This window comes from Rhipicephalus microplus, chromosome X (genome assembly GCF_043290135.1).
Source record: "Rhipicephalus microplus isolate Deutch F79 chromosome X, USDA_Rmic, whole genome shotgun sequence".
NCBI classification, from domain to species: Eukaryota; Metazoa; Arthropoda; class Arachnida; order Ixodida; family Ixodidae; genus Rhipicephalus; species Rhipicephalus microplus.
Genome location: NC_134710.1, coordinates 268273121 through 268417299, shown reverse-complemented (window position 1 = coordinate 268417299; position 144179 = coordinate 268273121). Strand labels below are relative to the sequence as shown.

Below are 144179 nucleotides of genomic sequence, written 5' to 3'. Positions count from 1 at the left end.
AGCGTCTCAAAAAAAGTACCATCACTGTTCGGGGGGCGGTAAAATACAGCAATTACCAAATAGAATTCCTCGAAATGAACTTTCACCAAAGTGCTGGTAATATCTGGTAGTCGTGTAACGCGTATCGAGTCCTTGTAGGTACAAAATGGCAACGCCGCCACCGCGGGAATCACGGTTCTTGCGGTATAGATACGGTATCCATACGGTACGACTTCCGAGTAATTTATGTCGCCATGCGGCCACGTTTCAGTAATAACTATTACATGGGGGCTGCGAGTGGCAACTATGCTTTCTAGGTCAGCTGTATTTTAATGGTTTGCTGTTTTTAATGGTGGTAATTTAGCTGAGAAATGCCATAAATGCATTGTTTGAGTCAAATGTACTCCAAGTGGTGGACGTTCCTTGCATGAAAAGTCAACCACGTTTAGTTATGACCTTAAAAATATTTACACCACGGTATATACATACTGCAACTGATTAACTGTATGTAGGCTCCTATTTTGCAGTATTTACCTATGAAATTAAATTCATGAACAAAATTGTCCCGCACGCATGCACTCGGCAATGTTCTTTAATGGCGGGGTCACCGGCTCCCTAGATCATGACGTCAGCCTGGAGCGCGCACCCATTGGTACAAGCTTATGTGCTTTGAGCAGGAAATGCCGTTGGCTTCTAACGTCGCAACCGGTTATAAAATATTTTAGTCGGGATATTGTGAGCTGTAACGATCTAAGCCAGGGGTCGGCAAACTTTTCAGCGGGAAGGCCGAGTTCCATGAAGCCGACACGGCAAAATAAAGCGGGTGGGAACATTCTTAGCAGGCAAAGAAAACTTCTGCTAGCTTGCAAGAATGTAGAGACTGGGATCACGTTTCTTTTTTTTTATTTTCCTGTCCAGCCTCATTTGTGGTCGAAACTGGTCTTCTAATAGTAAATGACAGGGATAGGAGGTCGCGTTTCCAACTTCGTGCCAAAGGCCGCATGTCGCTGACCCCTGATCTGGCCATTTCAGTAGTGTAGAATTACCCATAAGGGTTGTCCACACCACAATCCACCAGAACGTCTGTAAGAAACACAAGCAAATTTCTGTGACTAAGCGTCATTCCGGAGAAGAGCTAAAGCTAGTACTACACGATTTTCAGCTCCAGAGCTTTTTAATCCAGTTTCTTGGATATTTTCAGAAATGTTTTGCTTTTTTACCGTGACAATGCTCGACACTGAAATTGAAGCCTGACTGAGCGTCATTCCTTCACAACATGTCTTCCAACTTTGCTGCAGTTCTTTATGCTTCCCTTTCATGGGCCACTCACTTGACAAGGCGAGGATGAAAGAGCAGCACAAATGCAGGACATGTATAGAAGTGTTTAGGACATAAGAGAAACAAAGTGGCAAAAAGGCATTAGAAAAGGAGCGGAAACACCGCCTCTTGCTCCGATCATTTTTTCCGTTTTTGCACAAGTTGCTGAATCAGTGCAAGGTTGTGTTTGACAGAAAGATGCTAATTCACCAAAGAAAGCTGGTCGCAAAGTTTAAGGGATTTCCCAAGAAAACAATCCCGAGGCTTTCAAAAACCTTGAAAATTTACTTTGACATTTCAATACAACATCTGGTGTTCCCAAAACCACAATCCATTTCCCAAATTCACAACCATTATCAAAGCATCATTAAATTTTAAGGGTTTTTGAATTATCTGTACACATCCTGGTAGGATGGAAAGAGGTGGCAACTTTCCAGGCGAGAACGGCGAATACTGGCGGCTGCTTATACCAGGCACGTCCATGGTCAGTGTCTACAGGCGAGGCTACATACCAGGAGAGAAAAAAAAGTGGTTGTCGAGCACAACTCCCACACAAAGGCCCAGCGAGTAGACTTCAAGCTGATCCCAGTTGCTGCACGGGCCATGGTAAATTGGCCTCAACAATGCACACCTGAAAATGTTTATTTACGAAGGCTACATGTATTGCGGTTTAAATTCCACATGTGTGCCCCACTTTGGCTTGCAACCTTATGGCTTTACTTGTTCACAGAAATTCGTGGGGCAAGCTGTGTAGAAACACTGGATGTTTCACCGTAGATGTGCCAAGCAATTTTTCTGATCTTTTATTCAATTTAACTGATAAATTATGAAATGTGCATTAAGAAATTGACAACCTTTCACTGACATCAGTTGCTTTTCAAATGAATGCTATCAATTCTTCGTACCCCAGCATCCACATATATGGGAAAGACATAGGCGTAATGGGATCAGGTTAGCCAACGCATTGGTTTAAAAAGATTTGAAATATTGCTATTACTCAAGAATTACTTAAAAACATCTGTGTGTCCTCATCTGTGAATAGTGGTATGTGTGCACAGAACAATTGTGTTCTTTTTCAAGCCACCTGTAGAGGTGTATAAGTTCACTCTAAATTCTTAAGTGCTTAAATTATTCAATTTTATTTGAGAAAAGAAAGAGCTTATCTATCCTTTGTGCGATTTTTGTTGCACTGTGAACAACCCATGGCCTAGGCCATTGTAGTACAGTGCAAAATTTACGAGCAGGGTTTTTTGCAGCACAATTTTCATCAGACCTTTCATAACAAACACTTGCAAGTTTCGATAATTATGCATCGTTTCAAACAAGACCTAAACGTAAGTTTTGTAAGTTGAATTGTCACGTTGGTGAACGCCAGACATACAGAGTTCATGTAAGAAGCTGGTAAAATGCCAAATGTTTGTAGTATCATTCGCTTCGTTGCTGTGCTGCTTTGTAGAAAACATAGCCCCGCCGCGGTGGTCTAGTGGCTAAGGTACTCGGCTGCTGACACGCAGGTTGCGGAATCGAAACCGGCTGCGGCGGCTGCATTTCCGATGGAGGCGGAAGTGCTGTAGGCTCGTGTGCCCAGATTTGGGTGCACGTTAAAAAAACCCCAGATGGTCGAAATTTCCTGAGTGCTCCACTACGGCAACTTTCATAATCATTTGGTGCTTTTGGGACATTAAACCCCACATATCTATCAATTGTAGAAAACATAGCTAAATACACGCTCTCAAAGTTATGTTTTGATTTTCTTTGCTTTATTCTGGATGTGGATTAAAGAGGTAATGACTCAAAATTTTATGAACAAGACAGCCTGCGGGATAGTTTCCCACCAACATGCCTATATCATCTATAAAAAATCAACAGCAACTACATCGGAAGGTATCTTGCATGAATTTCAAAGTCTGAATTTTAAAGGAATTGTTATCATCATAACATCTATACAATATCAACAGCGAATAGACTGAAAGTTATCTCACATAAATATCAATGTTTCTCAATATTGAAGGAATTGACACCAAGTGGGAAGGCATTTCACATGAACTTCAAAGTAAAAATTTTGAACGAATTGACACCATCATATCATCTATAAAATATTAACAGCAAATAGATTGAAAGGTATCTTGCATGAATTTCAAGGCTTTTCGATTTCGAAAAAATAGACCTTTTTCAAGCAATCCCACAACGCCCCAAGGGCACGCGGAGCACTATGGGAAAAGTTGGCACGCCGATCGAACCAGCTCTTCCTACGCCCTCTGCTCGTTGGTGAGCACAAAATGAAAAGAATATGCTGCCGTTTATTGAATAGGGTCCGAATGCACCTGCATATTTATCTACCCATGAAATGTGAAATGATTAACACAGCCGGTGTAGGTATCACTGAACGGGTGTGCATCGTTCGTAGAAAATGAGTGGCATGCGAGTTGTTGCATATCGATACATGTGGTCAAAAAATGCTATTGTTAGGAATGTGGGCTGGTACACTTAATTCATAACTATTCAATGATGAACTGCTCATAAAGCACTATGGCTTTCAATACCACTGCGGTTTGATTGAGCCGTTAACACAAGAGTGCAGAGAATTGTTACAACTATACATTTTTAAAATATTTATGGACAAGTCGAGCGCTGAAAAAAGAAAAACTAAACGCATTATAAACGTGTTCAAGGACAAAGGGATGGAATTAGAATTCACGTGCCAGATACCTTGCTTTGATAATTTGTGGTTTCTTATAATATGCTTAAGTGCCTCTATGGAGCATGTTTGTTGGCAGTATACTCCGCATAATTGAGTGAGACTACTATTGAATTTCGCGTTGGCACATTCAAATATTGATCAGTGAGGAATAATGATGCAGTGTTTACACTCGGCAAAGAATAAAACACAAAAACACTTGGACACATTGCATGAGAAATAGCTTCCAGCTGCAAGAAGGCACGGTGTCCTGCCTATATCATATTGCATCGGTTTGTGAAAAGCTCATAAAAGATCAATTCAGACAACCGTCACCTGCCAAGAAACTAAGAATATGTCAGTTATTGCATGCATACGCTCTGCACATCTGAAAGGAAGTTGGGAAGCGATGCAAGGTGAGAGTTGTTTCCCGCACCCTATGCTTGGTAACATTCCTTCCATACAGCGCAAAAGGTCACGGGGGTCTGCAGTGGACAAAGAATAGTACTATGAGAGGCATGCCAATTGTTTTTTTGTTTTTTTTTTTCAATTGTGGAAGAGTTGCAGGGGTCTGCAGCGGGCAAGTAGAAGTACTATGAGAAGCATGCTAATTGTTTCTTTCAATTGCTGTGCAAGAGTTGCTAACCGAATTCCTTGTGTGTTCACATATATACACCTGATGATATGTGGGCTTTAATGTCCCAAAACCACCATATGACTATGAGAGACTCCGTAGTGGAGGGCTCAGTAAATTTTGACCACCCGGGGTTCTTTAACGTGCGCCCACATCTGAGCACATGGGCCTACACCATTTCCGCCTCCATCAGAAATGCAGCCGCCGCAGCCGGAATTCAAACCCGCGACCTGCAGGTCCACATATATACACCTGCCAGACTAATCGATGTATCAACATGTGCCTCGGAAAGCACTAAAATTCATTAAATGAAGTCATCTTATCGCACCTAGCATTTGCAGTCATGCAAACACGATTTCATCTTTGAAGGCCTTGTAATCTTCCTCAGTCACCTTAACTAGACCACGCAAGAAACCTCAGAAACATATCATAAAGACCATCGTACCTTAAGTCAATTAAACTTTGCTATAGCTAGAATACAAGAAACTTAATTTTACTGAACTGTAAACATGTGTCTCGGTTGTTAGTCTTTTGGTATCCCATTGCGACATGTGTGTTGCACCCCCCTTTTGTTATATATGTTTGTTAACACGTGCGATAACCTTTCAGAGTGAGCGTTCCCGCTGTGCATATTTTTCTCTTGGTCCTACTTTCATTTTGCTCTGTAGTAGGGTGGCTAAAATAGCCACCCTACCTGTAGGCTTCATTGCAACCTGCAGTTACAGTGCCAAGGGAAGTTGGTAGATGCATATGCTGCGAGTGGGCGCAGTGGTATAGTCAATGTATCTTATTTTATGAAACTGCGCTTATTTCTAAAGTACTCTTTAAATATAACAGAACCCTACAATTTACTCATGAACAGCGTCAGAGCATCTCCTCCGTGAATTTATGGACAGTGCTTGCAACTTTTAAGCAACCAAGTTGTACTATTTTTTATTTATGCCAAAGGCGGACTGACGCTAAAGAATAATAATGAACTGACACTTCTGAGCCGCTCAGCTGCTTGAACAGGGGAACAAGTGCAAATCGTAGACAGGTCATCGCCCCCCAAACACTCAAGCTTGTGAGTGAATCACACAGTAATATATCACACCTTGCCGAGTTGAACTTAATCTGAGAAGCGCTGGCATGGGGCAAACGGAAAGTTCAAATGCGAGACCCGCTCGCTCGTCACTGTGGCGGCTGCTGCATACCAACTTTTCTCATAAGCGCTTGCACGCTCGTTGGTGGCGCTAGTGTGCTTGAAAAAGGTCTATTGACAAGTGGGAATGCATTTTACATGAACTTAAAAGGTTAAATTTTGAAGGAATCGACATTATCAAGTGACCCCATGGTGACCCCCTTTGTCATAGCCGCCATTTCACTTCTGCCTCGTCGGAGGATGCCACAGCACATGCGTCGACAGTTCTGTTTACAACATTCCTGTCCCATGTCCTATTAGAAAGGACTTATTGATGTGCACCGTGCAGAAGTGCGTCAGTTCTGTGTGCTGATGTGGTCAAGTGCTGCACACGCCAACACTACGTGGTGGCAATCGCACCCAGCGGCTGTCGTTTTTGGAGCTCTCTGAAGCCGGAACTGGAAAAGTCTGTAATAAGGAGCCTATAATCAACTAATCTGTCGAATGGTGCCGCAAACAATGTGCTGTGTTATGACTAACGGGCCCCCAGCATTACATTACAGCAATAAAACTTGAGGCCAAAATTTTTGTTTCAGTACACTTTTAAGTGATGAGGACGTGCATGCAAAGGTCGGCAAACTCGCTCATAAGTCAACTCAATTGGACTCGCTCAGACTCTGATTGAGAGCGATGCCGAATGAGTCACATTTTCATGAGTAAGAGTGCAAGCGAGTTCGGATGAACATTTTCGTGAATGCGAGTCCAAGTGAGTTTGGCTCAAGAAACTTTTGGCGAGTCTGGGTGAGTTTGAAGTGCAAAATGTATTTCTTGAGTGAGTCTGAGTGAGTCCCACTTTTTTTTGCCGACCTAAGCATACATGCCATAACTTTCGAGCCGACTACTAGCGGTAGCAAATGTCCCAATTCTGAGAGCACCAATAATTATCGTCTTGAAATATACCTATCAGCACCAAAGGCCTCTTGAAGAAGAGCCTTTTATTAACACTCTTTGGATAAATGCTACAAGCACACTTTTTGGGTACCCACTATCCCAACGCTACTGCTGATTATGAAACCATTCAGTTTGAATGTAAACATGAATGCTGTGGGCAAGCAAATAAATGGGTCTTGAATAGTGATAATGATGATGAAAACATTCAACATGGCGATTAGGGTGTTAATGATGGCAGTAGATAATGATAGTGAAAATGCTGAATCAAAGCTGTTTGCAAGCGGCCACGTTAATGTTTACGATAATGATATCAATGATAAGTAGTGATAATGATAACTAATGTGCTGGAAAAGTTGTTTTACAAAGGCAAGGTTTCCAAATACAAAGAAGAATGATGGACCTGTTGTAACTTGCGTTACCCGCGTTCACATACGTGGACACTTGTTACAAATTTTCCACGTTTTCACCTTATTTCAACTTTTGTATGTATTGTTATTACATATACAGAAAAAATATGCACTTGTGCAACTGGATTGGCCGTGGGACAAACAATTAAAAGCTCCTTCTATAATAACGAATGGTAATGCCAATGATAAAAAAAGTGCCATCTACAGAGCTGACCTGTTATTCAAAAAATCCTATACTGGTGCTTTTACACGTGAAAACATTTTGCGATAGTCTATTCATTTCTTTCCCGACAGGAAATGCTACTGGAATCTGAAGCTTACATGGATAGAAGCCAAAAGCACAGGCTGCTCTCACCACCACACCCACTGAAGCAAATGCAGCCCATGCGATTGCCACTCCTCACCCAAAACCCTAATATGCAGATACCTTTGAGCTGAAGGTTTAAAGAAAAAAATTTATGTCACAGCAAAGGACATCTAGCTCTTGACAACAATGAAAAGAAGTGGCAGTGTTTGCTGAAAAGCTTTCAAGCATATCCAACCAACCAACATAAAGAAATGATCAAGAGCACTCATGTGCAGGTTTTCACAAGTATGAACATGGTTTCAGAAGAAATGCGGTGTACAGTATAATTGGCACTAACGTTTGGAAGAGATAAAAAAATAGCACAAAAGACTGCCATTCTACGAGCTTGCACATGCAATGAAAGCATGAAAAAATATTCCAAAAAAGTAAGTGGCATTAACAGTAAATGAAATAAAACAAAGGGACAAGTTTTTCATATGCTACGGCAGTTGCAAGGCAACGACAGAAACTTTCTACTCTTCAAAGCGGCCACAGAAATGCTTCATGCATTCCCCGTAAGTTATACGGATACACATATCTATATAGATACAGTAAACCCCTATTGCGATGAAGCATTCTTTAAGGAACCCTGTTTTTTTGGTTATGCCACTAAAACAATGCAGGTTTTAGATCGAACAACCTAATGCCATGAGACAACATTACAAAGGCCAGCTTAGAGTATAAACATGCGGGTCTAAAAGTACGAAAATTGCTGTTTTTCAAAGCATTGTTTCTTTCCTTGGCATCAATGTGAGTCATGCGACTACACTAAGCCACACACTGAATACCTGACAATAAAGCAAAATTGTGGAACTGAAATATGGTTTCATCATATAACAACAGTGCAACCTTATATTTGGAACAGCTATTGTAAAGGGGCTGTTTCATCTTAACTTGAAGGCATACAATTGACAAGAAAACCTGTGTTGCTTATGATGCATCCTTCCAGTTTTGTAGTGTCAAATCTTTTTCAAGTCTCACAAATGCATACATTCATATCTTTTCAACAGCAGTAGGAGTTCCAGTTACAATTTGCCAGAAACAATTGTACACATACTTCAATGCCAGTGTTGCGAGCTCTAGCCACATTACCACAACTTTTTCAGGGGCAGCACTACATTTTTAAAGTACAGATTAAATAACAAAGTATTTGCTGTATTCATTACTTCATGATAATGGAGTTTTACTGTAGTCTTCTTTTGGAGGGGATATGTATATAATAAAATATTACCAGCCCTCATTGCAACATGAAGGCCACACAAACTTTCAGTTATGCAAAATCGAAACTTCCAGATGTCTATACCCTCATATTTTGAAAATATGAGTCTTTGAGGCATGAATGAAAATGTCAATGAATGAAAGGAATTGCAGCACTCCAGAGTTTTTCATCTGTGACACATGGTCAACTGCCTACACAACTTTGCTAGACATAAGGCTGGTGTTACAAAGTGCGTACAAGTACACTGGACAAAGCATAGAAAGCAAGAATAAAAACATCATAATTAACTTAAAACATGTAAAAAGAGCAAGGCAACACAGATGTCGCTGTAAACATAAAACTTTCATAAAAAAGAGGACACATACTATAATTACAAACGAGTCGATCATATAGCAAAGGAACACAGCGACATGATACGAACAACAAAAGGCATAAAAGAAAACAGCTCCACAATAACCTCGACAAAGGCGAAATCTAAGAATAAAGAAAAACAATTGTGCAGAAGATGGGGGGAATGCAGCAAGCTTTCATTGGGAAGTTGAGCCGATTCAATCTCTGATCACTTCAATCAAATAAAAACTGCAGCACATCTGTGTAGACACCACCCAACCTCCTATTCATTTTAAAACTCCAGTTAGCCAGACTTACAGCTGTATGTTTACGACAGCACACATGTAAAAAGACGGTAAGGTGCTGCACATATAAATGTTAAAACTGTACAAGTTGGATTTGTAAAGTGTATAAAGGAAGCTGTACAAAAAAAGTCGCATAAAAAGAAATATCGCATAAAATATACATACCGTAGACTCAGTTTTACAAAATATGTAAAATGAAACAGTATAAAATACATATCTGCAATTCCATTATACAGTGCAGGTGAACCTTGGTCCCTCTTCCAATACATTACCCCAAGGTGGCACATGGAGTTTCGCCCACAACTAACTTTATTCAGTACAGAGCTTGCACTGTGGAAAGGAAAGACCAGACAAGGGCTTAATCAAAATACTGATGTTTGAGGGCATCCTTTGCAGAGATCCTCTTGGCAGGATTGTAGATCAGCATTTTCTGTAACCAAAACAAAGAAGGAAAAAAAGCGGTAAGTTAAGAGCTCATTTTCTTTTGTTAGACACAATGTAAACTATATCACAACACAAAGGAAGGATCTGCGTAACTGTTGTGTTCCAAGCACCCCTGTGTCACGAGCGAGCCTTCGAACCCGCGAAGGACCGAATGCTGAAACTGCTTCCAGATGTTGACTCCTCCCCTTTCCCCGCTCGGCGCAAACGAGCCACCGTTCGTTTCCCCCAGCAGTTCGGCCACCGCCTCCATCCGAATAGGAATAAACTTGTTTTTAACCGTTCGAGGCTGTCTGATCTTTTTGGACTACCGCGACCTACACGTACGTCTATGGGCCGACGACAACACCCGACATAACAGTGGCGACGAGGAAGTGGATTTGGACCAACGCTACGCAACGATATTAACAAGCTACAAGCTATGGCTACGCACGGGCTCCCAAATCGGCTACCCGAATTCAACGGCTCATCATGGTCATCGTGGTTTGGACGCCTGCAATTTTACTTCGAGGCTAACAACATCACTGATGCAGCAATGAAGAGGGCCAACCTGCTAACGCTGAGTGGGGAGCAGACATACGACACAGTCTGTGCCCTGATTCAGCCACGCACTCCAGCAGCCGTTGACTACGACGACATCGTAGCAGCGCTACAAGAGCACTATGACCCAAGGCCATCGGAGGTCTACTGTCGAGCCCGCTTCCAACGGCGAGACCAACTGGAAGGCGAAAAAGTGGCCGAATACGTAGCGGCTCTCAAAAAGCTCGCTGCTGACTGCGATTTCGGGACGTTGACCGCGACAACTGCAGCTACTGCGCAGGAGGGAGGATCGACTGCCACACCTGCTAACACCACTATGCTCCCCTTGGACGTTATGTTGCGTGACCGCTTTGTGTGCGGACTGCGTGACGCAGGCTTACAACAACGCCTGTTCGCGGAGACGGGTCTCACCTTCTCCAAAGCCTACGACATCGCCCAACGAGCAGAGAGCGCTGGTCACCAGCAGAGGGATACTCGACGGAACGTCGAGCCGGTGCATCACACCAGTCAGCAGTCGGGTCATTCCACGTCTAAGGCGAAATCAAGCAGAAAGACACAGCGCTGTTGGCGATGCGACGACATGCACGATCCCCAGGTATGTCGATACAAGACAGCGACCTGCAATTTTTGCCAAAAACTGGGACACATTGAAAAGGCATGCATCTCGAAGCGCAAACAGCTCGGACCGAAGACTTCAGTGCAACGGAACAACAATGTCGACGCACAGGAGGGCCAGACGCAAGATACAAGCCGAACAGCACTAACGTCATCGGCACTATATGACTTAAACGCCGTTGTGAACCTCGGAACGAGACCGAAGATTACAACTGAAATTATGGTACACCAGCGCCCTATCAGGTTTGAGGTGGATTCCGGAGCAGCATGTACACTCATCAGCGAGGACACTTTTCGCGCTACTTGGCGTGAGAACGCGCCAGCTCTCCAGCAAGACGACACGCAGCTGAGAACGTGGTCCGGACATTCCCTTCCACTGCTGGGCTGTGCCAACGTAGACGTGTACTACAACGGGCAGACCCATCAGCTCCCCTTGCTAGTCGTCCACGGTTCTGGATCAAGCCTTTTAGGGCGAAATTGGTTCACCCCCCTTGGAGTGGTCATTGGCGGAGTTCACCACACACCCAGTTATCCGTCAGTGGAGCAGCTTCAAGATAAGTACAAAGCGGTTTTCTCCGAAGAAATACCAGGGAACAACGGACCTCCAGTCACACTGGAGCTGCGGGAAGATGCGATGCCGAAATTTTTGAAAGCTAGGTCGGTGCCTTTCGCCCTACGAATGTCAGACGAGAATGAGCTTGACCGACTGCAGGAACAAGGGATCATCGAACCGACGCAACATTCGGAATGGGCTACACCACTCGTTGTCGTCCGAAAGAAGAACGGTACCCTACGCCTCTGCGGAGACTACCGGAGCACTGTCAACCTGGCGACAAAAGCATCTTCCTACCCATTGCCGACACCGGAAGAGGTTTTTAGCACGCTTCGTGGTGGAAAAATCTTCAGCACCTTGGACTTGACACAAGCCTACCAGCAGCTGAAGGTGAGCGAATCAACGTCTGAACTGCTCACGATAAACACTATTAAGGGTCTTTACAAAGTTAAAAGGCTACCATTCGGAATATCTGCAGCGCCAGCAATCTTCCAGAAATTGATGGAGTCTACACTTAGCGGGATCCCAGGTGTTTGCGTCTACTTGGACGATGTTATTCTCGGTGGCGCCTCCAATGAAGAGCACACAGAACGCTTGGAGCTCATTTTGGAAAGGCTAGCAAATGCTAATTTGCGCATCAGTAAAGAAAAATGTGTTTTTGCGGTGCCTGAAGTGAAGTTTCTTGGACATCAAATTGACACGCAGGGTATCCATCCCTCTGAAGACAAAGTGCGTGCAATCACCGAAGCACGAGCGCCTACTAACAAGCAAGAACTGCAGTCGTTTTGGGGGCTATTGACGTTCTACGACCGGTTCTTAGAACATCGAGCTACAGTGGCCAACGACCTATATCAGCTCCTGCAGAAAGAAGTCCCATGGACTTGGTCGCCACGCCACCAAGAGTCATTTGTTGCCCTTAAGCAATTACTTCGCAAGTCTACTGTTCTGTGACACTACGACGAAAGGAGACCCCTACTGCTAGCCTGTGACGCATACACCAAGTGGCTGGAGGTAAAACAAATGGCTACAACGACATCGGCAGCAGTTATCGACACTCTGCGGTCGTTGTTTGCAACGTTTGGCCTACCGCGCAAGGTGGTCTCGGACAACGGCACTCCGTTTGTGTCCACGGAGTTTCTCAAGCTTTACAGCAACAACGGCGTCTCGTCTGTTACATCAGCTCCTTACCACCCAGCTACGAACGGACAAGCCGAGCGCTACGTGGCTGAGCTAAAGCGCGCCCTTACTAAAGACCAGACTGGGACAATGCAACGCCGCATCGCGCGCTTTCTCTTCAGACAGCACAACACTGTTCAAAGCACTACTGATCAAACGCCAGCGAAATTGATGTTCGGACGAGAAATGAGAACCCAGCTGACAGCAATTGTCCCGGAGCCCTCAGCGAAAGCACTGTCGGAGGAAGAAAAGCTCCCGCATAGCAGGAGAATTGAAAGTGGACAGCGCATATACGCCCGCCAGTTCCACAGAAAGCCCGGCTGGGTTGAAGCGACGGCACTCAAACGCATAGGTTTGCGGTCATGGCTCGTCGACATTGGTGGAAAGGCCACACGCCGCCACCTTAATCAGCTAAGCCGTTCAGGTAATATGCGCCAAGGGAACCTCCCATTCAAGCAGCCACCTCGACGGAAGCTTCGTTCCACTTAGCCTGGCATCTCGCACCAGATGAATCGGCGCCGCCGCCCGCCGGCCCTGAACACAAGAGAAACGACACCCAGCGAGCGGAGGCTTCTCTTCCTAGTGCGTCCAGAGCGTCTACGCGCCCACGGCGGCCCCCAGATCGCTTCCAAGTGACAATCTAAGGAGGGAGGAGATGTGTTCCAAGCACCCCTGTGTCACGAGCGAGCCTCCGAACCCGCGAAGGACCGGATGCTGAAACTGCTTCCAGATGTCGACTCCTCCCCTTCCCCCGCTCGGCGCAAATGAGCCACCGTTCGTTTCCCCCGGCAGTTCGGCCGCCGCCTCCATCCGAATAGGAATAAACTTGTTTTTAACAGTTCGAGGCTGTCTGAGCTTTTTGGACTACCGCGACCTACGCGCACGTCTATGGGCCGACGACAACACCGGACATAACAGTAACAAAAGGATATTATTGCATAGTAAAACAGTTGATTAACTGCTTTTTAAATTAAACCCAGTGGCAACACCATCTCTTATTGAAATGTGATTCATTACCATGCAACCACGCAGCGTATGGCTAGTTTAGCCCACTAAAAGAGGCACTGCTTCTGAGCATACTACACCTATAAATTCCACGCTGCGCATGCAGGCTGTGCACAAGTGTTTTTTTTTTTTTTTCATTGAAGCTGCTGAGGTATTCTGATGTAGGGAAAGCTATGCAGCAGCAAAATTGCTACTTTGGAGCAAATAAATTTGTGCCCAAAAGCACCCTGGAGCAGCTATTTGCACATTCTGGAGTACATTGGAGAAACAAGTTGTATTTACACTTAGACCACTGAATAATGCAGTGAGGTATGCATCTGGTCGGGTTGGTAAAGGTGTGTTTACACTGGGGCGTCACGACAGCGACAGACGCGGGGCAAACTCGAGTCAATTGGTCAATGAGTTGTTTGAAGACTACAACGATGACGCCTATAAAAACAGCATGTTGTCGTAACATGATGGCAGACTGAAAACACCAGCAAAACGAGGCTGCAGGTCGTCAGGACATTCGTGGCTGAGTGAAAATTCGCTGATGTCTTTGCTTCAAACGTCACAAGGGAAGATCTTGGGGGGAAAATAAGGAAGCCCTGCACAAGAGCTCTTCGCCTAAGAGTCTTAATGGGCGTCAGATGCCTATTAAAACGCTTTAGGAATCTCTTGCATGGCCTCCTTATCTCTCCACACAGACATTTTTTTTTTCTTTGTTTCCCTTTTACCTGATAGGGACAATTACAGAGCACGGAGGATGGCAAGTTCAGTTTGTGTTGCTGTGTGCGTGCCTTCTACAGGGCCTCCTTATCTACTAGGAAATCGGAAAGGCAACGGTGACTGTGTGAGGGCCCCGACGTGAAAAATCCTATGCTAACGACAATGTGCCCCTAAATCTGTGCGAAATGTCAACGCTCAGTTTTGCATCAGTTATACCAAGACATTGCAGCAATGACAAGCCGAAGCCCCCCCCCCCCCCCCCCCTTCCTCGCTTGAGTGCATACAATGAGAGAATACCAAGGATTGAGAAAAGCAACGGCGGCTACGAGAGGACCCCAAAACAATTGAAGCCCTCCGCCAACGACTAGGTGCCGGTAGATCTAGGGGAGGTGCTAACGCTCTGTTTCAACAAGAGTTTGTCCCTGGAATTTGGACCACCTTGTGTCTGTGAATGTTTGTGGTTAAACTCAACGCTCTCTAAGCTAAGACTCAACCTAGAAACAACCTAGCATCACCCAGCTAAAGCCTAGCAACAACCTAGAAGCAATTAGATCAAACTTCAGACTCATCCAGTTTATGGCAAGGCTTGCGCATCTTAGGGCAAGCTTTGCCTTTTTTTTTTTTTTTCTTGCATTAGATAATTATCTAGACCTTCTGTGTCTTAGAAGACATAGCAGCAACTATAAAAGCAAGCTAAATACTCTTTGCAATTTTCTTTTTGATGAGCCAGTTTCAATTGCAGTATCCAGGAGGTTAACGCTTTATTATGTCATAAGAATGGCTCACTTTATCTTTGCAACAGGTGCTGCGGCCAAACGCGAGAATAGTCAGGCAAAATGTGCTCAGTAACGTATAGTCTCACTAGCCTTGCATAAGCAAATTTTGTAGCTGTATGATCACAGCAATACCAGATCCTAAATTTTGAGCCCAATTTCATGGCCCACTTAAAATATGTGTGATTTCTCCAAGTATTGCTTATTTGGAAAGTGACAAGCTTTGATACATGCAGAGCATGCAGTAGAGATTTCACACACACACACAAACACACACACGCACACAGACAAAGCCTCTGTATCCTTTTGTGTAAAATTATACAAGCCAAAAAGTTGAACATGTGCATTTTGTCTAAAAGAACATTCCTTCTGTGACAACAGTATTTGTACATGATCCAAACCAGAAGGTATGGAACAAACAGTACACACAGAATGAAGTGTGCCAATTTAGGAATAGGCAGTGCAAGTACTTTGGTTTCCATCTTCACATCGTGTCAAAGTATTCCCATAATTTCCTCTCAAACACCTACATCAGAGACAATGTCCCATTCATTGGCCAGATTCATAGCGATGTGACGCAGTGAAGTTATTGCACACTTCTTGAAAGAAGAACACTTAGGATGAAACACGAGAGCGACACAAGCGCTTGTGTCCATCTAATCCTTCATCCCAAGTGTTTGTCTTTTAAGTAATGTGCAATAATGTAACAATAAATAGCTACCAACTCGACCAATCAAGTACCCTTATAAGAGACATAGTTACTTAGACAATTGTGCAAATAAGGTGCAACACTTATGATTATGACGTTTTATCTTGTGAGCACTGTACATAATCTGCAAAACAAAGTTTGCTTGTGGAAAACCACTCTAATACTATAAATGATGTCTGCGATCCAGTACTTCCAGTGAAAAGCCTGCTTGCATGCACAGTGGCTGCTGCAACAGCCCAGCTGTGTAGCGCTGAGAGTTACTTCTGACCAAATTTCATTGCATACCTGCCAACCTGGCAGCATGTCGATCAGGGAGACCACAATGGGGGGAGGGCGGAAGGTGGCATATTAAAAATCACTGAGACTGAGGCATTTGCGACACACTGTTGTTGCTTTTGTACACTGCAATTGCAAAAGCATGGCATTTCAGAGCCTCCACCACAGTGTTTTCGGCATCAGCAGCCATTTTCGCGACAATGGCAGTTCTCATACGTGTGCACCCGTACCACAAGCCTTGCCAACGTGCGAAACGCTTACATCACAGCCGCACATGGTACAGAATACGTGCACTAGCCATCTTTCCTTCCACGAGGTCACCAAGCACAGAAACTCAGCTGTGTCAAACAGCTGTGGAAACTCAGCTGCCTACAAACGCTTGCAAGCTAGCGTTTCTTTGCTTTTTGCCAAGTTCAAAGATTCTGAATCTGGGAGATTTCCGCAGCGGAGGGGGGGGGGGGGGGTCAGGTCAATTCGCGAAATAAAGAGAGGGGGGGGGGTGTCCCAATTTCGAGCGCTTGGCTTGGAGTGGCCGAACACACGAGGGTAGGGTTTCCCACTAAGGTGGGGGTCTCAAACGGGAGCGGAAATATTTCCAAAATTTTTCGTCATCACAACTTTCAAAATTGATTTCCATAAAAAAAAAACTTGCTTATATCTTCCTGAAACAAACGTGAACGAACTAGATGGTGCAGTTGGCAGCCGCAAGTCCAGGTCAAAGTTTTCCTCACTACTAGGTTCTTTAGGCAGGAACGCCAAAATACTTCTAGCCTTTTTTACGTCTTCACTGTCTTTAATCTACCACTCAGGGGTGGAAGTGGGCTTCAGTTTTTTGGGGCAGCTTTGGTAGCTGTAAAAACGGAGTTTTGAAGCAGCTCTGGAGCACGAAAGGGTGTGTTAGGAGCATCGAAATTTTGTTTTGGAGCAGATTTCTTGGGTCACACTTCACTGTTAATTAGAATTTTTGCTTTCTGGTAAACACAATGAAGTTCAGTGGTTTTTACTAAGCATGCAATGCTAATGAAGGGACCAGACTTACCCAAATGATATATAATATACCTTACAACATCAAAGCCGAAAGCACAGCGACTCAAACAAAAAACACAAGTGGCGCTCTAGTCGGTTACTAGACCTCACAGGAAATGTGGCAATGTTCAAATTATGACTAAAACACCGCATTTAACATGAACAGCAACTCAAGACTAGAGATGAACTGCTATAATACGTTATCTTCATACTAAACTAATAAGACTGTATAAAAATAAATGTAAAAAACTTATGCTCCTGTCTTTGAAATTTCACAGCCAACATGAGAACCACGAGGATTAAAATCGGCTCGTCGCGCTATTCAAAGGCAATGAAGTGAAAAACTTTTTATTACGACAGTAACTATACAGTTACACGACGACAGGCTTTCACCATCGCCGCCATGTTCAGAGTAAACTACAAGTTCGTAACATTCCTTATGCATCGTATGTTCTAGCTGGGTGTAGAATTGCGCAAGCTGGGGTGATGAGCATGCTCAAGCAGAGATTAAACGAGCCGGCTGATCTCAGTCGCTCACAGGGTGCACGCAATAGCATCCCACAATGTGTTGGACCTGCCGCCGAACGCTCAAACAGAAAGGAAACATGCCACCTGTCTTGAACGAGCATGAAGAGACGCGAGGGAGAGGGGTGAAACCGGTGATGTGTGAAACCGGTAATGCCGCTGAGCAGCAAAGACATGTGGAGTGTGCTGCGTGGCAGCTGCAACGACACTTCCTGTGATTGTCGGCGTTACGTCGTTTTTTGTTCACTGGACGACTCCACAGCAAACGCCATTCGTTGCGACTACTGCAACCACTGCTCAGCGGCTCATGGCCAAATAACTGACTCGGGTAAGTGGCTTTTGTTTCAGATACACTTTGACGGCATGTGAGGTCTTCCTGATTTCAATACTTGTCAAATCGGGACCTTTCTCAGCTGGTAAGAGCCGCCTCGTTTGTGGATTTTGTTATTAGAGTGCTTGTCTTAGCTGTATATATTGAAGGCATCTATTATGCGCTTCATCCTCATCTGAACAGCAGTCAATCATCATCATATGTTCTGGCTGACAATCATCATCCTTTTTCAACGTGCGCTTCATTTTCGGGTCTGTTGCGCTTGTTCGTTCCCGACTTCACGGCCAATAAACTTCGTTACAACCGAATCGTCATACGTGGTGGAGGTAAATTGATGATCCCAGTACCTCTCCTTACAACGCCTACTCGCTGAAGCTCCGTTCAGGCCGCCGCTTGGACCCTCAGTCGGCCAACATGTCTCGGAGTGAGTGGGTGGATGCCCTTTCTGCTCCCGTCTCTGCGCCGCAAGCCCCTCCTCTTTACATCGTAAACCACCAGCGTAACCCTCTGATCTTCGCTGGTCTCTGCGGCGAAGATGTGGAGGACTGGCTGGATAACTACGAGCGAGTAAGCGCAACTAATCACTGGGACGACTCTAACAAGTTCCGCCGAGTATCGCTTTATCTCACGGACGTTGCCAAGACATGGTTCTTGAACCATGAGATCGACCTCACCGACTGGCCTGCCTTCAAGCAGCAGCTTCGCCAAGTATTCGGCACGCCAGCCGTTCGATCCGCTCTAGCGAGGAGGGCCCTAGAAACTCGCCAACAACATCCCGGCAAGTCATACACATCTTACATCGAGGATGTCCTTGCGCTTTGCCGACGCGTAAATTCTTCGATGTCCGAGTCGGACAAACTGCGCCACATCCTGAAGGGCATCGGAAGCATTGCCTACAATGCTCTTGTTGCCCAGAATCCTTCTACTGTCGCTGACGTCGTCTCTACGTGTCAGCGTCTCGACGAACTTGATTCTGTTTGCCTTCAGTCGGGCAATAGTGAACACCGTACAGCAGACCGGGACCTGCATGACATGATACGGGAGATCATACGCGAAGAACTTCAATCAATGGGCATCTCACCACCTTCTCCATCTGTCACACAGCCTTCAACATGGCCCTGCGTGACATTGTAAGGGAGGAACTAGCATCATTCACAGGTCCAGCCTACGTACAGCCACCTCCGTCTAGCCCTCCAACGTACACGCAAGTTGCAGCCGCGCCTCCTCGCAACGCAAACTCTACTTCGCCGCTGCCATCATTCACGCCGGTTGCTGCTGCACCACCGGTCCACTTCCGGCCAATGCCACCCGACCCTCCGTCTGTCCACTTGAGTGCGCTATCTCCCGGTGCGCCGAACGCCCTCTGCTACCCGCCTTGGCGCCCGTCTCGCCCAACATGCTTTTACTGTGGATATCGTGGCCATATATCGCGCTTCTGCCGCAAGCGCCAGCAGGACGAGCGTCGCGGGTACGACATGCGCGAACGGGACTTTTCCAGTGGGGATTCTTACGCTCGCGTTACTCATCTGGACAGCAGCGATCTCCATCTCCGCCCGCGTTGACTGAGACGCGGAACACTTACCGTTCAAGCCGACGCCGATCACCTTCGCCCTTACATCGCTCCTCCTCTCCTCTTCGGCCAGCCTTGTTTACGACTGACAACCGGTCGGAAAACTAAATGATGCAGTTTTCGGAGGAGAAACTGCATGTAACAGTAGGACTCGTATTCCTCCAGCACGCCCGTTCAACATGGTTTCTGTTATGGTGGAAGGAGTTCTCGTCGACGCTTTGGTGGACACCGGTGCTACAGTTTCTGTGATTAGGTATGATTTGTGCAAACGCCTGAAAAAAGTAATGACACCTTATAATGGACCCAATCTAGTCGAAGCCCAGGGGAACACTATCTGCCCTTTTGCTCTTTGTACTGTTCGTGTGTCTATTGATGACATTTTGCATTACATCGAATTCACTGTGCTTACCCAGTGCTCTCACCAGCTAATTCTAGGGTGGGACTTCCTATCTTCTTCTTCAGCCGCTATATGTTGTGGTGAACGGATTCTGCACCTAACTAATACCGACTCCATGTTCGACGAAGGCGTCTACAAGCCACTACGCCTGTTCGCTCGCGAAGATCTCGAACTACCGCCACATCAAGAACGAATTGTGACCCTGACCTCTAAGGACATCGACCACGGTGACGTCTTGGTGTCCCCTTCGTCGACTTGCGTTGCTAAAGGCGTAGCCCTTGCATCAGGTGTCGTACGCTTTCACCATGGCTCCGCGCTCGTCATTGCTACGAATGAAATGTCACAGAAAGTTTTCCTGCCAGAGGGCACTGCAGTAGCCTGTGTTGTGGATGCTGAGCCTGTCAGCGTCACGCCACTTAAACCTGCCTCTACCAACGACCGTTCTATGAGTGAGCCTGGATCATCCTCTCCATTCACAGCCCTTATCAGTGATGACTTAACAGCTATGCAGGCGCAGCAGTTGCTTGCATTATTAACGAAACACGGCGATTCTTTCGACATCTGCTCCTCAACGTTGGGCCGAACTACCACTGCAGCGCATCGCATTCAGACGGAGGGAACATCTATTGTACATCGCTGCCCGTACCGCATCTCTCTCACTGAGCAAAAAATCATCGAGGAAAACGTCGCTGATTTGATTGATATGTGGGGTTTAACGTCCCAAATCCACCATATGATTATGAGAGACGCCGTAGTGGAGGGCTCCGGAAATTTCGACCACCTGGGGTTCTTTAACGTGCACCCAAATCTGAGCACACGGGCCTACAACATTTCCGCCTCCATCGGAAATGCAGCCGCCGCAGCCGGGATTCGAACCCGCGACCTGCGGGTCTGCAGCCGAGTACCTTAGCCACTAGACCACCACGGCGGGGCGAGGAAAACGTCGCTGACCTGCTCCACCGAGAAATAATTCGTCCACCAACTAGCCCTTGGTCATCCCCTGTTGTTTTGGTACGAAAAAAAGATGGCTCCGTGCGCTTTTGCGTTGATTAACGGGCACTTAACAACATCACACGCAAGGACGTATACCCCATGCCCCGCATCGACGATGCCCTTGATTTACTGCAAGGCGCCGAATACTTTTCAAGCCTTGATTTGCATTCGGGATATTGCCAAATTCCCATGCACGATGACGACAAAGAAAAAACGGCATTTGCAACCCCCGATGGCCAATACAAATTTAACGTGATGCCTTTCGGGCTCTGCAATGCGCCCGCAACGTTTGAACGCATGATCGACACCGTCCTGCGTAGTCTCAAATGGAAGACGTGTCTCTGCTACCTTGATGACATTATCATCTTTTCATCAACGTTTTCTCAGCACCTGAAGCGCTTGGATGACGTCCTGACATGCCTCGCCGGTGCGGGTCTGCAGCTCAACACTAAGAAATGCCGTTTCGCCACCAAATCCATCAAGGTTCTCGGTCATGTCGTCAGCAAGGACGATATTCGCCCTGACCCCGAAAAGATCGCTGCAGTCCTTCGATTTCCACGCCCCACAAGACTTAAGGATTTGCGAAGTTTTCTTGGCCTCGCATCCTATTTTCGTCGCTTCATACGAACTTTCGCTTCAATAGCTGCGCCACTTCACCAACTACTTGCTTCACAAACTACTTGCTTCTAATGCACCCATTGTGTGGTCCGAGGAATGTCAATCGGCGCTTGACCTATTGAAAGAAGCTGTGACGTCAGAGCCTGTACTCTGCCATTTTGATGACACCGCCCCAACACTCCTGCATACCGACACCAGCGGTTGCGGTATAGGTGCTGTTCTCCTCCAACGCGATAACTCTGGACGGGAAAGGGTCATCGCATATGCTAGCTGAGTGCTTACTTCTACCGAAAAGAACTATACCATTACTGAGCAGGAGTGCCTCACTGTGGTTTGGTCTATACAAAAGTTCCGTCCTTATCTGTACGGCCGTCAATTCACCATCGTAACGGACCACCACGCCTTATGCTGGCTTTCTACAATGAAGAACTTGTCCGGACGCTTGGGTCGTTGGATTTTACGCCTACAGGAGTATCAGTTTGAGATTATTTAAAAATCGGGCAAAAAACATCAAAACGCCAACGCTCTTTCTCGTTGCCCACTACCTACGGCTTCGTTCAACACTCCAGCTGCCACCTCCAACGACACCAGTGCAGACGGGACTCCCACTTCTGTTGCCTTGCTCGCCTCGCTGTACCAACCGCCAATCGACGATGAACAACCCTTCAGTTCTCGCCAGCAGGCTGACCCGTATTGTCGCCGCATTATAGACCACCTCTCAGGAGCTACGCGTCCACCCAATGCACGCCTTCGTCGACAACTCGAGCACTTCAAATTTCAGGACGGTGTGCTGTATCGTCACATATATCATCCTGACGGCCAACGCTGGGTACCTGTTCTGCCACACGATCTTCAACATCATGTACTTAACGCCTTTCATGACGATTTGACTGCTGGCCACCTCGGCTTTCACAAAACCTACGACCGCATTCGAAGCCGCTTTTATTGGCCTGGAATTTCTACCAGCATAGCAAAGTACGTGGGTTCCTGCTCTCCGTGCCAACTTCGCAAATTTCCGACATCTCCCCCGGCTGGTCAGTTACAGCCAATGACGTGCCCTACAACACCTTTCGAGGTCGTCGGTGTCAATCTTTATGGGCCCATTCCTGTTACTGGTGCTGGAAATAGATGGATAGTCACCGCCGTAGACCACATGACACGCTATGCCGAGACAACTTCAGTAGCTACTGGATCAGCGTCAGAAGTTGCTAACTTCGTCCTTCAGGCCATAATACTACGTCATGGTGCTCCTCGTGTACTTCTAAGTGACCATGGAAAGGTGTTCTTATCACAGCTTTTAGGTGAAGTTCTTCGCGTTTCTGGTACTACACACAAGATGGCGTCTAGCTACCATCCTCAAACAAACGGTCTGACCGAGAAATTTCATCGAACCCTTGCCGACATGATCGCCGTATACATTCAACCGGATCACAGAAACTGGGATAAACTTCTATTGTTCCTCACTTTCGCCTACAACACCACTGTTCAGCGCACAACCGGCTACTCACCGTTTTATCTCGTTTACGGACGTTCACCTACTTTCTTTATCCATGTTTCCTTCTTCACCAGCAATAATGGCCCTCCATCACCATCTTCTTGCAAAAAATATATTTCTCGCCTTGCCCAGTGCCGCCAGCGCGCTCGTATGAACACGGAAGCTACGCAACAAGCAAGGAAGGCCGTCTACGACACCTCTCATCGTGTGGTATCATTCCGACCGGGTGAAGAGGTGCTGCTATTGACACCAATTCGCACACCTGGTCTCTGCGACAAGTTCCAGCCTCGATTCATCGGCCCATATGTTGTTTTAGAGCAGACTTAACCTGTCAACTATCGTGGGGCGCCTCTTGTCGTGCCAACTGACCGCCGTTACCGCAGCACCGAAATTGTACACGTTTCCCGCATGAAGCTTTTTACACGACGTTCCTCGTCACCTTGACTACCCGCCCGCAGCAGCCAGGCTGGCCGCATTCACGGGGGGGGGCGGAATCAGTGTAGGCATCTATTATGCGCTTCATCCTCATCTGAACAGCAGTCAATCATCATCATATGTTCTGGCTGACAATCATCATCCTTTTTGAACGTGCGCTTCATTTTCGGGTCTGTTGCGCTTGTTCGTTCCCGAGTTCACAGCCAATAAACCTCGTTACAACCGAATCATCATAATATATATATATATATATATATATATATATATATATATATATATATGAGTTTTAGTCAGTTTATCATTGCGCATGACTGACCAATGCTCGCGACACAGTGTAGAAGAGATATATTTGTCGATTTATCTGCTATCTGTGCTCCTTTTTAAGCAGAGTACCAGCGTAGCTGCGTCATGTTGTCATGTGCTATCTTCCAAAAGTAGGGTGATTATCCTTCTCCAAATAAATATCGCCTTCTCATGTGTGCTCGTGCGCAACGGTGATTACGGGTTTTCTTGTAGTCATAAATGCGCAAGCTTCCAGTGCATGGCTTCGGCATCAATATTTTAAACCAGAGTTCTAGAACTCTGTGCGTGCTTTCTGGAAGTGAGTTCTGCGCCGTAAGCTTTTGACGATACGCTTGGGGTACGAGTGAATATACTTATTGTGTGGTGCCACAGAATCAAGCTTTATGCAACACATAAACGAAACTGGTTGTCAGCATTTAGTAGAGTGTCGTGATGTTGACGAAGACAGCAGCCACTGTTTTCATGAGTGAACCTTTTTATTTGGACGCATCTGTGCCCGGAAAACGAAATGCCACACTACAAGCAATACATGTGGTGGACTGTTAGCAGCAAACCAGAGCGTTGGCCGTCGATAATCTGCCAAGCAGCGAAGTGTGTCGTCATTCACACATGTGCCATCGAATATTCCAGTGTTGTTGCTAGCGGGCATGTAATCTCATCGGAAGCATTTTGAAAGAAATATAGTTTCTTAGTGCGCAGGGAACATTTCAGAAAGAAGACAGAAAGGACGGAGTGCATGTTCCCTGCAACCAGCCCAAGTAGCCACTTTTTTGCTCATCGCAAGGGTTAGGATTATCTAGATAGTTCCTAGTCACTCAGGCGCAATTTCCCCAAGAATGCATGACACGTGTAATGGGGCAGTAACAAAAATAGGAAAAAAAAGTGCATGCAGCATTACAATCAGAACATTACAAATTGTTGCTATAGCAATCATCGCTTCGCCGGTGAGACTGATTTTTACTTTTGTTTCCGTTTCTATGGTTCGACAGTCTGCATCGCAGGGAGTGTGCTGTGCTCGGCGGTTGCTCGGCAACGATGCAGATGAAACACCACTGCCGTCTTTATTGTTTGTCTAGCAGCTTTGCAGTTCAATCATAAATGTAGTAGCATAATGAGGTATTAACACCACTTTCACAAGATTCACGCATTATGTTCACGTGAAGCAAGATTCATGCATTAACCAATATAGAACGTGACCACTAATATGATACGGACACGGCTGTGTCCTTTGTGTAGCCCACGCGAGTTGATCGGTCGATGATAAAAACTTGACGGAATTTGACGATGCACGCGCAAATTGCCATTTAGGTGCAGCACGTCAGATTGGCGCAGAATCAGGCAATCGGCGCAGCTCTTTCAGCTCTGACCACTGCGTTAGCCGCGTGCCCACGGAGCTCGCATGTCACTATCGTGTCACCACAACTGCAATTTCGTGCACGGCAGTTGCGGCAAACGGTAGTTCCGTTTTCAATCTGCGTGCGCTGGCTGCTCATGCACTTTCAAAACTAAGCCGTTTCATCCTATCTATGATCGCATCTGCCGCGGTTTCGTCCACAAACGTTGCGAAAAGTAGCGTTGCTTTGACTGGTCGAGTGTTGGACGCGCACACACTTTTGGAGATCTGTCAGTTACGTGACCGCCATATGCATAATCGTGTCAAGAACGATTGCGGTTTCGTCTACTGCGATTGTTGCAATCACAGCCCCACGCGTTGTATAAAATAGTGCGAGCGCTGGTCGCACAGGTACTTCATTCGACGATTTTCATACTAAAGTTCATATCACTCGCCGCGATTAGGAAAAGTGTTCAGGTTACTCCAACTTTCGCCCTATGAACACAGTAGAATTTGGCTGAGAAATTGCACGAATTTGTATCTGCCGCAGTTTCGCATAACTGAGATTCTATTGTACGTTTAGATGACCTGCATTGTGTAAATGCGGCCAGATCACGCAAGAAAATTTCGATTTCTGGGAGATTTTTATGACAACCGTACAACAAAAGAGCCTGTCCGAATCTGGGAGTCTCTCGTACAATCCGGGAGAGACTTGGCAGGTATGCACCACCATCAACCTTCCAACTGAACTCTGGGACACACGCAACCCGCACAACCACGTTAAGAAACACAACTGATTCCTAGGCAAGCGGTGTAGGCCTAGCGTATAAAATGCGGGGCCCACAGCAGACAGATGCAAAAGTTGTGGTACCTTTTAGTTCGCCTTCTTTCAATACGGTGGTGAGCGGGTCCCGCGGCCGCCAGCCTTCACACAGATGCGCGGTACTCTACAGTATGATCACAATGAACTAGAAGTGTAGTGGCAAGTGCTCTTGCACAGCACCACAACTCTCGTGGCAGACAAGGCTGAGGCTTACACGAGTGATTTAAACAAAAACGTGCCTCTGTTGTGGTGACCACTTGTCAGGAGATTTTAGATAGAATTCGTACAATTGCGAGATTTGTTCAAAATTCAGGAGTCTGCCAGACGATTCAGGAGAGTTGGCAGGTATGTCATTGTTATATTCCCCATAACGAAGTGGGATAACATCTTACTAAACCCTTCAGGAGATAAGCTGTGAGCACCATCGATGGGGTGGCTAAAATGGATTGGTGTAATAACAAAAGAGCTTTTCCATTCCTTTAGGGCAACACACCATTCACACTGATGTCACTAAGGGACTCCAAAAGCAGTGCAATCTGGGGGGAGCTTACAGGCACTGCTGCCATCTTAGATTATTAGCAGCATTGTCTAAAACCTCAGCAAACTTACACACATATACATGAGCAAAAAAGTGCTCCAGCTTCACCCGATGCTGTACAGAATTTGTATAGTTCACAAGATATAGTAGTTCGACAGCTGACAGTGCAGAAGAGCCCATAGTTGAGCAGGTGGAGATAGTGAAATGTTACTCATGCCATGCTTCCTCTCCTCCTTCGTTCATTAAGTCTATCCTGTTGATACACTAAAAAAAAGTATAGTTTATTTCAAACAATCTGAAGGAAAGCCATCTATCTATAGCAACATCCAAGACTTGGCGTTCACTTACGTTGAGCAGGTCGAGGCCCTTGTTATCCATGTCAGGCAGAAGTGTGTGCAGAATGTTTTCCTTCCAGCTGGGAAAACTTGGCTTGTAGTCTGGAAGCTGGGCGACATGTGGCCAGTTCTCCTCCGTTGGGGTGCCCAGGGTCCTGTAAGCACACACGATTTTGAAAGAGTGGCAACAAATTTGGCAATAGCAGAGAACATTGTTTCGCTACAGTTGAACCTCACTGCAACAAAAGTGGTGGAACACAAAAAACTTTGTAAAGTGAAAATTTTGTTGTGGCACACCAGCAACAATGTATTTGTCTATGCTGACATCTGTGCGCACATTTGCGGTGTCCGAAAGATGCTGCCAAGGCTGTCGTGGCACACAAGCACAAGTGACAGGCTTTGACACTTTTACAGGCATTTTGGTTGCTTTGGTGAAAACTGCGATCACATGATCTAGAAGAGTTACAGATCAGCTGTGGCTTCGACTTGGCAAAGCGAACCTGTGCCCTGTCACAAGGTGGCCAGCCGCATTGTCATCGCGACCTAACTACGTCACTCCCGTGAAATTGGTTACAGGAGTTTTTGGTGAAACAACGCGCCGTGAATGCACAGACCGCTACATGGTTGGTGAAATGTTTAGTATACCGCTACATGGTTGGTGAGATGTTTAGTATATCACATACACAAAACAATAATTTCAAGCCAAGCTCCAGTGAGCGAAGTTTCATTGAAGCAAAATCAAGCCTGAAAAATGGTATGTTGTGGCGACAACTTCAATGCATTGACTTCTATGGCAAGCTGTTGGAAAATAAATACTGCATAGAAGCCGAGATTTAGTTGAGGTGGCATTTGTTGCAGCCGAGTTTGACTGTATCGCTTCTGAGAAAAAGGCTGTTTCACACTAGTGGTTCCAAGCTTTGAAGGAAGTGCGGAGCTGGGCAGCCTTCATTGTTTCTTCATTTTTTTTCCGTTTCCTTCTTCATCTCCCTTTTCTTTTTTCTTATGTTTCGTGTTTAGTATTTTTGTTTTTGTCTTTTTCTAACATTTCTTTCTCTTTTTTTTTCCCCTGTTGCGCTCTCTCTTTCTCTCTTTTGCTTTTGCAATTTCCAAGCACTAAGCAACATGGACGTGTCAAACAATTAATGGTCAAAACTGTCACCATTTGTCAGACAGAGGTGCGACAAGAAATCAGGGGACAAAAAGAAAAGGCTTTACAGATAATAAAATTAACATGCCTGCATAGAAGTACACCGACCTGAAAATGCGGAAAAGCTGATCAATCTCGGAGTCTCCATGAAACAAAGGTTTACGATTGATCATTTCCACAAAAATGCAACCAATACTCCAAATGTCGATTGGAGTGGAGTATCGCTGAGCACCAAGGAGTACTTCAGGGGCTCTGTACCACAGGGTAACCACTTCATGGGTGTAGACACGGACAGGTATTCCAAAAGCACGGGCAAGACCAAAGTCAGCCACTTTGATTGTGCCCTTCTCGTCAATGAGCAAGTTTTGGGGTTTCAGGTCACGGTGGAGCACACGCCGCTGGTGGCAGAACAAGATGGCCTCTAAAATCTGCTTCAAGTAGTCCTGCAAGGAAATCCAAGGAGAGCAACAACTTTGGTTATGAGGAATAAAATAAGCAAGAAGGCAGACTGGGGAGTGTTTTACACCATGAGCAATGCAAAATATTCAACAAATCATGTTCTTACAGTGTAATGCACCACAAGAGCAAAAATATGTCCCATAATCTGAAAGAATAACATGTGTACAGATCGTTGAAGAAACTATCTAACTCTGTGTCTCGTGCAACAAGCATGAGCCTAGTACTAGTCAGAAAAAAATTCCATCGCAGGCATGTATGCCATTTCCTCAAGAAAGGAGAGTTACCAGCTGCTACATTTGTAATAAATTAATGCAAATACACTAAAAAAAACATCTGACACAGCTGCAGCTGTTCTGTGTTAAAAAAAAAACAAATTATTGCATTGAGAGTAATCAGGAACTAACCCTAGCCATCTGTACATGAAAATAGAGCTGCTTTCCCATGGAGTTTTGGAAAAAGTGTTTTTTTTTTGTGTTGAAATATTGTTTTTGAATGTCGCCTAGCATTTATACTAACTGAATGCACTTTTCATGATCAAAGGAACCGACAACTGCCCAGAATATGAAATTAGGTGACTCCACTGATGAAAAGATTGTCTATCACATTGACTCCAACAACCAACCCTGTTCTTTTCATGAAAGTTGGTTTTATATTTTTATTTCTTCATTGAAAGTCACAAAATATGACCTGTGGCACCTCTGGTGGCAAAAGTATGAACGATCTGATGTACCTGCCCTGGCCAAATGACCGTTCATCCCACGCAGTCGACGTTTTTTTCCGTAGTAGATTGATATATTGTTTATTTCTTTGTATCAAAAGATATTAATCCAGAAAAATGTCACATAGGCCTGCGTAGTAGTATGCACTAAAGTGGCACTGCCTTTGAGTGACCTAATAATGATCCATGCTCGTCAGCGCATCTTGAGCAACTTTCCAGTGTGCTCATGCGCCCGTGCACGTTCAGCTAGCCCAAACCAAACTACTTGTCGGGCATGTAGTTTTGAGGCTGCTAAGATTTTAGGGCAATATAGTTTTTTACCTATACTTTGTATGAGAAATGACACGCACTGCTACTCGGTGCAGCCGTGCATATGCATAGCGACATTTTCTGACTTGGCTTGGCTTGTGTATCCAAAGAGTAAGGAAGTCGGGACAAGCCCCCCATGTCACAGGCTCAGGCAACTTCGAGCACAGGCACACACGAGATACTACATGGAAAGTGTACATGGAAAGTGTAGCAGCTTATTTTCAAAAATAGTTGAAAAGCTCCAAATAAAGGTGCTTAAGCATAGTTACAGGTACCCCTGCAAAAGAATAACGGCAGCTTTCACGAGTCGCAAGAAGGGTTGGCGGCTTCACATCAATTTTCAGCGTTGATGGTAGATCTGTGTTTAGAGCCCTTCAGATAAAAAAATACTGCTTGTAAAATAACGTTTTCTGGAATTCACTACTGCAGCTACAAACACTACGAAAGGCGAGTTTTCTGTCTCATCGTAAAAAAGTAGGTCGAGAAAAAGCAGTTGCCGGCCCCTTTAGTTGAAGGGGTCCTGCGACACTTTTTTTGTCTGCATTCTGCAGCACCTGGAGTGCGTGTTGCAGTGCTGAAAAATATTTAGATGAGCGCAAAGAAATGTATGAAAATCGGTGCATGGTAACGGAAGTTATAAGTCTTTAAACTTCAAAAACCCAGCAGACAATAAGAAAAAAAAACGTTCCCTGCATTTCACTCTCCCATAGACATGAAAAGCTAGTTCCAGTTGCCGCACACTTCGTGCAGTCACATATCAGACAACTCGCGTCATAGTGGCTGTTGTGCAATGCACCTAGCGTCGTGTTGCAATTGTTTTCACACTTTCATATTTCATAACAGAAATCTTTTTGTACCTGAGAAAGTATAAAAAGTGCTTTTATATATTCTAAAGCACAATAGTCACACCATATGAATATTACGTGCGACTTGTAGCATCAAACTAATCAAAACCCACGGCCAATGTTGTCATTCCCTCATGGTGATAAGCCACTTTTGATCACAAAGTAATGTGCTCTGGCCTAGTCCTAAAACAGCGTGGTTTCTCTGTTAAAATAAAACTATAAGAGCTTCGTTTCTGGAGTTGCCACTTGTGCAATGGTAACCATGCGTTTCACTGTTCGAAGGGAAATGACAAAAACTACACACTGAATATCTGTCACAGGGCAGATATTCAGCGTGTAGATCTATTAAAAGAAATATGCTATTTGTTGAAATAACATTGTTCAATATGTCTGTGAATTTCAATGAGCTGAAGCAGCATACAGGGTGAGTCTGTTAAGTAATGACACTGGGTTGGACAAGAGTAATTTATTAATTCGATTGTTCCATATTATAGAAGTCTTCAAAATAGCTTACTTCAGCACTGATGCTCCAGTTCCAATACCATTCTGATGCTGAGAAGGCTCCCAAGCCAGCTGATTAGATGACACACTCCCAAGAAGGCTCCCAAGCCAACCGATTGGATGAGGCACTTTAACTGGTGACATTTCAGGATCCTCTTGAGTTTCCAAGCCAACTGATTGGATGAGGCACTTTAACTGGTGACATTTCAGGATCCTCTTGAGTTTTGGTAACAGGGAGAAGTCTGCCGAGCTCAGATACGTGCTGTATTAGGGGTACATAAGCCCTAATGCGAGTCTGGCAGACTCTTTCCTGTTCCTAAAGCTCAAGAGAAGCATGAAAGGTCATCGTTTGGACAGTGTTCCCCCATCCAGCATGCCATCCAGCATATGAAAGTATACATGTACCAAATAGCTTCAGCCTTAGCCGAGTCAATTCTGGCATCTGAAGGCCCAGTATCACATGGTGACCAGAAGTAGCAAAAAGTGATGTCAATCTTCCCATAATATCCACCACTGCAACCAAGCTATTGTCTCTTTGTCACAGGGTAAACGTTGCATTTTGCTTTTCTGTACATAAGTTTCCTAATAATATTTGCTGGGTTTTCACAAGCCATAATCACAATATGATTACGAGGCACACCCTAAAGGAGCCTCCTGGGGTTCTATGACAACTACAAAATCTAAGTGCATGGGCCTTTAGCATTTCACCTCCTTCGAAATGCAACTGCCACAGGCAGTATTGCAGCTGCGGCTTGCAGGTAAGCAGCCGGCGGGGTAACATACAATGTTATGTCCTGAAAAGCCATTAACATTTGCCAACATTTTGACCACCCATCCTATGTTATTATCATGTGGAATGTAGTAAAACTGAGGAGAAGAGCACTTGGCTATGGTGACATTTTTATTAAGCTGCTGAGGAAAAGATGCAACTGATCAAGAGTATGATGTTTGTACACCATCATGGGAATAAGGTTCAAGTAATCCAACTTATTCGACAAATGCCTCAGGTAACAGCTAATTAGTACTATATCACACCTATTACAATCCTGATATTGGTACCTAACAAAAGTCAGTCTGCCTAAAACACGTATCTGTTACTTTTTCTTGACAGTGCTGAAGAAATTTTACACTTGCATTGCAAAACCTGTCAGCTATGAGCCCCATTTCAGTGAAACATGGCTGCACGTGGCGTCCATAAAAAAATCCTGAGTGCATTGTCGCGACCATCCTTTGCAGGCACCGGAGATCCGGGATGAGGACGCCGAGGCAGAAGGGAGGGAGACTCGAAGAGGGTTTATTTACATTACGAACATGGCGAGCTCTCTCTGACACGACAAGCTCCTCTACATCGCGCCCTCTTGAATGTGGCGCTTCTTCGAATGAGCCGGGTGACTCATTATAGAAGGTACATTCTCCCCAGATCCCTAGATTCTGTCCAATCACGTGTTACACTGTTACACACAACCTGTGAGGATGGCGAGCATACAGGGCTCACATAAACATCTAATATTGAGGCGTGGTTACTGCACATCAATGTGGCACCAACGGGGCTCTTCCTCGTCGTGCCTGTGCCGCTTGGCAAGGGGTCCCAAGCTAATGACAGCACACATAAAAGGGGCCGCTTCCCTGCCAAGGACTCTTCTGCTCGTTCCTCGTTACTCTCTTCCTGGGAATATGCATACATACACACAACCACAGGCACGGGAGAGTGCCCTGCTCGCACTGAGACACATCGAGTCCGAAAAATCATCTAAAACAACCTTTCTCAAGTAGTATTACCAAACACAAAGCAGCAATGGGAACATTTTTCTGAGCTTTCGCTGAAGCTCCCAACCCCTATTCGAGAATAATGTTCCTATGAAACTGTTTTCAAGAAAATAATTGTCAGGTGATGCGCTTTGTGTGGCATACTTGTGTGTCAGCGCGAGTAATCGGCTGTAACCTACCAGGCCTCATGCTCATCAAATAAAGCCCCAATTTAGTCCCCAAAATTTTGTGCCACCAAAGATAGTCGTCAGTTCTCGCAAAGCTGACGAAGAGATAACGGTCATGCAGCACCACATTACTCGTCTGCAAATGCACGCTATAGTGCTACTGCGTGGATGAACTACTAGTTCTGCCTTGCGGTTGCCTTCTTCATAAAAGCTGCACATTATCTCTCGAACTAACTTTACTTATGATGTCCCCACCAGACACATGTGCACAAAAAAGAAATTTCACATGAACCCTAAAAAAGCTCACAAGTAATATCCTTGCGTCTCTGCGCTCACTCAAAATCAGTTTCTAACGTCGCTCTTACTTGACACAAACGTTCCTAGGCGTGTCGTTATGCAATCGCACAGTGCTTACCTTTAAAACCAAAACATACAAAGGTTAAGAAATAAACAAAGCCTTGCACTTGTTACCTCAACGCTACCTAGTAGCCGAAATTCCAACAGAACACTTTCCAAAAGCAAAATCAACTTAAACAGTCAAAACAGAACTTCAAAACGAAAAACAAACAGATCAACAAGTGACCATTTCTCAAAAGCTAACAGCTGTTCGCTCATTTTTCAGCCGTACACACAGTGGTCGCGCTCTGTGGGCATTTCTTAGCGAACGGGGACTACAACAATAGCAAAAGCAATTCGCTTCGCCTCCGAACCCCAAGCGAGTTCTTCCCCTCGTTTGGCTACTTCCCGAGGACCACTGACTTTGTACTCCCGCACCACATTAAACGTGCCGTGGATGAAACGACGAGAGATTTACTGGCCCCTTCCTTCTGTCTGCATTCTCACCCAATGCGCCCTTGCCTTTTCTCCTCGTCTGGTGGCTTGGACGCATGCAAACCAACTTCGGCGCGGATGACAAAGACCTCATTCCTGCTTACTACGCCCCTTCCTTTTGTTTGCATTTTCACCAAACACTTTTCCTTTCCTTTTCGTCCAGCTGCTTCGACACATGCGAAGCAACTCCGGCGGCAATGACAAACGCCCAATTCTGTAAACTGTCCTCGAACGTTAACCAACTCTTTTCAAGAGGGTTGTGCATTTTGTCGCACGCCAGCTTTTACGACGCCGCTTCCGCCTACGCTTCTTCTTCAGGCTCATTTCTGACCCTTCCACTCGCCTCTACTGCTCGCCAGCGCTCTCGCTGGCCACGTGAGCCGCCTTACCCGCGCAGTCTAAACGATTTGCACACAAATTGTCTTCTCCCTTACTCTCTAGACTGCCGGACAGCTCAATGCGTCTCGCAACACCGCAGGTGTTTTCTTCCAAAGAAGCCAGCTCGCATTCCAGCGAGCTGTCCACAACTGCATTGTCCTCACCAATCTCTACTTTTGCTCCATCTCCCGAGTTCACTCTGGTGTTCTTGGCAAGCGGGTGAAAATCCTCTTGGACACCACATGCAGGACCCACCATTGCAATACTCTCATGTGGACCAGGCTTACCTGCCTGGGAGCTGTCCACAACTACTCTATCCTGCACTACTTCCTCACACTCTGCTGGCCTAATGCTGGTGTTCTTGCCTAGAGGGTCGAAACCTCCTTGGACTCTGCAAGCAAGATCCGACATCGGGACACTTTCACTTTGTGTCTGTGCCAAGTGGTCTACAACTATCTTAGCTGTTTTGCTAAAACTCCCCTGGCACAGCACGTCTCCGCATTTACTCTTGCCTTCGTCGACCTCTCCTCTTAGCGCAGCTTCTTTCGCAGCTGTCAACCTCAGTTCCTTCTGGAACCTGCTGCTGCCTTCACATGTGCTGGCTTTTCCTACGGCTCAGATTTACACCGCACTCCACTGTTCCTCACACTTCTTGTGCTTTACCTGTACCGATTGACCACTCCTCTGCCTTGCATCTAACCCAGGTTTTAGTATTTCATATTTGCATTTGATCCTCTCCTTCTCCACAGCCATTTCTTGTATCACTTTTATGTGTATTCCAGTTGTTATCTCCTCTTTCTTAATTGAAATACCGAAGCACCTGAATAACGCTGCCTTGGCGACTTCATATTTCTCGAACTCCTCATTAGAAAGGCGAGCCAGTACACAGGTCGCGTCATTTTGGAAGAACACAAAACAAACCAACACACCAAAAGTCATGGTCTAGCCCTACCTCTGTGCAAACACACTCGAAAGACGCAAGAAAACTTTCGATGTTTTCGCCGATTTTGAACGCGCATTGCTTAGACCGCACTTGCTGGACCCGCACCTGTTGGATCTCTTTTTCATGCTCGCATTCTAATCTTCCATACTCCTTGTTTAACGCTTGCATCGTCTTCCTATGTCTTTTTTTTTCTATGCGCCCTCTGTACTTCCTTTCCCATGTTCTTTTCATCTCCTCTCTCTTTCTTTCTCTCTCTATCTATCCATTCCTGTTCAATTAAGATTCTATTTCCGAAATACTCAACACCCTCCTTGTGTTATGACCGTCCTCAGTAGGCGCCAGGCTGTCGCTGAGAAACGTAGCCGGGCAGCGCTCCCACGCCTGGAACCCCAGTTCTCTTGGAACCAGCGTACCGCGGCCGGGAGCGACAAAGGGATTAGAAGACGGTTCGTGAGCCAATGTCCCCACAAGCAATTCCTCCGGGCCGGCTCGTTTAGCGAGACGGAGAAGCAGACCGACCGCACAGGTCGTGTCTCCGCGATTCAAGTGTCTACTCCTTGGCTACCCTTCCAGGGAAAGTCGGAAGAAGCAATTCAACCGCCAAATTGTTCCGGGAGAGAACGCTATTTCCCCTATACTCAGAGCATTGCGTCAAGAGGGGCAATAACTATTCGGCGGACCATGTGCTACTGAATTATGTCCTGTGGGCGGTGTCTTGTGTGTGTGTGTGTGATTGACGTTCCAATCAAGGAGGAGGAGCCCGACAGGGTTTAAAACGACGCTGCAGAGTGCAGGACGTCGCTCTAAACCATGTAATGGTTCAACCACCACGCTCGTGGTTTGTAAACTCCTAACCTCATGCTGTAAATAAGTGTAAATAGTGCCATAAACCTGTTTGTTTTTCGTATCCCCACTTTGTCAGCGTTCGTTTCCTCAACCCGAAGCTACACCACACTACCACAAGAGACCGGGTAGACCCCGGTCCGCAACAACTTGTGCCAGCGGTGGGCTAAGACTCAGCACCGGGATCCACAACAACTGGTGATCAGCGCTGGGATTCGGAGCGACTACTGGTGAACGGCGCCGAGAGCCTCAACAGTTGTTACATTCGCCTACTACTTCACAGATTTGAGATGTAGGAGTATTGTCGTTAACTTGTATATCGAGCTCCCAAAACTACTTTGCTTTGACTCAGCTGTGATAAGACACAAACCCACCAGTTTCGATTCTGGGTCTGGAGAAACTGAAGCCTGGCAAATCCCACAATGGAGACTAAAAGCTTAACCACACAAGCAGTCTCACGTGGCCAACCTCCCTCTCTACACATTTTCTCTATTTATTCTTCACTCTTCCGCTTTCTACAACATTCCAAAGCTTTCCCGCGACGTACCCTAACAACTCCTGCAAAACTCACTTATGTTCCTACTGAATTACCTAAGCTTTCCTGCTTAACCTATTTGTTCAGATAAACATAGAGTGCTGCTCCGTGCTGAGATAACATCTCTTGCAGGTCTAGGCTAAAAGACTCGATACATCTCAAGCACAAAGCCAGGCACTCACCCCATTACGTGCGGTCGTGGTACGCTGCGTCGATCCTGCCGAATTCCAAGGCTAGGGCTTTCGGCTGACCTCCGGTCCGTGTTGCTCTCCGTTGCGGAGTCTCATCCCAACGCTGACATCCAGTTGTTGCGACCGCCCTTTGCAGGCACCGGAAATCCGGGATGAAGACGCGGAGGCAGGAGGAAGTTGAACATAGTAGAGAGGATTTATTTACATTATGTACATGGTGAGCTCTACATGGTGCTCCTTCGAATGAGCGGAGTGGCTTATTATAAAGGGTACATTCTCCCCCAGATCCCTAGATCGGGGAACGCATGCAGACGGCAATGTCCAGTCACATGTTACACTGCTACACACAACCTGCAAAGGTGGCAAGCACACAGGGCCCACGTAAAGGTCCAATATTGAGGCGTGGTCACTGCACTCCAATGTGGCACCAATGGGGCGGGGCTCCTCTTCTTCGCGTGTGTGCTGCTGAGCAAGGGGTTCCAAGCTTATGACAGTATAGATCAAGGGGGCCGTCGCAGTAGCTCAAAAGGATCTGCCGGATTGCTCGCTCAGTAGCGGGGCTATTTTCGGCTGCCGCCGCTGTCCCTTCCAAGGAAGATGTTGCACTTATCTCATGAAACAGGCTTACGGCGTCGTGGTGATACGACGCCTCACCCTCTGGTTAGAGAGACAATACATGGTGGATATAGGCTGGCAGCCGATCGGCTGCTTGATTGAGGATCAAAAGAACACCGCTCCCTTGTCAGCTAGGCGCTGAACGCAACAGCATAACAATGTGGAATATGGTACTGTAAGAGTTACACAAATGACACAGTTCACTCACCTTGACAAGAGATTCGGCAAGCTTCACACCCTTTTCAAATCCATCAAGGTACTTTTTCAGGTCCATCGAAACATACTCAAACACAAGGTAGATCTTGTCACTTCCCTCCATGAGCACATCTTGCAGCCTGGCAGTAAAAAGAAAAGCATGTCCCAATGCAAACTACAGCACTTTCACCTTATGAAAACAATGACAATAGAAGGGAAAGCTTAAAAGTGGGAGTCACTGACTTGCTTTACCAAAGCACTGGGCAATTGAGCTGAGTCATAAATGTTTTTTACACACTTGGGTAATGAAAGTATTACATGCACAGAAACTATCATACTTAAAAAACAATATTCATGCTGGTTAAGAATATTTTATCCATTTTGCAAAATAATAAAGCATAAAAGCCAAATTCCATTGTTGAATAACATTTGGTAGAGCATTAGGATGAGGGAGCTGATATATTTCTTAAAGTTTGCGTGCCTGTCTGACAATATGCAGTTACAAACGCATGGCACAACAGTGGGTATTCAGCTGTATTTCATGACAAACAAGTGCTCAAGGCTGTGTTCCTAGTTGCAGCTTCTGCCCAATAGGTAAACGGCTACATGATTGCTGAAAAATGTAACTAGAAAACCCTAAACCATGTAAAACAAAACAAGTAAGAACAACTTTAGTTCATTAGAACAAGTCTTGACATACTACAATATCTGCTTCAGACACATACTGCCGTCATTTTCTTTTGACGATACTCTTGGCAGCAAAAATTCCAGACATACTTAAAATTAGTTATCATTGATTGCACTTTACAGAGACCCTCCAACGCTTTTTGAGCATGGTCAGAAATCGCTGCCGATTTGAAGTTGAGGCTCCCGAGAATAGGCGTGCCAAATATTATAGCGAAGCACGCAGCCTCGAATTTACAATAAATTCTCAAAGTCAGCTAAACGACTCTTTTCTCTAGACAATTGAGGCTAAATGATGAAAATCACTACGTCCCAGGCACAATATCAGCCAATGGCTGATTTGAGCATGGTGCACTTGGCCGTTTTTGGGGCCGTCCCGAGAGGCCGCGACTTGTCCACGCATGCGCGCAATCGCACTAAAAACACGGGCTCACGTGACGCATTTTGCTCCCCCGTGCCATCCCTTCTGCTTAGCTTCTAGCGCTTTCATTAAGACGCGAGAAGAAAGAATGCGATTCAGCGTGCAATTGATCTTTGTAACTGCGCATACCAGATAAGATTCGGAAAACTTTTGCAGCGGTGAATTTGCAAGACTCCTTTATTAAATTTATTCTATGGCTACTTAGAAAAGTGTCGCAGGGACCCTGTAACCTAGTGCCCCCCCCCCCCCCCCCCCTTTTTTTTAATTCCGACACAGCCTTTGGAGTCACCAGACTGAGTCTCAAGATAACTATCAGCAGCAGCAGCCTCATTATGACCACTGCAGGGCAAAGGCCTCCCTCATGTTCTACCAGTTAACTCAGTCCTGTGCTTGCTTACTTTACGCCCGCGAACTTCTTAAACTTCTTAATCTCATCTGCCCACCTAACTTTGTCTCCCCCTCGCCTGCTTACCTTCTCTGGGAATCCAGTCAGTTACCCTTAATGACCAGCGATTATCCTGACTACAAGACAATTACCGTATGTGAAAAGAAAAAAAAAAGAGACACTAAAGAGAAACAAGGACTTGGCTTAGAGTGATGAACTGCACTCAAAGACTGCTAATGCCAAGTTTTTCGTTATCATAGTTTAATATTAGAAAAAAAATCAAGGTTAAAGTTCATTTCTGAATTTTATGCTGAAATCTCCGAGCGTGACAAAAAATTTGAAAATGTATTTCTCATATTTCCACGACACTGACTCAATGAAATTTTCTGAACTTCGTATGCTAGGTCTATGGCACTCACAGATGACACAAACGTACTACATTATTATGCATTAGAAGCTATGTAGGACCTAGAAGATACCTTAAAAATTTATGACATCATGGTGTTTGGTTCGGGAATATCAAGGTGACGGCTCCAACAGTATTTTCTTTTTGCACGTTTTTCGCCTACAAAGTGCCATATCGCAGTATGAGGGGTGTTTTCAGGATTGAGAAATTGTGCTTTACTATTACATAAAAAATCATTTTGCTCATTAGTGAGCCTATGACAGACGTTATCTGAAAAGCATATGCACAATGCGTGCCTTATAGCAAACTCTAGCTAAGAAAACTTTCCATTTCAAGTAGCAGCATAAAAAAGTATTCGCACCATACTAGTTTTGAAGTTAATATTTAAGCTTTGAAACAAAAAGCAATCCCCGCAAAACATCAAGCAGGTTTTAGGTATAGGGTTGCCACTGATTTTAGAAAGAAATTCGCCTATGAGTAAAATGTCACCAAAAGTCACCATTTTTCTTCAATATTAATCACCACTCTACATCTGTGTTGCGTGCCTAGTATTAAATATTACTAATTATATATAGCACCGTGGACTACGGTTCCATCTATAAATCCATCATACTGACGTTTTCTAATGTCAGTCGCATCACTTGCTTTACCATGCAAGCACTGAGAAATGGCATGCATGCACTAGTAGCGCCCCTGAATGCTAGCGCCTCATAACAAAAGTTTGTGATAGCTTCACTTGTAGCGAATGCAGCATGAAGCAGTCGCTACAGCAAGAGATGAACACCGAGCATAGCCCTCCTGCAGATTTTGGGAATTCCGCTGCAGTAGAATCACAAGTCCGATAATCAAACTTGATTACAAAGCAACGGAAATAAATTCGAAAGTACTGCGTAATTCTAACAATTCCTGCATAACACTTTCTGTGTGGTGGTGCTTAAGCTATTAGCCCCGAGAAGTTGGGGTGGCGCCACCTGGTGGGAGGCTTGAGTGACGTCAAGGCACGGACTGTTTGATAACCGGCGCAGTGCGCCTACATAATAATGCGTTCACTGCGTGCGCTGTACCGTTGTTTGTGTTCACTTTGTGCTCGTTTCAAGCTGCAGATGAAGGTGACAAAAACAGAATCTGTAATATTCCTAGTAAAACAATAACAAGTTTACTTTCGCTTCCGCACACTCGCACGCTCGGTCATAGGCAATGTGAAAGGGGCGAAAACATCTGTGTTGCGTTGCTAACCCCTGTGATCAATTCCATTCCTGCCCATGGCAGCTGTATTCTGAAGGATGTGAAAAGCAAGAACACACATCTGCTTGAATACAACGCACTAACTGGTGCATAATCATGCAATTTTGAGACCCAAGACACCATATTTACATTATTAGGTTGAGTTTTTTTATGAGTAGTTCTTTGAAGAAATGTGAGGGTTTCCCCTCCTCTAGTGTTATTTATATCGTAGGAATTAATGTATCTATTGATTACGTGGACATCATGTGCGAGACCAGTCGTGAAATCATCTAGGCAAAGGTTGTATAGTAATTAGGTCATGTCGCTGAGTGCGCGATCAAAGCAATTCATTGGAACTTGCTGGATGGAGTTAGTGTTTGAAAATAAAAAAAAACACATGTCGCAACATTTCCGAAATGTTTGTGTGCGCGGCAGTATTATTTTGCTGATCTTCCGAATACGTTAGGCGAGCTCTTATGACAGTCAGATTCGTGTGAAGTCTCCTGTTGGAGAAAACGCAATTCTGTCAATTCATTGATTTTTCACAGACGCAAGCGTAACCTGCTCGGCAAAGCGCAATGTATTTAGTGAATTGAAAATGTTTAATTTCATTTGTGATACTTCGCCACACATATGTCCTGAACCCGGAGTCCGTGCCTAGTTGTAATCACGTTAGCACCACTCAGCATATTTCTTAAGCACCCATTTCTTGGCGTACGCAATGAGAACGACTGTCTTGTTGTCCTGCGAAACCATTTTCACAATACATCTTTCGTTTGGACGTGAGTGTGCCTACCTTAGGCTACAAATTATGAAAACTTTTTACAGCTTCGACAAGTTTCACTAGTTAAGAAGCCTTCAACCTCGTATGTAGAGCAATTCGCATTGCAAAATGTAGGAGTAATCGCCAACATTTCGCTAAGGAGCGGGTACACCGCGGGATCAGAAAAAGGAGAGAAGCGGTGGCGGAGCAGGCGAGTCTTTGCCGTGACGTCAAATCGCAGCGACGACAGCGTTCGTTCTCAGGGTCAATACATTCGTCTCACTGCAGTTTAAGAAGGCTGCCCAGAGAAGCCAGACTTTTTGGCCCAGCATATTAACAAATTTAAACTCTACACACCAAATTAGTGGGCGCTACAGCAGTGGCAAGCTATTCAGGGCAGTGGTCGGGACAAGTGCCATTGATGAGTCACTTAATAAGTGAAAATTTCAAGAAACTGAAAGCTCCCGAGAACCAGGAAAAATGTAGTATAACACGAACGCCTCGCGAAGCAGCCCATTGGTGTAAATTTTGCTGGGAGTTTGCAGGTAGATGCACCAACGCGTCCAGGATGTGGGCGAATTAGAATATACACACGAAAAACGGGACAAACATGCTAAATTGTGCCTTCTACATGAGGGTCTATAACTACGAAAAATAAAAAAGGTTGTCGGCAAGTCCATTTGAAGACACTAAATACGCAACGGATAACTTGGCCAACATCCAAACCATAAATCCCCGAAAATTTGCCATGTCGCCATTCATAACTTTAAGTCACCATGGGCCCCTCAAATTTGCCAATTTGGCGAAAAGTAGCCGTCAGTGGCAACCCTGTCTAGGTATACACCTGTTGGTGGACTGCACCCAATTGCTAAGGAATGTGCACATCACTGAAGTGAAAATGAATTGAAAGCAGCAAACAAACTGTACCACTAAATCAATCTGGATAACAGTCTCCCAGAGAGCAGTTTCCTGACATGGACCAACGATCGGACACATCACTGTGCACCAGCGGATAGTTTTTTTTACGTGTGGAAGTTGCTGGGGCTGCCAAGTTGCACTTGCACTTAAATGTGTAGCAACTCCTGAGCGACTAACACTGCTTTAAGGGAGTATTGACACCAACTTTCAAAGCCAACTTTACTTCACCATACAAATCCACTATTACAGAATGGCTATGACCAAATGTGAAGTTCAGTAAATGCTGATTAGATACTTTATTTTAGAATTAAGGTCTCCTGCAATGTACACTAGCATTAAGTCAGGCCACAGTAGTATTTTTGGTGACTTCACATGCCAGTTACGATGACAGCAGGAACAAAAACACGGAATGAGTGCTTGCACTTTAATAACAGAGTGACCGTGGAAACGACATTATATTAGAGAGTTATAGTATACCGGGCTTACCGGGTGTACCGCGATACTGGAATCTAAGTGCGCATGCCCAATACGTAGGTCACCCGTTCCGCTTCCCATACGCGCGGTATTTTTCAGATTTCACGTTACCGTGGTAGCGTAGGTGTTTGTAGTGTACATAAACATGGCGGTGCTCTCGGACGCCCGCTTCGAAGTGATTTTGGCGTAGTTGTTGAAAGATTCACCTTGTTCGCAGCAAACGACTGTTCCAAGTGGATTCGCTTGCCTTCAGTTAGCTCCGATGACCGAATATTACAGATAAGTTGGCATAGTTTTTGAGATAGCTTCCCATTTCGAACGTGTCTAGGCCTAACTACAAGATTGATGTAAACAAATCGGCAACATAGATGTTTTCGCGTTTGGTGCATGGTTCATATTTATTTACTTTTATTATCCCTAAAATAAACTTTTAACAATGCTTCGCGCGGAGGCATAGGCAAACATTCTCATTTTCTTTTCATTTTCATTGCTTGACTTATTAACCATATAATAGGTGGCGCCACCATCCCAGCTGGGGCACGTAAACCACGTTAACGCTATCCCGCTAAACTACAAGACGCTGCCCACAACGTACGTTTGCTGCAAGGTAACGCCATTCCCTTAACCAACGCTATTACGCTAACGCTAAACTATAACTGTTTATTTTGTTATATCAGAGGATTTCGTTACGTGCAGGTTCAGTACAAAAATTCGAAAAATAATTGAATCGAACAAAAGGGGAACTGAAGGTAGAGCTGAGCCAAAACACTTATTTAACAGTGAAAAACAGCGCTATTATTGCGATAGCAATTATATGGACACTTTTGGTGGGTTTATGCAGTTGCCGCCATGTTCCGTAACAAGTCTAGGTTGATAACATGTCCCGCGCATGTTATCAGAAAAGCGCGTGAGCGCTGTTGAAGCAGGTATAAAATGAGCCGGCCCATTTCTATCGCCTGGAGGGCACATACGATAACATCCCACCGCGTGTTAGAACTGCCGTCAAATGGTCAAACAAAAAGAAAAAAATTAGCCCCGTATCTGCATGTTTCCCCGCAAATGTCGTCATTCGACGATAGTCTTGGGTCTGGAGAGCGTGAGCAAAGCGTTTATTTGATGTTCTGCGCGAGAAAATGAATTAATTGTATTCTGGAGGCACTGCGTTGGAGTGCCTCGATGCGTGCAGCGGAGGTGAACTAGCGCATCAAGTAGCGTAAGACATGAGCAATATACGGCAGTTATCTTGGAAAACGAAAGGATGGCCTCTGATATAGCAAACGCGCGGCGTGCGCGCCAGTCTCGGAGGCGCAAAGCGACGAGTAGGTGCCACCACCGTGTCGTCTTACCAAAGCGTTGGAATCGCTTGCCTCTTTGTGCATAGTGTTGCGTTGTCAGCGCAGCATGATAAATGCTACTGTCCTTAGAATTATATATACCTTTTCCAGTATAAAGAGACACACCACAGAATATTGATGTGTTGTCATTGTGCCTCAGATATATGCAATAATTGCCTTTCAATTAACAATCGCACAAGTATGAACGCTGAAACTTGAGCAATATTGGTGGTTGCTGCAGATTGGGTTAGGTTTTGACAGACAAGCAGACAGACGCAAAAATTTTTGCAAAGTGCCCAGAGAAAGACTGTCGTCCTTATAAAAACTACTCGCCTTGAACGAGCATGAGAAAAGGCGCGGAGGGGGGGGGGGGGTTGAGTAGCAACGGTGAATGTTGATTTCAAGGGCGCTGAGGTGCATGTTATCTCGGAAAGCCATCAGCGGGCTTTCAATGCGAAGAGACTGTGAAAAGAGCACTTCTCTGTGAAGCAGCCGTATTTGGTTATACCAATGTTTAGTAGGAGTTCCACAATAACGGATCTAAAAGAGTTCGCTGCCAGCCTTTGTGTAACATTACAATTTGCTGCTATCGCATTCATTGCATTGCATTCAATGCACCGTCATGTTGTTGCCAGAGCTAATTGGATATCACGAAAGCTATGGTCCCGCGAACTCGCGGTGCAGGACGGTAGTGCGTGACGAGTCAACCTCTGTCATTGTCAACATCAGGACAGTTTCCATCAGTGCCTCATGTAACTATAGAGTTTTCTAATATACACTAGAAGGAACTCAGATGCTAGTGTCTATGAAAGCTGCAACACACGGTGCTTCAGCCAGCGTGGGAATGATGGGTAGTAGACAGATTTGTCTAATCTTCGTACTTCTGGCCTGCTTCTGGCTCCGTGTATGTTCGTGTGGCTTGGAGCTGTTTTCTTACGAAACAAATATCAACAAATATTCAGCGGTTGCGCTTTACCACCTTATTCTTGTAGGCTTGCCTTTCTCACATCGGCTCACGAAATTGAAAAGGATTCATTCTTCCATCAAAACGAAACCGAAACGAACAAGAAACAAAGCCGTAAGTGCAATTTGCCACCCGCTAGTATGAAGACGGCAAATCGATGTACTGCCAATCATTCCCATGGTCACTGAATGATCGCAGCGCCAGAGTCCCCTCTAGTTAATTTTAGGAAACTATGAATCTGACATCCCCTCAATAGTGACGACACGGTTGTCCGCATTGAAAAAAAGAAAAAAATGTCCCCATCCCCATCCCCCCAAAGGGAATCGTGAAAAAATGCCGATGCATTGCATAGCATCCATAACAGCGTTTCGCACGTGAGAACCCAGCGTTAAAAGAATGGTTTTTTTTTTCTTACACCGTGCAGCCAATAGCACTGTTCGCCGCACGTGGCGTCCTGTTGCGAGAAACGCGGTATGCATTTCCAGTTCTAGTAGCTAGCGTGCACGACTAAAAAATGCTATGAAGCGAACAAAATAAACAGTGTTCTCGGCTCGGCGTTTCAAAGCAGCGTCTCGAGCGCACATTTCCGGATGTTCTTGAGAGGCACCCAGGCAGCGAACGAGCGAAAGTGAGGCGCGATAGAAGGAGTGGCAAAGCACTGCACCTGTCATTGTACCTGACGACCATTATGTCAGCATCTTAATATAAATGCTGGCAGCACAAACCCATTTCAAACGCACTGCATTGAGGCAGTGGCAAGATACGTTGAAGTCAAGGAGGTGGGGGCTCCGATTGCTAAGGGCGAGGATAAGAGCGCGCGCCCGCAGCTGTTGGTGAAAACGCAGACGCCGAAGCGTGACATGGTGGGGCAACGCCTCCTTTATAAAGATGCCTGCGACTTGAGCCTACGAGCTGGTTCCCAGCCCTCTCCTGTTCTCTCCTCCCTTGCTGTCGACTGTGAGCGCTCCCTGTGGCAGCGGCTTCAAAGGGGCCCTGCAACACTTTGTCAAGTAACCATAAAATGGATTCACTAATAGAGCTTATTGCATCACGAATTGAACGCCGCAAAAGAATCCGTCCAGTGTGAGTGGAGTTACAAATGTTTGTCGCATGCTGCAATCGCATTCTCTCTTCTCTCGTCCTGACAAAAGTGCTGGAAGCTAAGCGGGGAGAGATGGCAGGGCCAAAGAAAAACGTCACGTGAGCCTTGTGACCTTGAGCACTTCTTTTATTTTTCTTCAAATTTTCAGTGTGATTGCGCGCGTGCACGTGGACAAGTATCGGACTCTCGCGGCGATCTCTGTAACAAGCGAGCGCGCCATGTTCAAATCAGCCAATGGCTCATAAATGGACTTGCTACGCATAATTTTTGGGCATATTCCGTGACTTGACGAAAGGAGAGAAAGCAATTTTTAGCTGACTTTGATAATTTATTGTGAATTCCAGGCCGCGTGCTACGCTATAATACTTGGCTCTCGTGTTGTCGGGAGCCTCTACTACCGATCGGCAGCATTTTCTGACCATGCTCAGAAAATGTTGCAGGGCTCTTTAAAACCTTGCAGCCTCAGAGATTAAAACAACGTCCATTGCTATCTCCGAGGCAACACAGTCGTGCCTCAGTGATGGCGTCACTTCTGAAACTAGCGGAAGTACTGAATGGATGGATGGATGGATGGATGGATGGTTGGATGGATGGATGTGAAGTACTGGATGGATGAATGGAGTAATGTATCCAGCTGTGCCCTTTAGATCGAGTGGTGGCTCACGTCACCTATAGCTATAAAGTTAAGTACTATTACTAAGTGTTTAAGGATTGAATTTCACTCGCACCTTGATTGTAGCCACAAATCAGTTAGCCTGCTCCTGGTTATTTTTACTCATTTGAAGTCTATTTTGCCTTCCCCAGTTCTTTGAAAAATTCCGCTCCATTATCTTGGACTATAGGGTGAATACCTTTACAGAACATTATCAAATGTTCAGTCATTTCCTCCTTTTCACATGCACTACATACCCTATCTGTGCCTTCGTATTTAGCTTATTAGTGTCGGCTGCGTGCGCTCCTTGCAGAGAAAGCACTGAAAAATAAGGAGCCCCCCGTCGCCATGGAAAAGCATGTGATGTCACAGACATTTTTCTAGAGGAGGCGTTGCGTGAGAACTCCAGTTGCTAGGGACGCGCGCACCCGCAGCTGTTGCTACGGGAGAGGGCGGATCCCGACGGACGCCTGAGATAGCCCGACTAATGGCATCTTCAGCTGGCAAAACCGGTGGCATTTCCCGTGCATTCGTGCCGTACGTTCGTCCGAGCACCACGTATGCGGTGCCGCATGTTCGGCTGGGCCGGCCCTGACACGAGTACACACTACCGCGGCACTGCGGAGGTCGACGGTGGAGCGTGGGCAGCGTGGTGCAATCCCATCAGCACGCGTGCACTGGCAGACTACGTGGTGATGTTCTATGGTTCCATCATTGCAGGCATAATTATTAGCTGGCGCTGCCGCAAAACACCGCTGGAAGGCACGGGAAACGTGCGTGAACTTACATCATCCGACCGTACTTGCACAAGGCTACTTTTGCTGCCAGGATTTCACTGAACACCGAAGGGAAAGCAAAAATTACCGCAACCCTCATCTAGTAAGTACAGAATCGATGCAGTACAACCGCCTGAAGAACAGATGCGCACGCATTGAACACGTAGCATCTCGCAAGTGTGTCTCATGGTTTGATTTTCTGTTTTTCGCTCTCTTATTACCAGTACAAACAGGACGCTGGAAATTGTCGTCTGCTAAATGACGTCGCTCACATACAGCGCTGCTGTAGCTGATTTGAGTTTTGTGGTTCACATGTTCGGCTGGCCCGTAGCGAGGCGTTAAACTCAGGCGATGTTTGACATAACTTCCCTTCCACCATCCCGGTGCCAGTGCACCTCAGCCAAAGATGCCATGAGAAATGCATTCGCATTTAAAAAGCAAAGCTGGACGCACGCACGGCGTCAAAAACGAAACGCGGACACGGATACCGCTGGAAACTATTTGTTAAAGCACCCTCCATATGCAGCGCGACCCCCCGTGGCGCTAAATGCGTGGCATTGCCAACACAAAAGCTTTTTTGTTGTTGTTTAAAAAGAGGAGGAGGGCCCATTCGAGCATGCACCCGCATGAACGGCGGCAACACCGGCTCGTGGGATAACGAGCGCTCGCTCTAATCTGGGAGTTACCCGGGCCACGAGCGCGCCGTACACGTCTCTACGCTTCGGCGGCAGGGCAACCGGGAAAGATTACGAAAATGACAAAATTCGGGACAAAATTCCTATAGACGGTCACAACCTAAGAATAAATGCATGCTCCGTCCCTAGTACTGCAGCATGTTCGACATTCATTGGCTATTTTCGTTCTAACCGTTAACACCTTTTCGCAGGTAATGCAAATACTATGGATATTATGAACTAAAAGTTTGTTATTCCTTGTTAAAACGTTACATTTTGCAGAGCAGTAAAGACAAAATTTTTAATAAAATTTGCTAAGAAATAAAATTTCTAGACCGAAATCCAGCGAAATGAACATGATCCTGTACAGGCATGTGCTATGCCTGAAATCTGTATAATCTGCCTGACGTCATGTAAATAACCAACTGCATTTAGTAGGACATATATGCGAATTCTGCCTGGGTGAGACGGTGACTGCTGTAAGTGGAGCTTGCATTTATTCTGAAGCTGTAGCTGACTATAGATTGTTCGTGGTGAAAATTTCGTCATATCGAGGGTTCTTCCCGCTGTTACTTGCTTTTACAACGAAATCTGTAATGAGATCACAACAAGGGTCGCGTGCGGCGCCGTAGTTATCCGCCGCGGCCAGTGTCCATAACCACTATCAAACGAAACAAGAAAAACTTTGTAAATAAAAACACCAACGACAAAGCGAGATTTAAACGCGGGTCCCCTGCGTGCCAGCCTAGTAATCTACCGCAGAGCCACACCCGTGCTTGAAACTCCACAAACTTGCCTTAGGCAGGACCTCATGTCAGGAAAGGAATTGCGCTAGTAAGAGTGATAAAGCGTTTCAGAACAGCAAAGGCCCAACAAGGTGCCACACAATGCAAATTGCATAACAAGTGAGTCGTCCATTGCTCCAACCCATTAGAAAAGCTTGTTTTTGATCACCTATAAACAGGTGCATAGCCACTTCAGGCACAATTCTTCGTCATCATCAGCCACTACATAAAAAATTTGAACAAAATTCCTTGCAAGTGTGTAGGGGATACCACACGCTACAAAAAATGATGAAGGATAGCAAAGTGAATGCCTCCTTACTATACTATAATGATTGATGGCGCAGTAGGTACCCTACAAGTGTGCTTTTAACAGTTACACAAAGAATGTTTAAAAAGGGTTCTGAAAGGCCACGTTTTCAGCTTTCACTGTGACTGTGCCTCCAAGCCTGCCGATTTTTTTCAATATCTTTCGAACACTTCGAAGTGAAATTTCAGAAGAGAAAGTTGGAGTGGGTTCTTAGGGATATTTTTATAATATAGCAAAATGAACAGGTTTCTTCTCGCTAGGTTGATGCACAAGCAGGGTAGCGTTTCATAGTTGCTTTAGTTATCTCCGCAAGAATAAGGCAATGCAGAAGCCAATTTGTATTTATGTACATGATTTGGTGGAAGTGTTGCCAACAAAACTTGGCAAAACAAAGCCCAATTTATGTGGGGGACAAGGGTATGCTCTCGTCAAGTACGGAGTTTGAAATCTGCCTCGTATATAAGAATATCTGAAATTTTGTAAAATCTTTAGCATCCTATTGTTCAGACCTCCTGCCAAAATTTATTGTCCAAAATAGTATTATTGAGCCACTACCTTTGCCAAGTCTATCATTTGCACATTGAAACCAGGGTTTTTATGGGTGAATACATTGGCGACTGTAGGGGAGCCTGAAGGGCTTTGCCGCAATACGAGCATTACGAGATGAAGCATCTGAAAAATCTGAAGGGGCCATTTTCAATCACACATCGACTGTATACAGGCGAAGCACCTTAGGAACGCACAATGTCTGCCCGTTATTGGTGAGGCTGACCTCGCAGTGGTCCCTAGTCAAAATGCAGGTGCGAAACATCTATGTGCAACATCGTCTACACAGCAAACATAACGTACATATCATTTTAAAAAATAAAAGGTTAGAACACCGCAAAAACATCGACATTTGACCACCTATCAATCAAGCCATACGACAGAGCAAAAGGTTAACAAGAACAAAATAAAAGGCTCTTAAGCAAAACAAAACAGAAGGATGACGCAACACAATAAAAGCGGCAAGGCCAGCAATATGTGAACAAACCTAAACATCTATGAACAATAAACAGGTTATTGGCGATACCAACTCCGACCGAAGTTGGTATCACTCGAGAGGAGGCTGTCACACTTCGCCGGCTGTGGACCTGCAGTTTGCCACACCTGCACTTCATGCATAAAATATAATAGACTCGGTATAGCCCCCACAACCTTTCCAGACACTATAGAGTGCACCGCTGCTGCTTTCCCTCCCCTCCCACCAATCCTTTGGTCCGCCCGTACCCCAAAGCAGTGGAAAGGCACCTTCATGACGATGCCCTTTGAGGTCTGTTGGGCACTCATTCAGCGCGCCCAAGATGTCCCATAGGTTGTCATAAGTGTCCTAGAATAGAGACCCTCCTCGTTTTCTTTGGATTTAAATAAAAAATATCTTTATGATCCTTAACTTGGACATTGTTGTTCAAACGTTTCATGTATATTATGCTTATCATCTGTGTATGTTGATGACCTTGTTGCATAGACACCGTTTCCGTGTGCCCGCGCCTTATGATGGAATAAACTTTTTGTAGACACATCTAAAGGTTGTTAACCAGAACAAACAAAATAAAGGCCACAACACCGTAAAAGCACAAAAATTTAACCACTCATCAATCAAAGCATATGACAGAACAAAACATTAACAAGAACTAATATAAGCCTTTTTACCAAAACAAAATAGAAGTGCATAGTTCACAACCCGATGCACAATGCTTAACCCCATCATCAGCATTCACTTTGTGGATCTGCCTTAATTTTTCTCCTGGAGAAGTTCATCCATACCAGAGCCTGAAAGGCAACTTTGTCGCAATACAAGAACTTGATGAGGTGAAGCATACCGAAAATCTGAAGGAGCCATTTCTAATTGTACGTTGACGATATTAAACCATCCGGGAGCCTAAAAGGCAGCTTTGGAGCAATACTAAAGTGTAATGAGGAAAAGCACACTGAAAATATGAAGGGTTCCATCGAATCTCACATTGACTGTATTTGTCTATGGGAAATTCGAATGGTTGAATAGCAAAATTTTTAACGCAAGTCGAATCGAAAAGCAAATACTATTAGAAAAATATTCCAAATTTCGAGCCAGCTATTTTGAGCACATCTCTTGCTACAGTTAATTACATGAATTAAAGCCCAGCCCATGCAATGTGCATGTTTGTTTTCTGGGTAAAATGTTCAGATTCTTTTTCACAAATAGAATAGAATTATAATAGCAAAAATAATGATAATTTCTGAACTAGTTGTCAATATTTCCGTTATATTCTTGTAGGGCAGCAAAGTGTCATTTCAGGAGGTGCACGATATCACATAGGCATAAGTGCCACTACAAGGTGGAGCATGCTTACATGTTAGAAAATGACCACACCAGATCATAAAGTGAATAAAACAAAAGTGATGCACGTAAGCAGCGTAAAATCCGCTTACAGTTTCACACAGTGCCTGCATCACTGAAGAGAAACTGCAGAACTTTAAAAAAATTGAAGTGCCCAACTGTTACTAGCAAATTAAATGGACCCACAATTTACTGTAACTGAGCAGTCTCGTGCAACATGACATGAACAAGGCAGATCCACAGTGAATATACACATTGGAAAGGTGTTCCGTACAGTAGACATGTAAAGACGTTAGACCAGCGCAGTAAATAGGCTGAGAAAAAGTGAGGCCAGAAACTCTCTCCCAACCTTCTACATTACACAGACACTGAATAAACAGCTAGTTTAGTAGATCACACCCCCAGACTACCAGATGAGAACCGGTCTTAAGCAGCACGCAGGGTGGGAAAAAAAAACGACAGGAGGAGACAGAGAGATTGGGATAGATGATAACTATCCATTTATCTTTCACACCTTTCCTTGCACAGTTTCCAGGAAGACAAATGCAAGCGAGGCACATGATTATTGTTGGGAGACAACAACAAGCAATTTGCACTTTCAAAGGTGCGAATTGCTTTTAGCTAGCACATGCAACCAAAATTTCAAGAAACTATTATATATTTAACTTCGGATTCAAATGACCATTCCTATTGAATTTCTTCTTTTTGATAGTTGATTCTTTATCCAGCATAAACTGTACTAAAGTACCCTATGACAGCCCAATTTTTCATTGAAACTTATGGTTTAGTAAGTACTGTGAAATCCTGAACAACCCCTTCTCCCTTTAGTGAAAGATAATCAGGCAAGATTTAGAGGGGGGCTTAATTAGTCACAAACCAAATTACAAGATGGCAGTAAAAGAGCCACTAAGAATAAAGAATGCATACCTGTGCTTCAAATGAATTGCTTTATTGAATACACATGCACTTACTGTTTTTACTGAAGCAGAAGGAGAGAGAGAGATCACTAACGACAATTTTATCTGAGGTACATGAAGCCAACTATGAAGAATTTCGTTGACAAACAGACTGCACGAAGCTTCTAACTTTATTTCACTTCAAGTGATATTTGACAGTAATCTGTCTCTGATATTCCTGTTAGATCTGACCTAGATGTTCTTCAAATGTTCCAACAGTTTATGACAACTTGGAATGCAGCCCCGAGGCACCACACTGTAAGACAACAACGAAGTCGTCCACATATCTGAAGACTGAGATCTCAGATTTCTAGAAACTGCTGCTGCTGAATATGATAGCAGAGAACAGAACAGGTTGGGAAAGAAAAAAAAAAGATGGGAGGGGAATAGATGGTGCTTGCTTGGAATCTTGAGGAAGTACTATGTCTGACAATTGCAAAATTCAGTCGTGAATGTTCTAGTGTAACATGTAAACAATTCTAGTGCCATGAATTATGATAAACTTTTGGCACCATTTAAAAAAGCCAGCTGAAGTCGCAAACTAGGCACTCCACAGGGGTGGAGAGGCATAGGATTGCATGTGCTCATATTTCAGTGACATTGAGAGCATGCTTTTTAAACTGAGGCGCCATGAACAGGAAGGAATGAACATGGGTGCTTTGGTATTTCTGGCTACCACAATGTACATACCATAAAACTACAGGTGACACAAGCCCCCACTTTCGAATTGAGTGTTCCCTCCAAAGAAAAAAAAAAAGCAGAGCTTTGCACTAGTGATGCCAAGCCTGAAGAAAGTGCAAAGCTAGGCGGCCTGCCTTGTTTCTCTTTATTTTCCTTCACTTTACTTTCCTCTCTACCTATTTTCTATGAATTTTCGGTTCATTTTTATTTCTGTACTTCTCCATTTCTTGCTTCATCTTTGTTCAGTTTATTTTTGTTGCTTTTTTTTCAGTGTTTCTTTTTGCCTGTCTTTTCTTTTTTCCCTGTCTCTTTATACTTTCCTCTTTCTGTCTTGCTCTTTTTATGCGCCTGTCTCTATATCCTTCAATTTTTTTTTCTGCCTCTGTTTTTTTGTCTCTCTCTCTACACTTATTCACTTGCCCATCATAACTGTTGCATTCCATGTCAAAGAAGGTGATGCACACGTTCTGGGAGCAAAGCAGATGATGAGAACAAAAAAATACAGCGCATGCCGGCTTATAATGATAATGACTTTGCATTTGCTCTGCCCGGACTAGCAATCTGCTCCATTGTAAAAAAAAAAAAAAAAAAAACACGGAGGTGGGGGGGGGGCTCTAAGGTAAAATTTATCCAGTATGGCTATCTTACAGTGCACTTTATATTCACGCATTCTATAATATGTGGGATTTAAGAGGACAGGGTAAACAAAAATACCGAAAAATCATTTTTCTTCCTTTTTACGTGTTATTTGATATCCGCAGTCTTTTCTGAACCCGAATCAGTCATTTGTTTGTCTCGGTACGCTTTTTTTTTTTTTTACAATCTATAAATGGCATATTTCAAAACATGCGGGGCGGCCTGCCATGCCCCCCACACATACGTATCAAGGGATTCCTTGCAGTTCAGGGACCCTAGCCATATGGAGAAGTTTCAGTTTGCAAGCTGGAGGGCATTTGGCACATTCAGAAAAGAATGGGCCCGGAACTGCAAAAACAAAAGAAAGCAGAGGCATCAAGCTTTCTGTTGGGAAATCTATATCTGGTCGGGAACGTCTTAGTAGTGTCACCATTGGCAAGCACCACAACTGTTCTCATTGGGTCATTAAAAAAATATACAGCCAGCTTAGAGGACATGCGAAAAGCTGCCTGGTTTACATATTTTCACATGACCTCACAGGATACCAACCAATCCACTGGCCTTTGCTCGAAGTACACTGAAACTTGGTGTAAATTCACAAAGCCCAGTTGAATGGCAAACCGTTCGTTCATAAAGAACACCTTCCAGCATCTGTTATTGAGGCTGTCAAGCCAAATTGTCTGGAACTACATTATCCAGAATTTCTCGTTAAAAGCCCCCATAGAAAAACTTAAAACCATAACGAATCGATGAATTGTGTGGCAGCATGCTTCAAAAAACTTTTCCTCGGACAACAAACACTCAAAATATGCACTCTTGGTGCTGTGCTCACTTTCAATGATGGCCATATAGCCCCTGTGAAAGGGCTGAACTATTTTGGAATTTAGCCAGGGCACTTCACAGTGCAGGGCTGACGCACCCTCGACAGTACTGCGCTGACAAGACTGCATAGCAAGCGACAAATGAGGCTCGCCAGGCAAGATGTTCCAACACAAAAATAAAAAATTATATTGGTGATGAGTATTTGGCCGATGCCTATTGAATGGTTCGGTCAATTCGCTGTTATCTCGTTGTACTTTTGAAATAATACAGATTTTCACCTTTATATGGGATTATCTCAAAACATGCTTTTTTGCACTTATGTTTCTTTTTCTCAGCAACCACAATATCCAGAATCATAAATTTCGGCCAGTATTTAGATAATGTAATAGGAAATGTGCTGAAACAGAATTATTGTGTGAGGAAGTGCGCTTCTGCAATATAACATCTAATAGCTATTATCGACTGATAAATAGGTACCTGAAGTAAAAAAATATACAGATGAGCATTACAATTTTCTGTGCTAAATCTGCCTTAGTGAAAAGAGGAAGGGCTCACGATCATAATGATAGTAAAGTAATTACTGTGGCTTTTATGATTATAAAGAAAAAGGTACATAAACTTTGCCTATAATACATGGCGGGTATAGGGCTTACCCTGTTCCCTTAAAGGGACACTAAAGTCAAATAATTCCCGTCAGGGTGAAAGCTTAATGTATGACAACATATAAAACAATATTATCAACAGCAGTTCCCTACTACCGAAAAAATTAGGGTAAATGCACAAGAATACCTGCGCCACAGTAGGACATTCTCAAAATGATCCCAATGACATCAGGCGAACCACATAGAATTAATCACTAGTAATTGATCTAGTTACACTATATAAAGAACCTTTCTTGCATCAAGAGAAGCAATAAAATGCTACTTATTCATTTCTGTTTGATTCATGGAAAAAAGAACCGCTGGACGTTACTATGGGGAATGGCGCGAGTGGTTCAAAAATTTAATTTTCGCGTGGTTAAACTGAACAGGTCGTGCCATCTAGCAGGGCTTAGTAGAATCAAAACACGTCTGCCATCTTGGAGGCAATTGCAAGAAATTGAGAATTTCTGTCCCTTTAAAGGGACACAAAAACCCAAAATGAGTATTGGGTGATGTAAACAACGAAATTGAGAAATTAGAGTAGCAACAAAACATCCAGCAGCTGTGCCACCACTCACCTCTACTGCACCTCATTAAAATGACGTCACATCCTCCATTTTGATTACTCAATCAGTGCAACGGCTTGTAGACGAAAATCGAAAAAAAAATCTTTTGGCAATTATTAAAGAAGCAGCAAGTTCTCGTTGTAGCGACATATGTTTTTGGATGCCTGCTGATTCACAGATATCGACGGCAGCGACAGTGCCGTCAAGACATCCATTTAACAGCAGCCGATTCAAATTGATTCGGCCACACAAGGGACTCTCGGTGGTTGATCTCGACGTGAAAAATTCCGCTTACTGGAGCACAGGTAAGAAAATTAATCCAACCTAACTTAATAAGCAGAGTCCGAAAAATGAGGAATAGTCGTTCAAAAGTAACAAGGAGCAACAAAAGTTGAATGTTACCTCACAATGTGCTTGTGTCTCAGCTCCTTCAAAAGGGCGATTTCACGAATAGCGGTAGATGGAACACCTTCGTCTTCACTCTCGAGACGAATTTTCTTCAGTGCCACAATTGACCCATCCCGCTTGTCCTTTCCCTTGTACACAATCCCGTACGTACCTGCAAATGTATCACAACAGTAAGTGTGCAGTAGAAATAACACATGAGAGCTGGCATAACAGAGGCCATCGAAACGAACTCTAGACAGAAAACATTACACATTGCCTACACCTATACATAGTGTTGATGTGATGTCACTTCCGCCGTTGTCGCCCTCTCCCGCCATGTCCGGGTACCACGCTGTGTACCTACGGCAGTTCGGGTGCTGCAGCGTGGTTTCTTGGGGGCTTGTCATCTGTTGCTGTGTACGATGTTGAAAAGGAAGCATTGTGGTTTTTTGTTGTACTTTAATGAGTTCGTCAGATCAAGAAGGCCTCGCTTGTTCACTCTATATAAGACCAGAAAATCAAAATGTGCGACACGTATACCAGCCACCGCGCATGCCAGCCACGAGTGCCCGTTAATTATCTCGCTTTCACTACAAATTGCCTGGCCCAAGAACAAGTGAAAACCCAAAGTCTCTCAAGCAGCAGTTGAAAGAGTAGATGAGCGAAGCGCAGCAGCTCCCATCGAAAACGAGTTGTGCAGAGCTACGCAAGTTTACAAGAGATATATTATTAATATATTGCTGTGGCCCACGCCACAAAAATAGCAGCACCTCCCCCCCCCCCCTTGCTGATGTTGAGCCTCTTTGATTAAAATTTGTGGAAGCAGCCGAGGAAAATATTATGCAAGGCAGATAGAGACTTCGCGTGGTGCGTGCCGCGGTAATGCCGGTCATCACTTTTTTTTGTGCATGATTTGACACCTTCTTCACCTTCTATTTTACTTTTGTTGTACACTAATGTTCAGTGGAGCCCCTGAACATGATATAGAGAATTAATTGACAAATTTTTAAAAATCCTGACCCCACAACTCGTACCAATCGGCTATACTTCAGAATAAACTAATATTGTTTTGCATACATTTTCACAGTTTGTTTCAATGCAACACCCAAATTTCCGCGATCACCATCACCATTTTAACCGCCCTCATGACACGCTAATTGTGCACGCAATGGTCGCGGACAAGTTTGTATGTACATTATCTTGGTAAACTATCTTTGTTTGCAGGTAAGTGCTTGGCTATGGCACTTAACCGTAATTAAGTTACACCTGAAGGTGCAAATATCACCGAGTTTCTTCAAGTATTTTTTGTTAATCCGTGCCAGCCAAACATGCCGGTACTTTTCGGAAAATCGCAATGAGCGTTCCCAATTTTTGGGTAATAACTTTTGGCGAAGAAAGAAACACCTTGAAGCTCTGCTCCCTCTTCACGGACTACTATATCAACTTGCCTCACTAGCAGCTGATAATTCCTTAAACTTGCATTCTGAGGAAAAACTAAATGGGCGCATGCACGAGGAGATAACACGGCAGCGGTAGGCGACGGAGTCTGTAGGTACTCGGGCATGTCGGTGGCGCACTTCGGAAGTGACGAAGGGGCGCTGCGTGATGCCCACTATGTATAAAGAAAACAAGCAAAAAGGATGCAATACAAGTTTCTTTAGGGAGAACACAATCTACACCACAAATTCACCTACTTTTCCCAAATGATTGACTAACTTTTGCTCTAATTAGGCAACTAGATAAATTGTTTGCGCTCTAGAAAAAATAATGACGTGGATGAAAGTCATGCACGGCTCCTGCGCGAGATTCTAATCAAAGTTTGAAAAACCTTGCTTCGAATGAACGGGTGCGAGGCACTTTTGTGACGATGAACGTGCATGCCAAGGCACGGTTCTATTTTGAGCATCATCGTATTTAGAGCTGTCGAGCCCCATATCTAGGCCTGACAATAATAACTGGAACGAACGGGGAAGTTATCCTATACCATCGATGATACTGTGTGGATAAACAAATGCTGAGGTCTAAACACGAGTCCCAACGAGAGTCAAGTTTTTTGGCACAACGCGAGAAAAACTAAACAGTAGACTGCTTCTCAATGTCAAAGAATATCCGAAATTTTACGTAACAAAATCCCGAGATGATTACGGAGTTTAACCATCTTTTGTTCTTTTAACATGCACCGACAACGCACAGTACACGGGCCTCTAGCATATCGCCTCAGTCGAGATGCGACTGCCGCGGCCGGGATCGAGCCCGCGACCTTCAGGTCAGCAGCCAATGTTCCGCCGAGGCGGACCGATTCTCACCGACAAATGCCATCTACATCATTTAGACCTTAGTTCCGAGACTATGCTCGATTCATGAAATTCAAGGGCTTCCCGCGGCGCTTGCCGTGGAACGTTGGCCGTAGAAAACGGCGAATGTTCCAACCAGCGTCCAGGCATCAGGCAAACAACATGCAACACATCGATGCCTCAGCAACAATATCGCGAATAAAAAAACACCAGGGAACTCGAATCTTATGGAAGTTGCACACGTGTAATGGCTTTTTTTTTTTTTTTACTCGGCAAAATGAGTGCTCCGAAAAAGCATGCATTTCAAACCGGAAGGCGTATCGCTCGAACTCTGCACTGACAGAGCTAATTGATCAATCGCGGGATGCAAATCATTTATAAGCAATCACACAATCGTCAAGCTAAGCTAGGTATCCTTCTTTGCATGACGAGCAAGTAAAAGGTGTTACAAGTACCTTCACCGATCTTTTCCACCTTGACGTAGTTGTCCATTGTGTGGTGGCGGCCTTGCTGTGGATAACGAAGACCGTTGGTCAGTTTGAAAGCAAGTATAAAAAAATGAAGAAAATAAAGGCTGCTCAAGAAGTACAACGTTCAAAAAATGACTAAACACGCGGCTTGATGAAAACGGTCTCGTTATCAGTAAGCCTTGTGAAACGTGTTCCAAAATTCAAACCGGACTACTGCAGCGAGAACAGCACCGCACTACGCAAAAACTTACTGCCATTCGAACTGCGCTCACAAATACGATAAGTACTCACGCTTACCAATATCCCCGCAGTGATGCGTATTAACTGGGCGAAAAGTACGAGAAAACTGCCAGGATTGGCCCTCACCAACCACGCACAGCTCCAACGGCCAGTTTTTGAACCGAGCGCCGAAGAAGACGTTCGTTTTCGCCCGCTTCGACTGCGCGGACGTGCGAGACCTCGCGAGAGTGCGTGAAGCCGCGCTACAGCCGCGTGACGCACGAGCGTGCGAGACTTCGCGAGACACGCGCAACGAAGTTACAGTGGCTAAAATAGGAAAGTGTGACGAATGCGCCGCCGGCTAGCGCGTAACGCCTTGGGATGAAATTGCCAAGTGGCGCTGGCACACGTTTGCACGTCACCTAAGGCAGCGATGCACTGCGCAGAGACGGCAATCAACCACGCGCGCGGGCAATATAAAACATTTAAAATATATATATATTTTTTCGTGTTTGGGCTCAAATGGCGACCGAAAAATGATGTCAATCAAATTCTAGAAAACAGGATGCCTACGCGGAGGTGCGACTGAACTGGTGTATCGTCAGGTCGACAGGATGCCGAAAGTGAGCGCGTGACTGAAACATTTTATTGATGTGAAGTGGTAGAAGAGTGGAACGATGAACTCAGTTTTGAGCTACTGCTTGCAACACTTTCCACGGCAAACCATTGTTTCCTCAAACCCTAATCTGTAAATAAACCCCCATCATTCAAAACATCATTACGCGAATCACGAGTGGTATCTGGATGAAAACCTTTTATTTTCTGCACGCAGGTCATACAACGCATTTCTGTGTAGCGACTCATTATCTGTTTACAACAATGCATTCTTAATAATTGTTCACTCAATTGGTGAAGCTCAGACCATGTTGTGTGCAGCCCAGTGTGACATCCTTTTTTTTCAAGCAGGAAAGAAATTTTTCTAAGCTGTCGCTGTGAAGCTCGTTGTAGCTAAACCACTTTGAAAAAGTGATTCCAAAGGCGCAGCTTCTTTGAAAGGCCTACCCACAGGCGTCCGTAAGAGGGGGGCTGGCCACCTGGGTGGGGGGCGCTAAATCTGTTCTATACATTGACTAGGCAGCGGGGCACTCTTTTATTCATCTAAAAGAGGGGCGTAAAATCTGCCTCATACACTGATTTAATGGAAGAAGGCGTCCTGCAATGAACCTTCGCCCCCCCCCCCCCCCCCCCCCCGAACGGCAAGTACGCCTATGTGTCTACCCCTTTCAATGCGGACAATTTCGCCAATCAAAGTGTGCTTGAAGTGCTGGGAGATGTACCTCTCGCCGAAGTGCAGCTCGCACACAGCCGAGTTTTCTTGAAGCAGCTTGTCAGCGCGCGGGATCGCTCTCCGCCACTGCGCCAGAGCTTCGCCCTTTGGAACGCTGAACAACGCATGCTTCTTTTTAGCTGACTTGTAGCCTGTATTGAACCCTGGGACAAGCAATGACTTTGTTTTTGCGCCATGATAGTGCATACAGAAGCATTGGTGTCAGAGTGCCACCGCAATAATAATGGAAAAAAAAAAAAACGAGGACGAACGTGGCCGACGAAACTGTCAAAAGCGTGCAAACAACGTTGGATAGATGGATTGATATGGCTGTACCCTTTAGATCGAGCGGCGGCTAAAGCTACCTAGTCGTAATACTTGGTGAACCAACAGCTACATTTATCTTTTTTTCCCTTTAAATATTGAAGTGGAGGACTGGTACTTCAATTGCAGTGAAGGGTTTTATTTTCGCTCGTACCTTGACTTTAGCCACCAATCAGATAACCTCCTTCTAGTTAATTCTACCCGGTTAAAGTCTCTTTTGCCCTCCCTGTCCTTAAGCCCCAGTGCTTTGAAAAACCCTGTGCCATCATCCTGAACTATAGGGTGAAGCCCTTTACAGAACAATATCAAGTGTTCGGCAGTTTCTTCCTCACCTCCACATGCACTGCATACCATGTCTACCCCTTCGTATTTGGCCCGATATGTCTTGGTTCGCAATACTCCCGTCCTGGCCTCAAACAATAGAGAACTACCCCGAGTATTATCATAGATCCTTTCCTTGACAATTTCCTGCTTAAATGTTCGATAAATCTCCAGTGCGGACTTCTTAATCATGCCAATTCTTCAAATATCGGTCTCCATTTCTTTCACCTTCTTAACCGATAGTTCTTTTTTTTTTTTAGCCCCCTGCTGTTTCCTAAGTATTTACCCGTCAATTTTCTGGTTCACTTCCTCCATTTTGTATTGACATTCTTTGTGTATAAGTACCTGAAAACCTTCGTAGCCCAACGCTCTTCCCCCATTTCTTTCAATCGTTTCTCAAATGACATGCACGTATAAACGATTGCGCGCGCCACCATGCGGCTCCTCCTCGGAGGCATCACTGTACTCGGTAAGCGCCGCTTGCCGCTCATCACACTTTTCCATTCCAACCACTGTAACGAAGTCGCCGCTGACGATGCCAGCGCCACAAAACATAAAAGCTGCGTCCTTGCGTTATGCGTTGTTACTGTACTGTAGCTTAGAAGTGTGGCAGCTTGGGCTAGTTGCATACCTATTACATTTGGCCACACAAGCAAGTCGCCATGCTGTTAAAGACTGAATTAACAAGAAGGCGCGAACTGCAGGGCTCAAATCGCTTTGTATTGACATATAGAAAAAAATAAAAAAAGGGAAACGGCCAAGTTGAGACGGAAATCATGTTGACCTTTATTACTTCAAAGCCCAGCCACGGTGGTCTAGTGGCTAAGGTACTCGGCTGCTGACCCGCAGGTCGCGGGATCAAATCCCGGCTGTGGCGGCTGCATTTCCGATGGAGGCGGAAATGTTGTAGGGCCGTGTGCTCAGATTTGGGTGCACGTTCAAGAACCCCAGGTGATCAAAAATTCTGGAGCCCTCCACTACGGCGTCGCTTATAATCAAATAGTGATTTTGGGACGTTAAACTCCACAAATCAATTAATCAAACTTGATCAAGAATAGCGCGACAGCTAAAACACAATGCTTATTCACTCTGGCCGACTAAGCTTCGTGATGAGTTCTTTCAGTGTCTTTCTGTTCTGCTGCATCCAACTCGTGAGCAAAGTCTTACGACTACCATCACTTTCCGGAAGCACGATATGTTCAGCACAGACTTGTTGTAGGTTGTACATAACGTAAAGACCGCAGTCGTGTGAATTATGCTGCTGCAGGCAGTCGGACTCGACGACTCGACCTTCCCTTAGCGAGAGAAGAGGCGTTAAAGCTCGAGCGATTGTCTTGGCATGGGAGTGGTTATGTCCATTAGATGAGTCGTAATGCTCGAACATCTTCTTTGCTTGGTTGTAAACAAGGAGGCTCCAGTGACAACCACCAGGCAGCTCGAAATCTCGACAGTCGTTGATTGGCAGCAATATCAATTTTTTATGTTTCAGATCCAGTGACTTGAGCACCTGCTCAACGTTGAGCGTTGCACCGAGCTTGACAAGTTGTACAACGTCAGGTCCCACGAAGGCGAATGAGTCGCAGCTGGACGCGTAGAGCTCATTCTCAAGGTATTGCATCCAAAACCATATAATGTTGTCATTCACCCAGTTCGTTTCATCGAGCAACTCCACATCCGACTCGCGGAGAAGTGTGTCATGGTAGCTTAGTACTATCTTACCATAAGAAGCCATCAGTTTGTTGTTCTCTTACCTGGAAGAAACAAAGAAAAACGCTTCATTAGTACGTAATTGACGCACACAAAACATCGCTCACTCTTCTTTCTTTACGCATTATACAGTAAGAAGGATACCTTTTTGTTTTCCACCGAAACCGAACAGTTTATGAAGCCCAAACAGACCATGGCAAGCTAAATGTGCCTCTTGGCCCTAACGACTATCCCCGCGCAGCATTTTTGATGATAAGTTCGTACTACCTGTAATTCGAGGGACAAACTAGTCACTGCAATGTTTTCATGAGCGCGTCTAAGTTGTCCAGCCGAAACGTATGAGCCTTCACCTTTGATTCGCCTGCACGACATGATCCATTTTACAAAGTGCTGCACCTCGTCATTCGTTTCAGTGGCGCAGCAATGGCATCTTCTAAATCTTGCCATTCATTTCAAAAAGCGCAGGAGAGGTACAGCACCAAACTATTTCATGACTTTCCTGTACCTTCTGCTCTGACGGCGCTGGTTTGGTGCAGCCGCTCGCACAGCTTAACAAACAACATAGCATTAGACGTAGGTGCTGTACCCACCCCTATAAATGCGGCGTGTTTTGCCAAGATGTTTGCACCTCATTAAATTAAGCAAACAAAAATAAGGATTCCACCTTGTCAATCACTTGTGATGCCGCACAGCTGAACTCCTGCCGCACAAGTTCTGAACTTCTCGTGCACTGCTGTGAACCAGTTCGGATTGGTGCAGGTGAACTAAACTGACCCTTAAAAGATGGAAGCTTGAAAATATGAAAAATATGTTAACATAAGGTGTCAAAGCAAATTTTTCGACAAGCAGTCTTGTCTCCTGTGAGGCTGCAATGTCATTTGTTTGAACCCCTGGAAGCCAGAATCAATCTGAATTCGTCCACTACTGTACGGCTGTCAATCACTTCGTAGTTGGCATGTAGTTGGAATCGTTGGAAATTATTATTTGCACTACATAATGAACACACCCACAGTGATGGGCATTAACAGGCTTTCCGACATTTAGTTGTGCCTTGTGACAGTTTATCAACAACACCCAGAACAGTTTTGTCTTAATTAGCTGTGTTTAGCTCATACAAGTTTACAAAAAGATGCACCAAAGCTTATAAGACTGCACTCAATTGCTTTAGCTTTGCACATATGTTCAATGGGCTCCTAAAATAATAAATCATAAAGGTGATGAGCAGTTGCAGCACAGCTTCCTCAAAGACGTGAATGCTGTCATGAAGAGCAAGATTGTGTTCATTGCATGTGGTACTGTTTTTTTTTGTTTTTTTGGCAGAAAAACGTTCCAGATTTCTTTGTGCACATCTGCTTCTGTTTATATTAAGTTGTCATAACTATAGTGTCTACCACTACGAAGTGAAATTCTGTGCACTACGGTCATAGAAAAAAATCTAGGAAATCGCACAGGTAGTTGAAACATACATGATCTTCACTTATCTACAGCCACACTGCAAGATAGTACGTATTTCAAGTCCTAACCTCTAAAAGTAGCAGGGAGAAAACAACTTCATTTTCAAGCACAAGTATACTGAAAAAGTAAACAGAATAACAAGTGTGTAATAAATGTGACGTTTATTGATCCAGTATTCGGACAGATTCACATCATGTACCACCAATTGATTTTAGGAGTGCTTGCTTGCAAGAGAGTACTCAAGTTCTAAGGATATGTCTATGCAAAAAAAGAGATTGTGCTCAGGGCTGAGCAGATAGTGTGATGTAAGAGTACCAACAAAGATGTACAGACAACAAAATTGTACAATGCATACCTGAAGCTTATTTTCTTAGAATTGGGCCTTTTCGATCTGTAAGCACACACCTCATAAGTGTCCCTTTAGCATACATGTTTGCTGCATACTCAGCAGACTGGTCATTACCTGCGACGAGAAATTCTAGCTGTGGTAACCGTGTAACTTAACTCTAACAATAAATGTAGCAAGCCTGAAATATTTTTAGGCCCATCCCCTAAATACATAATACCTATGATATGGGCTCACGGCTGAGAATTAAAACTAGTGCTTACCCTCTCGACACAACGCGACATTGCAGAATTGTGAAGTACTCAATCTAGCATTTCAGAGCGAGAAAGATTCAGAAATGCACGCATCCGCAATTGCTTATTTAACAAATTTAGCACAACTACATTGCTCTAACTGCGCAAGCTATCTATCGGCAATGTGCAAGTTTCCTTCCCGATTCCACATCATGCATTCGCTTCAAGATCAACACTACGGGGCAAGCGCCGCATCTGACGGCAAAATCGGACCCTTGTCCTGAAGCCACGCTATTAAACTCGAGCGCCGCAACTCCATGAGAGCGAGTTCATTCAGCGATTTCGATGTTCAGTTATATGCATATGCTTGTTAGCTTTCAAGAGTCTTTACACATGGGTTGAAAGCTTTCGATATGTATGAGTGACTTGTTTTGTTCGGACCCAACCGCATACATTGATTGTACCGGCTTGGACACTCGCAATAAACGATGCAAACCTTACTTGATTGACGTTGTTTTTGCCAGTCGAGGCCAGCTAGGTCCCCTGGCGATAATTACAGACGCGAAACGCGATTGGGCAACGAAAGAAATATAAAAAAAAAAACAGAGGAAGCGAGCAGCGCGAACCAGCCGCGGGCATTTCCCCACCTGCAACAACAAAAAAAAGTGCGTCTGTTTATTGATGATGATAGTACTACTAGCACCATCTCGCCTCGCGGTATTGCAGTTCAGTACGCCGCCGCTAAGTATTGTTTGATACAACAGCCTAAAGGTACAGTTTCCCGACGATAGTTATAGCGCGAGAACAAAACGACGACACAGAGACAAGAAGGACGTTCTCGCGCTATAACTATCGTCATGCCATACCAACCAGCCCAAGCTGCCACACTTCTAAGGTACAGTTTCCGTTCTCTAAACTGCAGGTGTTCTGTGCCTTCACTGCGTGGGTCTTGTTTACTACACCGATCGCCGCGACAAGAACGGCAAAGGCAGAAAACAACTTGTCTACTAGTCCCCCAGAGGTCGCCGTAATCGCTATTTTTCGCCGAACCACCTGTCCAACCGTTGTAAAACCCATTGTAGTGGCTGTGCTACCCGGCGCCTGGGGTAGGCAATTGGTGAAGTTTTGATGTCGAGACGCTGAACAAAATTGGGCTATGCAGGGTGCCGAGCGAACCTGCATTCAACCCGCAGCCAGTGAGAGGTAATGAACCCAAGGCACACGGCATGAGCTCCAGCTGCATGTAGCCTTGCGGTCCTCGATAGTTTGGTTAGTACGGCCCGGCTTCGGGAGCTGCCATTCAAGCTGGATCCCCAACAAGTCATCGACATGGAGCCACAGCCAGGGGTGCTAGACATTCTGGCGCAATTCTGCCACCGCCTGCTGCATTGGGGTCCGCTGACGGCGCTTTGCATAATCAAATTCATCTTCCTGACCAGTCTGTACGTGACATCTATGTGGCTCTCGCCTTATGGTTCAACGCTAGGCACCGTCAACCACGGGATATTCATCGGTTGGGTTGGAGTTCTGCTGTACAATTTCTTCATGGCTGTAGCAATGGGACCGGGCTTCGTGCCTCTGAAGTGGAGGCCGGTGAGTAGCGGCCTGACATAGGCACGAATAGGTTCATCTTCGAACCTGGCTGTCATTCTTACTGAGGTGCTCACTTAGTTGTTGATGCGTCTGTGTACAGAGTCTGGTCCTCGTTTGAGAGTCTTCTTTTTCTTTTAACTAGTCAGTACACAGAATCCACGCAATCCTTGACACATGCTGTGAAAGTTGTTCACCGGTGATCACAAATGCGTCGTCGTAAACCGAAAGCAAGCTGTACCCGCAGATGACATTAACGTGATTGTAGTTTACGTCACTGGCATGTATTATTTTTATTAACAGTATGATACGTTGTTTTTAGAATTTGGTTAGTAATCGTTGCATTTCCATTCGTATGAATGTGTTTTACCGTCGGCATGGATTATATGTATACATGCTTACTAACGCACATAACAGCGCCCAAAATTGGAAAAGACGACAGAGTGTAAAGACCGCTTGCTATATTGCCTACATGAACCATTTATTATAGCGTCAGATACCATGTAACTTATTAGGCTCACTTTGTTGCGAGTGTAAAACCGTATCTGGAAAAAAATTCATGTTGGGAAAACCCAGCAAGTGTGAAAGGTAACTGGATAGTTTAGTGGCCAAGATTGTTGACTTACCCTCCTGTATTTGTCTGTCCCATTTCCTACTCCGTCTCATTTGTGTTGATGTTTCTATTCTTAATATAAACATGCTCTGTGCACCTGCACATGGTGTCTGCCCAGTGAAATGCCCCAGTTCATCACCTACATTTGCAGGACCAGCCAGATGATGAGCAGTTCCTGCAATACTGTGCAAACTGTGATGGATTTAAGACACCACGGTCGCATCACTGCCGCAAGTGTGAAAGGTTGGTATTTTCAATGTGCTGCCAGTTTCACCACAGGCCATTTCTTTCCCATTCTGTCTGCAACCACATTTGCTATATGCACTTGCTAAGACATAAATAAAATGCCACGGTCGTGTAGGACTTTGCAGCCTCTCACACAACAAAATCTTTCATATTGTGCCCATTGTCGCCAAAAGTTATGGGTAAGAAAAATAATTTTATAGGCACTTTAATATGTTGCTGTAGGCTTTTGCAGTAGTCATCTGATAGACTAGCATATGTTACAGTTTATTAAAACTTGTAAAAAATAAACACACCTGGTGAGTAAGTCAGAATGGACTTTAAAGAAGCCCTGAAAGCAAACCTTACCTGCAGAGTTTTGCATTGAAACATGTGTCTTGTGTTAGTTGAACGCAAAACAAAAAATAATTATGAGAACTGCTTGGGGAAACTAACATTTGTCATTTTACAGTTTCAAAGGGAAAACATTTCACTCAACCAGCAAGGAGTTATGCTGCCTATGAAAACATGTCCTTCATACAGTGGCAGCAGAAGCTTTCCTCTCCTTGTAGCTTATTTTCTCCAAAATGACCCCGCCACAGTGGTCTAGTGGCTAAGGTACTCGGCTGCTGACCCGCAGGTCGCGGGATCAAATCCCGGTTGTGGCGGCTGCATTTCCGATGGAGGCGGAAATGTTGTAGGCCCGTGTACTCAGATTTGGGTGCACGTTAAAGAACCCCAGGTGGTCAAAATTTCCGGAGCCCTCCACTACAGCGTCTCTCATAATCATATGGTGGTTTTGGGACGTTAAACCCCACAAATCAATCGATTTTCTCCAAAATGGTAACAAAGCAACACAATATGAATGAACTAGCTGAATAACATTTTTTGATAAGGTAGCTTGCATTGCAGTTTGTCCGTGACAATCATAGTTGCACTTTCTGACATAATGTTTGCATAATGCTGGTAGTGACATTTGAGGATATCCTCTGCCATACAGCACATGGTAGATATTTGTGTTATGTTGTTTTTGCACACAGAAACAAATGAAATATAAGCTTTGTATTTGAATGATATTTGCTGCTGATACTTTTACACAAAAGGGTAGAACTTTGCTGTTTTTGATCTCACCTGTAAATTGTTGCAATTTTTTAGGTAAGCTGAATCTTGAACAAATTTTTCTGATGTGATAAAATTGAAATGCTATATTATACAATTAAGTAAGACATATGCTCTATCCCATAAGATGAAACTCCTTTTCAAGAGTCTTTATGTACACTGGGCCCAGTGCAATGCAACATGAGGGTTTGCCAGAGACTGCTGTAAACTGCATTATCATAGTAAAAGTTCTTTATTAGATCAAAGTGAAGCAGGGAATCAGTTCATACTAATTGCTCCTTAAGTAAATTATTTCTGATAATTCTGGGATAGTAGGGTTATTATTAATGAATACAATTACCATCAAGCTTGCATTTTTAAATTTCATATCGTAATCTTTGCACATCAATGTTGCCATGATGACAATGGTTGCAAAAGGGTATTTCGTATGTTAGATTGGTTCAATAAAATTTTCTGAACTTTCTGTGTTAAGTCTGTAATCTTTGCTGATCGTTCACACAACTATGTAGGCCCTAGTAGATGCCGCCAAAGCCTGCAACTTTAGGGCAAGTTGGTTTGGTAACATTAGTGTGGTTCATTTTCTTTTTGCTCATGTTCTTATTTACTCAGCAGCTTTTTGTGGCAGGGATAGTGCTTTTGGTATTGAAAAAGGCAATGTACTGAATTGAGAAAACAAAAATAAAGTTTCTCTTTTGTGTCCATTTAGTTTACATTGCATGCTGGGACCTCTATGCAGGTTTTAAAAGCACATGTAAACTATTGATATGTATAGTATGTTGTTGAGTTCATCAAGGGGAGCAGTGTCAACATGTGTCGCGCACCTCCTGCTACACACCAACTGCCAAAAGCAGTCAACATGTGGAGTTGTAGTCGGTGCTGAAAGTACTTAGGGCACTGATATGGAAGCATTGTGCAGTCCTGTGGTATGGCCCTGCCGCGCTGGTCTAGTGGCTAAGGTACTCGGCATCTGACCCGCAGGTCGCGGGATCGAATTTCGACTGGCGGCTGCATTTCCGATGGAGGCAGAAATGCTGTAGGCCCATGTGCTCAGATTTGGGTGCACGTTAAAGAACCCCAGGTGGTCGAAATTTCCGGAGCCCTCCACTACGGCGTCTCTCATATACATATGGTGGTTTTGGGACGTTAAACCCCACATACCAATCATCAATCAATCAGTCCTGTAGTATGCAAAAGTAGAATCACACATGCATAGTTTAGGGTGCATGGCCCCTTTAAAGTGGCTATCACATGGTAGTCTAAGTATTTCCAGTTAAAAAAAATCATGAAATAGTGAATGCCTGCTGAAACCATCTCAAGCTGACCACTGCAAACTCTCGTGAAAACGTAAGTTTGCGCTTTTACCTTCCAAAATACACTTTATTTCTTCATTCATCAATGTTGCCAGAGCTAATATGGTTAAGCTGTACTTCAAAAACTTTCAGTGATTTTACACTGCACATAATGCACTCAAAATCTACCCGCTTGTTGCGATACATGTATGGTTTAATGTCCAGTCTATAATTGAAGTTTTAAAATTGCAGGTCAGGGGTGCTTTTAAAGGCACAAAATAAAGTTATTTTATCTTCAGTTTGTTAGAACCCTGAAAGTTTCAGGAATGCGGTACCAGCATGCCTCTTTTGAGATCTAATAGGAGATGAAATTGTAGTTTGTAATTATTCATATACAGTATATGTAATGTTTACTTGATAGCTAATTCTTGTGCAGAAAAGCTGTTCATGATGCTCAAACTGATGTTTTTTTTTTTACAGTTAGCATAAGAAAAGTGGCTGTGCATTTTTATAAAGATGCATGCAATATTTTGAAAATCTCATCTAATCCCCAGCTGACAGCATTTACTTTTGTGTGATTGCTCAATTTTTTTTAGTTTGTTCAAGATTGCTGACACCAATAATATATCTATTCTTTCTGTGTGTATGTTCTAATTAGCATAAGTATCTAGAGCATCATTATACAACTTTTAAGGAATCGTGGTTGTTTTCATGTTTCTTTATATATTTTTTCATTCAAGTCAAAACTATTCAAAGTTGTCATTGCATGAGTTTTTGCTCGTTTTGACCTGTTGATCCTGACCCCTTTTACTGCCAAGGTCAGAATTCTTTATATGAGTATATTTTTTAAAAGTACGAAACGGCTGCTAATGCTTCGAAGTAGCTATGAAAAAAAAAAGTTGCAGTTTCTCATTTGGCACAGTGCATTTAAGGTTGCAAACACTCAAAAATTCTGGTCGTGTTATTGGTAAAATGTCCTTTTAGAAAGCGGTCTCTGCTTTCTAAGAAAGTTGTGTTTTATTACTTTAATTTGTTATCTATAACCTAAATTGTCGAATCAGATTTCTCAAAACTGCTTAACGGATTGTAAGTGACACTCTAAGTTAACTTTGACCAGTTGGTGGTATATCAAAATATATCAGAATGAGCCATTGTTCTTTGCATTCTACGCCCTTCTAAATGCTTTCACCAATCATTGGGGCCAGAAAGACTGTCAGAATGCTTTTTGTTTATATAATTATATACAAGTTCAACATGGCTTTTAAAAGCCAGTTTCTGAGCTTAGAGTAGCCCCAAAAATATGTATTGAAGTTTGAATAAGCCACTGTATTATTAATTCAAGTGAAACTGAAAATTCAAAGTAATTGAGCTGTTCATATTTGAAATAATGCTATTAGTATAGGCTACACATATTTGACCTCGTTTTGCATTGTTGCTTTGGTGCGGCTTGCAGGTGTGTCCTCAAGATGGACCATCACTGTCCATGGATCAACACTTGTTGTGGGCACCGGAACCATGCCAACTTCACACTTTTTTTGTTCTTTGCTGTTTGTGGCAGCATTCATGCCTCAGTACTGTTGATCATGGGACTTACTAAAGCCTACCACAGGGTGAGTAGCAGAAGCCCCATAGTTCAACTGCATATTACTTGTGGACTACAGAAGAATTGGCCTGTCTCAAATGTTTGGGTGATGTAAAACGACAGTACTAATACTTGATATACACTGAAGCTGCTGGTGGGGATTGTTGAAGAAATTCCGGAAATTCATGGTCTGGTAGGCTGCCCCCCAAAGAAGTACGAAGACTCCGTCTTCTTGCTGCTTCACAGGCTTGCTAGATGGCCCATTGTTGATTTTAAAGATTTACTGTGTTGCAGTTTCATCTAGGGAGACAGCATTAAAATGCTGTCTCCCTAGATGAACCTGTAACCTCTCATTCCCAGAGAATGTGTCTAAGAGACATGACAGCCCAACTGCATAGTTTGCAGTTATCAAAATAAACGTCTGTTTATATTCTCCTATGATGAATCAAGTCTGGGTGAATCGATGAAGTCTGGGTTTGTAACTGCCTCCAATGTACCACTTGGGCCCATCAGAGTTTGGGGGTGGATAATCGCACCTTGATTTTTGACAAAATTTTGTAATGTCATAATATCACCTGTTCATTCTTATCCTCTCTGTCCCGCCCTTCGGTGGATTTCCATACCCCAGGGAGGATCTTAAGAGGCAGTTGCAGAACGTACGACCTAGCACTGCGTGGTTGCATGTTCTCTTTATTGAGGTTGGGTATAGGGTTGTTGGGACATGTGCGCACTGGGAAGCATATCATGTGTCGTTCCTCCATCTCCTCGCAGGTGATATAGTTCTCATTGGCTTTGAGGATAGCCACAAATAGGGTAATTTTGCCTTGTGCATAAATTCTGACTGCTGTCTGTGAGTCGCTCAGTATGTATTTGCAACTGGTGCAAACTATAGATAGGGTTATTTCACTACCTTAGAGCTTTTGCTTTACATACTAATCAGACTGACCAACTGTTTGTCAGAATTGAGGACTGCCACTGCGATGGCATACTAACTTACATATTCTGCCGTGTCTACAAACTGTACTTCTTTGTGCCCGAGGCTCCTTGTCCTATCCAGCACACTCCACACCACCAGCAGCCTCTGGACATACATTTAGGGCTGCAAAACCTCAGAAAAAGGCAGACACTGGCGTCCGAGCTTCACCAGTCGGCCGCAGAGAAACTCCATGACAGGCTATGGGGGCATCTCTTGGTGTTCACGGATGGGTCTGTTTGGGACAGCCCCTACTCGGCTGCGGCTGCCTGTGTCATACCATCGACTGGAACAACCATCTGGTGCCACCTTCCCTTCCAGGCCAACTCCACCGCAGCTGGATTATCTGGCCTTCCTTGGCAGCCGACTACCTCATTGCTACGTCACCCCAGCTGCCCATGGCGATCATAGGTTACTCCCACCAGCCCTACAAGCACAGCTGCAACCATACCAAGCAGGCATCACTTTGGCATTGCTGCATGCTAAACTAACCACCATCGGAGCTAGTGGTGTGCGCCTGTCTATCCATTGGCTTTCCTCGCATGTGGGGATAGGTGGCAATGAGGAGGCCACTGCCGCCACTAAGGGAGCACAGACCACAGCTATATCCCAGTCACCAAGGCGGTAGGCTAGTCGGATTACTCTCGGCAATGACTGCAGCTACTCCTACCAGCGACCCACCCTGAGACACGGGTGGCAAACGGCAAGCCATCACCTCTTCTTTCTGAGAGTGGCCTGGACAGATGCAAGCAGCGGTTGCTGGTGCACCTGCATACCACCAGCACCTGGACTGCAGCACGTATGTATTCCTTGAATCGCTGTTTATCGCCTGTGTTCCGAAGATGCGGCAACGACGAAACGCTGGAGCATATTATTTGCTCCTGCCCTGCCCTTGCTACAGAACTATGCGTGATGGTGAGCTGTCGCCTGTTCGGTCTGCCTGCAGCGATGGCGGAGGACATCTTTTTTCTCGCACGTTTGAAGATGCTAGCCCTCTGAGCCTTCCTCGAGTTCTGTGCTTCTGGGAATCTCGCCGCCCTATAGACGACCTCTTTGGCTTCGTGCTGCTGACTGCGCTGACAAGTCTCTCTCTCGCCATGCCTTTCACTCTTTATTTTTCTCTTTCGATCATCTTTACTTCCCTCTCCCCATTCCTAAAGGCCTTCAGCCGTTCCTCTACAACAGGAGGCAGAAAATAGTGTCCTTTTTATTTATTCTTCTTTCAATAAATTCTGAACTATCTTTGTCCCTATTGAAAAGTTGTAGTGAAGCCCTGGCTCTAACCTCTCTTCGACCTTGATAGACTTCGGGACGGGTACCATTGGATAGGTAAGCCGCCTGGAGCTTTTTTAGTGGTAGTGGCCTATTGAATAGCCTATAGCACCCCAGCTCACTTTTTCCTTTATTTTTTGCGCGTCTATTTCAATCTTCGCTTTCTTTCCCATCTTTATTCCCTATTCTCCCTTCCCTTAGTGCAGGGTAGTTAACGGGATGCTCTAATTTCTGGTTAACCTCCCTGCCTTTCGCTCATTTTATTCTCTCTCTCTCTCTTCATCAATCGAGCTGAGGAGGGATGTCTTGTCATAATGCTGCTTGTGATAAGTTATCGCGAGTTTGTCCTGGATACACCTGCCTGTTTGTGTTCTGGTCAGTCTCTCGAGTTGCAAGATTTCTTGGACCTCTAATATCTTTTCAAGCATATTATGGGTGCCCAGCTATAGTACAAGTTTCATGCTATTGCTATTTGTAAGGCCCAGAGCCATGTTTTGTGTTCTCTTAATTAGTGTTTTCAGCTTGGCCTTTTTCGGCAGTGTACAAATTGTGGTAGTAGGCATTCACATAGGTGATGTGACTAACAGTGAAAGAGTGTATGAGTCTGGCGACATTGTTCTTCATATGCCAATGCCTGTTGGTGATTCTTCTGAGCCTCATCGTGTTTGTGGTCTTAGTCTCCAGATTGCTGGCCATTGCTCTGCTGGCACTGTTGGATTCTATGGCGAGGTCAAGCACTTTAATCTGCTTGATCCTTGGCATTTCTTGTACATCTTTCGTGGGTATGCAAATTTCTTGGTTCACTGTGTACAAGATGTAACCCTTGGGTTGGGGGGTCTTTCCTTGAATTTAGAAAAGTTCAGCTTTTTCCGGCAAGCAGAAAAGACTGGTTATGATAATTGTACTCTTCCACTACCTCAGCCGCAAACTGTACCTACTGCTCAGTTTCTCCGTCACTTCCCTTGAATATTCAAATCAAAATGTCGCTGATCATGTAGTGTTATGCTCTAGAGCCCTCTATGGCGATGAGGTGCTCGGGGAAGCTGATCATGACAAGATTAAAAAGTATCAGCAAGTGCCATGACAGCCTTGTGGGGTGCTGATGCTGCCCATGCTCCTGTCTTTGGATGCGAGTTTGCCCAGTGTTGCCCCGAGTTTCCTCTTGGGGTTGTAATCCACAACATAGCTGTGCACTCGGTTGCCTAGATTTAGTACGGCTATCTTACGCTGTATGAGCCACATTGTCAAAAACTTTCATGAGATGTAATCTTAGGATGGACCTAATAGCCCTTGTCTTCATGTCGAGTTATGTGGTATTTGATTTGCAAAATTGTATCCTGCATGGATAAATGAGATCTGTGTGAGTCGTTCTTTTTGATGCTTTCTTGATGCCAGGCAGAGGAGCTTCAAAAGAGGGTAGTGGGTTGGGCGAATTGGAAAAGTCATGACAGCCAGCGGAAACGAAATGCGGACAAATAAGGAAACTGTAACACAAGCGCTGTCTATCAGCTGATTGTATAATGGAATAAAAATCACAGATATATATAGGCAGTAAAAACATTACAAAGCAGCACACACCTCAAAGATCACCAACAGAGAAAAGAAGACCCATGTATACTCTAATGCAACTGCACACCTTCCAGGAAAGCCACTTCCTCATCAATAAAGCGATAAAAAGCAGTTCACGCATCTGTCTCTCGTTTTTATCATTTCAAAGGCCTCCGTGATTTTTCGAGTACGCTGGCTCTTGTGCCTAGTCACCACGACCATTTTATTCAGCTCGGGTGTGCAGCCGCAATGTTGGCAGTGGAGGGCAAGGTATGAAGACGGTGCGCCCTTCAAATGGACATTGCTACACCTCCCCATGTGTCCTAAACTAAAAAAAAAAGAAAAAAGAGTATTTGGGGAGCGTTTCTGCTTCACAACAATAATTGTCATCTACTTCAAATACTTTCCTCGCGCTATCACCACGGTTCCATTAGGTTCGCGGTTGTGAACGGCGCGTGTGCGTTATCAGTGTAACATAGCATTCCTTACAGGAAAGTGGCCAGTGCCGGGTTTTAAAAAAAGGAAATGTGAGCAAGTCGGGTGAGGAATACTGTTGTGTAGCAGAACTAGTCCCTGAATACTCCATTTTTTCTTAAAGTGCATGTAGGAACTACCACAAGACTGTGTGGTGTACACAACGCCACAGGTGCAGTCAACGGACTGAGTGGCGTGTTTTATAGAACACTCACTATCTGCACAAGTCACCTTTCTTTGTTGCTCCTTTTTGTCAATAGAAGGGCACATGCTTTCGAGCTTCCTGCCAACGTGAAAGGCGACATTGTGGTCACCTTCTTAAGGTGGTGAGAAACAGTTTACAAATAGGGAATGACTGCAATCTGGCTACATCTTTCTGAATGCAATGCCGTTGCACCTGCACCATTCTTTTGCTCCAGCTTCAAATGGTGCAAAAAATGCTGGGAAATAGACCAGAGAGCCAAGTGTGGAAAACTAGACACTTCTGATCTGACCTGATGCATGAAGCTTTCGCACATAGCATGTGGACAAGACTTCTTTATAGTTGATGAAATACACGTCATGTCCAACCCATTGTTCACCATTTTCGAATTAGCTTATTGTAACTTGACACTCTTTTTACAGAACGGGTTTGGTACGACCAGTAAGTGTGTGTCACTTGGAATGGAATGGGAAGGTCAAGATATTGTAAAACATTGTTCGTTGCAACTTCTGAGGTGAAGGTAGACCCCAGCCCCTTTGCTTGAATAATTTCAAGACATCAATCACTGAGCGCCTGAAATCCCCTCAATTACAAACACAAGGTAGTCATCAACATACCTGAACACGTCACACACAATACGAATCGTGTTGTAGTGCACGGCATAGGCAGAGGGTTTTCATGAGGAGACGGGGCGTTCTACTTCCTTTTCCACATTCTCTCTCACCTATATATATATATATATATATATATATATATATATATATATATATATATGGGGGGAGAAATCTTAGGTAGATAAACTGGACTTTGAGAACTGTAATGCCTTGAAGGGGCTTTGCAACACTTTTTGAGCATGGTCAGAAAACGCTGCCGATCGGTAGTAGAGGCTCCCGACAACACGTGAGCCAAATATAGCGTAGCACACGGCCTGCAATCACAAAAAATTATCAATGTCAGATAAAAAAAGCTTTCTCTTCTCTTGACAAATCACGGAATTGAGCCCAGTAAGCCCATCTATCATCCATTGGCTGATTTGAACATGGCATGCTCGGTTGTTACAGAGGCTGTCGCTTCTCACGCGTGCACCCACGATCGCACTGAAAAAAAAAAAACGTAGAAAAAAGAAAAATGCTCAAGGTCACGAGACGCGAGTGACATTTTTTGTTTGCCCTTCCCATTCCTTCCTGCTCAGCTTCCAGTGGTTTCGTCGGCACTAGAGAATGTGATCGCAGCGTGTGACAAATCTTTGTAACTCTGCCCGTACTGGACGGATTCTTAAAATTTTTGTAGCGTTCAATTTGTGAGGTAATACGCTTTTCCAGTGAATTAATTCTGTTGTTACTCAAAAAGTGTTTCAGGGCCCCTTTAAGTTTCACTGTCATAAGTTCATTATATTAGCTGAGAAAGTCAGGGTTGAAGTTTCATTTTTAAATTTTTGGCTGAAGTCTCTGCATGTGACGTAACGAATTGCAAAATGTATTTTTCATACTTTCGCCACATTGGCTCGATGAAATTTTTTTAACTTTGTATGCTAGGTCTATGGCACCCATAGGTGACGATGTACGTCATTTTCATTGAGTAGAAGCATTATAGGTCCCAGTAGGCGCCTACAAAATTTATTATGTCACGGTGATTGGTGCGAAACTTTCATGGTGCCGTTTTCATTCATACTTTTTCTTGTGTTTTCTCGCTTACTAAGCGTCATGTCGTGGTTACAGTGGTGTTTTTGGGATTGGGAAATTTTACTTAACTAGTATGCGAAAAATCATTTTGCTTTTTTGTGTCCCTTTAAAGGGACACAAAAGGAGACTATTTAAAGTCGACGTTGATTGTTGAAATAGCGCTCCAGAAACCTTTTAGTGTTACTTTTGTGCCAAGGAAGGGCCTATTTTGAAATAAAATCATGTTTTAGTGGTCCGCATTGGGTTAGCACACTTCAAGTTACCTGCCTTAAGAAGTGGAAAGACCAGACCAACTCGGGTCGCTGTTGCCATGCACAACGTTGCCCAACTTTACTGAGCTAGTAGCAGCAGAACGAAAGCAGCGGGAGCCACAGTGGCAACAACGACCATTAATCAATTTGCCGCCATTGGCTTCAAGATTGTAGACATTTTTTGTTTCAACTGCACCCTGCTAGATGGCGCCACCTGTCCTGCGAGAATTGATTTTTTCAATCATTCGCACAATTCCCCATAGTAACGTCCGGCGCTTCTTTTTTTCATGAATCAAACAGAAATGAACAAGCAGCATTTTATTGCATGTCTTGCTGCATGGAAAGCTCTTTATTTAGTGGAGTTAGATCGATTACTAGTAAATAATTGTAGGCAGTCCGTCTGGTGTCATCAGGATTGTTTTGAAGATGTCCTACTGCGGGGCTTGTGTTTTTGTGCATATACCTTAATTTCTCGGTAAGTAGAGCACTGTTGTTGATAATATTGTCATTTTAGATGCTGTCATACATTGAGCTTTCACTCTGGCGTAAATTTTTGACTTTAGTGTCTCTTTAAGAAGATAATAAACAAATCTCTGTTAAATACAAAAGCGTTTGTTTGCTTGATGCATACCCATAGATTCCATACTTATTTTGCGCACGAGCCGTGAAAATGCTGCAATTTTCATCATCCTGTGACTTCATTCTCAATGCAACCATGGCGCCAGACTCTATACTGGCCCAATGATCTGAACTCTAAAAGCAGAAGGGAAAAGGAACGGACATAAACAGTCTTCTGTAAGATAGCTGCAAAACAGAATGGCCAACACTTCATTGGCGGTGTATGAGAGCCTGAGTCAAGCTCTAAAAAAAAATTTACGCCATCTCCCACTAAAGGCAACCATGTGTAATTTGGCGATTCCACGCAAGATCAAACAAAGCATGGCTGGTCGACCTCTTAAATTTCTTGCAAAATTGTATATATTGTTGCTTGATCATTGGAAAGAAGATATCCGCAATTGGTTTTGCTGTAAAAAATTTTCTCGAAGCACAGTAAATCAATAATGACAAAAAGGTGGAGTGCCACGCTTACCTGCTCTGTTGCTTTTTTGAAATTTGGTGATGCATTATACAAAATATAAATACATTAAAGCTACGTGCCTCAAATTCGTTCGGCTACATATAGGCGTACTGGCGCTTACGTTCAGTTATATTTAGGTTGTCTGTGTAGTGTAGATTTTTTTACACAAAATCTCAAAATTGACCTAAAAACGTTTTTTTGTCAAGTTTGCAGGCCTTTATTTCACAAAGGGCCCATGGCAGAGTGCTGAAAATTCTGAATCATTTTTTCAGCATGTTTATTATTAATGCTGCCAGAGCTTATATTATTAGCACTTTTCAGTAAAGATATATGCGCGCTAACTTCAAGAAAAGAGAATTCAAGGGAAACTTCTGATAAAAAACGTCCCATTTCTGATAATTTTTGTATTTTCCCCGCCTATTATACTGCACATCAGGTTTGAGAATCAATAAAACCATGTTGCAATACATGGTTTTGCTTGCATTTACGGCCCATAAAAAATGTCCTTGCGCAAGGATAGGCAACGGTAGATCGGACTTCCTGTTCTCCAAGTATGGAATGCAGGCCTATACTTCAGCTTCTTAAAAATAAGCAGCATTGAAATAGCTGTCGCCTGCACTAAGGACGCCAATTTCGAAAGAATTTGGTCACGGGGGCGGCCATGAGTGTGGGATTACCGATCAAGCAGGCGCACTCAGGGCATCCTGTTTCGATGTGAAGAGGGCCCGTCGGATACGGCCTTTGCGCAAGACTGGGCCCAATTTGTGGGTCGCAAGGTTTTATGAAATTCGTGAACGCCAATGGCTTTTCGATTTGGCATGATATTGTATTGAGAAATCAAGTCTCGCCACTGCAATTTAGCACTAATAAACACGGTAGGGAATGATTAGAAATTAGCATCGTACGCATGGGGTTCATTGAGGCACTGCAGCATAAGGCTTGGTTGTCATCATCATCATCAGCCTGACTTTGCCTGCATTCCATACCTAGTGGGAAAGAAGTCCGATCTACCGTTGCCTACCCTTGCACAAGGGCATTTTTGGTGGGCTGTAACTGCAAGCGAAACCATATAATGCAACATGTTTTTATTGATTGTGAAAGCCAATGTGCAGTAAAATAGGTGGGGAAAGTATAAAAAATATCAAAAATGGGATTTTTTTTCAATCGTCCTCAGAAGTTTCTCTTGCATGCTCTTTTCTTGAAGTTAGCTCGATTGTATCTTCTTATTGAAAAGTGGTAATAATATAAGCTGTGGTTAAATAAACATGCTGAAAAAAGCTATGCGGAATTTTCATTGCTTTGTCATCGACCCTTTCTGAAATAAAGGCCTGCAAACTAGGCAGAAAAACGTTTTTAGGTCAAGTTTGAGAATATTTATTAAAAAATTACACTATGCAGGCAATCCAAGTATAATTGAGTATAAGCCCCAGTACACTTATGGGTAGCCAAACAAATTTGAGGCATGTAGCTTTAATATATTTTGTGTAATTCATCACTAAATTGGAAAAAAGCAGCAGATCAGGTAAGCGTGCCACTCCACCTCTCCGTCATTATTTATTTACTGTGCTTTGAAACAATTTTTTACAGCAAAACCAATGGCGGGTCTCTTCTTTCCATTGATCAGGCAACAGTATATAAAATTTTGAAAGAAATTTCAGAGGTCGATCAGCCATGCTTTGTTCGATCCTACGTGAAATCACCCAGATGAGAAGCACCGGGCGCTAACGCTTACATTGGTGGCAACGTTGGCGCTGGCGCTCATTACGGCGTTGCGCTGGAGAGAAACCTGGGAAAGTGGAGGGTACGCAGTGATGTACCATTGTTTTCTACTGGAGCTTGCCAATCGCTGTTAATGGGCAGTGAGAGACAGAAGACTTCGATTACAGGGACCCGCAGTCCACTTTTAGTTGAAGTGCACGCTGCAAATTATTATTGTTTATTGTTCAACAACGCACTGGGGAAATCTACCACCAGCACTACCTTAGAGGTAGCGCTCGACCCCCCATGAGGCAGCCCATGAGGGCTCTGCCCCGCCATGAGGCAGCTCATCAGAAGACAGCACTCCCCCCCCCTCTTACACACTCTCAGCCTATAGTGCGGGGTCAACTTTTTCTATAAAAATACTGCTGAGCACAGGTGCCACGCAACTATTGTTTCGTTTTGGCAGTGCCTGTATGTACAAAAGTTAGGTGTTTGTATCGGCTCAAGCAAACTTATTTCAAGCAGGGATATTGAAGGACTTGTTTTTTTTTTGTTTGATACAAACTTAATAAAACCAACATATATTGAAGCTACAGCAGGTATAGGGAACAATAATTGTACTCTTGTAGAGAGAGAGAGAGAAGTTTATTTACAGAAAGGCAGAGAGGTCGGCCTGAGCGACAGCTTGCTCTAGCCTGCTACTCCACACTGGGGGAAGGGAAAGGGGAAAAGAAAGATTAATGAATGACGATGGTGAGATAGAGAGGGGAGTATGTAGTGTTCTTTCTAGCTGAGACACATTTTATAGCAGCACATATAGTCCAGTTGTTTCCAAAAAGGTTATAATTGCTCTTGTGTGTACTCTTGTACTGTATTGATATATAAATATGAACGTAATAAGTTAAGTGAGCCAGAAGACAGTTGGAAAAGTTGTTGCATAGAAAACTGCCAGACAAATATTAAATCAAATTTATTCACTCGTACATTTGTACGCCTTACTTCCTTCACAATCATGTCACGATTACTACAATGCAGCTAAAATGAACAATTGATGCCCCTTGTACCTTTCTTGGCTTCATTATTTGTTGGTTTTTACTATCGTCATATTTCAAGTAGCCATATATTATGTTTAGACTCGGGGACAAAAATAGGTAAGTGTATACGAATTAGATCAAGTATATCATTTATTTACCTCCAATTACAAGGTCATTTTTGAAACTATTTCTAGATCATGGCCTCCTTTACAGCAATGCATTATTGCAGAGGCTTCTTGAAGTAGCGCAAATGTCTTCATAGGTCCTCATAAATTGCTGCAACTAATGGCTTGCAATTGCCGTAAGCAGTTTTGTTAGCAATTTGAAATGCGCATGTTGGTTCCACACCCTACTGTATATAGCTTCAAAAATATTTATTATTGGTGAAAAGACAGAAGTTGAGTGCAGTGTAGTAATTTTTGTTTCAATGCCAACAAGACCAAGACGTGGAATTGTACCGCCTAGTAACTCTTTTGAATAGTGCAGTTGTAAACAAGGAATGAACTCTGGTTATGTTTACTACTTTCATGCAGTTTTCTCTGCATGTTTGAACTGTGGCCACGCACTGCTAGCGCATGTAGCAAAATTTGTTTACCCTGTTCAGTAAGTCGTGCCTGTCGTCTGCTTTCTTAGTGCCATCTGTTTTAAAATCGGTAGAATTTTATGGGTAGAATGAAATCCTTCGGGTTTCCCATTCTGTGAGGGCAGTTAACAATGCAGCAGTAATTACCAGCCCCTCATCAGGGCAACATAGCAGAACGAGACATGTTTCACATGCAGTGCGAGCTTCATAGATGCGTAGGAACCAAGGGGAGTGCAGGGGCCGTAGCAGGCATCTCAAGTTCGCTTTCTCTGGTAGGGAAATTGATAGTAATAGTCAAACATAGCTTGTGTGCATCTGTATTATGACACCAAATCAAAAGCTTCCAGGTAAAAACTATACTGTACAAATACAGAAATATGGAATGAACATGTGTGCACTATAGTCAGGTAATGTTTTCAGTAACAAAATAGGATATATATCTGTATCATTCTTTTCGCATGAAAAAAAAAAAAGCAAGACAGACGTTCCACAACTTTGTAACTAAGGCAGTATATTTAATACCTCTGTGCTAGGTAAATGCAGTTGACTAAAGTTCAGTGTTACGTGAACTGAAAATCTAAAGAAACAAAATTGGCATGTTTCAAATATGAAGCTTTTCTTCTATCTTACTCATATGAGTTGTTTCTTATTTCTCCTTATTTCACTTTTTTACATTTTTGCAGAAATACTACATGCGTGAAGGTCAAGAAGACAATCTAGTTTACTTGGGTTTCTTCCCTTTTCTGGCCACGGTGCTGAGCTTGGGCTTAGCCATTGGTGTCATCATTGCAGTTGGAAGCCTCTTTTGTATACAGGTCAGACTACTTTGATGCATAGGTGATCCAGTTTTGAAAAGAAAGCTTGTTGTGTTGGTGAATTGACGTTGCTTTCAACGGTGTATACAGTTTGTGTAGACTGATATTCTTTGAAATTCTCTTTTTTAGTTAGTCTCACAGTTAGTCTCACAGATGCACTTCTTGCCACGCAGTGGCAAGAAGTGCATCTTACCCAAGCTTCACTCTTGATTTATGTCATCTATTGGCACTATCTGTTATGTGATGCCAAACAACAGGCACTGGCAGCTCCTAAGAGAGTAAGCACAGTCCTTTGTATGAAGGAGGGCCCCTGAGAACATGGCAACTCCACGCTTCAAACTCCAAACATTCCTTGGCCTGCATGACACAATTTGGCTGAGCTGTTCTCAGCATAGCCTGCTTTCCGCAGTATGTGCTTTTTCACAAAGTTTGAGGGATGCTTCATGGCCCCTTGAAGATAAGTATGTATGGTTTTGTAATTGTTTGATGACAATAATATAAGTTCTCTCTCTGTGTAACAAAACTAGAAAATAAAGGTCCATAAATTTATTCAACTGTGCTTAAAGGGGTCATGACACCCAATCTTCAATCATAATCTTTATTATGTGGGTTAATCTTTGTGCATACAGAAATAAGCTGCAAATATTTTAGTGCATTTAGTTGAGGACTTAGTTTATAATTGAATATTTTTATAAACATGTAAGCGGTCTGAAAATCTGGCAACACTGGCACACTCAAGAACTTGACATAACAAGCAGCTAGCTGCATTTCGGAGAACAATTTCTTTGTGGTGAGCTGTGTGTGAAATTTAAATATTTTAGCTTTCTGCCACTTGGTGCAGAAATGGAACGATCTGCAGCAGCTAAAACGTGGGTAGGAGACAGCTGCTCTGATCCTTCCAGCACATGACATTGCTCACGCCCTGGCTAAATGACGTCGCTGGCGGTGGGTGAGGTTTACAGCTGGTGACTTCTGTGGCTTGTCGTACTGAAATAATCTTTCGCAGCCCACTTTTCATTTATGTTTAGGTGTGATAGACACTCTAATTCTAGTTTAAACCACAAATTGTTGAATTAACGTGTTGTGGCTTCTTTAATACAACTGCCTTGAACATGTTGTAATAGAATGTTTGTGAAAATAAAAGAACATGAGTTACATATAGAGTGATAAACTCGAGCATGCTATTTGAAGTGTAAGTAGGAATAGTAGTCTTCAATTGGCACATAAAGTGCAAAGCATATGTTGCGCCAACTTCTGCAATACCTCGCTAATATGGAACAGGGGCATCAAGGTTATTGCCCATATTTGGCCATTGTCTAGTGCAAACCCTAGAGGGTTCGCGAAGCCATTTTTATAGTCTGCGAAACCCTCACTCGTTTTTTTTTTTCTTTTTGTGGGACGTATTGATGAACTGTGCAAAATGAAGTGATGAGGCCTGTTTGATGTTTTTCGTAGCAATAAAAGGCACCTGTTTCACACTTCAGTTTTGTTAATTCACCTACATACCCCCCCTCCCTCCCCTCCACTGCAAGGGGTCCCCCATTACTTCCACCAGTCGACAAGGGGTCCCCGACACATCCATGGCTGAGAACCACTGGTCTAGTGTGCACCATGGTTGGTGCTTAACCCTTTCGGCCCTGGCGGTGTCAATTGACACCACGCGATAAATGATACCGCCACGCCGAGAAATCGAAACAAAAACTCGCAATTTTTTGCCCAATATGAAGTCTCGGCCCACCTACTGCCATAGACATCAGTATTTTCGTGTTTTCTCAAGCACCGAATTGACAACGAAGAAGAAGCAGCGGCGACATCATGGCGAACGCGGAGCCGGGTGAGTTCCGATTTTCTGCAATTGTAGCTACGTAATTATTTTGGATTATGCGCCCAGTTTTTTGTATGTTGTGCCTTAGTAGTACGTTAGTTCGAAGACGTTTGAGTTTTTTGTTTGCATGTGCAGCATTTATGCAGTGGCATGCTTTTTTCGTGTACGATTTTGACACCACCAGGGCTCAACGGTTGCAAATGGCGGTGTCCGAGTCGATTGTGGTGCGTGTATTTGACGAGCGATATCTGAACGAATGCTGACGCGGTATGTTAATTAACCTGTTTTTTTATGTTCGCTGGTGCAGGTATACCTGTGACTTCGTTGTATTCGTGTCACCGAACGCGTTCCACGCGGCTACAAGCAACAACGGACGCGCTGTTTGAGGAGCTCGACAACGGCAACCTATTTGACGTAGACGGGGAATTCGATGAATCAGACAATGAGAGTGTGGTGCCTTGTGCTCCTGATGAAGATCCAGTGGAGAGCGACACTGAAAGCTCCGATGACGAGAGTGCACTGAACACATCTGGCGGCTGGAGACGAAAATTATTCATGGCGCCAGACTTTTTTTGACAACTAGTTTACGTCCCTGCCACTGCTCCGTGTAATGCTGGGTAAAAAAATATTTGCTGCCGGCACTATAAGATCGAACAGGTGTGTAAAGTGCCCCTAGAAGACTGAAAAAGAACTGAAAAAAAGCGGCCGCGGTTCTTCAGACTGCGTGGTCAGCGCTGATGGAAATATGGCGATAACAAGGTGGAGGGATAGCAGGACTGCGACCCTTGCGTCCAACTTTATTGCTATCAAGGACGAAGATAGCGTTTGTCGTTGGAACAAAGTGGAAAAGTGTTACGTGGACGTGAAGCGACCAGCAGTCATCAGTGCATACAACCACAGCATGGGCGGTGTCGATAAAATAGACTTCCTGATTGCCCTTTATCGGACTACCATTCGCTCCCGAAAGTGGACGTTGAGATTGACGTTTCATATTATGAACCTCGCGGTGGTGAACGCTTGGCTTGAGTACAGACGTGATGCAGACAAACAGAACCTCCCTAAGCAGCTTGACCTGGTCGACTTCACTCAAAGAGTCATTGAGGGCCTGTCAGCAGCTGGGTCGAAGCCAGTGGCACGTAAGAGGGGAAGGCCTTCACTCTCACCAATGCAGGTTTCAAAACACTCGAGGATGGCAGAAAACAGACCTATCGAGGATGTAAGGTTTGATCAGCTGGTACATTTCCCACTTCACGTCGAAACGAGGGAAAGAAGATGCAAGATGGAAGGCTGCACAGGAAGAACCCACCTAATGTGCGAGAAATGCAAGGTTCACCTGTGCATAACAAAGTCAAGAAATTGTTTCAGGGCTTTCCATATGCGTGTATAAAATCTATTTTTCATCTATTTGATCACTTCGGCGATTTTGAATTTCCTAATGTCTTTTTCAATAAAGTTGCCACATATTTCACTTTGCAACCATTGAGCCCTGGTATACGTTTTTGACACCGTACTTCTATCTCCGTAACCAGTGAGGCTATGAAGTTGAAATTTTATGGAGGTGTTATTTATGTTCTGACCATGAAAAAAAATGCACTGAAAAAAATCTGCAACTAAAACAAAAAAGTCAGGGCTGAAAGGGTTAAAATGGCAGTCTTTGTGGCAAACAGGCATCTAGGCTCCAAATTATGCATGCTAACTTACAAGGCAAAAAAATCTACAGTGTCTTGAATTGGATGGCAAACTTGTGAAGCAATACATGGCAATATGTTTGATTGCTTTTGTTATCAGCTGGTGCTTTTGTTGTCGTGGGATTATTGTTTGTTATGTGTGCAGGCATTGCAACTCTTCTACAACTGTTTCTCTCTCTCTGTGTTACCTCCTATGCATGCAGCTGAAAATTATTGTTCGCAACGAGACAACTATTGAGAATTGGATTGTGGCCAAGGCCCAGATGAGGGAGCGTGATGATGAAGATGACTTCATCTATCCCTACAACCTGGGTGTGGCTGAAAACCTGAAGCAGGTCTTTCTGTACCCACTTGGTGATGGCATTACTTGGCCTGTTGTGCCTGGATGCAACCAGTATACACTGACTGTAAGTTGCAGCCATTGTTTTCGAAGTTGTTGGAATGCTTGTTTCCTAACTTGCGTCTATTCATGTTATGACTATAATTCAAGTTGTTTGTACACTCATGTCGTGCCATAGCAATTTCGATATAACATAAAGTTACTGAAATGGCCGCAAAAGCATTAAACCATTTCATTGATACCACAATGCGTATGACATGCATGACATGATTTTTGTGCTGTGACCTGTACTTCATATTCGTCACATGTTCATGTCGTGCGTGTGTATATGTATATATATATATATATATATATATATATATATATATATATATATAAATAAACTCCCGTTAAGACGAACTCTGCTAAGACGAATTATTGCCTAAGATGAACAACACGAGAGTGCTGCTTGATCGTGTTCCATAGACCAAATGCAAATAAAAAAAAAAAAACAAATCTCCTTAGGACGAACCAAGTAACAGGCCTCTTCTGTTAAGATAAACTGTCGTAGCGACCGACAATGACGAGTAATCTGCACAAGGAATATTGTATTTTTGATAAGGCATTCAGGCGAACAAGAGAAAGCAAAATGAAAAAAAAATCATCTTGGTGCAAGGACTTAAAGCAAATCAAAATTAAATTGCGACGTGGAGGGAGAAAGTGAAATAAGTGGAAAAGAAAGGTCAGCGCATAATGCTGGTATCTTCCTCACCCCTAGCCTGGTTTATCATCAAAGGAAGCAACAAAAAGTGTTCATTCTTTTGCATTCTTCTCGTGTTCTTCAGTTCCTAAACTGGAGTACAGTGGAGAACAGACAAACTCATGAGCTTGACCAAAGGAGAAAATGCAAGGGAGAAGGGGCAAGAAAGAAAGTCAAATAAAAGTGAAAACGGGAACAAAGATTGTTTATGCATTATAATCACATGAAACAGAAACCACTTATGCGGCACTAGTACTCTCATCAGATGATTCAGATGCATGGTCATTGCCGTCACTCAATGGCGCCTGAGCACATGTTGGGTTCAGTTTGTGTTGTTTTGCATAGGGCCTGTGACCGTCGTATCTGTTGCCAGTGAAAATCAGCAAATTGTAATGTGCCGTTTTCATTATGAAAGTGCACAGCAAAGGAAGGTCATCTTGCACTATAAATATAGCTGCGTCATGTATCTTTTGTGTGCCCGAGGCTTGTGATCGGGAGTAAACAGAGATCTTAAGCTGCATGTCATTCAGGAAAAGTTACTGCTGGCTGAAAGTTAGAAGATATCTGAACCTCAAAGAAAAGCTCGCAGGTTTTCATAAGCAACGTGGCGTATATTGGCTTTGTCAAGGTAAAGGTATGCAATGAAGGCGTGTGCAAAAGTGATAGCAAAATCATCAAAGCAGCCTCTCAGAAGGGGAACAGCCAGAAAAATAAATATTCCATTCTTTGAGGGAAATCATGCTTGCCTCCCTCTTTATCTTTTTCTAATTGTCAAAATAGGTTTGTGCTATAAATTTATTGTTAAAATGTGGTAGCAATTTATACATGGGCATAGAATATATTATGAAATCGAGTCCTTGTTAGATTAGTTTAAATACTCTACTGTGTTGAAAGCATAGTTTTTATCAGGCTGAGCCAAATGAATGCTTTTTTTTTTGTTCCTTTCCTCCCCATTGTATATTTCATTCAGTGTTTTCAAGTAACATATTTGGGCATGCTTGGCATGTTAGCATTTGGTTTTCGGGGACACTTGTGATAAAACAAACAAATGATCGTGGTCCCTTGGAGTTTATCTTAAAGTAGTTACTGTGTGTGTGCGTGCGTGCGTGTGTGTGTGTGTGTGTGTGTGTGTGTGTGTGTGTGTGTGTGTGTTAATGAAACGGCCATGAGAGTTTGAGGAGGTAGCAGCTAGACAAATAGATATGGTCAATATGGCTTTAGTGCAACGAGAGATGCTTCACACTTAAAACAACATCACTGCTTCTAATGGTGTGTTTTATCTTTATCAAAGGGGAAGCACTGTTAACTGCAGATGACCTGGTTCGTATTGTTTGTCCAACAACTCCATGTCATTGATGGTCAGTTTCAGATGTCATAATTCAATTCTCAGTATTTTTCATGCAGGAGAACATCGGATGTCTCTCCTGCGGGATTGTCTTTGAACCTTCCACTCAGGTCATACAAATTGAGAGTAGCTATACTCGGGGACAACTTTCTGTGGCAATCAAATGAAGGCTACATGGGTGGAGCTACTGCTTTTGTACACCTCCGCGATGTAGTTCGGTTAGGCTCGCATTTAGAATGACGGCCGCGTTCTTGTAATCCCTCTGCACACAATTTGATATGCCTGCTTACACGGCCACTTGGGAGAGAAATTCGACTCAAGCTGCTTCGGTGAGTCGTCGGAACAGCTTTAGCGTGACGCATGCTCACCTAAAGGCAAAGGCACCATTTTTAGTGTGAGGTGCACGTAAAATGTGCGATGTTTTCAGACGCACAAAAACACGAAATGACTCTTCAGAAAGCAACAACAAATAATGGTATCTCCTCAGCGCGTGCAGCATCTCTTTATAAACAGCATCTAGTAGAAAATAATGTTGTTCTTTTTTATTACTTTCACGCGGAAAACACAGACGCATTCGTGGCACTATATTCTACAGCCATGGCACATGCCCACTTTGGCTCCGTAGCCTTCCCTTCATTGCCACAGAAAGTTGTTCCTGAGTATAGTAGCGAAATTCAGTTACTATGTCAGACCTATTATAGCTTTATATTTCCACTTGTACCACTTGCTGCACTAGTGTTGCTATGTATTCGATATTTAATTGATTGCTGTGCTCACTTTTTTTTTTCCTGAAGAAATTTACTAAAAAGTTACTAAAAAGTTACATGCACACAACATAGAAGTAGGAAACCAAAACTATAGCAATAAAAAGTGATTCTCGTGGGCATTAAACATTTCCCATTCAGTTCCCACTGTGCATGAACAGTGTATGACATTGAGTTTATAACTTAAGAACCACATTGTTTTTATTATTAAGCCTGTATGTGTTCTTCGAAAACTGTAGTAAAACAACTACTATACCTCAATGTAAGGAACCCAGATATAATAAAATATCAGTTATAACGAAGTAAATTAAGAACAATCTTGCCATAAATATAGTGTTAGAAATATACCTTTATAATTAACTTTTATATTTATATAATATATAATAATACCTGTATAATTAACTTTTTTTATAATTAACTAAGTTATTTTTGTAAAAGATGCAACTTTGTTATAATAAGGCTTGAGTGTAGATAATTGAAAGTTCTGTGCAAATGTAAGCAATGCTCTCCTAGGCAGGGCTACTAAGATCTCTGGGCTGCACGTGACTTGCAACTGAACCTCCTGCAGCCCACATTTAAATTAAAGCTTCAGTGTGCTGCTTCTGAAATGAGCTTACGGCCTTTTATGTCAAGAGAGACACGTTGGCAATAAAAAAAAAGTAATAGAAAAAATACTTTTTTCTGGAGCTACAAGATCTGTAGCTGGACCACTACTTTTTCTGGTTTTTTAAAAATCTTTATACTAATGCAAATAAAAATATACATTAGGATTCCGTTACACTGGCATCTCTCCTTGGAAGCACCCATGCACCTGTGGGAGGTCTTTGCCTTGGGACTCTGAATGATATTTTCTCTTCAATGATTAACAAGTTGTTTCAAAACATGCAGAAAGCATGTTTAACAACAAAAACATAACTTAGTGCCACGTAGACACCCTCTGTTGCCTCCATTTACAGCCAGTTCACCCTTCACATAATTTTTAGAGTGCAGCCCTTAGGCATTCGTTCCTGCATTGGGCTGTATCTAAGTTGGTGGTGTAACCGATTACGTGAAAAAGTAGCCGATATGAAAAAATAAAATAAGAAAAAAAAAACAGAATTAAATAGGATGTGAACCCCGGCCCTCTGCGTGTCAGCCGAGTGTTCTACCACAAAGCGACACTGGTGGTTGAAACTTCTTTGCAAAAAGACCCTATAAAAGCACAGTCTTGACAAGGAATCGTGTCAATGCATGTAATATAGTGTGGTGGATGAGTAAAGTAACAGCCAGTCATCACATGATGCTAATTGCGCACTAAGTGTGCGGTTTAATGTTTCCCACTGCAAAGTGTTCAGCCATATTTCCTCATCACTATAAGCCATTTACAAGGAAGTGCTCATAACACCTTACAAATGTGCAGCGAGTACGTCTCTTATTCACAGAAGGACAAATAATGGCATCGTGGGAGCTCTTCTAGTTCACAGAAAATTTATTTATGGCATAATCTGTTACCTTGTGTAAAGCCAAAACTTCAAGCACAGTTGACCTTGTCCCAACACAAAGCTGTGCTTAGAATTCACATTAGTCAGTATCATAATTGTTGGTGAATTTTTTCCTGTGATAAAGCGTCTGTTTGTATTGTAAAATACATTTAGGAGCAATGCTGCTTTAGTTTAACTTACAGAAATTGTCAACACATATGCTACCTCCAGTTAGCATAGATATTGCAATTAGGCCCCACCCCACTATACTATCAAAGTCTTCTTCCTTGTCTTGCTCCTTTGCAGGTAGAGCAGATTCTTCAGAAGCACGACAAGCGGCTACGAACTCGTCTCTATACAGTGGTGCATCCTTTCCGTGGCTCCTTTTTCCCTATCTCACATGGTTGCTCTGTCTGCATGACCACACCACTCACCGATGAACCCCGCATTGCAGTCAGCCCTGGTGACCGTGTTCTTGTTACTCGGTGGAAAAGGTGACTGTTTTTTTTTTATTTATAAATTCTTTCTTGTTTATCCATGTTTCCACACCTCCACACTAGGTTTTCTGGTGTTCCTTGTTCTTGTGCTGTGTGTTCTTGTTCTGTGCTGTGTGCTTCTCATTTTTTGTGCTTGTGGAGTAGTATCAGATATTGCTTGTTTTGGGGAGTAGAAGTTGTAGTTGGGCCACTGAACTCCCAGCCATGTAGAGAAACCAACACTCGCCAGAGCCCTTCTCATAAGAGGAGGCTGTAGCACTTCGCTGGCTGCAGACCCAAACTGTCCGAAATCTGCACTTCATGCATAAAATATACCCAACTCAATATACTGACACCTGTCCAGCATGTGGTGTTATCCCCACAACCTTTCATGTCACCGTAGAGTGCATTGCTGCCTACTTCCCTCCCCTTCCACCGACCCTTCGGTCCACCCGTACCACAGGACAGTGGGAAGGCACCCTTCGCGATGATGCACAGCAAAGGAAGGTCATCTTGCACTATAAATATAGCTGCGTCATGTATCTTTTGTGTGCCCGAGGCTTGTGATCGTGAGTAAACAGAGATCTTAAGCTGCATGTCATTCAGGAAAAGTTACTGCTGGCTGAAAGTTAGAAGATATCTGAACCTCAAAGAAAAGCTCGCAGGTTTTCATAAGCAACGTGGCGTATATTGGCTTTGTCAAGGTAGAGGTATGCAATGAAGGCGATGGTGCTCCTGAGTTCTTTCGGGCACTCGTTCAGTGGGCCTGGGCTGTCGCATAGGCTGTCATAGGTGTCCTGCAATAGAGACCCTCTCTCTTTTCTTTGCATTTAAATAGGAAATGTTTTCATAATCATCATCTCAAATAGTTCTGGAGTACTTTTCAAATACTTCGAAGCGAAATTGTAGAAAAAAAATTGATAGCATATTGACGGAATGAATAATGATGAGCGGGACGAAGTGTGCGTCCATTTGTGCGTCCGTCCATCCGTACGTGTGTCCGTTCGTGTGTGTGTGTGCATTTGTTTGCCCGTCCGTGTGTCTGTGTCCGTGCGTCCATCTAGTGAACACTTCAAGTGCCGCCATCTCGCTTCTTTTTATCATATTGTAGTGGAGCATACGCACCAACGCGCATGCGCCTTTGGAAGAGAACAAAAAGCCCCGCACTCTGATTGCGCGAGAACCTGTGCCGCCTTTGCCAGACTTGCCATACAACCATTTTTCATTGCAACCTCGTTGCGACTTCTCTGGTTGAATAAATGTCATCACATTTGGTGGAGGCTGCTGAGATCCCCAAGCAGACCTGGAGCTCTGCTTTCTCAAGTTGGCCGAGAGACCACCGCAAAACATGACTGACGCAGTCGCCAATCAGCCCATCCCAGCCCAGCCAGCACAAGTGGCTGCCCTGTCTACCTGCCCCGGCGCTACCCGCCAACGGGACTCACCAATCTTCAGTGGCAATGGTGAGCAAGATGTCGAAGACTGGCTCTCCTTGTACGAATGCGTAAGCGCCAGCAACAAGTGGGACGACGACTCTAAGCTCGCCTACGTTATCTTTTACTTTGCAGACGTAGCTAAGCTTTGGTTTACCAACCGCCATCGCCAACTGCTCTTGCTTTAAGACCCTCGTGACTGAAGCGTTCGGCCGACAAGAGGTCCACAAGCTCGGCGCTGACCAGCGTCAACGCCACTGAGCCCAGCAGCCTGGCGAGACGTTTACTAGTTACATTGAGGAAGTGCTCGACCTCTGCAGGTGTGTTAACCCGTCTATGCCTGAAGAAGAAAAAATTCGGCAGATTCTCAAGGGCATCGAGGATGGGGCATTCCAGATGTTGCTAGCGAAAAGCCCGACCACGGTGGCAATCCTCGTAAGCCTGTGCCAGAGCTTCGATGAATTGCGCCGTCAGCGTTCCCTCGCCCGACAGAGTGTCTCACCACCAGATTCAATCTCGGCCGTCACACTCGCAAATGCCAACGTTTGCCAAGAAAGTCTGTCCAACCAGATCAAAGACTTCATCAGGGAGGAAGTCGTCCGACAGTTCTCCCTGCTACCGCATAGCGACGCGCCCACCGCAAGCCTGCCTTCGACACTGCAGCAGGCCATAAGCACTGAAATTTGCAATGTCCTCCCTACAGTGCAGGCCCCTTACCCATGCGCTTCAGTAGCATCTAATCTCTCAGTTGTCGGCTACGCACCACCTGCGCCATCTTCACCTCTCAGCTATGCAGCTGTGGTCGCGCGGCCCCCACCGCATCCAGTCTGCTTATCGGCTCCATCTCCTCTGGCCTCGGCTCAGGTTTGCAGGCCCCAACCTCACTTTTTCTGTCCATCTTATGAGTGGCGCACCCATGACAACCGTCCTATCTGCTTCACGTGTGGCATCGCTGGCCACATTGCACGCTTCTGCCGCCGCCGTCCCACACCTGCGTATGCATCCTTTGGAACTCTTACCGGCGCGTCGCAGCAGGCTACCACATCTGCATATGAACAGAGGCACTCCGACTCAGATCGTCGCCCATCAAATGCTCGTTTCCCATCCACTCATTGCTGATCGTCATCGCCTATGCGTCGTAGACCACCTCCTGAGCAGGGAAACTAATCAGTGCAGTTCCGGAGGCAAGAACTGCAACTTCTGCGCAATTATCAAGGCCTCCATTTTCGCCGCAAAATGTTGTTGATGTAGATGTTGAGGGAGTTGCCACGCTAGCGTTAATTGATACTGGGGCCGCCGTTTCTGTGATGAACACAAAGTTTTGTCGCAAACTGAAAAAAGTGACCACATCTCTCTGTGGCATGGTGCTGTCCATGGCTAGCGCGCAATGCATTCATTCCTCGGCTGTGTGTACGGCGCACGCCCCGCCGTGGTGGTCTAGTGGCTAAGGTACTCGGCTGCTGACCCGCAGGACGCGGGTTCGAATCCCGGCTGCAACGGCTGTATTTCCGATGGAGGCGGAAATGTTGTAGGCCTGTGTGCTCAGATTTGGGTGCACGTTAAAGAACCCCAGGTGGTCGAAATTTCCGGAGCCCTTCACTACGGCGTCTCTCATAATCATATGGTGGTTTTGGGACGTTAAACCCCACATATCATCATCATGTGTGTATGGCGCGCGTCGTCATCCAAGACGTTTTGTACATCGTCCAATTTTTTCTTCTACCATCTTGCTCTCATGACCACATCCTGGGTTGGGATTTCTTATCACGTCATGAAGCTATCATCGATTGTTCCCGTGCGGAAGTGTCCCTAGTGCCAATTTGTGAATTTACATTGCCCGACCGTTCCCCTCTGCTCTGCAAACGCATCGCTGACGACACCACCTTGCCTCCGGAAGCTTCAGTTCCTATCAGCCTGTCACGTGTGGCGCAACCTGATGCCACGGTGGTGTTTACGCTATCTCCGGTTTTTACTGAATGCAAGGGCATTGTCCTCCCATTTGCCGTTCTTAAATTGCGTTTGGTTTAACCGTAATCCTGGTTACCAACCACTGCAACTACCCCATTGGCTTACTCCGTGGTGAAACCTTGGGTATATGTACAACCTGTCGACCATATCGATGATATTATTCTTCCCGACGAAACCCCATGTCACATTGCCGCAATCACTCATGCATCTGAGCCATCAAGTTCGTCAGCCTTCGACAATGCTATTGGCGCAGGCCTTACCCCCTCGCATTGCCCCCAACTTCTTGCTCTCCTTAACAAGTTTCGCTCTTCTTTCGACTTTCAGGAACCTGCTTTGGGCCGCACTACGACTGTCACTCATACTATTGACACCGGCTCACATTCGCCTCTGCGACAGAGTCCTTACTGCGTTTCTGCCGAAGAGCGCCGCGTCATTACAGAGCAAGTAGATTACATGCTTAAATGTGGAGTCATACAGCCTTCTCAAAGCGCTTGGTCATCACCTGTGGTTCTGGTAAAGAAAAAAGATGACACTGTTCGATATTGTGTGGGCTATTGCCGCTTAAACAAGATTACGAAGAAAGGTGTCTACCCCCTACGACACGAATAGACGATGCTCTTGACTGTTTACAAGGCGCCGAGTACTTTACATCCTTGGATCTGCGTTCTTGGTATTGGCAGGTGCCAATGGCTGATTGTGATCGCCCTAAAACAGCCTTTGTAACGCCGGATGGCCTATATGAGTTTAAAGTCATGCCATTTGGGCTCTGCAACATGCCTGCGACATTTGAGTGCATGATCGATACCATCTTGCGTGCCAACAAATGGAAATTTTGCTTGTGTTACCTGGATGACATCGTAGTCTTTTCAGCTGATTTCCAGACACATCTTGGTCGTCTCCACGAGATTCTGACATGTCTAACTTCTGCAGGCCTACAACTTAACACCAAGAAGTGCCACTTTGCAGCACGAAAACTAACCATCTTGGGACATGTCATCACAAGAGACGGTGTTCTTCCGGATTTCCAGACACATCTTGGTCATCTCCACGAGATTCTGACATGTCTAACTTCTGCAGGCCTACAACTTAACACCAAGAAGTGCCACTTTGCAGCACGAAAACTAACCATCTTGGGACATGTCATCACAAGAGATGGTGTTCTTTCGGATCTCGATAAGTTTCGAGCTGTCGCTGACTTCCCCATGCCCACATCACTGAAAGCTTTAAGAAGTTTCGTTGGTCTCTGCTCCTATTTTCATTGCTTCGTACGCAGCTTCGCGTCCATCATCGCACCTCTGACGAGTCTGCTTTCCAACAGCAAAGGGTATATGTATATACCTTTCCAACCGCAAAGGTATATTTCCAACAGCAAAGGTGCATAGTCACCTGCATGTGACGACGCATTTCGCCAGTTGCGCCGCCTGCTGACCTCACCACCTATTCTTCGCCACTATGAACCCACTGCTGCCACAGATATTCACACCAATGCAAGTGGCGTCGGTCTTGGTGCAGTTTTGGCACAACGGAAAGGCACCCAAACCGAATATGTAGTCGCTTATGCAAGTCGCGCTCTCAAGAACGCTGAATTGAATTACTGCGTGACAGAGGAATGTTTGGCCATAATCTGGGTGCTGACGAAGTTTCGCCTGCATCTTTACGGCCGTCCTTTTGACGTGGTCACAGACCACCATGCTCTATGTTGGCTGTCCACCTTGAAAGACCTGTCCGAACGCCTGGGGCATTGGGCACTTCGATTGCAGGAATACGTCATCCGTGTCGTATGTTGTTCCGGTCGCAAGCATGCAGATGCCGATGCACTTTCCCGATCGCCATTAACACCAGATGTGGCTTCTCTGTCACCCCTTTTTACCACCTTGTGACCACTCGACACCACTGACATAATTTCGGAGCAGCGTAAAGACCCATACCTTGCCTTGTTACTCGACTACCTTACCGATCCGTCTGCTGTCCCTTCCACGAGAGCGCTACGCCGGCAAGCAGCCCCCTTTTCCATGCGAGACAACATTCTGTACCGCCGCAACTACATGCCTGATGGTCGGAAGTGGCTCCTTGCTGTCTCTACTCATATGCGCTCTGACATCTGCATGAATTTCCATGCAGATTCCCCAAGTGCTCATGCAGGTGTCCTGAAAACCTACGAAAGGCTGCGCCAACGATATTACTGGCGAGGAATCTATCGCTTTGTGCAGAAATGCGTTCAGTCTTGCACCACTTGCCAACAGAACAAGACACCTCTACGGCACCTTACTGGCATGTTACAGCCACTCCCGTGGCCGGCTCGCCCATTCGACCGCGTGGGTATCAACCTCTATGGCCCCCTCCCATATAGTGGCTCTGGAAACCGGTGGATTATTGTCGGCGTCGATCATCTGACACACTACACTGAGACTGCAGCTCTACCGGCAGCGACTGCCCACGAAGTTGCACTCTTCATTCTCCGCAGCTTCATTCTACGCCATGGTGCTCCTCAGTGATAGGGGTCGAGTGTTCCTGTTGGAAGTCATCCAAGCTATCCCCGCTGAATGCAACATCATCCACCCAAAATCGACCTCATACCATCCACAGACAAATGGTCTCACTGAGCGGTTCAACCGCACACTTGGCGACATGCTGAGGATGTACACTTCCTCCGACCACACTAACTGGGACGCTGTGTTACCTTTTGTTACCTTCGCTTATAACACCGCGATGCAAGCGACTACCGGTTTTTCCCCGTTCTTTCTGTTGTACAGCCGCAAACCTTCCCACCCTCTCGACACTCTATTCCCGTACTGCCCTAATGCTTCTGAGTGCTCCTCGCTTTTGGAAATCGCCAGATACGCTGAAGACTGCCGTCAGTTGGCTCGGTCTCTGACAAGTGAGGCTCAAGGTCTACAAACGACTCGACATGACGACGTTCACCACATAGCTCCTACGTTTCGTGCTGGCTCCCTTGTGTGGCTTTGGGTGCCCCCGCATGTTCCTGGCCTGTCTTCTAAACTTCTGGCCCGGTACCATGGTCCATACCGCATCATTGACGCGACCTCCCTGGTGAATTACATCATCGAGCCACTAACACAATCACCAGATTTGTGCCGATGAGGACGCGAGACCTTACACATCGACCGTCTCAAGCCCTACTACGACCCCCTCATTGGGCCTACTCCTTGAGTTGCCAGGATGGCTACTTTTCACCCCTGTGGTATTGTAGTGGAGCATACGCACCAACGCGTATGCGCCTTTGGAAGAGAACGATAAGCCCCGCGCTCTGATTGCGCGAGAACCTGTGCTGCCTTCGCCAGACTTGCCGTACAGCCATTTTTCGTTGCGACCTCGTTGCGACTTCTCTGGTTGAATAAACGTCATCATAATATATTCATCATATACAAGTACCCCCATCCAGCGGACAATTCAAGGACTAAACGAGAGTAGGTACCACATTTCTCCTGTCAGCACGTTGTTGACACCGAGAGCGTCATAACGACGCCGTGCTACGTTTTTTGAAACATGTGGACATGCGGGTATGTGCCCAAGGGCGGGTATGTGCCACTGGTATGCAGGTATATGCCACTGGTTACGCACTACGACAACGGGGGACGCACAAGCCATGTCATAAGGAGCTTTGCCCCTAAAAGTTGGAAAGGCTTTTAAGCATATTGTTATGAGTTATAAACATGAAAGTTTCTTTTGGCTAGATTGATGAAGTGCTGGCAACATGGGTTCAAGTTCTCTTATCAAGAATAAAGCAATGCAGAAGTGGAATGGTATATACATACACGATTTGGTACAGCCAAAGTGTAGCTGGTAACACTTTTCACGTGGAAGGTAAAGACGCGATTTCCTCGGTCTCTCCTCCTCTTTAAACTTCTGTAAAAGCCCAGCTGTGTGGCGGACAGAGGTGTGCTCCCTTCGAGTTGAGAGTTTAAAATCTGCCTCATAAAAGTCAATATATAAAAACATATGGAACTTTGGATGCTAAAAATCTCCAGCTTCTGATTTTTCAGACTTCCTGCCCAAATTTTATGCTGAAAACAACATTAGTTGAGCTCCCACATCTGCCACATTTATCATCTCCATGTTGAAACCTGCATTTCCTTGAGTCAATACATTTGCAACTGTAGCAGAGCCTGAAGGACAGCTTCGCTGCAATACAAAAGTGTGATGGATTGGAGTCTGAATAGTAAATATCCAGTGGGAATCGAATTAAATAGCAAACACTATTCGGAAACTATTCGAAAGTTCAAATATTTGCACACCCATAGTTTATGGCCATGTCTATTGTACTATATAAACTGTGGAAATGATCTTCTATCATTTGACCAATGGCAAAGTGTGTTCTAATAATACAAACTTTCCGTAAATGGGATTTGAATTTTCAAACAGGCTCTAGCTTTTTTGTGTGTGTAAGTGATTTTCGTTCAAAGTGACTGGTTCACCGAGGTGGGCGCGAAATGAGGGCCGATTAGTGTATAGTATCTTGAGGCTATTCAAAACAAAAATAAAAATAATAACAAGCTGAAATTCTGTTTGCGTGTTTTATTATTTTTCTCGGCTTTTGTTCATTATACTGATTTTGAAAGGGCAGTGCAAAGACAAGGGAAAAGAAAGATATAGGAACAAAGAGCGCTGTCATTCTTTTATTTTTGTCTGTGCTTCTCTTTCCCCGCTGCGGTGGTCTAGTGGCTAAGGTACTCGGTTGCTGACCCGCAGGTTGTGGGATCGAATCTCGGCTGCGGCGGCTGCATTTCTGATGGAGGCGGAAATGTTGTAGGCCCGTGTGCTCAGATTTGGGTGCACGTTAAAGAATCCCAGGTGGTCGAAATTCCCGGAGCCCTCCACTACGGCGTCTCTCATAATCATATGGTGGTTTTGGGACGTTAAACCCCACATATCAATCATTGTGCTCCTCTTTCAAAATAATGTGAAGCAACTAGCCCAAACCAAAGTACTCCTCATTCATGCTACACAACAGAACACACCAATTGCACATGCCAAGTAGAGTAATGTTACGTGCAACGCTCTTAATGAGGTACCGTTTAAAATGCTAAATACAATCGGGAGACAGCACATTTCTTGTGTGTTTTTCTAGATATAGCCAGCATCTAACGAAGTTCCGCTGAAGAGCGTATGGTATGCGACGTCAGCCCACCAATAACAATGTAAAGGAGCGACGTAAAAACCGGACTATTCCTTGCTGTACGTCACTCCCTAGATCTCGGGGCGCATGCCCGCGAGAAGGGCAAGTGGCGTTCATTAAAATTGAGAGTTTTTCCGTGACATGTAATTTTCCAAATCTTAACAGGAATAATTCTGAATGCCCAATGCACCATTACGCATGTCAGCTCGAAATGCCCAAACCTAGTAAGGGGCCCTTTAAGGTGTTCACCGATAGGGGAGAAATTGGTCCTACGCGATTATACCTAGCATCCCTCTCTTCTGGGGTATCAGTGGTCTTGATATTTGCTCCTGCGCTGCCTTTACCAGCCACAACGAAACGAAAGAGACCGAAGAGAGTGTTAATTGAATGGTGGACACTTGACCCACAATGCTAGACAACAAAACTAAAGACCACATACTGCGAATCGCACGGAAAATGCCGATGTTCAATCCTTGTTACCTTTCTGCTATCTTAAACAATATAATTGTTTTGGTTTTTTTGCGTTGATAGAAGTCACCCACGTCGTTGTTTTGGGATATCTCATTTTTTGTAGAAATTTGTTGTGCCTATAAATATAACTTTGAGGGCCTAAAACAATATTTTACCTGCCTGTTTTTGGTGCCTAAAACACACTTTTTAGAGCCTAAAAATCCAGCCTCTAGTAATCACAGGTATAGATGAGTACAAACTAACAAGTGTCCCAGCTGTCATACTTCACTGTGTTTGAAAAGCACGCTCTTTTAGCAAACGGGGCTTGTGCAGATACCAAAGTGAACTTTGTGGGCCCGACAACTAACGCAATCGTTCCAGTGGAAGCCGAAGGCACACAATTCTCTCCACCTTAGGATAAGCGTGCCCACAAGCATCTCACATGTACTCACACATCTCTCACATGTATTTTGCCCCCCATCCATGGGACAAAGTACATGTGAGAGATAAGCATCGCGACGAGCTGGGCTCCGAGCGTGTGCGGCTTTTTTTTTAGTTTATATATATATATATATATATATATATATATATGTATACATATATGGTGAATGACGGCAGCGACAAAAAATCAGCCTAGATCGCAATAAAAAAGGGCTAGACAGGTTTTGACCCCTTTTTTATTAGAATCTAGTAGTGAACAAACGCTCTGAAAAATGGAGGAAGCATCAAAGCAGTGAAGAGGAAACTTGGGATAGGCAGAAGTCGGATGTATGCACTAAGGGACAAAGAAGGCAAAATAACTACCAATATGGATAGGATAGTTAAAATAGCGGAGGAGTTTTACAGAGATCTGTACAGTAGCCGAGACAACCACGACCATAATACTATAAGAACTAGCAGTAACCCAGATGACACCCCACCAGTAATGATAGAAGAAGTCAGAAAAGCTTTGGAGAGCATGCAAAGAGGCAAAGCTGCTGGTGAGGATCAGGTAACATCAGATCTGCTGAAAGATGGAGGACAGATTGTGTTAGAAAAACTAGCCACCCTGTTTGTGAGGTGTCTCCTGACGGGAAGGGTACCAGAGTCTTGGAAGAACGCTAACATCATCTTAATACATAAGAAAGGAGATGACAAGGACTTCAAGAATCACAGGCCGATCAGCTTGCTCTCTGTAGTATACAAGCTATTTACAAAGGTAATTGCTAACAGAGTAAAGAAAACATTAGAATTAAATCAACCAAAGGAACAAGCAGGATTTCGAACAGGCTACTCAACAATTGACCACATTCATACTATCAATCAGGTAATAGAGAAATGCTCAGAGTATAACCAACCACTATACATAGCCTTCATAGATTACGAGAAGGCGTTTGATTCAGTAGAAATATCAGCCGTCATGCAGAGACTGCGGAATCAGGGCCTAGATGAAGTATATATAAACGTTCTGGAAGAAATGTACAGGGGATCAACTGCTATCATAGTGCTTCATAAAGAAAGCAACAGAATACCAATCAAGAAGGGTGTAAGGCAGGGAGATACAATCTCCCCAATGCTATTTACCGCGTGCTTACAGGAGGTTTTCAGAAGCCTAGAATGGGAACAGTTAGGGATAAGAGTTAATGGAGAATACCTTAGTAACCTGCGCTTTGCCGATGACATTGCATTGCTGAGTAACTCAGGGGACGAATTGCAACTCATGATTACAGAGTTAGACAAGGAGAGCAGAAAGGTGGGTCTTAAAATTAATCTGCAGAAAACGAAAGTAATGTACAACAACCTCGGAAAGGAGCAGCGCTTCGAGATAGGTAATAGTGCACTTGAAGTTGTAAAAGACTATGTCTACTTAGGGCAGGTAATAACCGCAGAGCCGAACCACGAGATTGAAGTAACTAGAAGAATAAGAATGGGGTGGAGTACATTCGGCAAGCATTCTCAAATTATGACAGGTAGATTGCCACTATCCCTCAAGAGGAAGGTATATAACAGCTGTATCTTGCCGGTACTTAGCTACGGAGCAGAAACCTGGAGACTTACAAAGAGGGTCCAGCTTAAATTGAGGACGACGCAGCGAGCAATGGAAAGAAAAATGGTAGGTGTAACCTTAAGAGACAAGAAGAGAGCAGAGTGGATTAGGGGACAAACGGGGGTTAAGGATATCATAGTTGAAATAAAGAAGAGTAAATGGACATGGGCCGGGCGTGTAGCGCGTAGACAGAATAACCGCTGGTTATTAAGGGTAACTAACTGGATTCCCAGAGAAGGGAAGCGGGTTAGGGGTAGACAGAAGGTTAGGTGGGCAGACGAGATTAAGAAGTTTGCGGGTATACCGTAATTACTCAAATCTAACGCGCACCTTTTTTCCGGTTAAGCGAGTTCATAAATCGCACGCGTGTTAGAATTGAGTACGAACAAAAAAATTACGGTCAAATTATTGCCATCGGCAAATCCAAAACGGCCGCCCCCTACGTGCGTCGGCATAGCGCGTCGGCCATTTCTGCCTATGTGTTTTTCATGTGCGGCTCTTCGTGCGTGTGCTGAGGAGTTCGTCATCTAGTAGTGCATTTGAATCGACGGCGTGGATGGGCCGACTCCCAAAACTCGAGTGCACCACGATGCCGCTTTTAAAAGAAAAGTCATCGCGTGTGCAGAAACGGACGGAAATCGGGCCGCATCGCGGTCATTCGAAGTTCCCGAAATGTGCGTGCGGGACCGGCGGAAGCAAAAGCAGATGATTGTCGACAGCAAAACTTCACGCAAAGGCTTCTGTGGACCACACCAGGGTCGGTTTCCGCAAATTAAGGAGCTGCTCGGCGAGTATGTGCTTGAGCAGCGAGTCGCACAGCGGCCCGTGACGACAGAACTGCTCCAAGTGCGGGCTATCCAATTAGTCTTAGAAAAAGGTCTAATGCGGAGCCAGTTTTAAAGCGAGCAGGTGCTGGCTAACTAACTTTAAGAAGAGGAAAGGCTTTTTCCTCCGAAGGGGAACATGCATATGCGAAAAGTTTTGCGGAGGAGTACGATGAAAAGCTTCACAGTTTTCAGAGGTTCGTCCTAAACTTGCGGCGCAACAACGGCTACCTGCTTGGGCAAATCGGGAATGCCGATCAGACGCCTCTTTACTTCGACATGCCTGGCACCACAACCGTCGAGAAGAAAGGGGCGAAGCAAGTTCGCGTGCTGACATCTTTTTACGGTAAAACTACAGTGACGGCAATGGTCTGTTACACGTCAGATGGGCACAAGCTTCGCCCGTACCTCATATTTAAATGGAAGACGCTCCCGAAAGGAGTCGTTTTTTCGAGTGGTGTGATCGTGCGGGCCAGCGAGAGAAATGGGTGCGCGTTGCAATATATATCTTACGTTTTTTTTTTTTTTTTTTTCGCGGTGGAAATTGGGTGCGCGTTACAATCGAGGGCGCGGTAGAATCGAGTAAATACGGTAAATTGGCAGCAGCAAGCACAGGACCGGGTTAACTGGCGGAACATGGGAGAGGCCTTTGTCCTGCAGTGGACGTAGTCAGACTGATGATGATGATGATGATGATGATGATGAGTGAACAAAGCTTTGACCCACGCATTTGCGGCAGCCAGCTGCGCCGTCCCTTCCGTTCAAGTGTGTCTTAGGAAGACATACACGAGTTGTTTTGACAGAAATAGATTCTGCTAGTTGTGTTGATCCTTTGAGACTCTCACCTTAGTGGGAAACCCTACCCTCGTGTGTTCGGCCACTCCAAGCCACTATAAGACCGCAACGCTGATGGTGGCACTTGTGGTTGAGACTCCCCCACTCTTCGCGATGTTTTTTTTCTTGTTTGTTTGACCTTGGTTTTTTTTTTTTTCGGTGCCAAGAAATAAATAGGGGGCAAGTAACACAAAATGCTATGCTACAAATCACCCATGACATATTTGACCCGCTTATTCCGGGCCACACCAAGGCCTAGCTCTGGACTTATTCAAAGCGTTTGATCGCGTCGAGCATCATGCCATCTTAACAGCTCTTTCTCCATTGAATATGGGTACACGTGCATACACTTACATTCAGACCTTTCTCACAGCACGCACTGCCGATTTTCAGTTAGGCCCGCTCACTTGCCCAACATACACACTAAAGAGTGTCGGCACACCTTAACGGTCCATCCTCTCACCTTTCTTATTTAATGTTACTCTCATCCCCCTAGCCCAACAACTGGCAACTATTCCTTACCTAAAATACACCCTACACGCAGATGACATCATGCTATAGTCTACGCATGGCAGTGATTGCGACATACAGGACACCATTCAAACCGCCGCCAACCTAACAGAAAACTATGTAGCTAGTGTAGGACTTACCTGTTTTCCAGAGAAGTCCGGACTGCTCTGCATCCATTCCAAAAGCCGCAACTCCCCTTCCTCCCCCATCGTTATCGAACTAGATGGCAGGTCGGTACCTGAGTTCAATACCTTCCGGATATTGGGCATGCATATCGGAAAGGATGGAAGGAGCACTAACACAATCCAGAAACTCAAGCAGGTTGTAGGGGCGATTTCGCACCTGATCCGCCGGGTCTCTGGCCACCACCGGGGCATGAAGGAGGGTGACCTATGTCGCCTATGTCATGCATTCGTACTCAGCCAAGTGCTCTACTCCACTCTCTACCTCCAACTATCTCGCCCGTGATTTGTGAATAAATGCAAGTCTCCTCAAACTTTCTCCTCATGTCATAGCTCAATGCACATGCGCCACTGCATGGTGAGCCCTCTGTTAACTTAGCTTTCATTAATTCGAACAAATGTTCCGGCTGCTTCAAGTTCGAATTATTGAGATTCGACTGTATTTTGACTGAAGTTTATGTACCTTTTTCTCCATAACCAGAAAAGCTACAGTAATTATTTTACTATCATCGTGATTGTGAGCCCTTGATCTTCTTACTGAAGCAGATTTATCACTTAAAATTGTAATGCTTTTCTTTTGTGAATTATTTACTTTACGTATTTAAGTATCACTCAATAATATTTATTAGACATCGTGTTGTAGAAGAGCACTTGCTCACACAACAATAATTCTGCTTCAGTATATTCCCCATTACGTTATCTAAATACTGGCCGAAAACTATGATTCTGGATATTGTGGTTGTTAAGAAAAAGGAGCATAAATACCAAAAAAGCCTGTTTTTAGGTAACCGCATTTAAAGTTGAAAGTCTGAATTACAGTAAAACCTCGTTAATTCGAAGTCATACAAAAACAGAACATACAAAAAGTGGGATGCAAGGAACTTCGAACTATGCAAAGTAATCAGTGCTCGTCGATTGCTGTGCCGGCTAGTTTATGACTAAAAGGGTTATGTTTTCTAGCTGTAGCTGGGCTTAATTTTGCCGCGAACGTAGAGGAACGATAGGCCCCGCTGCTGCCACCGGAGGAAAAAAAAAACGCTGCCGTGATTGTTTGAAATGTGCGCCTGCAAAAAACAGGACATCTTCACTGCAACACAGTAGTGACACGCGGCAGCATGTCGCCTGCTCCTCGCTGCGTTCGCACGTCATGATCCGACCATTCGCACATTATTTCTGGTATAATTAGGAATTTATTAATGGCCAGTATGACAAAATTCGTGATGTGTTTTGGCTGAAAAAAGTTATTTTTGAGACTTTTGAACTTAGTTTTCGAAGTAGGTGTTGCTGCCAAGAACTCCGTCATTAGTGCAAAGACGTGAATTGCTGAAGCAGCCGGCAATCAGAGGTTCGCATACATCGCGAATTTCGCCAAACTGTCCTTTATTAATTTGTTTATATTCCCAGAAAGAATGGGTAAACGATTACTTGCTGACGTTGCGAGAAACATGCGATATGCTGCCCGCGCATCAGCGCTGTGTTGCAGTGAAGCACATCTTGTTTTCCGCAGGTGCATGTTTTGATTAATCACGAAACCGTTTTGTGTATGTGTGTGTGTGTGTGTGTGTGTGTGTGTGTGTGTGTGTGTGTGTGTGTGTGTGTGTGTGTGTGTGTGTGTGTGTGTGTGTGTGTGGGTGGGTGTGTGTGCAGGCATGCATGTGCGTGTGTGTGTGCTGGAAGTATAGAGGCTGGAGTGCTTCAGCTGCCACTCATTAGTACCGCTACGTTGAATTGCCTTGTGCCTATTAAGGGCCATCGTTTCCATAAGTTCGCGGCAAAATCGGGATCTGGAACTGGCACTTGACACCCAAAGTTTTCGCATTAACCGAACTGGGGCCGGCTGCCGCTTCAAATTATCCACTCAAACCTAATTGCAAAATACGGGACCACAGAAATATTTCGAATGAAGCGTAATTTGGAATGAACAGAGTTTGAATTAATGAGGTTTTATTGTATTTCATAAGTATTATGAAATAACAGCAAATTGACCGACCTGTTAAATAGGCACCAACCAGATACTCATCACCGATATAATTCTTTATTTTTGTGTTGAAACGTCTTGCCTGGGGAGCATCATTTGTCGCCTGCTATGCAGCCGTGTCAGCGCAGTACTGTTGACGCAGTTCAAGGGTGCGTAGCCCTGAACTGTTCAGTGCCCTGGCGAAATTCCAAAATAGTTCAGTACATTCATACTGGCTATATTGTCATCATTAAAAGTGACCACAGCATCAAGAGTGCATATTTTCAGAGTTTGTTGTACGAGGAAAACGTTTTTTAGAGCACGCTCCCACACGACAATTCAACTATTCATTCTGACTTCGAGTTTTCCTGTGGTGGCACTTAACGAGTAATTATGTTTAATATAGTTCTAGATAATTTGGCTTGACAACCTCAATAACAGATGCTCGAAAGTGTTCTTTATGAACGAATGGTTCGCCATTCAACTGGGCTTTGTTGAGTTTACACCAAGTGTCTGCATACTTTGAGCAAAGGCCGGAGAATCAGTTGGTTTCCTGTGATGTCATGTTAAAATATGTAAACCAGGCAGCTTTTTGCATGTCCTCTAACCTGGATGTATCTTTTATAATGGCCCAAGGATAACAGTTTTGGTGCTTATCAATGATGACACTGCTAAGACGTACTCGACCAGATATAGTTTTCCCGATAGAAAGCTTGATGCCTCTGATTTTTTTTCATTTTCGCAGTTCTGGGCCCATTCTTTTCTGAATGTGCTAAATGCACTCCTCTCCATATGGCTATGATGCTTGAACTGCAAGGAATCCCTTGATATGTATGTGGGGGGGCATTGCAGGCCGCCGCACATGTTCTGAAATATGTCATTCATAGATGAAAAAATGTACTAAGACAAATAAATGACTGATTCTGGTTCAGAAAAGGCTGCACATATCAAATAACACACAAAAAAAAATCTTTTTTTTTCAATATTTTTTACCCTGTTCTCTTAATTAGTAACAATGTTTCATATACTAGTCATCACGTGAATTATGTTTTCTCTTATTTATTTTTTTTTTCTTGGTTCCATGGTTTGTTTTGTCATATCTTCTGGCTCTGTAATGGCCAAATACTATCAATGGCGGTTATCTCGCCAAGCTGTCTAACAGTGCTGCACCTCGTTGATACACCAAACAGCCTTGAAAACGTTTACTCGGACCATAGAGGCCTTTTTGAAAGGTAGAATGGTTTCAAAAATGGCAGTTCTGAAGGTTTTTATTTTAAAGAACACGATTCATTATGTTCTCAACGAGTGCCGCAGTCCCTCTTTATTCTGTGCAGATACAGTTATAGTAAAACATGATAAATTCGAACTCGGTTATTTCGAAATCTCAAGGAATTTAAAATACTTCTGCAGTCCTGATTTTGTAATGTAAGACTGTGTGGATAATTTGAAGCTATCATCAGCACCAGTTTGGTTAATTCAAAAACTTTGGGTGGCATGCGCCAGTTCTCGATCTCGATTTCACTGCGAATCCGTGGAAATGATGGCCCTTAGTAGCCGCAATGCAATGCAACGTAGCGATACTAATGAGTGGCAGCTGACGCACTCCAGCTTTGCTACTTTTAGCCGGGAAAAAAAAAAAGAGACGTGCTTTACTTCAGCACAGCAGTGACGCACGGGCAGCATATTGCATGTTTCTCGAAACGTCAGCGGATCATGGTTTACCTAAGATTGTAAAAAAAAATTATAAAGGACAGTTTGGCGATATTCGCGATGCATGTAAACCTCCGATTTCCGTTTGCTCCAGCTATTTGCACCCTTGCATTCCGAGCTCTTGCCTGCAGAGCCTACTTCGAAAACTAGTTTAGAAAGTTTTAATGATCATTTTTTCCAGCGAAAACACATTGTGAATTTTATCGTACTGCTCATCAATATATTTCTTATTTTACCAGAAAGAACGTGCGAATGGTCGCATCATGTCGTGCTGACACAGCAAAAAGCAGACGACATGCTGCCCGCGTGTCACTGCTGTGTTGCAGTGAAGATGTCTTATTTTCCACAGGCGCACAGTTTACTTGATCGCGACGTCTTTTTTTTTTCTCCAGGTGGCAGCAGTGAGGCCTGCCATTCTCCCGTGTTTGCTGCAAAATTAAGACCAGGTCTTGCTGGAAAACATAACCCTTTAACATAACATAACATAAACTAGCATAAACTGGTTTAACATAACATAAACTAGCCAGCACAGTAAACGACAAGCCCTGATTACTTTGAAAAGTTCAATGTTTTTTGCATCCAGCTGTTTGTATGCTCTGTTAATTTGAAAGCCCGCTTAATTCGAAGATTTGTGGCTACCCCAGTGGCTTTGAATTAACGAGGTTTTATTGTACTTGCAATCACTGTTTATAAGAGCTCAACATCAAAGTGTGGCCATTGTCATCCTAGGTGAAATTTTTTCCATGCAGGGACACGTAATGTAGACTGAGCTTACTTAGTTAAGTGTTTGCATGAGTGTTCCAAATCTCATTTCTGTTAGCCATCGAAGCTTACAATTATACCGCCCTTTCCAAACAGTTTCTTTGATTCGTTTACATAAGAATATCTTTTGCTATTGCAAGAAAATCAACAAAGCCACCACTGAACTGAAAAAAAAAGGCACAGAACACTTTCTTCATGTGCACCTCACACACATAAGGCAAGTTGACTCAGTAAATGCTGCGTGTGCTAAAGGGGTCGTAAAACATTTTCTGAAAATTTTCAACCACATGTGTGTTCAGAATCCTGGCGTTCATTCAATACTATATACCTCTACTCGTTTCAGCATCCAGTTCATTTAATAGCTGTAAAACCATAATTTCGATTCCCTACTCTTGTTCCCCTCAACTGTACAGCAGCCAATGAAAGGTCTCTGTCATTGACAAAACGTGGTGACACAGCGATGTTTGCTGAATCCTAGTTGACCAAGGTTCGTAGCATCATACAATCTCAATTGCGGCACCGTAAAGCCATCACGAACATTGTTTCAATTTGTTTATATGCGCGGCACTGTCTGATAATGCACACTGTAGGCATAACAAGGACTAAGCCACCCAAAACACGCCGTGAAACACAACTTAACGCAACCAGTAAGAAAAACCCTGGGATGCTGCACTGAGCAAGCGAAGGCAACACGCGACGGAGCCCGGATGTTCTCAAAAGCGGAACCAAGCAGATCGCTCACTGTAATTCCACAGTGTACCGTAAAAGCCCACGTATAGCTCTGACTGCCATATATTCCAGGGTGTAATTTGGGGATAGAAAATGCGAGAAAAAAAGTTTTCACCCGAATATAGCTCGAGGAAAAACGAAAATATGCATTTATTGTCACACTCCATTCATTGCTGTCATCAGACGCACTCTCTTCCAAAGCTCCCTTGTCGGAAATGTTCTCCCACAGCGCATTGTTTTCAGTGCAATCAAGTGCGTTCGAGATGGAGCACTTTATGAACGCACGGCAAACGAGCACCCCGGGAATGCAAGCACAAGCCTCGACTATCCACAAGCACAGCATCGCTCGCAAGGCCGGTTTCAGCCGTCTGGCAGAGGTTACTTCTGGTTCTATGGACCTCATCTACTCTGCATACAGGCACTTTACTTGGTCCTTAAATTCCTTATTAAGGCACCCATCAAGCGGCTGCAGCTGTGATGTCATCCAGGGAGTCGCGCAGCAGTCGCCTTACGGAGTCAGTCAGGTGACACCGAAACCCATCGAGCACAAGCATCGAGGGAGCCCCAGTAGTGCTTCGGGCGGTTGACACCACACGGACTTTATCCAGTCAAGCACTAGCGATTCATCCATCTAACACTTGCCTTGGCAGCGGATGACAACATTTTTTGGGAACTTGTCTCCCTTCGGTAGCGCCTTTCGTTTGAACACCATACAGGGTCGTAGCTTGAGATCGTCTGCAGTGCAGGACAACATTACTGTCACCCGTGTTTTTTCATTACCAGTTGATCGCACGATAACTTGCATGGAGCCTTTCTGATGCACCATCAGCGCCGTGGGCATATCCAGGAAGACCGGAATTTGATCCCTGTTGCCGATCTGGCCCAGCTGAAAGGGGACAGCCTTTCGCAACACAATTACATGCTTTTGAAACTTCACAAGGTCCTTTTCGTAGCTCTTTAGTAGCTTCTGCGAGATCGACGAACATCCAATGCTTGCTCACTTTGAAATTCTCCGGCTGAATGCCCTTGTCTCGGGCGGTCTCCCTCGCCTTCACTTGTAGCAGCTTGATGTTAACAGCGAGATGTGCAGCTCGCTGCTTCCACATAGAGTCTGTGAGTTTGCTTCCACATAGAGTCTGTGAGTTCTCGCTCCACGTCAGGAAACGTTCCATTTTTGGTTTGTGGAAACTTTTTCGCTGGCCGCTGCAAGCAAAGAGGGCATCCTTCTGCTTTCGTCAACCGCAAATACTCCGCTCATTGACTCCGAACTGTCGCTTGACGGCACAGTTGGCAATGGTTTTGGCAGCAGAGATGACTTTCCTTTTAAAAGCAGTCGAGTACTGCCTGCGCGGTGCCGACATGGCGTAACACCACAGGAGCAGAATCATGGCCATCGTTATGGGCGCCAAGTTGAAGCAAAGGCCACTGACCACTCTTTCAAGCGTGGGTCTGTAATGGCCAGTTCACGCTAGCGGTGAGCCCGCCATAACCGCACAGTGCTGTAGACCATCAACCGCCGTCGTCCGCGGGGGAGCTATTCAAAGTACACGGCAAGCTTCACCAGCAAGGCATTTCAGCCTCCAACAAACATGGCTGCCCTTCTGAATGCAGTGGTCGACCGCCTCTAATCTATCAAGTGGCCGTCGTGCGCTTTGTAGCTCGTAAGCTCTGAACTGAAGCTTCCATTTACTTTAGACTCGTGTCCTTTGGCTTCGACAATACAGTACTCAAATCGATTCGGCAAGGTTTTTGAGAGACATACTCAAATAATTGATTTTATAGGCTTAGGCAAGCCTTTTTGAATCTCGCAGGGCATATATTACACTTTTGTTAGTTGTTGCTAATCCCGGATAGCTGCTGCGACTTGTCCAAACGCCTGCTTTTGGACACGTTAATTTTAATTAGTGTGCATTCTTTTTAAATACCAGAACTGCTGGAACATAGTCTGGGAACAATACGTATGACATAGCGTGAAAATGGCGGAGCTAGAAGCAAGCAGCTATAAGCATCCCGCAGTAGACACAGACGATGCGGAAAGTAGAAAGCAGACGCGGCTCACCTATGTAGCTTCTCCATCGCTGATTGGCTACGTCGCTCTCGGGTAAATGAAAACGGCACCAAAATGGCTCTCAGACCCATTCTTCGGAAGTCAAAGAACGGCAGACGTGCATGGCAGCTTGAGAACATCAAACGGCAAGACATGCTTGCCGCTAGCGTGAACCAGCCCTAAGACTAACTCCAGCTACTGCCGCTAACGCTACCTAGCACCTAACGCAGAAGCACACAAACACCTGATAGTGATGATAATAGCACTGCGCTATGCCGAAATCAAAACTGAATGTCAGCCAAAAATTTTTGGAACCCGCATACAGTACCGGGCTGAAATTTCGTACCTTAAAGTCTAGAAAGAAAAAAAAAAAATGCCAGGCCTCTGCAGAAAACGCAGCACAGTCACAGCTAAAGCTAGAAGAGTGGCCTTTTAGAGCCTTTTCTAAACACTTATTGGGTAACTGCTACAAGCACACTTGCTTGATGCCCACTACGACATTAATAATAAAAAATTTAGGGTAGTAGGCCGGCATTTGCTATGCTATTTTTCCTCATTTTTCTGAGAAACGTGATATCTTCTGAACTATTGAGAGGAATTTTGTGCCCCTTGTTTATGCAGTGGCTGACGTCGATGAGGAATTATGCCTTATGGGGGCATGCACCATAGTTTATAGCTGAACAAAAGCAAGCTTTAGTAATGGGTCGGAGCTTTGGACTACCCACTCGTTATGCTATTCGCATTGTGCGACGACTGGTTGTTCTTTCGTTGTTATAAATGCTTTATAAGTCGTATTCACGCGATGGCTTTCCAGACATCAAGCCTGCCTAAGGCAAGTTTGCCAACAATTCCCAAGCACTGGCGTGGCTCAGTGGTAGAATACTGAGCTGGCACCCAGCGGACCTGGGTTCGAGCCCCACTGTGTCATTGGTTCTAGGTTTTTTTTTCTAATTTCGCGCAATGTGTTGCGGACATCGGCAGCGGCGGTGGACAACTACCGCGCTGCGTGAGACCCGAGTTGTAATCTCATAACAGCTTTCGCTGTAAAATCCCGGGCTATACGCGAGCTTTTACAATACATAGCTCAGAGCGCGAAAATCGCTGTGTTATTTTTTCTTTCCCAGGTTTCTGTGAATCTATCATATTAGAGCAAAATAAAGCTAACGCTTTGTTTATAACTTCTCTCACCATGACGTTTCATTGACGTAATTTGTTAGTGCCTACGGCGGCTGGTGAATGGGTCCAATACAGTTGGCCTGGACTGCACTGGTAGATAAACTGAGAGGGGGTCTTGTTGGTTATGCAATTCGCATTACAGGGATATATTTTAACCAGACCTATGCATAAGCACCCATTCAGTGTTTGAAAAGTGTCATATTATCCTCTTAAACACTGTGGCATTATTGTAAGAGGAAGCAGCAACTTTTCCACTTTGCCTATTTTGTATTGTGGCTAGTTGCTTTCCCCTTCCTGTGAAAGCCCAGAGACATTGTGCTTAGCTGATGAAATTATTTTCTCTCTTTTCAGGCACTGGCTCTATGGAGAATTAGAAAGTGCGAAGTTTCCTACAAAATCTTGTGAGTACTGTGTTAAATGTTATCACATCTAAAGGTGTGCAAAAGGGGAACCTTCTAATCAAACCGTATAAAAAATGGAAGGTACTGCAAAGTCTATAAACATAAGAAGAAATAAGGCTTACGTATAAATGCTGTTCAAATTTGGGAGCTCAAATAAAAGGCCCTTGTGAAATATGCTGCTTCGAATTATTTGTGGCAGTATAGCAATGACATTAATGCCACATATGAAATGTTATGTTTGCTGAAGGAGAGAAATGTGATTCCACAATTCCGCACATTGTTTTTAGGGGATAAAAAATTGGTAAAACTGCTCTAAAGCACAATAAATCCATACTTATGGTATAGCATATCTGGAAGTAAGGCTTTCTTATACAATCGAACCCATTTATAGCAATACTCAAGTGCCAAGAACTCATCATTGTTATAACCGATAATTGCTATAAAGTGGGTTGCACGAAAAGAAATCTATTAATAGGGGGATAGCGAGCTGTATTGAGAAAACCATAATAGAGATAGAAGTGCCAATTTTTCGGCAATGCTTCAAAATTTGAACGCTTTCATCGGACTGCCACAAGCCCCTTAGAGCCTATGTATAACAACCCCTGAAGTTTCGGATGCTGTAACGCTTCGAAATTTGAACTTTTACTTAGATTGCATGTCTGAAAGTGCTTCAAAAGAAGCTGCCACAGCTCCTACGCCATTGTGAACTACAAAAGTCAACTTTCCCGCACTACGACACCACTATGCGCTGCAGCATAATGGGAATCCCAACAGGCACTGGGGAACGTTGGTGTTGTGGGCACAAATTCAGCACTATGAAATTTCTCGTTTTCTTCTTTTCAAGGATTTTTCATTTCAATACTTTTTACCACAGACACCCAACAGCCAGAATTTATTGTTATAACCGATAATGCTCCCTGCAGGCGTTGATTAAGCGGGCTCTTTCACAATAAAAAAACATACAAGAATTGACAATGAAGCAGCTTCTCATTGTTATAACTGAGATAAATTTAAAACCAATATCCTTATAAGTGTGTTTAACTGTATATAGACTAGAAATTTGTGCTTGTATGCTTGTAAGTCACGTGCATCATGTGTTTGTTAGAAAATTTATTTCATTGTGCAAGGACCTCGGCTGTCCTGCAAAATAATCATTCAGAACAGTCTTTGCATTTATCGTATTGTTTACACAAGGACTCCAACAAGTGTTCCCTTGTTTATAACGATATATATATATATATATATATATATATATATATATATATATAATGAGATCTAACAGACAGACAATAACGCCAAGGAAGGGATAGGGGAAGTTATTAGAACCAATGTAAAGTAAATAAGAAGGAAAGTGGGTGAAAAAATAGCTTGCCGTGAGCAGGAGCCGAACCTACGACCTCCGAATTACGCGTTCGATGCTATTGTGTGAATAATGTTTTTTCAAATATGTATCTAACTGCATGGGCTGTGTATTTGACAGTTAAATTATGCACGCACCCTTAAATTCAACATGTTTTTACATTACCACCTTTGTGTGTGCAATTAGAGTTGAGCCCTTTCATGAGAGGCACTGAAGTCACGGATAATTGGGTTTAAGAAACACCAGTGTGTTTACATCGAAATAGGGGTTCTTCAGAAAATATGTCTTGGGTATTCTGCTTATAAGAGACAACTTGTATAAGGAATAAGAACTGCTCCCGTGTGAATGTCCCTTGTAGAGGGGTTCTATTGCCCCGCCGCGGTGGTCTAGTGGCTAAGGTACTCGGCTGCTGACCCGCAGGTTGCGGGTTCAAATCCCGGCTGCGGCGGCTGCATTTCCGATGGAAGCGGAAATGTTGTAGGCCCATGTGCTCAGATTTGGGTGCACGTTAAAGAGCTAACGTGGTTGCTTGGGCGAGTTGGTACGACATGATTCACATAAAAAACAGCGCCAATAACGAGAGACAAGAAAAAGAAGGAGACAGACAGCGGCACTGAACTTACAACAAGATTTATTTGCCAGAACCGCACAATATATACTTGGGCAGTATCTAACAAAAAAAGAAAATCCAAAACAAACAAAACAGAATCCACCTAACAACCACATAGTCATCTTCACAACGCACCATGAGCAGCACGTGTGCTAACGTGCCGAAGGAAATCTATTTCTTTTAATGATAGCGCAATCGAAGGCCTGCTGACACATGCACTGCCCAGCCTTTCTATTTCTGAAGCCTCATAAATTTCACGTATCAACTGGTCCCGATGCCGCCTAATGACGGTACAAAGCTGAAAATCAGGGACACAGCCGTAGTCTCGGCAATGAATGCCGAGATGGCCCATAAACTGTAGAGGAGACGTTGTGAGCGTGCTCTTTCAGCCGCTCATTTAAACACCTGCCTGTTTGGCTAGGTTGTGCAGAGCCGTGAATCCTGGTTCGAGGGGCGAGCGAGGCTGCAAAGTCAAGCATCGAAAGAAGTACGTTCCATGCATTGAAGGAGTGGTGTACTCACTACCCCTGTCTTGCGGCAAGTGGTACATCGGCCAAACAGGCAGGTGTTTAAATGAGCGGCTAAAAGAGCACGCTCACAACGTCTCCTCTACAGTTTCGGGCCATCTCGGCATTCATTGCCGAGACTGCGGCTGTGTCCCTGATTTTCAGCTTTGTACCGTCATTAGGCGGCATCGGGACCAGTTGATACGTGAAATTTATGAGGCTTCAGAAATAGAAAGGCTGGGCAGTGCATGTGTCAGCAGGCCTTCGATTGCGCTATCATTAAAAGAAATAGATTTCCTTCGGCACGTTAGTACACGTGCTGCTCATGGTGCGTTGTGAAGATGATTATGTGGTTGTTAGGTGGATTCTGTTTTGTTTGTTTCGGATTTTTTTTTTGTTAGATACTGCCAAAGTATATATTGTGCGGTTCTGGCAAATAAATCTTGTTGTAAGTTCAGTGCCGCTGTCTGTCTCCTTCTTTTTCTTGTCTCTCGTTATTGGCGCTGTTTTTTATGTGAATCACGTTAAAGGACCCCAGGTGGTCGAAATTTCCGGAGCCCTCCACTACGGCGTCTCTCATAATCATATGGTGGTTTTGGGACGTGAAACCCTACAAATCAATCAAATCAGAGGGGTTCTATTGTAGCACAAGATGCAAGGCTAAACTCAATATTTAGCATTTTTACTCAAACATTTCACATTTTGCATTCATTTAATGGTAAAGTATTCTTAGCCAGTTGTCTTATTCTTAGCAGAAGTACCCAATAATTTACTTGAAAAAAAATCTAGTCAATAATTGCAAAAAAGTGGTAAAACGTCCTGATATTTTTCTGCATATTTATTTGTTTTTGTGGGTCGAGGAAGAAGCACAATGTGTGTGTTTTATTTTAAATGATGATTTTCCGATGTGTAATAGTTAGATGTGGATTTTATGTATTACTGCGCTTTCAAGTCACTGCACACAGTGTGGAGCCTTGCTGAAATGCATATCCTTTGAGCATACTAGTACGACGCTACAGTTCCGAGCGTTCAAGACTTCTGTTTATCTTAGCAGAATCTCTAAATTATACTGAGGCTGAAGGGGTGTTTACACAAGGGTGGAAGAGTCATAGGAGATTGGGCAGAGCTATTCACGATGTCATTTTTATTTAGAGTCTCCTGATCCTCTCCCCTCAGCACCATGATCACAGCCAAGCAATTGTGTAGATGAAGTCTTCTTTTGTGGGGACGGGTAGTATCACCTTTCCTAGTGACAAGCTTTCTATGAAATGTCCTCATAATTCTAAAAAGTCATATACAGTGTAGAATACTGATAACGTAACTGCTTATAGTGCAGAACTGGTTACAACGCGATCTTTTTGGACTTCCGTTTACTCTGCCATAGAGCCCCCTGTATGCGCCTACCACTTATTGTGCAGTCCCCCCAACATGAAATACCAGTAATAATGCGGTTGCCGGAAAATGTTTGTGACAAAGATGCAGCAGCAAGTGCACTTTTTGAAGGAGGTTTGCCATAGCAAGAGAGCAACGAGATCGTTACCAAGATCAAGGGGGCACAGATAAAGCGAAAAAGGGATGGAGGAAGGAGATAGGATAGAAAAAACGATCATGGCAGCCCTGTACGGGTTCTCCAAGTGAGGAAGGAGGGCAGTTGCCTGGACGCCGGAGTAGCCTTTGCACTGGCGCCACGTAGCAAGTGCGATTGTGTCAACTGCGCTTTGAGTTTCCTGTCGAGAAAAGCATCGTCGTTATCGCGTTTGCTACAGATATCATGCTTGCTGTTTCGTCCGCAAATTTAAAAGCCTTACGGCTTTATGACATGAGCTTTCTCCTTCGATGCCTGTGCATGAGATTACAAAAGCTTGGCGGGCTTTTGTTGCTGTTGATTTAGGCCACGAACTGAAACGTTGCATCATACGCACTACCGTCAAAACCCACGTATAATACGAACCCGAATATAATACGAGGCCAAATTTTAGTGGCGCGAAATGAAAAAAAAAAATTGTACCCGTGTATAAAACGACATAGGAAAGGTAACCGAAAACACATTTATTGAGCACATATCCGCAATCTCAATCGTTGTCGTCTTCAACTGGGCTTTCCTCGGACATTTTCTTGTCAGACAAATCGTCAAATAGGTGCTCGTCTTCTGGGCAAGGTTCCGTTTGGCGTTGCATAAGTCAGTTGCCAGACTTAGGGGTGGTTGTTGCCAGACTGCTGTCTAATTTGACGGAGAAATTCGCCCCTGTAGTTGTGACTTCTCCGTGAGGGTTTGGTGTCGTTTGCGGTGCATTTCACGAGTGCGGGAGCGGCCCTTGCCGAACCCAGCAAGGGACGCTGGCCGTTTTAATTAACAAAATGAACTGCGCCTTGCAGACATTCGGACGCGTTCTCTTGCTGTGTGTGCTGTTGTGTAATTAAGAGATTGTGTCTCTGAGTTAGGGAAGCAACGACCCGGCGTCCGCCGTGCATTTCGCAAGTGCGTGTGCGATGAATTTGTTCGCGAGTGCATGAGCGACGCTGGCCGTTTTAATTAACGTAATGAACCGCGCCTTGCAGAAGTCGGGGCGCGTTCTCTTGCTGTGTGCGCAGCTGTGCAATTAAGAGATCCGATCTCAGTATAAGGGATAACGGGGAAAACTGAATAGAGTCGCAACAGGTGGTGCGCTACCCCCCCCCCCCCTTTTTTTTTCACAGCTGATGTTACCGCGTTTCCCTAGCTAGGTGGGTGGAGGGGGGGCAGCGCACTACTTGCTGCAACTCTATTCAGTTTTCCTCGTCGTCCCTAATAATTGCACAGCTGCACACAGCAAGAGAACACGCCCAGACTTCTGCAAGGCGCGGTTCATTCCGTTAATTAAAACGGCCAGCGTCGCTCATGCACTCGCGAAATGCACCACGGAGGGCACCAAACTCACCGAGAAGCCACTACTACAAAAGCGAATTTCTCAGCCAAATCTGGCAAAAATCTGGCAACACTGACCCTTCAAGTCTGGCAACAATTTATGCAACGCCAAACAGAACCTTGTCGTCTTCTGTGCCATCGAAGGCATTAAAGATGCCGCACTTTTTAAAGGAACGACGCACAAGGTCCTCTGGGATGCTTGCCCAAGCGTCCACGATCCATTTGCATAGCGTGGCCGGCGATGCCGTTTCAGCCGCCTGGTCGGAGTCACTGCAGGCTGAGGTGACCGCATCAACTCCGCGTAGCAACGCTTAACCGCATCCTTGAATGGCTCATTTACACAAACGTCGAGAGGTTGCAGATGAGAGGTCATCTCAGCCGGGATCACGACCAGTTCTGTGCCGCAGTCGCGCAAGAGCCTCTTCACTGAGTAGGCCAAATGGCAGCGAAACGCATCCAGCACCAGAATGAAAGGAAAAAGAGAGCAGGGCACCGGCCGTCTGCACTACGCGGACTTTACCCAGTCTAGGACAAGGTCTTCATTCATCCAGCCTTTATCGTGACTCTCACGATGACATGCTTCGGTAGCTCTTTCCCTTTCGGCATTGTCTTGCGCTTGAAGATTACATAAAGTTGGAGCTTGTGGCCGTCCGTCTTGCACGATAACATCATTGTGACACGCGTTTTTTCATTGCCGGTGGTACGGACACTAACCTGCTTCGAGCCCTTCTCATGAACTGTAAGAGGCGATGGCATGTCCAGGTAAACTGGCGTTTGATCGGCATTGCCGATTTGTCTCAGCTGAAAGTTGTGCGAGCAGTGAAACGTAATCACATGGCATTGAAATAAGATAAGAATCTCTTCAAAGGCTTCAGGGAGCTTCTTAGAAATGGAGGTTTGCCGGCGCAGGGAAAATCCGGCTCGGCACATGTAATGGTAGATCCAGTGCTTGCTGGCTTCGAAGTCCGAGCTCAACATCCCCTTTGCTTTTGCCAGCTCCCTCGCTTTCATCTGCATCAGCTCCATGTTGACAGGCAAGTGTGCCGCCTGCTGCTGTCGAACGAATTCTGTCAGTGCGAGTTTAATCTCTGGGAAGGCCCCTTTCTTTGGACCGCGAAAGCTTTTTCGCTTTCCGCTGCTTGCGAAAAGCACTTCTTTCTGTTGTCGCCATCCACGGACACCTCCCTCAGTGACTGCGAACTGTCTTCCGGCTGCACTGTTGCCGATTTCCTCGGCAGCTGCGATGACCTTTCTTTTGAATGCAGCCGAGTACTGGTTTCGGTGCCCTGGCATGTTGCACCTTTGCAAAGTGAGGCACGGAACACAGCGAGGTTTACATGTCCGCCCGTCTGCTGTCTAAGCGCCCGAAAAACTCAACAGCAAAGAGAGAAATGGCCCTAGCACTCACTTTTGACATGCGAGGGCGCGATGATAAAAAGCCAAGCCGTAGCCACTCGTAGACAAAACAAAGCCGTAGTCAAGTGGCAGTTACGAAACCGAAACATCAAGCACAATTTCGTTTTTTGAGCAAGTTTCCGTTCGGATCCGCACATAGTACGAAGCGGAAATTTGGAACCCTAATATTCGAAAAAAAACCTCGTGTTATACGCGGGTATTTACGGTACTCTTTGGTCAGCGCATGAGTGCAATCTTTTTGACATCCAATTTTTATGTTCTTTTGGACAAACTTTCTGCGACAGCATGCTTAACCGCAGTCTAGGCCTAAGCAGCGTTGGTTCAAAGTTGCGGTTTTCTATGGAATCAGTCCAACTCTTTGTGGTGGCTCTACTTGAAGGATATCAAATCATATTGTTAATGAAAACGGGTGAATGGACAATGGGTTTACATCCGTAAAATCAAACGATCAGTACCGTTCAACGTGCTAAATTTCGGTTGTGATTCGACGTAGTTTTCGTGTGATACATAGGTATAATTGAGGTGGTCTGAGACGTAATCAGCAAATTTCCATGATGCCACTTTCTTTTGTTAGACTTTTCTCCTGTATTCATTTCATTACGCTGTTCTTTCGGTGTTAATTTTTGAACATTCGTAAATTTGAATGGTTGTAAGCATCCTGCATCGCATGCCTCAAATCCTGGACACGCAAGGTTGCATGCTTAACGCGTTTTGTGCAAGTGCAGCCTATAAAAAACTTTGTTTTGGTTATAGTGTGGTACCATTTATATTGCAAATATTCGTCTCTCTGGCAACTTACGTTATGAGCAGTCTATGGTGTGTTTGGTTTATTAGCAACTTGTACCACGAGTGTGGTGCTTCCAAACTTCATTTACAGTATTTTCATTGTTACCAGCATAGTAATTGGCACTTGCAGTGATTAAACGGTGGCTGCATACTCTATCTGAGCATTTTTGACATCTTTATATCCTCATATCAAATAAACTGTAGTAGATCTTGAATATTGTTTTAGTAAATTTTATGCAAGAAAAAAAATGAAAGATGACTTTGCAGTGATGGGTGTTCCTCCAATGCAGGCTAGGTGCACTTTGTGCACCAATATACGTACCTGTGCGAGGCCCACGGTACCCATACATTTGGGCATAGATATTTTTGAAAAATAATTCTTCAGATGGGGGTCACATGTCTTTACTCCTGAACACACACACACCTCTTAAAACGGTATGTTCATGCAGGGGCACAATAGCTGTGCCAATTGTGGCAATATGATAGAATTCCATTTTTTTTGCACCGAGCTGTGTCAGAACCATGAAATTTGCTGAAATTGCGCCAAAATGCCCGACCAGCTTCAAAATTTTCTCAGTTGCACTAATTTCAGTGAGAAAGGGCGGCCACGTTGGCTATCTGTGTGCAGTTTGCATCATCAGTCAACCAAGCGGGGCTATGGCATGTTAGCAACTAAAACTGGAATGGTATCCTGCGTTTTTTTCATGCGAACAGCTCAACGTGCCGCGAGAATTGTTGTTGCCGGTGACCACGTTGGTTGCAAGAGTAACGGCACATACAACATTTTTTTGTCTTGAAGTTGAGTAGTCCCAGAGATAGATGTCCGGTGCCATCGCCGGGCCATCAAGCACATGCTGTTGTTACTTTATTTGATTGAACGCGCATTGCAAGTGAGCCAAGCAGTTGTGCCCTAAGCCTAAGCCCATCGCAAGAAAAGGGAAAAAAATGGGGGGGGGGGGGATGTAGCGGTGCTTCATGACATGTTCCGACTCGTTCAGAACATTGTCTAATCCACTTTCGCCGCAATACACCGGTGTCGTGCGAAAAAGTGTGTTATGATTTTGAAGGGGCTGTTAGCACTAATTGGGGGACACAGCACATTTTTTTCAATTACTCATGCGTGTATATGGTGCATAATTGTGTGTACTAGTAGGAACGATGACGTCTGAAAAAGTTACTGGAAATCATTTAGAGCAGTGTATGACATTTCTAGCGCCCTGAAAAAAATGTGTACTTTTTTTTTTTTTTCGTCACTTCTACAAATTCTCGGAATTTCAAGGTCGCTAGCTTGGCAGATCCACATTTGAATTTGAAGTCAGAGGGGAAAATGATAATGGGGATATTATTTGCTCAGGGAGGTGGTTTAAAATAATAGTTTTGTTGAAATAGTAGTGCACAATTATTGAATTCACACTGCATGATTTAGGGCATGTTGAATGGTTTGTACATATCTTTTTCTAAATGTAAGACTTCTTTTCCATACTTCTCCAAACTTGGTCTTTAGTGATAAAAAATTAATGTTTTGTTCCCCATAACCTGTTCTAAATTTGGATTTTCGTGCTCCAAAAGTAACATCTTGCTGCTCCAAAAATTGCTCCAAATTCTATTTCAGCTGTTGCACCCCTGTCCATGTGGTACTGATGTCATAAGCAAATGCAGTAGGATTCCTTTTCAGGCGTAATCACATTTGATAATGTAGCAAGAACTCATCATCATAGGCGTTGGTGTCTCCAAGAAATTAATCTTTAAGGACCACATTGAATGTGCTATCACACTTTCAGTGTCATCTTTTGTCAACAGCTGTGTGCACATATCATGCACTTGCGAAAATGTGCTGCATCTTGTTCATACATCCTCACTCCCACACCTTCAGTAGTGTATGCAGTTCTTTGAGCTGCAATATTCTGTTCCCATTTTTTTTTTTAATGCGTCAGCTATTTATCGCATAGGACAGCTTCGTGTTGTAATGCTTGCTCCAGCTCTGCAGTCATGTGCCATCGGCAGTGACTACAGTACTAAATCAAGGCAAATTAAAAGCTTTTGAAAGGTATTGCCTGTGGCAGCTAGCATGTTGGTTTTTCGAAGTCAGTAAAGGTTTAATATTATACGCATGAAATTTAGGCCCATCTTCATAATTGAATCAAGGTAATGGGAGCATATTTCAACATATGACATTATTATTTTCATTTCTTTTCAACTTTTATTGCATATTTATTGGTGCTTTTGACATTAATCAAGGGGCATTAAGTTTGGCAGCAAGGGTGTTTCAAATGGTTGGTGTCTGCTCCCATGTGTGAATTTATGAGTGACATAGACTGAAGTATGTCACCGTCCAAGTACTTGATTGAGTGCACCTGGCGTGCAGTTTTATTTTTAGCTACGTGCATTTAACCTTTGCTTAACGTTTATTTGCACACCCAGCTAGCTGTCAATCCTATGAGGTGTTCCCGACAAGGCAAATTATGTTTTGGTTGTTGCTGTAACTTTATTATTTGTTTTATACATATATTACACGTGGAAGTCCTTCTTTAATGTTGACATTGGGCACTGATAATGCACACTTTTAAGTTCATTCATGTGTATATGAAGTTGCAAATAATACAAGTCTATGGAGACGCTTCACACCAGATAATATGGTCTTTGGAATTTGTCACAATTTTCTGAATTGTTGCGCATATTATAATTATGCAGGCGTATCATTTACAGCTTCATAGACATAAGCTTTTGCATTGATGTGTGCTGCTGCATTTGGTTCAAGTATATGGCAAAGAGCAGCATTGGCAATTGCAAGCTGCCTACAAATGTCATTCTTCTGAAGTTGACCCTGGACTAGCAGGCACAGTGATCGTGCTGCGCAAAGTTTATAACTTTGCAGCACACAAACACCTGTAAACATTTGCCATGTGTCTTTGCAGTATACTGCAGAAGCCAGTGTTGCTTACTCTAAAATAAATTTCCACTTTAAAGTGCTTTTAAATTACAAAATGCATCTCTTCATTGATTTGGATAAGCAAAGGTCAACAGTATCATAAAATTTGAATTTTTTAATTAAATTTAATAATTTCACCTGTGTGGCAAAAACATTGGCAGCAAGAAATCGTGGGTATCACAGCAGTTGCATCACGAAGATTGCAGTCACGTGAAATGAGCCAAAATGAGCCTTTTGAAAAAGGCATTGCTACTTCGCTGCATTTTGTTTCCAGTAGTTGCAGCCACATAGAGTGGCTTTGGTGCTTAGAAAAGACATTCATGACTTTTCAATCCGAAGTTTGATAGCTGACAAACAGTTTTAACTTTCTCTTTAGTCCACATTGGAAGAATGGCTTGTTTGAGGGCACACAGCCAGCTGTGCCATCGTAGGTAAGGCTAGCCAAAGAAGTGTTCACACATTTAAAAAGCACACCCTTTGCATGAAATGCAGTGTGTTTCAACTGACTCTGGGAATATATTACAATGAGAGCGCAACCTACTTACTATGCTCTCTCCTATTAGCTCTTTCGTTACCGTGCGAAAATGGTTCTTTTTCATGTTTCGGGAAGATCATTTTTACCAGTTTGAAAAGTACTCCAGCAGGCATTGCACCATACCAAGCTTTGCAAAATGAAATGCTCTTTCCAAAAATTATAGGTTGTAGAGCAACAAAAGTATTTTAGAATGAATAAAAATGTGAAAAGTAGAAATTTTTTGTTATGAAATCATAAAGATAGGAATAAAAAACACTGTATATACAAAAATATTTCGAACAAAGAAAATTCAGAATATACATTTTGTAGATAAATGACCCAGGAACAGTATAAAAATCATTAATGTTGTACGAAATGCTTTTCTTCACATAGACAAAGAAAATCAGAACCGAGGTGTTGTTGCTTCATTGCTCATGCCATACGGGGAAGCATTGCATAGTTTTTCGTGAGACACTAGTGTACTCGTACACTCTTCTCGTGTAAATTCTCATTGCCTTGCGATAAGAGTCTCTAGGTATTCCAATATAGATGGAAACCCATGGTGTGAATAATCCAGCAATATGGCAAGTTGGGCCAGTTGGATTACGTTCATAATTGAAAATTTTATTGAAGCGCACTAAAGAACTGATGCACAAAAGAGGCTGACAAAGGCAGCGCTTTGTTGAAGCGCACTAAAGAACCAGACGCACAGAAGAGGCTGACAAGGACAGCGCTTGCAAGCGCTGTCCTTGTCAGCCTTTTCTGTCTGTCCGTTTTTTAGTGCGCTTCAACAAAATTTTCAATTGTGAATAATCCCTCTATAAATGAGATGTCCAATGAACTTCACTCTTTCATTTAGCGTCACCTCTTTCCATGAGCCACCTCACTCGTCATAGGTTGGTGTCCCAATATTGTCACAAAGACACAGGGACGCAGGCACAAAACGGGCTGTTTACTTTCGTAACCAAAGGCCAAAAGTACGAACACCAGAGCGCGCGCCCACCGAACTACTTCGTTATCCTCCTGAGAGGCTGGCCACTATAATTGCCAGCCTACCTTGCGACAATTCCCTCCTTTCAAGAGCGACTGTCCCAGTCGATTGACTAAGATGCTGGGCATGGAAAAAATAACCCCGCGCTATTGTGGATATTAAGAAAAAAGTTCGAAGTGTTCATAACTCCCGGGCATGGTACGGTTTCATCCGTACTACATGGACTACTTCTGGACGTGGACGTCTTCGGTTTGAACTGGTATCGGAGATTTGGGGAACTACCTCGTAACTCACGTCACTGAGGTAGTGCACTACTTCGTAAGGGCCAAAGTATGGTCGCAATAGCTTCTCTAAAAGCCCATGATGTCGAACTAGTGTCCACACCCATACATAGTCACCTAGTTGATAGTGGACGTTCCTTCGACCTCGGTTGTAACGGCGAGTGTCGGTATCTTGCTGCGTGCAAATGTGGTTTTGTGCGGGCTGGCGGGCTTCCGCGGCTTTCTTAACGAAGTCTTCAACGCTGTCATTTCCACTGGTGTCCTGGTCTACGGGGAGCATAGCGTCTAACGATGTGACGTGACGGCCATAAACAAGCTCGAATGGTATTAGGTCTGTGGTCTTTTGCACAGCAATATTATAAGCAAACGTGACGTACGGCAAAGTTTCATCCCACATTTTGTGCTCTACATCGACATACATAGATAGCATGTCGGCCAGTGTTTTGTTTAACTGCTCCGTCAAGCCGTTCGTTTGGGGATGATAAGCTGTTGTTTTCCAGTGGTTGGTGTGCGTCAGCTTGGCGACTTGTTGCAATAACTGTGCCGTCAATGCTGCTCCGCGATCAGTCATGAGAACTGTAGGTGCACCATGACGCAAAACAATGTCGTGGACAAAGAATCTGGTGACGTCAACTGCAGTTTCTTTAGGCACAGCTTTGGTTTGCGACGATTATCCACTTATTTCTGTGAATGACGTAGGGAATGGACCAAGAAGATCCATTCCCACTTGCTGAAACGGTGTTCGAAGTGGATCTAAAGGCTGGAGGAAACCGGCAGGCTTTGCGGGTGGAACTTTACGCCTCTGACAGTCACGGCAGGTGCGGACATAGTGCTGAACGGATTAATACAGCTGTGGCCAGTAGTACTTCTGTCGGATGTCCTAGCAAAGCCTAAGTGACCAGCAGAAGGATCGTCGTGGCACGCCTGCAAAACTTCTTCATGCAGTACTGTTGGAACGGCGAGGAGAAAAGTTTCCTGACTGCTCTCAAGATTTCTCTTGTAGAGAACATTGTTCCGCAGGCAATATGATGTTAATCCACGTGAGAGCCGGCTTGGGCCGATAACATCTTCTCCTTGAAGATGCTGGATCACAGGAAGTAGCTCAGTGTCCTCACGCTGAAGCTCAGCCATCCGCACCACTTTGACAATGCCAAGAAACGGTATATCTTGTTCAGTGTCAGATGATTTTGGGGAAATAGGAGCTTGAGACAGGCAGTTAGCATCTGTATGTTTATGTCCCGATCGATAGACCACCGTTATGTCGTACTCTTGAAGGCTGTGTCGTACTATGTCGTGTCAGTCTTGTAAGAGGTTCCGCAATTTTTGAAAATCTTTCGACAAAACGGCGGTTGTAGGCACAGAGTCTGTGGAATCCCTAAACACTCTTCTTGTCTCCAGGACGAGAGAAATCGGCAACAGCAGCCAACTTCTCCGCATCTGGTCGAACACCCCCCAGGCTCACCACATGTTCGAGAAACTTGAGTTCCTGATAGCCAAAGTAGCACTTTTCTGGCTTGATAGTAAGGTTTGCTCTCCTTATTGCAGTGAGGACACTTCTTAGTTTTGAACGATGTTCATCAAACGTGCTTGAAAACACAACAACGTTATCCAAGTATGCAAGACACGTCTGCCACTTTAGTCCAGCAAGTACAGTGTCCATCATGTGCTAAAATGTGGCGGGAGCAGAACAGAGACCGAAAGGCAGCACTTTAAATTCGTAGAGCCCGTCGGGAGTCACGAACGCGGTTTTCTCACGATCGCCCTTGTAACTTCAATTTGCCAGTACCTTGACTTGAGATCTAATGATGTAAAGAACTGGGCATGGCGTAGATGGTCTAAGGCATCATTGATTTGTGGCAGGGGGTAAACGTCGTGTTTTGTGACTTTTTTAAGTCGTCGGTAGTCGAGGCAGACACGTAGTGTGTTGTCTTTTTTCTTTACTAGGACAACAGGTGACGCCCACGGACTTGTCGAGGGTTGAATGACGTCATCATTCAGGATTTCTTGTACTGGACGCTTAATCACCTCTATTTCCTTCGGGGACACACGGCATGGATGTTGGCGAAGAGGCCGCGCCGACTCCTCGGTAACAATGCGGTGTTTTGTAACTGCGGTACGTTGAACTATCGATGCTGTGGAGAAGCAGTCCGAGAATTCTGTCACAAGGTTTAGCAGCCTCTCTTTTCGTGAATCTGGCAAGTCAGGATTAACATGAATGCGGCTGCCCAAGTCAGCACAAGCTTTTGCATTCGGTGAAGTCGTATTCAATGTGCCAACATCGAAAAAGTTGGCGATTTCACTGAGGAAAGCGACAGTGGTGTCTCTAGGGACGTGCTGAAACTCATTGCTGAAGTTGGTCAGCAGAACTCGAGAGCGTTTATTGTCTAACCGAACAAGGCATTGGGCTATGCAGATGTTTCATTTGAGCAGCAGCGGGATATTTGCCTCTGCAATACCTTCATAGTCCTTGAATTCATCGAAAACATCGCAGGCTACCAAGGTCAACACGCTACTCCTCGGTGGTAACGGGACGTCATCGTGAACAATTCTCAAAGCATTGACGTAACTGCCGTGAGGGTTGCGCGCTAAAGCGTGTGCCGTAGAAAACGTCACCTGGGACTCTTGCAAGTCAATCACGGCTCCATTATCATGCAAAAGTCCAGTCCAAGAATTGGGTCCCTCGAGCAACTCTGCAGTATCACAAAATCTCCAAGATACGTAAATCCATGAATACTGACTCGCACTGTGCACTGTCCCACTGTAGTGAGAAAATGGCCTCCTGCCGCACGTATCTGTGACCCAGCCCACTGGGTAGAAAACTTCTTCAGCCTGCAGGCAAGACCCATGCTCGTAACGGAAGTGTCTGCTCCAGTGTCGATTAGCGCCATTACTTCTTCGTCGTCGACAGTTACCGCAATGTTTGATGTCACCACTCTTCGTACCACGTTTGACTGCGTCTGTACATCTTTTTGCTGCCGTCGCTGTCGTCCTAGTGAAGGATCTTCCGTAGAGTCAGCGTCAGCGGCCTCGCCTCCGTAGGTCTCTGAACTCGGTTTTCTGGACTTGCAGAACTGGGTGAACGGCATCTCAGAGCGCCGCGTGAATAGGTTGGGCTCGGTGACCTGTAGCGAGCAGGCGATGACGAGCGGGGCTCTTGTGACCGATGTCCTATACTACGACGATGCGAGATGAAACTCTCTATTTCCAGTGATCGCTCGCCAGGTCGTGGACGAGGGGCGTTAGGCAAAAATCCACGGAGACCCACACGGTGGTATGGACATGTTCGGTAGACGTGTCTGGCTTCCCCGCAGTGGAAACAAAGGGGCCTGTGGTCAACGTACGCCAGATGTCACTCTTCCTCGCTCGTGCTTCAGCAATCAACGGCGGGCTGCAAGGATGGAAGCTTACCTCCATTTGCTGAGCGAGTCGCTCATTGGGGTAAAACACGCTGGGTGAACTGCACGATGGAAGACATCGCACTGCTTCTGCATAGCTCATTTCGACGCCGTATCTCTGTTGTGGCGCCTCGGACTGTTGGGGAGCGTGAACGGCTTGCCGTAGCTCGGCACGTGCCATCTGCACAACGGAGAGCTGCTCTACAGGTGAAGCAGTCACCTGCATCTTTTGTAGCTCTTCCTTAATGAGAGCTCTGATGAGCTCTCGCAATGCGCTGATGTCATTGCCGAGAGTTACAGAAGTGACTTCACTTGGATGTACGCCACGGTTATACTGCCTGGCATGCTGTTGAAGGGCCCTCTTTATGGCAGTGGCTTCCTCATGGAACTCCGCAAGTGTCGCAGGTCGGTTTCGAATCAGGCCGGCAAAAATCTCTTCTTTAACACCACACATTATGTGGCGAACTTTTTTGGATTCGGTCATAAAGGGCTCTGCACGCCTGAAAAGCCAATCCATGTTCTCTATGTAAGCCGTCACCCTTTTGTTAGGGCCTTGAACCCTTGCTTCTGTACTGACTCGCACTCGCTCCGCTGTCTCTTTCCTGTCCTCTCTGGCGAAGGCATTGAGGAACTGCCGGTAAAACTCATCCCATGACGTAAGCGTTGCTTCATGGTTCTCAAACCACGTTTTCGCGGAGTCCTCGAGAAATCAGTACACATAGTGTAGCTTACGCTCTGGAGTCCAATCATTGATGGTGGCAACCCTGTCAAAATGCTCAAGCTAGTTGTCGGCATCTTCAAACTTCAAAAGCAGCTCCGTGAAATGTCTTCGGCGTCTTGAGCTGGTTGACAACCAGGTGCGCTGGTGCTGGTTCGTTGACATTAGGCAGTGTTTGGTTCATTGTGCTCTGACGTTCAGGCAGCAAACCGTGTTGCGGTTCGGGCCCCTGGAGGTGATGACTGGAACGTATGTGCACAGGGGTAAACTCGGCTGAGCTACTCGATCGGCTTGCGTCAAGGGTGCTCTCTGGGGACCGTATCATCTACCGTACCCAGCACTTCCACCAGAAAATGTCACAAAGACACAGGGACGCACGCACAACACAGTGCATTTACTTTCGTAACCAAAGGCCAAAAGTACGAACACCAGAGCATGCGCCCACCGAACTACTTCGTTATCCTTCTCAGAGGCTGGCCACTATAGTTGCCAGCCTACCTTGTGACAATATATGCATCCAAGTATATTCCTTTGCATCTTTGTGCATATTGTAATAAAAGAACAAAATTGCACGCAGTTCTAAAATGTTTCGCACTGCTCCATAGTCAGGGTCAAGATGTGCTCCGGGGGCATTCTTGCCATTAGGAGAAGCTCTGCAGCCAGCGCCACCACACCGCACCCTAGCGAAGTGTGGACCACGCACGTAATCTAAAACTCTAAGATTATGCACAAAGGTCAGAAGCTATATGTACTTGCGGCGGAGGAAATAACTTGAGGATGTAAACAAAACAATCCCATAAACGGCTACGGATGGCTCAGGCTGTCGCAAGACAGTTTAAAGCAACGCATGTGTTTTGTAGCGCGTACGCGCACCCATGCGCGTGTGACGACCGCGTAATAAAAGGGACTAGGGATACTGGATGTGACCCTGTGTCTGATATAATGATACAAGCAAAACCAAAGTGGCTGGAAATGGGCTCTGAGAGCCACCTGCACACTTGATACATTCGGCAGACCTTGAGTAATATTTTTTTTGTAGAATTAGGTAATTTTCCCTGACTTCTAGCAACAGCTCTCTCTTGATTGACTGGCATAAATTTCCGACAATTATTACAGCTAAACTCGGTCAAATTGCGAAGCTAACACATCAATTCAATATTTAGCTTGCAGGGTTTGTTATCATTACAGAACTTCTATGTTACTGTAGCAGCATAATCATGAGGGGCACGCACTTCTTTCAAGTTCACCAACCTAGTGCATTTTTCCAACTACACACGCACATTGGTTCGCGCAAAAGTCTGTAAAAAAATCGCTATGTTGCCCAAGTCGGCAAATTCAAAAAATTGTGAAAGTTGAGTGACTGAACTAACTACTAGAAAGTGCTGGGTGCACGAGAAATAAATTTAACATGCCAAAATCGATGACCGAAAAACGTCGATCACCGGTGATCGATTTGAATAGGCATTGTAACGAAAGGGTTAAGCAGCTCAAAATATTTTAGTATTGTGAGCTTAGGTAATTAAATGTAAATAATCAAATTTACAATATTGCTTTAAACAGAAATTTCATTGTGGGAAGTGCACAGCCTGTTCAGATATTCATATAAATCCTTTCTATTATAGTACATAGCTGCTATATTCTTAATGCTGTAAAGAAAATGATGTAGATGTCAAAAAGTACCTTGTGACATGATACGAACTTAGCTCAAAAAGGTACTTCAAACATGACACAAATGAATGATTGAGGCTTCATGTAGATGAATGGCATAAACATGCCTTGAGCAACATAGCTGGATAAAACATAATGGTTTCTGCTTCCACTTTTATCAGCAATGCAGGCCATGAGATACCTCATAGGTAACGTATCTCAGTACTTAAAGCTCTGCCAGCATACTCGTTGATATACAGCATAATGGGACAGGAAGGTTTTCTCAGCAGATGGAGATTTATTGGAGGCAGTGCGCATAACCGCAGGTTACTTTTGCTCGCAACACGACGTTGCCTTGAGTATACATGCTGATGTGATCATTTGTTCATGGCATGTCTGAAAGAACTAATTTTACTGTGTGCAAGCACATGATGACATGGTACTCTTTTCACATCTTGCACTCTTTGTTGCAACTCTGAATAATTGCAGTCACAAATATCTATCATAATGGAAATAAATTTTTTCGATAGATCTTTTTCAACAGGCTCTGCAACTTCACTGGGGATTTTAAATTTATAACAATACTTGAACAGTTCCTTAACTAAATATAGTTATCACCTATGGTGGAAATTGACTGAGTTAAGGCTACAGTGAACAATTCTAAGTTATAAGAATTCTCACTGCACACATGTGACTTTTTATTTTTTTTTAATTTGGTAAGAATTAGAAAAAACACTGTGTACGTATATGTCATTAGTTTCGTCTGGACATTGCTAACTGTGCTTACTTCACTATTCAGCTCGCAGGCTGAAGGGTTGGTTCCCACGCCGGTGTGCAGTTGAAGTTGCTGGTAGTAAGGGGAGCCGTAGCTGCACAGAGGCGTCATCGAGCTTTGCCGACTACAAGAAGTACAAGTGAAACAGGCCGTCGTCTCCTTGCACTGCTGCAGCCTCCAGTGACTGCCAACCAAGCCTAGCTGCCAGATTTCAGACCAGTCGAATTTTTCTCTCCCATGGGCAGCTGTCACTGTTGTGTGCATAGACTCTGCTGCTCCCCAAGTTAGTTGTAAATATCATTTACAAAGAAAAATTCGTCACTTTGCCTTTCCAAGAGGGGCCTGTTGAGTCATTTTGTAATTTTTCATTGATGTTTTAAAGACAGAGAAAGTTTTCATTGAGAAGCTTTAAAAAAAAAAGAAAACAATGGCGTGAATTACTTTTAAAAGCTGTGCATGACTTTGTTCCTCAGGTTAACTGTTATGTGAAAAGAGTCAGCCTGTCGGGTGGGTTGCCAAAGAGTTACTAGACTGTGCCTTTCCATGAGTAATAGTTCTGATGTAGACATTTCCAGCTGCAAGACTTCTGGGCCCTCTTAAGCAAGTTGTGGCTTTGCTGTGAGTTTAAATTGGGATAGAAGCTTCCGTGAACAACTGGATGCTTGCTTCTCAGCATAGCCTTTAAAGAAAGGGGAAAAAATGCTTACGGTTAAAGAATTGCAATGGCATGTTACATTAGTGAATTTAGATCGGTGTGACACATGCCACACATAACCAAGTTAAGTACAAAAGAGTTGACGCTTCATGACCCGAGGAGCATGTGAGATGTTGTGCAGAAGCGTTGCTGTAACATTTACTAAGAAAGCCGTAATTTTACCTCACAAGTCTCACAAGTGAACTTTTAAAGTGGAGCAAGTTGGGCAGTTGGGAATGTAATAAAGTTAAAGCAGTAGATGGTGCTCTCACCACTCAGCGTTGTCTGTGACTGCATAAAGAATCAGAGCAGTATCACTTGAAGGGATCCTGAATCACCCTCAGACTTTATATATATATATATATGTATAAAGGGAAAGAAGTATATACTTAAGGGCTCATTTTTCCGTGTTTTGACACAATTTGAATGAGATCTCACAGACAATAATGCCAAGGAATATATAAGGGAAGTTACTAGACCCAATTGTAATGTAAATGTGAAGAAAGAAAAGTGGGTGAAAAGATAACTCGCCGTGAGCAGGAACCGAACCTGCTGCCTTCGAATAACGCGTTCGATGCTCTACCACTGAGCTACCACGGCGGCTATCCCCCCAGCCACTTTATTGGGTTTATATGTGAATTTAAACGTGGCAGTGTCAGTCAGCACCACCTGTAGCCATGGCGGCAAGTGTGGCACACTTCTGCCAGCTCGTAATAAGTTCTCGTGCTACGTGACGCCAAACAGGCTCATAAGGAGTGTGCCACACTCGCTGCCATGGCTACAGGTGGTGCTGACTGACACTCCCACTTTTAAACTCGCATATAAACCCAATAAAGTGGCTGGGGGGATAGCCGCCGTGGTAGCTCAGTGGTAGAGCATCGAAGGCGTTATTTGAAAGGTCGCAGGTTTGGTTGCTGCTCACGACGAGTTATCTTTTCACCCACTTTTCTTTCTTTACATTTACATTACCACTGGATCTAATAACTTTACCTATACATTCAATGGCATAATTGTCTGTTAGATCTCATTAAAATTGTGTGAAAACATGCAAGAACGAGCCCTTATGTATACACTTCTTTCCCTTATTCATTAACGAGGGTCTCATACTGGCAGACTTGGTGCCTTTAGGTTATATACGAGGGACTATTGGTCAGCTGCCATCTCGTAATGAGTTCACGTGCTACGCGACACCAAACAGGCTCATAAGGAGTGTGCCACACTCGCCGCCATGACTGACACTCCCACTTTTAAATTCACATATAAACTCAATAAAGTGGCTGGGAGGATAGCCGCCGTGGTAGCTCAGTGGTAGAGCATCGAACGCGTTATTCCAAGGTCGCAGGTTCGGTTCCTGCTCACGTCGAGTTATCTTTTCATCCACTTTTCTTTCTTCACATTTACGATACAATTGGGTCTAATAACTTCCCCTATACATTCCTTGGCATTATTGTCTGCTAGATCTCATATATATATATATATATATATATATATATATATATATATATATATATATATATATATATAAGCATACATAGCTCTGCATTCGATATTCGAATGGGTGTTTCAATAACAAGTTTTTTTTTTTAAGCTGAAAACAGTATTGCTACTAACTTGAAATAGCAAAAAACTCAGCCTCTTGAGTGACCTGGCTGAGAATTCAAGCTTGCTTAATCCTTTGCACCATATTCATAATCCATATGTGGCTTTCATTCTGAGATGTTCTTGCATTATTCTAATTGTAGGAAAAAATACCATTACGTCAATTTCTATTATGCTTCACGTAGTTTTGGGATTGGTCTTGTATCTGCGCTGCTGTGTAGCTGTATAGAACACTGTGGAGGTGCCTGGAATTTGCATTGTGTAATTTGAAAGCTGCTATAATTTAACCCTTTCGGTATGGAACTTTTCTGAGAACCATCCCAGATAGTCAAATTACTTTATTGCAGTTTTGGAATGTACGAAATGTGTAAATTCTGAAAAATATTGTAAACAAAAATGTGGAACAGTTTTTTGGTGTCATTATTACTCAAAACTGCATGGTGTTCAATAGTATTTTATAGTGTCGTATTTCTTAAAACAGGGTCTACGAACAGCGCCTTATCACTATCTGCACACATAGGGCATATCTTTGTTCTCTTCTTGGAGCAACGAGGTGGGCTCTGTGTGTGGCTGCCTTGGGCCAAGTAAACTGAGGGGGGAAAATAAGAATAACTACCGTACTTAGTGTCGGTAATAAACAAGCTAAGAGCTGTGTCATTAAAGATAGGAATGAACTTTTACTGCCCCTCCAAGGGAGTGCTGGCAAAGATAAATATTAATTTTCATATTCCCCCATACCGATTACGCAGCGAAACCAAAACCATGAAAGGGCATTGCCCCTTGGAAGTTGCGATAGACTGCACAATATGGTGTCGCTGGAAATCAGTTCTGTTTATCTCCTGAAAAATGTAGTACATTCATTTTCACCGCTTCTTGTAAGTCCCGGGAAGTGGCAGTGCCTCCCAGCCAACATAGATCATCATTGCAGCGCGAAATTTGAGGATCGAAAACATACCTTTACGGCATAGATGCTGCAGTAAAAAAAATGGTCGCCGTGCATGTATCACAAAAACACTCAGAGTTAAGTATACGTAAAGTTAGAAGCTTTACAACTTTGTTGAAATTACTTTGGTCCCGTTTTCTATTGGTTTTCATGGAATTTTCTGGAGGTCAAATTGTTCTGCTGTAAGCTTTTTAGAAATTTAAGTTGAGATGTAGATTAGTAAATCACCATTCAACATTTCTTAGTAAGCCACTTTTATCGTAATTGTGAAGCCTGTTTGAACCAAAAAGACTTTAGGATTAAATGGGAGTGGAATCTTTCCTTAACCAAGTTGCCTTGATGTCATGAACTTTGACACTGCTTGCTCATCTATGGAACTTGTAGTATGTAAAGGTTGATTATATTGTATTTCAGAGAAGCAACAGATTAAACTTCACAACTTTCAAAAGCTTCTGTTTTCCCACAACGGGCAAAATTCTATGAGAAAAGTTTAATTTGATATTAGTGACGTTACAGTGATGTACCAGCTCTGACGTGTTAGCATGAAGCTTGAGAAATGCAAGTTTGGGCTTCATTTTCTGTCATATATTCTAACTGTAAAATAACGAAAGCAGAGTTGTAAAAGAGTACCTTGTGTAATATAATTTAGAGTTTCTCTTTAGTATTCTTTGTGTAAATTTAGCAAAGTGTAAACTCGTGAAGTTAGAGGAGTATTTTGGTTAATTATAGTAGCCTCGGACAAGCACATGAACGATTGTCCCCGTATTTTTTTCTAAATACAGTAGACTCTCATAAATGGAACCTGAAGGGACCAGGAAAATATGTTCCATTTAACAGGAGTTCTGTTTACTGAGAGGTGAACATGGGTGCAGAATACAAGCCCAAAACCAAACATTGCAGAAGCAATAGTTCCATTAAGCAGTAGGTCCATTTAACAGTTTTCCGTTTATTGAGAGTCTACTGTATTGTGGCATGCTATAGTCCCACTTCATAAATATAATTTTGTCTATTTATGTTCAGCATCCAATATCAGTATGATCGAAAAAATCATCATCTTTTGTACATATTGTTTTCTTCTAATAATGCCGAATGCATTGAATTTTTTAGTGGTTTAGTGCACTCATGTAAATAAAGATTCTGTAATTAGTTGCAATAAGGTTCACTGCAGGGTAGCACGGAGAGGGTAGGTGATACGTACAGACCTGCCTTTTTTTTTTTAGTAAAAATGAGATACGAGAACTGGTTCCCCAGCCCGGTGACACTGCTCGTTGTGGATCATGCGTGCATGCGTTGTGCATGAAGGTTGTTCTGTTTTGTTACTTATCGATTTTTTTATTTTGTTATTTTTTTATTCTTTCTGTCATGCTGAGCGTTTTTGATCATGCGAGTCATGGCTTGCAAGCCAGTGCTGAAAATAAAAAAAAAAATGTTAACTCAAAATCTGGCTCCAGAGCTTCTTCCACCTACACATGCATTTTGCATGATGATGGATATTCTTTTTTAATATGAGGTCCAGAAACTGCCAAATAACACAGTGGCACTAGCTGATAAATGGCAACATGTTGTTCACTGGGAAAACAAGTTTCTTATGGTCAATGTGGCATAGGCCTATATTTGCCCAAAGTAATTACTGTGAATGGCATAAAATATAGAATTACTACTAAAAAAATGTCGGTGAGTAATTATTTACTGTAAAGGATTAGGCTAGTTAGCCTTCCATTGCACAAGGCATTAGCAGTATAAGAAGAATGTTTTCTTGTGTGTGTGGGCTGTTAATGTCCTGTGCAGTGAGTAATAACTACAATGTTCATAAAAGTCAGTTATGTAGAATTATTTGTTGAAGATCATTTGATCACAGCAGAGCTTTTGCCTTTGCAGAGCCCATGAGCACAAGAGCTGTGAGGCAGGTGCTGTATGAGAAATAATAGTGCAGCTATAGTCTCTAAAAAGAAGCTGTGCTACAAATAGCCCAGCCAAGTTATTTCTATTGGGTCATTGATTAAAGGGTCACTGCTTAAAAATAATGCTGGATGCAGAGGTATGTTATGATGGTATAAAGAACAAGAGTACTTTTTCTCCTTGATGAATTCACTTCTGAAGACTGAACAACAACATGAATTATGAAGTTCTTGTCAATTATGAAGTTCTTGTATCAACACGGATTCAGGAAGGCGTTGTCAACTGTTACTCAACTGGTAGAAACAGTTCATGATTTTTATTTATCTCTCCAAGGTCAACAACAAATAGACGTCATTTGTGTAGATTTCGCCAAAGCATTTGATAAAGTTCCTCATAGCAAATGAATTTTTAAGCTTCAGCAACTAGGACTTAGCCCAAATATACTAAATTGGATAGTCGCGTATTTGGAGAACCGTCAATAAAAAGTACATGTAGATGATTGCACATCTAGTTCATTGAAAGTATTGTCTGGTGTCCCACAGGGGTCTGTGCTGGGTCCTTTGTTGTTTTTAATTTTTATAAATGATATTTCCGCAGTTGTCGAAAGCCCGGTTAAAATCAAACTTTTTGCAGACGATTGTTTAATTTACGCTCCTGTAACTAACGAAAATGACCAAATCAAAATTAATCACTGTCTGCAAGCCTTGCATAATTGGTGCGCCCAGTGGGGGATGTAAATTAACTTTTCAAAGACTACGTTCACCCATATAACCAAGAAAAAATCCGTACTCGCATATGATTATAAAATCGGAAATAGCCTTCTGACCAGAACACACAGCTTTAAATACCTGGGGGTGACTATTACCAGCGATTTGGGGTGGCACACTCATGTTGAGGAGGTGTGTTCAAAGGCCTACAGGAAGTTGTTTTACTTGAGGAAAAAACTCGAACATGCTCCTAGAGATGTCAAATTACTTTCATATAAGACATTTGTTTGCCCTATTTTGGAGTATGCGTCTTCTGTATGGAGTCCTCATCAGCAGTCACTGAGAGATAAAATAGAAAAAATTCAAAGGCTAGCAGTGCGCTTCATTTGCTCGCGGTACCGGAGGACAGAATCCGTCACAAATTTGTTAAAATCATGTGTGCTAGAACCCCTGCAAGTGCGCCGCGAAAAGCAAAGCTTAAAACTCCTGTTTCAACTTATAAGAGGCGAAATGAAAATAAATAAAGACACATACATACAACCTGCACCCAAACGAGGAGCTCGGTTGAACCATAGTCACCCAATAAGGCCTTTTTGGGTGCGTCTGGATGGCTTTAAAAATTATTTTTTTCCGTATAGTATAGAAGTGTGGAATAGACTTCCAGAATACGCTGTTACTAGCGCAAATGTCAAAGCGTTTGAGTGTTCGCTAGAATTGTACTACCGGCAACATGAAACGTAATGTCTGTTTTGTCATTGTGTATTGTTTTTGTTTTGTGTTTATATTCCTCCCTGTAATGACCCTCATGTGAGGGTTACAGTATTAATAAATAAAAATAAATAAATAAAAAGTCTTTTGCTACTAACGACTTGTCGAGCACCGGTTCCAGTTAGATGAGAGTGTGTACATTAGGTGTGTCATGTTCTTAATTTACTATGCAGTGCTTTTTATTTTTGCATTGTCTTCACTGACATTCAATTTGCTAATTTTGTTTGATACCTGCATATCCCATATTTTTTGCCTATCTTTTTAGACACGTGATGGTGCATCTTTACATTCTACCTATGATATCAGTATTCACTAAATATATGAGCCAAAATCAAGAAGTAACTTATTTATTTATGTTTTTTTGAATAATGGAGAAGATTGAAAGCATTTAACTAGTGCCTCGTGCATCTTCAACACTGACACCTAAGTAGATTCCTTGGACAAAAAAATAATATTTTGGGTGGTATCAGAATCAAACACGATTACTTTCTGCACCCTTATATGTGTCTGGTGCTAGATTCTTTAGTATGTTGTGACTGGCTGAATACTTCAAAATATAAACACTGCTTTTGTATCTAACCCCCCCTCTCCATCACCCCCTTTTTTTTATGGCTGCTGAAAGATTTCATGTGAGTACACTACAGCATTTTGTCCTGTAGCAAATGTTATCATAATCATGAGGGGGTCTCAGTACAATGCCTTGTTAAAACCTATTGTTTCAAGATGTAATGGTAGGCTGTTGACTTCGAATGGTCCCAGAACACCGGACTATGTCAAAACTTCTCAGAACATCATCTCTGTGGTGAAATGTGCCTTCACATTTAATTACTTGCTTTCTGTATGGCGGCTAACTGTATTTGCAGTGGATGATTGTGCATTGTTTGTTTTTGTGTATGTGTTTTTGCAGTATCTCGTCACAGTGTCCTGAAAAATTCATCCACTGCTGCTTTATGCCTGGCATTGTTTTAGACCTTGTGTGTAGACTTTCTGTAATTTCGAACAACCAGTGTGGCATGTTCCATTCTGCTCTGAGCTATTGCACAAAAGGACTCTGCACAGTAGAAGGAGACACACTTGATCAACACAGCCAAAGTACACTAACTCTTCCAGTTTTCTGTTTTGCTTAACTCTCTTCTACAACTGCTCACTGTGATAATTGAGCAATTTGATGTTTGAACCGTAAACCATTTTGTGCAGAGTCTAGTGCTGGCATATGGAGTCAGGACATTCAGTCCTGACTCCATACAGCTGTACAACTTCTTGTACCTTGTTATATGTCAGCCCAACCGGCAACCCCATACTGCTGTCACCCTGCTGTGAATTTTCAAGAGATTTTCTCTCTTCACGCTTAGAAACTGCCAAGCAAAGCCCATCTCTGATATACGTATAAAAGCCACAGTAAAAGTGCTGTGGTTGTGTGATAGGATCTACCATCAGGAAGTAGGGTCACTGCACACAGATGTGGCTAGCGAAGGGCAAAAGTCCCTGCTAGGGTACTTCGATTTGTTTCTATATTGTGAACTCCTATTATGTCATCAACAGTAAGTAGCCTAGAATATGGGGTAGACAAGGTAGGGAAGGTGCTAGGGTACCACACTTCTCATTGAACTTGTGGCATAGCCTGGAGGGTGGTTTGGGCGGTTCAACCCTTTCTCTTCCCCTCCTCAAAAAAGAAAAAAATACATTTTGGTTACGCCCCTGGATATGGCAAACATATAATGCGACAAGGGTGAGGACAAGGGACTTTGCAGGCAAACCTATTTCTCATTGATCTCAGTTAACTAAACGACTGCCATAAGACAATTTCTGTTCATTGGGAAGCTGCAGTAAAGATCCTGACCTGATAGCTCAAACTCAGTGCTGCCATGGCATGGGCAGATCTTAAAACATTTTGGCCATATTCTGAGATGTGTGAGTGGCCTCTCAGTGTGAACGGGAAGGGAAATAGCATGTACGCTAATTAGCTTTACTTTACATCGTCCGTGGTGGTCAAAGTACATGCGATTCTAGTGAACCTCAGAAAATAAAAATAAAATGACCTAGATTTATTTTTAGAAGCAGTGTTCCCACTCCTGCGCCAACTGCGCCAAATCAGATTTACTGTGCCATCTTGGTAATATCAAAGGGAATTGCGCCAAAGTTGGATTTGGAAACGTCTATCACCAGCAATAGCCATGCCGGTGTGTCAGAACATGTGAAGCTTTTTGTCGGGGCCACCAATTGTCACAATCACTTACCTAGAAGTATTCCGCTGAATGAAGAGCAGTCGCGCGTGCGTCATAAGTAATGCACGATGCTATGTTTGGTGCAGACGCAACTTTTGTTGTGCAAGTCTGTTTAATGGAGAAAAGCGCCCTCCACAGGGTCTCGTGATGTCTAGTCCGATTAGTAGTGTGAAACTGTGGCGGCGATTTATCGGCAGACATCATTTGTTCCAGGAATGCTGCTGATTGCTTGTTTGAAAAGTTGTACGGCATGTAATTGAAACGGTTTTCACTTATAACTTCACGCGGGCCACAAGAATGGGTGTCACGTTTACTTCTAGACATCGCAATCTCATTTTCTGTGCTTCGCATCCACAGAAGAACATGCGAACGGTAGGAATGTGTTGACACTTTTGCTCTAAAATACTTTATTCATGGATCATCGTACAGAAGAGCTTTTTCGTGATGCCTTCCACTAGCACATCCACGTTTGTAATTGCTGCTGTGGTAGAAGACCTTGCCCTTTCGAACTCGAGATTGCTAGGGTCCGAGTACAAAATTCCCACGTTTTTTTTTTTTTTTTTAATGTCATCTCTTTAATAAAAGCATTCCTCCTGGTCGGAACAGCCGAAACTTGGTTTTAATATGTGCAGCTTTCTGTAGTGGGGCCATCGCTGGCGGATCTTGTCAGAAGGCCCATTGTGAAGCTGCTTCGCCATGTTACACGTACACCCCTCGCTTTCCAAGGTCAATAGCTGACGGTTTAAAAAAAATGATAGACATCACAGCATTGCATCATTGCTTTGTTTTTTTTAAGGGGTGAGGGAGGCTGCATCGCTTGAAGGGCGCTTTATCCCAAGGCATAATGATACTCCTGTCACACGACCACTACTAAACTCTCTTAAACTCCGTCAACGTAAATCTCCCCTAGGGAGTTCGACGGAGATGGAGTTGGGGCAGTGTCACACGGCAATGACAAGGTTGTAATAGTTGCCGAGAGGCACTGTTTGGACTGCTCGTAAAGTTTCTTTGCTAAACCTCTGCTCCACATTTAGATAACTGACAGCATGAAAACCGCTTCGGTAACTGGAGTGGTTATTGTCTCTTTAGTCAGCATTCTGTTGAGTCATGCAACATTGGGTCCGAAAGATACAATTTTTTAGTTTCTTTTATCTCTTAGCAGTGAATTCAATTCCAACAAATTGTGTTGTTATATCATATTATAAGGCTTGACGTCATCTGCGAGGAGCACTAGCAACGGGGTTGCCATTTCGGAGGTCCGGGAAATCACTGCACGCGCAGAAAACTTGCTGCATGCGTGGCGTTCAATATTCGTACAACGACTTGGATGACTAGAGACCTCCTGAACATCTCTTGCACGCTGACGCATGTACAGATAAAATCAGACTTGTCTAGAGCACCCAGCCGACTGTTCCAGTTGCCGTACTTTTTTCTTTCAGAAATGTGAAAAGATAGACGCCGTAATGATACTAAACATAGTCATACTGCGTGTATTAGGTCTTTGTGTTATAACGTAAGCATGAACGCAACCTTGTAGCTAATGTGATAGAACCCGCAGCCAACAAGCATGCACCGACAGGCATGCGCTCTGCTGCTCTAGATAAATGTAATTCTGTGAACGGCAAATGGCACGCATGATTGGACCACCAATATGGCACGATTATAGTGTGGCCACCTTGCAATCAAGGCTCAGTACACACCCCTATATGGCCGCTCCAGAAAAGGAGGCACTTTCGCCCAGTCAGTTTGCGTTGTTGAGAGTATAAGGTAGAAGAGTAGAATAGCGAGCGCGTCAGCAATCACACCAGTAAAGTGTAAGTTCATACAACAATGTACCCCCCCCCCCCCCCCCCTTTCTTTGGATCCTAGTTTCTTCCTGCTTCTTGAAGACGAGCAGCGTTTTCCTCTCAGCTTGTGTAACAATCGATGGCAGGCCCGACACACGGGCTGGTGTTATCACATTCGTTCTCCGCACAAAGGAGATAGGTTGGCTCCTTTCATCTCTGCTTTAGCCGCGTTCATTGCCCTCGCTTGCGTGCTTTGTTCCGCATGTAGAACACGATACACGGGAGTACGTTATCAGTTTGGACAGTACACAAAACATGACGGTGACAGCCTATAACGTAGCCAGGGCGGGGCATATTGAAAACGGCCCTTCCCCCTCTGGATTTGTTTTGCCATAGCATGTAAATAAAATATTTATGAATAAAATAAGGACATGAATAAAATAACTATTCATGTCTTTGAATGTATATGCAACTTACTTCTCCTTCAAAATGTAAAATCAGTTGCTCCAGATTGCTCCAAATAGAAAATTTTGCTCCTGCAAAGTGCTCCAAAATGAAAAATATTGCTACTCCAAAAAAGAAATTTTGTCACTCCGAAGTGCTCCAAAATGAAAGTTCTGCTGCACCAAAAATATCTCCAAATCAGCAGGCCTCGGTAAAATCACTGTAGAAGTCATATTTTATTATGCATTATATTGAATTGGCATGCTGTAAAAAAAAATCATGGGCGTTCTTTCTTTTTTGCCGGTTCAATATTTGTAGGCTTCATTATAGTCCAGGTCCTCAGACTCAAAGCCAACTGCAAGTGGTTCTTTGATGGTTGTCAACATTATTGTATTATTTTTATGGATGGCCTCACTAGTGCAATGACAGAAGAAGTGCTGTGGTTTCCTGTACTGGTCGCTTCATGTTTGTGTGCCTTTGGCCAGTAGCTGTCAGTGCAGCAGTAGCTTTCAGCCATTTGTCAAAGTCACAAGTGTGGCATTGAAGATCTAGAATTCTTCTATGAGTACTTTGAAGCTGACCAAAAAGCTTGTTTTTATGGAACTTGCT

General features: G+C 44.1%; 3 protein-coding genes across 6 annotated transcripts; 1 reads left to right on the top strand and 2 right to left on the bottom strand.

The window, feature by feature from the left end:
- Positions 1-6702: 6702 nt before the first annotated feature.
- On the bottom strand, positions 6703-59917 carry LOC119161528 (cyclin-dependent kinase 1). Of its 2 annotated transcripts, none has more exons than XM_037414051.2 (7): positions 59220-59917; positions 58914-58968; positions 56180-56336; positions 37261-37387; positions 28059-28393; positions 26817-26958; positions 6703-9715 (listed from the first exon to the last, which is right to left on the bottom strand). In XM_037414051.2, exons 2-7 carry the CDS (start codon positions 58948-58950, stop codon positions 9644-9646), a joined length of 870 nt encoding a protein of 289 aa, XP_037269948.1. In that variant the 5' UTR covers positions 58951-58968; positions 59220-59917; the 3' UTR covers positions 6703-9643. The 2 variants fall into 2 exon arrangements, with proteins under 2 accessions (XP_037269948.1, XP_037269947.1); XM_037414050.2 differs by having other exon boundaries at positions 59226-59915.
- Positions 59918-61881: 1964 nt separating this feature from the next.
- LOC119161529 (sentrin-specific protease 8) lies at positions 61882-112318 on the bottom strand. 3 transcript variants are annotated; one of them, XM_075879084.1, is made up of 3 exons: positions 65362-65607; positions 64637-64744; positions 61882-62870 (listed from the first exon to the last, which is right to left on the bottom strand). In XM_075879084.1, exon 3 carries the CDS (start codon positions 62849-62851, stop codon positions 62204-62206), a length of 648 nt encoding a protein of 215 aa, XP_075735199.1. In that variant the 5' UTR covers positions 62852-62870; positions 64637-64744; positions 65362-65607; the 3' UTR covers positions 61882-62203. The 3 variants fall into 3 exon arrangements, with proteins under 3 accessions (XP_075735199.1, XP_075735200.1, XP_037269949.1); XM_075879085.1 differs by lacking the exons at positions 64637-64744; positions 65362-65607 and adding an exon at positions 112107-112318; XM_037414052.2 differs by lacking the exon at positions 64637-64744 and having other exon boundaries at positions 65362-65604.
- LOC119161531 (palmitoyltransferase ZDHHC6) lies at positions 65711-133389 on the top strand. The gene is made up of 8 exons (XM_037414054.2): positions 65711-66453; positions 67215-67306; positions 71147-71303; positions 82757-82888; positions 86605-86808; positions 91356-91543; positions 113622-113671; positions 132529-133389. The coding sequence occupies exons 1-8, from the start codon at positions 66190-66192 to the stop codon at positions 132645-132647; spliced, it is 1206 nt and encodes a 401-aa protein (XP_037269951.1). The 5' UTR covers positions 65711-66189; the 3' UTR covers positions 132648-133389.
- The last annotated feature ends 10790 nt before the right edge of the window (positions 133390-144179 follow it).

Excerpts from the sequence above, each read along its gene's own strand:
- LOC119161531 (XM_037414054.2), top strand. The coding sequence starts at position 66,190 with ATGGAGCCACAGCCAGGGGTGCTAGACATTCTGGCGCAATTCTGCCAC. Across the intron at positions 82,889-86,604 it reads GAAGCCTCTTTTGTATACAG|CTGAAAATTATTGTTCGCAA; the intron begins GTCAGACTACTT and ends CTATGCATGCAG. Across the intron at positions 91,544-113,621 it reads CTTGTTACTCGGTGGAAAAG|GCACTGGCTCTATGGAGAAT; the intron begins GTGACTGTTTTT and ends CTCTCTTTTCAG.
- LOC119161529 (XM_075879085.1), bottom strand. The coding sequence starts at position 62,851 with ATGGCTTCTTATGGTAAGATAGTACTAAGCTACCATGACACACTTCTC.
- LOC119161528 (XM_037414051.2), bottom strand. The coding sequence starts at position 58,950 with ATGGACAACTACGTCAAGGTGGAAAAGATCGGTGAAG. Across the intron at positions 56,337-58,913 it reads GGTGGAAAAGATCGGTGAAG|GTACGTACGGGATTGTGTAC; the intron begins GTACTTGTAACA and ends ATACATTTGCAG. Across the intron at positions 9,716-26,816 it reads AGGGCCTCGACCTGCTCAAC|AAAATGCTGATCTACAATCC; the intron begins GTAAGTGAACGC and ends TTTTGGTTACAG.